General features: G+C 44.3%; 4 protein-coding genes across 4 annotated transcripts; all 4 read right to left on the bottom strand.

The window, feature by feature from the left end:
• Positions 1–25,990: 25,990 nt before the first annotated feature.
• On the bottom strand, positions 25,991–42,797 carry LOC136652535 (vomeronasal type-2 receptor 26-like). Its single transcript, XM_066629476.1, has 6 exons — positions 42,700–42,797; positions 31,996–32,287; positions 30,481–31,356; positions 29,273–29,500; positions 28,363–28,489; positions 25,991–26,889 (listed from the first exon to the last, which is right to left on the bottom strand). Exons 1-6 carry the CDS (start codon positions 42,795–42,797, stop codon positions 25,991–25,993), a joined length of 2,520 nt encoding a protein of 839 aa, XP_066485573.1.
• A 5,454-nt stretch (positions 42,798–48,251) lies between these two features.
• On the bottom strand, positions 48,252–56,873 carry LOC136652534 (vomeronasal type-2 receptor 26-like). Its single transcript, XM_066629474.1, has 6 exons — positions 56,854–56,873; positions 55,928–56,170; positions 53,627–53,852; positions 52,685–52,897; positions 49,514–49,640; positions 48,252–49,156 (listed from the first exon to the last, which is right to left on the bottom strand). Exons 1-6 carry the CDS (start codon positions 56,871–56,873, stop codon positions 48,252–48,254), a joined length of 1,734 nt encoding a protein of 577 aa, XP_066485571.1.
• Positions 56,874–69,891: 13,018 nt separating this feature from the next.
• LOC136652533 (vomeronasal type-2 receptor 26-like) lies at positions 69,892–119,806 on the bottom strand. Its single transcript, XM_066629473.1, has 10 exons — positions 119,516–119,806; positions 116,902–117,732; positions 116,018–116,230; positions 113,383–113,509; positions 112,406–112,491; positions 90,321–90,397; positions 87,441–87,615; positions 86,470–86,682; positions 73,040–73,166; positions 69,892–70,796 (listed from the first exon to the last, which is right to left on the bottom strand). Exons 1-10 carry the CDS (start codon positions 119,804–119,806, stop codon positions 69,892–69,894), a joined length of 3,045 nt encoding a protein of 1,014 aa, XP_066485570.1.
• A 12,815-nt stretch (positions 119,807–132,621) lies between these two features.
• LOC136652532 (vomeronasal type-2 receptor 26-like) lies at positions 132,622–137,372 on the bottom strand. The gene is made up of 4 exons (XM_066629472.1): positions 137,238–137,372; positions 135,981–136,169; positions 133,892–133,964; positions 132,622–133,526 (listed from the first exon to the last, which is right to left on the bottom strand). Exons 1-4 carry the CDS (start codon positions 137,370–137,372, stop codon positions 132,622–132,624), a joined length of 1,302 nt encoding a protein of 433 aa, XP_066485569.1.
• Between the last annotated feature and the right edge of the window lie 6,807 nt (positions 137,373–144,179).

Genomic DNA, 144,179 nt, shown 5'->3' with positions numbered 1-144,179 from the left:
TCCTTGTAAGGAAGGTGCCCCAGCCCCGAAATCATCTTAGTCACTCTCTTTTGCACCTTTTCCATGTCTTTTTTGCGATGCAGCGACCAGAACTGGACACAATACTCCAGGTGTGGCCTTACTATCGATTTGTACAACAGCATTATAATATTAGCTGTTTTGTTCTCAATACCTTTCCTAATGATCCCTAGCAAAGAATTGGCCTTCTTTACTGCCGCCGCACATTGGGTCGACATTTTCATCAACCTGTCCACCACCACCCCAAGATCTCTCTCCTGATCTGTTACAGACAGCTCAGAACCCATCAGCCTATATCTAAAGTTTTGATTTTTTGCCCCAATGTGCATGACTTTACACTTATTGACATTGAAGTGCATCTGCCATTTTGTTGTCCATTCTGCCAGTTTGGAGAGATCCTTCTGGAGCTCCTCACAATAACTTCTGGTCTTCACCATTCGGAAAAGATTGGTGTCGTCTGCAAACTTTGCAACCTCACTACTCAACCCTGTCTCCAGGTCATTTATGAAGAGGTTGAAAAGCACCGGTCCCAGGACAGATCCTTGGGGCACACCGCTTTTCACTTCTTTCCATTGTGAAAATTGCCTATTGACACCCACTCTCTGTTTCCTGGTCTTCAACCAGTTCTCAATCCATGAGAGGACCTGTTCTCTAATTCCCTGACTGTGGTGTTTTTTCAGTAGCCTTTGGTGAGGGACCGTGTTGAACGCCTTCTGAAAGTCCAGATATATAATGTCCACAGGTTCTCCCACATCCACATGCCTGTTGACCTTTTCAAAGAATTCTATAAGGTTTGTGAGGCAAGACTTACCCTTACAGAAGCCATGCTGATTCTCCCTCAGCAAGGCCTGTTCATCTGTGTGTTTTGAGATTCTATCTTTGATGAGGCATTCCACCATCTTATCCGGTATAGATGTTAGGCTGACCGGCCTATAGTTTCCCGGGTCACCCCTCTTTCCCTTTTTAAAGATAGTCGTGACATTTGCTATCCTCCAATCTTCTGGCTAACTTGGCTCGTTAGCCATGCGGGCACCCTCCTGGATTTAGTGGAACCCTTCTTTCTTGGTGGTATACACCTCTGCTGGGCCTCTATTACTGTTGTTTTAAGCAGCCTCCAAGCACTCTGGAGAGATTGGACTCTTTTTAGCCTCCCTTTCAACCTCCTTCTAACCAGCCTCCTCATTTGAGGGAAGTCTGCCTGTCGGAAGTCAAGGGTTTTTGTTAGAGATTTGCCTGGTATTCTTTCCCCAACGTGCATGTCAAAATGGATTGCAGCATGATCACTGTTCCCCAATGGCTCCGTAACATTGACATATCTAACCAGGTCCTGTGTACCGCACAATATTAAATCCAGAGTCATCTGTCCTCTGGTGGGCTCCATGACTCGCTGCTCTAAGGCACAGTCATTTAGCATGTCAAGGAATCCGGTCTCCTTTTTGTGACCAGAACACAAATTGACCCAGTCAATATGAGGATAATTGAAGTCCCCCATGATTACAACCCTGTCCCTCCTTATCACCTCCCTGATCTGTTTCCTCATTTCAAAGTCCCCATCTGATTTCTGGTCTGGAGGATGATAGCACGCCCCCAGTATTACATCGCTGCACAAGCCTGGTAATTTAACCCACAGAGATTCTACGGTGGAGTTGGACCCACCTTCAATCTCTACTTTGCTGGATTCTATCCCTTCCTTAACATAAACGGCCACCCCACCTCCAACACGCCCCTGCCTGTCCCTCCTGTAGAGTTTATAGCCCGGGATTGCGGTATCCCACTGATTCTCCGCATTCCACCAGGTTTCCGTTATGCTCACTATGTCAGTGTTTTCCCTTGTCACCATACATTCCGGTTCTCCCTTATTTGCTCGGAGACTTCGGGCATTCGCATAAAAGCATTTGTACACGGAATGCCCCAGGATGGGCTGCTTATTCGCTCCTTTGTCCCCCCATCCTCTCACTGTGCCAAACTGTCTATCACATTCCATCACACTACCTTTCCCAATTTCTTCTCCTACTCTGCCTTTGTCTTGTTGTTCTCTAACCTCCCCATCCTCCTCTCATAGGGATGAGGAGTCCCAAACCGTATGCCCCTCAGCTCCTGTCGGCCTTCCCCCAGGGATCAGTTTAAAAGCTGCTCTGCCACCTTTTTAATGTTATGCGCCAGCAGTCTGGTTCCATTCTGGTTCAAGTGGAGCCCGTCCCTCTTGTACAGGCCCTGCTTGTCCCAAAACGTTCCCAGTGCCTAACGAATCTAAACCCCTCCTCCCTACACCACCGTCTCATCCGCGCATTGAGACCACTGATCTCCGCCTGCCTAGCTGGCCCTGCGCATGGAACTGGTAGCACTTCTGACAATGCTACCTTTAAGGTCCTGGCTTTCAACTTCCTGCCTAAAAGCCTAAATTTGGCCTCCAGGACCTCCCGGTTACACTTGCCCACGTCGTTGGTGCCGACATGCACCACAGCCACTACCTCTCCCCCAGCACTGTGTACCAGCCTGTCTAGATGAGAAGTGATGTCCGCAAGCTTCGCAACAGACAGGCAAGTCACCATGCGGTCCTCACAGCCATCGCAAACCCCTCTCTCTATGTTTCTAATAATCGAATCCCCCACTACAAGATGCCCCTGACCCCCCTCTCGCCGAGGAGTATCCTGAGTGCGTTCGGATATGGGCCCGTCCCCTGGAGAAGGGGTCCCCCCTAGGGGATTGTTTCCCTCCTCTCCAGGATGACGTCCTCCAGCCCCGAGACTTCCTACCTAGAAAGCTGAGGAGCTGCACGCCTGAGGTTGCGACGAAGCCTGATTGTCCCCGGAAGTCTCCCCACAGTACTTCTCTGCCTGCTTCTGCTTCTCCAGGTCCCGCACCAAGGCTTCAAGGGAGCGGACGCATTCCCTGAGACCCTGGAGCTCCTTGCACCGAGGACACACCCATGACTTATGCCCCAAAGGCATATAAACATACATGTGGCACTCAATGCAGAACACTGGATAGCCCCCACCCTGCTGCTGGCTATCTGAATACATAGTTTTTTTGTTCTTGTTGTTGTTTTATTTAGGGGTACTATAAAAAACCTTACACTGGTTAGCAGCCCTCTTCTCAAGGGAAGAGAAGGGTGGTGTCTGGGTCCCTGGCCTCCTCGCCCTGCTGCTGAACTCGCACAAATGCTTCATAATGCTCAGAAGAAGCTGGTTTATTGGAGCATGACCACAAATATATCCGAATGGAAAAAAAAAAAAATAGAAAATATAGCATGGAAATTTCCAATACAGTACAAAAACCTTTATTGGCATATTAAAATAAAATAAAATAGAATACATCAATATGCAATGTACAATCCAGAAACAAATCAGGCAATTAATCGGGAGGAGTTACACTCCCCAATACTACAAGTAAAACTATAGCATCTCATTAAAAGCTTTAAGAAGACCCTCATGACCTCTGTTATAGTGGGTTCCATAGATGATAACAAATTTCTCAGTTGGATGACATCAGGGTATATGGCCCCTTTGTTCCAAAAGAAGGAGAGATATTGGTTACGCAAAGTCTGATATAACGGACAATGTAGGACCATATGCATAAGAGACTCAACTGCACCTAACCCACAATTACAGAGACGTTCACTATAGGGGATGCTGTTGTATCTTCCATACAGCACAGCTGATGGAAATGAATTGCATCTAAACAATGTGAACGCTCTATGCTCATAAGGACACAGTAACAAAGTTAAATATGATGGCATAACACCTGCTTTCGTTAAAATCTTAAAATTCTGAGGGGAACAAAATTGACTCACTGCGCTGTAAAGAAGTTGGATGTGGATGTCCAAAAATCTCCTTTTAATTAAGTGATTTGCCAACTTAAAGGGCATTGCATCCGGCACCTCTACATCAATGCCAATTGTCCTGATCTTATGATGAACCCCCGTAGATCCCACCGGGGAAAGCAAATCCTGTAAGAGCTCAAATAAAAGGCTATTCTGACTAGACTTGTAATAAACACTTAGCCAAAATTTAAAAGTCCTCAACCAAGCCCGATTATTGTCCCGTCTCTAAACAAAGGTAACACATTTGGGTAGATCCAAGACTTTCCTCAGAAAAGCAGATTGAATTTGTTCTAAGGAATAATTCATCTCCTCAATCCAGATTGGAGCACCATACAGGATCTGGGGGATAATTTTGGCATTGAGTACCTTCAGAGATGCAGAGACATAAGCACCCCCTCTAGAAAAGTGGAAACGTAAAACATTCCGCACCAGCAAGATTCACCCTGATTTTACAGTGTCTGGTCCAAGTAAGATTGTACGAAAAGTGAATGCCAAGATACTTATAGCATTTTACCTGCTCAATCTGCCTTCCTTTAAAGGCCAGGAATATTTCCTCCAAGTATCACTAAAGATCATAATTTTAGTTTTCTCAAAACTAAGGGAAAGTTTGTTTGATGTAAGGTAACCTACACATTTAAGAACCAAAAGTTTTAAACCAAGAAGTGATTGAGACAGCAGGACCGCATCCTCAGCATAAAACAGTAAAGGGAATCGATGCGAGCCCAGCAGAGGCAGATGTCCCTCAGCTTCACCCACACAAGAGGCCAAGTCATTGGAAAGGAGATGGAAAAGAAGAGTTAAGTAGGCTACAAAGATTCCCTTCCTCTTCTTCAAAAAAGTGTTCTACCTGTGAAGGAAGGACTTCTTGGAAGACAATCCTTCCATCCTTGGAAGAGGATGGAAACCTTTGGGTTCTTTTGGTGACCCTGTGCTGCACCAGCATCATGCTTCTAATATGAAATTTGTATTTCCTTGTTTCAACATTTTGACTTCTGTGTTGCGTCTTCATCCTGCAATATCAACATTATCCTTGGATAGCCACCAAGGAGATGCAACTATTGCTTCTGAAATGATTTCTCACCCCACCAAATGGATTCTAAAGAATTGGGTCAGTTAAAAATGAGATACGCTGTGATCCAGTATTCATACTGTATGGAAACATGTAGAGAGAAAAACATGCAAAACAACAATCATCTTAGAATCCGATTTAATTACTTCTTTTCTCTGTTAGCAGCTGCTTGGAGTTGAGAGCTGGTTTTAGAACAATTACATAGCATTTAGGGAGAAAAATGCAAGTCAGGAGGCCAGTGTTGGAGGCCAAGATGGCAAAGACCTCCACGGCCACCACGTCTTTCCCCTTGGTGCTCAGGTAAGCAGGAATGAAGGAGATCCACACACTGCAGAAGACCAGCATGCTGAAGGTGATGAATTTGGCTTCATTGAAAGTATCTGGCAGTTTTCGGGCAAGGAAAGCGACTGTGAAGCTGGTGAGGGCCAGAAAACCAACGTAGCCCAGGACAGAATAGAGCATGATGATTGACCCTTCATTACACTCCAGTATGATGTGCTCAGTCTGGGAGTGCATGTCAACATCTGGAAATGGAGGAGAGGTGGACAGCCATACAGTGCAAATCCCCACTTGAATGAGGGAACAGGAAAGGACAATGGAGTGGGCCACTTTTTTCCCCAGCCATTTCCTCATCCTGTTCCCTGGCTGGGTGGCCATAAAGGCCAGGACCGCAGTGGCGGTTTTTGCCAAAACACAAGAAACAGCCACAGAGAAAATGATGCCAAAAGCCGATTGTTGGAGAAGGCAGGAGACCTTTCCAGGTTCACCAATGAAGAGCAGGGAGGAAAGATAGCAAAGCAGGATGGAGCTGAGAAGAATGCAGGTGAGGTTTTGATTGTTGGCTTTGACAATGGGAGTGTTCCAGTTCTTTAAAAAGATCAGGATCACCAAAACTGTCATTGTTGTAAAGGACAAAGCGATGGAAACCAAAGTGATTCCTAAGGGCTCATTGTAGTTTAGGAAGGCTGTCTGTTTGGGGATACATTGATCTTGGTTCTTGTTTGGATACTCATCTTGTGGACATTTGATGCAATGAACTGCATCTGAAAAGGACAAACAGTGTCAGTAACTCCATTAAGTCATAAGAATGATGGGAGGTTGGAAGTAAATGTCGGACAAGAATTCTCCATTTTCTTTGTTAGCACTTCAGTGCTTACGGTAGGGGGAGGGAAAGACCAAATGCAGCAAGGGATAAGCACCAGTGGGATTAAGTGCCCTTAACTGTGTAATGGACTGCCTCTGATGTCTTTCAAGGTGACTCCCTTGTTGCAACCAGTGTGCATTTTAAGAATTAGTGCCTCATGATTTATGTCTTTGGAGAACAGCAGACCAATACAAAGGCATATGTTAGTGTAGACTAATGTTTGCAAATATTTCCTGGAAAATCTGTGCACTGCCGCTTACCAGTTTGGTTAGACATCATGTCGTCTGGACACGGAGTACAGTCATAGCAACAGATTGCTTCCCCCTCTCGAACCGTCTTGCTGTGTCCAACACGGCAGCTCTCAACACAAGTTGAACGAGGCACATTCTAGGAATAAAGAATGGGAAGAAGTGCTGAAGCAAACATTTGATGCTCAACACCACAATCATCCTTCTCTTTCAGTGCACTTCAGCTTATCACGAGCAGGAGCTCACCTCAATCCTGACCAGCAACAGAGAACTCCCCTGCTGCCAGCGACCTGGTGAAGACTCCTGCTGTATTTCATTTCAGGGAGAGTTGCACACTCACATTTCTGTAAGGTTTATTCTTCCTACTGGGATTCAAAACAGTTCAGAGCAGAGCCCAAATGGAACAGGAAATGCATCAGTATTTGGCTTTATTCCCAAAGTGCCCTTCTGCTAGCAGAAAACTTAGCATGCTTTTATTTCATCAGGGAATTGGCCCAACAGCACTGGCATTCCTAGCCCCTGTGCTGCCCGGGGTCAGGATTTCAAAATGCTCCTCCCACCTGTTGCGACCCCGAACCATCCTGTCCAGGCTGCGCGTGACCTCCTCTGGCCCACTGGAGGCCTTATAAGCGCTTTTAAACATCATTTCGAGTTTTCGTCATTCATTTAAAATGCCTCAAAGGCCTCCAGTGGACCAGCGGAGACCATGTGCAGCTTCAATGACCCCCTCAAGGCCACTGAAGGGCAGCTGAAAGCGGCGGTTGGGTGTTTGTGGGTGGTGGTAGGAGTATGGTTGGTGGTGGGGGGTCTTGGAGGGGTGGCACCTCAGGGCATTTGTCCCCCTTTATCCTCCCAGGTATGCCAGTGCCCAATAGCAATTAGATTCTGAATGGGGTAGCATCTAAGAGTAAAAAACTGGGACATCGTTGGAAGCTGTCTTTTAATGCCCAACACCACAGCCATCCTTTTTTCAGTGTGCTTCAACTTGTTAAAAGGTGGGGCCCACCTCAAACCCCAGCTATCTATCTGTTATTTATCTCAACATAGATATATTTATTTAGCATCTTTATCTCAATAGAGGTATTTGATTAATCAACATGACAGACTATGTGCCTTGTAAATATGTTTAAAATAGTTTTATTCTGCGTCCAAAGAGGACAGGAATGACCCAGTGTGGGTTTAGGTTAAAGTTTATTTGGATATAAACTTTAGGTATATGTACTAATGGTATGTTTGCAGCATTCCTACAAGACTTTTATAGTGGCAACTGTAACTGTAAGGCTGCAATCCTATGAACACTTTCCTGGGAGCAAGCACAACTCAACCCAGTGAAACTTATTTCCGAGTAGACAGGCATAGGATTGCGCTGCAGGAGTAAAATACTATGGTCACCCTGCACTGCCAGGACTCACATTCCAACATTGCAGAATGGTTTCTGGCAGCACAAACGCCAAGCCATTGTTGCATGCTGTCTGGCCACTGCCACAAATGGAGACTCTACCAAATCAAGTAAGTTTTCAGCAGGGGTAGGCCATGGGCAGAAAGGAAGAGTAAGAGGGCACAATAGGGGAGAAGCCGAGGTGTGTTAGGGAGGGAAGGGGTTGATCTGGTGGGAGTCGTGCATGTCGAATCCTATCCCCTAGTTTACAAGCTTCCCCACCCTCAGGCTCTCCTCGGGCTTATACCAGTTATAGAGCTGGCATAGGTACAAGGAGACCCCTAGGCTGTCAGGGGGCCTATACAGGGGTCAGGGGAAAGTATGCTCCTTTACATCTCAAAGGCCTCTCAATCCTGCCCCCACCATAGCATGCAGTGCGTGCCTCCAGGAATGCTCTAATATTCAGGAAGATTCCCAAGTAAATGAAGAGGTGACCTTGCTGAAGGATTTTAGCCCTACCTGCTGAAATCTGCTATTCCACACAATGGCCTCATCATGGATGGTAAACCCTTGACTTGGAGAAATCTTTCCAGCTCGGATCTTAAGGAAGGATTGATTGGGGAAAGTGACCCAGTTGATGACATCAAGTCCAGAAGATGGTTCCTCTTTGGCAAACCAGACTTCATGGTCAGCACCATTGTTAAAGTGGACATTCTTCAAAAAAGAGTGCATCTAGATTGGACAAAAACAGGAAACAGCTGATGGCTTCAATGTATATTGCGCACTGTATTACCAAACCCCTGGTCAGAAAAGACACCTGTAAACCTTAGATGTACAGGTTAAAAGAACTTTTTTCATTTATTAAAAACTATTAGATTATGCTTGGCAGTTCTTCCTCATCTTCCTCTCCTCTCAGCTCACCATCATATCCAACCTTTCCACATCTATGGGCCCAATCCAAACATTGCAGCACTGATGCCACTTTGCCAATGAGGCCTGCTCTGCATCTTGCAGTGTAGTCACAGAGGCCTTGTCAAGGTCAGGGAACAACTGTTCCTTTACTTGGGGCTACAGTGCAGCTCATTGGTGTTGGAAATTGGATAGGATTGGGCCCTATTGAAGTGTTCAATTTGTTCCTCTACTCAAAGGTTTCCAGGGAGCTTTGTGGATGCTTTCACAATGAAAATTAATATTTCAGGGATGCACAGTTCGGGGCAGCAGGTGTGGCAGAACTGCCCAGTCGTTGTCCTTGGAAAAGCACCGCAGGTGCCCTGCCTGCTTACATCAGAGAAGGCTCTCCTCGCCCCTGCTTTCTTGGTTGTAAAGAGAGCTTCCTCAGGTGTAAGCATGCGGGACAGCTGTGGCACTTTTCCATGGGCTACAAAGGGGCAGTTTTGTCTCACCCATTGCCTGTATCACACGTTCCTGTTATATTCCGCTTTTCTTACTTTTTGGAACTTAAGGCTTCAACCCTATGCGGTTTCCTAGGAGTCAACCCCATTGAACACAATGGGCATACATCTGAGTAGACATGCATAGGCTTGGGCTATAAAGCAATGTGCATGGGATTTCCAAGAGGTCTGTCATCAAAGTCCTGCAAGGTTCAGATCTGCTTAGCTTTAGCAATATGCCCCCCCCCCATGTACCTGGGAACATGATTTCACCCACACCACCCACTCAATCCACAGCAAGTTTACATAGAAGTGATTTCCACTGTGTTCCAATTATCTTCCTAGTAAGTGTGCTTGGGATTGCAATATACATAACCTTTTCAATACAGTGAGGAATATACCTGCCAGGGTTCAATGTTCAAAGGTTTGCCTGTGTTCAGCATTGTTTTTGGCCTGGACGTATATATGGCATTTAAAGCATGTGCTACAGCATAGAGACCATTGTAAATACGGTAGCTCACATCACTCATCTCCATCTCAAATACAGTCTGAGGCAGGCTCTCCAGTTTCTCCTCTCCGGTACAGTGTTTACAAGTTTTAATTTTCCCATCACCGCAACACTCGAATGCAGATTTGTAGAAAAAGCAGAGAAAATGTGCAAGTGACTTTTTAGGCTTTAGAGTCTGAAGGAAGTCCTGGAATCCTGGCACGGCCTTCATGGAGGTTGTGAAAGACAAAGTCCCATGGAATGTTTTTGCACAGAAGCCCTCAGTGTAAACAGTGCTGATGAAATCCCACTGAGGTGACGTGATCCAAACCTTCCCTATAAGACGTTTATGTATAAATTCAGCTACATATAAAATGAATGCCAATGGTTTCAGAGTCTGAGCGTCCCCATCAACAATAACAACGTTGACTGTAGTGGATAAAAGTGTGAAGCATATCCTGAATACATTTTGCAAGAATGTATTTTGAGTGGGATCGAAATTAAGATCCTTGAGAATGCCGGTCCTTTCTAAGAATCCAACACAAATGCTGTTCCGGGCCAGCAATGGGGTCAGCCTCTGCAGGAAGCCTTCTCCACTATCATCGTCTGAAACAATAAGACCAATCCATGTCCATTGGAAATGCAGCAGTAGCTGGACTATGCCAGTGTGCAGAGTACCTTCCCTTATTGCCATCCAGTATAGAGAAGGGAAATTATTTTTTGTGACTGGTTTCTCATACGTACCATAAGTAATCTAATGGGGGAAAACATGGCTCATAAAAGCTTAGAAAATTAACCACCGTTTTCCAAACCACAGTATTTATTACAATCCAGACTTCTGTTTATCAATGATATGCTAATTCTACTGAACAATGTATCTTTGTATACATTCCCATCAATAAATTATAGTAAGTCTGCAATTGTATGCACACTTTCCTGGGAGGAAGCCCCATAGACAGTGGCTTAGCTAAGGGGGTGCAGGGGGTAGCCGTTGTACCGGGCATCAAACTTTAGCGAGACAACAAGTTGAGCTTGACACTAGTGCCCAAAATTGTGAAAATAGTGGTATGTATGAATAATACCATCATGTTATATATCATTGGAAAGGTAATGTAACGCAGAATGCAATGAAACAAAATGGCCTTGGAATATCTGTATTCTATGAAAAGTTGTGGTCAATTAACCAGAAAATAAAAACAACTGCTTTATGGAACAAAACGTGGATTTTCTTAACTCAAAACCGACCTATGAGACTAGTTGTTCTGAGAGCCAATGACATGTTATTATATTATTGACGTGTTATTGACATATTGTCATGATACAGCATGAAACCAAGAAGGTGTTAATATGAGTCAGCTCTCGTTTCCATGTATCATAATACAGTTACCCCTGCTAGCTGGGTAGAAAGGCACTTTTCCAAGTGGTGCCCCTCTTATATTTTGCAAGGGGATAAAAAACATCCCTCTTCACCCCATCACAGTATCTTGAACTAATCAGGGGCACAATTTTCATTTATCTTATCGGGGGGGGGGGCTACAAATCTTCTTTGACCCCAGGTAGAAAATAGATGCCTTAGCTATGCCACTGAGGCAGCAGAGCAAGAGGGTGGTGAGCTGCTGGGAGGAGGAGGTGTGTTCTTCCCAGTTTTCACTTTTTTAAAAGCCCAGGTGTGACGTCACTTCCGGTTGTGACATCACTTCCGGGGCAACATTTTGAGCTTAGCACTGGACTACTCAATCATTAGCTATGCCACTGCCCATAGAACACAACGAGACTTACTTCTGAGTAGTCATGCATAGGCTTGTGCTCTCAATGAGTTACATTTCCTTTCACCTTGTCCACAAGCCATCACTTAATGTCCTGAAATATGTAACATATTTGATTCAGACCATGCTATTGTTTTGACGAGCTTCAAGTTTCCAATTTTTGAAAGATTAAAATCACCTCTATGGTTTGTATCCCCAGAATATGAGACATGACTAAGCAGTATTGAAATCAGTGTGATAGGATTGGCTTGCTTAAGCTTAAGAACTATGTATATAACTGGCTGCATTTATGACACATTTTCTTGGGATACAAACCTCGGTGCTATACACTGATAAGCATATTAAGGGCAGGAGGTCTAGCTCAGTGGTAGAGCTGCTGCCTTGTATGCCTGAAGATCTGGGGACACCAGTTCGGAACAACCAGAAGTATCTGGGAGCTCTCGACATGCTGATAAAGAGTTGACCATCAGTGGCAGAGAGGAGTTGCTGTCAAGTCGCATGGGAGGCGAAGCAGCCAGAGGGAGGCCAGACTGGGAAGGAAATCAGCTGTAATGAGGCTTTCTATGAAAGATCAGAACTATTCTATTATAAAGGTTCCTGCAGGGTTTGGAAAACCTTGCTATGCAAACCACCTTGAATTAAAGTCTGAGGAGAAGTCTGATGACCAAGAAAGGCGGTATATAAATACCAACATTAGTAATGTCATGCTTCGTGTGGGGGCGACCCCGACAATATTATTATTATTATTATTATTATTATTATTATTATTATTATTATTATTATTATTATTATTATTTAGAGCTGGAGGTCTCTCTGCCCACATCTGGATTACGGATCAGTCATGTTATGTCCTCCTATACAACTGAGATCTCAAGAACCTCCTCAAATGGTTATTTCTTCTGAATAAACGATTTACTTATTGCACTGCATTGCCTGCATTCACTGATAAAATCTCAAATAATATAATAAGTGAAGAGCAGTTTTATGCCACCCATTCATGCAGCTGAATGTACATACCTGTGGAAACTTGTAGTGACTAAGAATGTTGGCTATTTGGATGACATACTCTATCGTGAATCCTCCAATGACAGACAAGACATCATCTTTCTTACCACACTTGTAATTGGGTACATTCCTTTGTTGTTTGAAGAGTAGATCCAGGATGGACTTATATGTGGCCATTCCTTCAAAAAAGTTGTCGTAGATTTTAAAGCCCAGGGTCATATTGGGCAAGAGGTTGGGATTCCTGTTAATCTCCTGAATGGCAAAAAGGAAGGCCAGGACATGTTGATAATGTTTGTACTCTCTTCTGAAATTAGATTAACATTGAGGCAGACATAAGGTCTAGAACATTGTCACATGCACCACAAATACATATACAGCAGTACCACCCACAGTGGCATTTCCATGAGCACTGTTTTGCTACAGCATTGTTCATCCTGGGCATGACTGACAGCTATTGTGAATGCAAGCGGCCAATCAGTGTCAGGTTCTTGCCCCATCAAGAACACTTCTTCCTTTGCCATGAAGCAAATTTTAGCTGCCCCAATCACAGATCTGCAATGGATCTCCTCAGACCTGCAACAATGATTTTGCTGGTGCAAGTCCGAGTGGATATGTATGAGTAGTTGGTTGCCAGGAAGGGAGACAGAATATCAATGAAGCTGGTTCCAATAATAGCCATTCCCTTTCTGGCCATGGCACACCCCTATCCCCACCCTGTTCTTCCCAACAAGCTGCACCTGTTCAAATTCCACCCCAGTGCAGTCAATTGTTCCCTAGACTTCATGTTTCAAATAGAGTGATGGCTACCAAACACAAAATAACTTACATGAAATTACTTTTCTTCATTGCTGGTAGGCTCTGAAAATTGATTGCATTGTGTATAGGACGTGTAAGAGAGAGGACCCCGCCAATTACAGCATCTCCTAGCCTAGTATCCCCATAGCTCCCTTCCAATTCACATTCACTGGGCACATCCTCCCAACAGACAATAGAAGGGAGAAGCAGCAGCAAGAAGAGCAGAAACAACCACAGGGCTGCAAATGCATGTCCAACACAGCTGCATCTGAACTTCTGCATCCTGAACTACAGTTCCAGCCACAATGATATCTCTATGGCAGGCACTTTGAAAGAGCCTCACTCTGGAGCCACATGGAAGCAGCATGAGTGGTCACAGAGTTTCCTCCTGAAATGTTTGGCCGGTGAGGCGGGCTGAAGAAGAGATGCCTGATCAACCTCTCTCTTTTCCACCATTGAGCACCGACACAGTTCAGAATAAATCCATCTCCTTTTGAAATATGGATGTATTTCTTACCGACTACCCAAGGAAGGAAATTACAGTACTGGATAATTACAGAGTACCTAAACACCTCCCTGATCGTCCTTGTGAAATGAATAACATACATGTTTATGAAGATCAAACAGTGTGTAATTTTGGGAAGGGCAGTCTGAACTGGGATCATGGTGAGATGTGAGATGTGTGTTGCCTTTGCTGCGATTCCAGTTCAGATTTCACCCCTTATTACAGATTAGCTACGCTATGGTAAATAAAACTGATAAGGGAATGCTACGCAGGTGGACTAAATCATATTATACTACATATAAAACATGGCCTGTTGGTATTTTTTTCTTATAGCATTGGGTACAACATTTAATAAACAGTACAATGGTGAAAGGGGGGGGCTTTAGCACTTTAGGGCATAAAGTTACCCTTCCAATCATGCCACTGTTTGAAAATTTAAACAAAAAGCAAGTAACCGATATCTGTCAATGCAAACATTGTTCTTTTTAAAATCGTGCAGCAGTTCCTAAACTGTGAGTCTGAAACCCACCAGTGGGGCATGACCCAATTTTTGATTGGTTGCAAAACTGACAGGGCAGATTGTGCATCAAGGGTTAAAAAAGCTGTTAATTGGAGGGTGGGGGCACTGCTGCCCAACCACCATTATAGCCACACACCTTAGTGTTTATGAATCAGACAGCAGCCTCTAGGACCTGTAAAAAGTTTGCAAACCACTGGAATATTGTGTAGTGGTGAGATCAGCAGCAGAACCACAACCAAGTCCTAAAGAACTGTGGCCGCATCCTCAAAGGTCTGCTCCATTTGTCAGGTCCAACTTCTCTTTCATTTATAACAGTGGTTCCCAACCTTTAAGAGACCACAGACCACTGAGGCAAAAGTTGGAATTGTCAGGGACCACATGCAAGCCTTCCACTCCAGCACACTAAAAATACATTTAAATTTGTAATACAGGCAGCCCTTATTATCCACAGGGGTTCTGTTCATGGAACCCCCATGGATAATGAAATGGTGGTCCCGCCCCCCCCAAACTCCTAGAGGCTCTTCTGAAGCCTGCAGAGGATGTGTATATCTGCCTTCAGCCTCTGCAGGCTTCCATATGAAACCTGAACTCATTTAAAGGGGTCTTCTTGTTTTCATTGAAAACCAGAAATCACTTTAAATGATTCTGGGCTTCATTCTGAAGCTCACGGAGGCCATGGGCAGATGCATATATCCTCTATGGGCTTCGGAAGAGCCTCCAGAGGCAAGAGGAACACAGCTTCCTCCACTTCCGGGGGCTCCAGGTTCACCGGCACCACAGGTTCGGAATTAGAAAAGATTTGTAATTAGAAAGGATTTATTAGAGATTTATTATTTATAAATAATAATTCCGGTAGCATATGTATTAGCACACCACCGGCGTTTACCCTGCCCCCGCACGAGGCCCAGGAAGGGCCAGTCTCGCAGCCGATTGGCTGGGTGCTAATTGGTCTGGGGCCATGTGCAGGCTGCTCAGAGAAGCCTGCGCAGTCGGGACCAGGCAGCGGTCAGGGAAGGTCAGGGAAGGTCAGGGAAGCGGTCCTGCATGCTGCTCCCTGACTCAGGCCACTTTGCTGGGGCCCCAAGCCCAGCAGACTTGGCTGCGGGCGCCCGCCTGCCCACCTGCCCTCTTGGCTTACCTTTGGGCAGCGAGCGGCTGTTGGGGGTGGTGCCTGTTTGGGCTTCTTGGCTGGGTTGTGGGGGGCTGCCTTGCAGGGGCAGCGGTCCGGCTGCGCCCCTCTTTGGCCGTGTGTGAGCGGCTGGTGTGCCCACACCTCTGGTGGGCTCGGTGTGCTTTGGGGCTGGGTGCTTGGCCACTCCTCGTCTTCCTGCTCGAGGCTGCTTGGTTGGGTGCTTGGCTACTCTTCGTCTTCCTGCTCCAGGCTGCTGAGCTCCCGGCTGAGCTTTGTTTTTGGGCATGCTTGCCGCCCTGCCGGTTGTTGGGGTGCCTGTGTGGAGCGGGTTCGCCTGCTTGGTTTGCAAGTGCTCCGTGGGGGTGCGTTTGGGCACGTGCCTGGCTGCGGCTGGTCCCTGCTGCCCTTGGAGTTGCCCTGCCTGGGCTCCTGCCGGCTGCTTGTTGAGCCTGCTGGCAGAAGCACTAGGAGGTTTCTTCCCTGCGCGCCCTCCTGCTTGTGTTTGGGGCTTTTGGGTCCGCGCTGGGCATTCCTCCTCCCAGCGCATGGTGGGGACGCGCGTTTTTTCTTTAGTTTGCTTCCTTCACTTGCCTGGGAGGCCTGATGGCTGAGTGGTGTTTGCACTCAACATTGGTTGAAGCTAAGCACAGTCAGCTTAGGTCTTGAATTGGATGGGAGACCTCAAAGTTGGTAGCGGTTTTGCTGTGTCCTTTGCATAATAAATTTTTAAAAAAAGGAAGGGTGAGAAAGAAAACAAGAAGTTAATTGGATAAATAAATAAAAAGGTGAGTTTAAAAAAATCATATTTAAGGAAGTTGTAATTTAAATATAAATTAATTTTTTTTTTGAAATTAAAAAATTAAATAAAAATAAGATCAAGGGAGTGGGAACATTATAGTAGTTTAGTGGTAAGTATTGTAGGGGTGGTAGGTTAGTTGACACTGCTTTCCCCCCACAGTTGTTCAATTGCTGCTATGCCTAAGAGAAACAAGAAATCCGGGGGGAAGGCCCCGAAGCGTCGCCCCCCCTAATCCCGCACCAGCTTCTCCTCGGATGAGGAGAATGATACAGCTGAGCTGCGGGCCCTGATTGCACGGGGGGAGGCGCTTGAGAAGGAGAAAGCAATGCGTGATGCTGGTTTGGAAGATGGTGGTAGCACATCAGGTGCTTCCCCCCCCCAGTCGGAGGTCTACCAGAAAAGGGCGTGGTGCGAAGCTCATGGAAATCCTCTCTTCCAGGTTAACCGCTTTGGAGAAACCCGTTGAGCGGCATGCTCCGCCTGGACCTCCAGTTGTTCAGGTGCAGGCATCAGACCCTGAGGAGCAGCAGCATTCACAAGGAGCATCTTGCCAGGCAGTACCCATTCCTTCAACGGGTGAGAGTGGGCAGAAGGATAGCTCAGCCTGGCTGGTGTATGGGATGAGTGTGAAGGTGTGAATTCCTCGGTGTTGGCACCTTCGGCTCCGTTCCTGCATTGGCCGGCTTGGGGTTATTCTCAGGTGCCGCAAGCCCCCCCTTTTCCATATTCACCAGGAATGTGGCAGCAACCTGGGATCTCCCCAGGGGTGCTGGCATCCCAGGTAGGACAGACTGTAGCTGTCGCTCTGCCGTTTATGGGGGTTTCCCCGGTCTCTGGTGTCCCTTATAGCTTCGTCCCTTATGCCAATGTCCCATATGGGGCTTTTTCTCAGGGAGCCATGGAAGGGTCAGGTGAGCATCCGCGAGTAGCTTATGGGGATGTGGCCCTGCCTTTGGGTGGTCACCTCACCTTGGCGGTTAAAGAGAAAATTTGGAGGGGTGAGTTTGTTGATGTGTTTAGTTTATTACATAAGGAACCTGAGACAGCCCTGAAGGTGGGTGATCCAGCACCTGATCCCCAAATGGTACGAAGGCGGAAAATTGATAAGAATTGGAATAACTGGTGAAATGGATACATTATTTATGCTGCAGTAGTTATTCAGATGCAGCCAGCACAGGCAACTGCGCTTTTTAAGTACCTGGATATTATCCACAGGGCTTTTTGCGAATATGCGGGCGCAGCCTGGCTTGCATATGATGAACATTTTCATTTACGTGCTTCGCACAACCCCGCCCTTGACTGGCGGGTTCCACAGTGGGAATTGTGGGTCCAAATTGTCCTGCCGTCCCGGTCCAATTTGGGTGACCGATCTGATAGCGGGCATTTGATTGCTTGGAGCACCATCAGGCCAGTGGCAGGGATGTCAGGAGTGCGTTGGGTTCAACCCCCCCCCACTCCTGCTACGAGTTTAACTCCTCAGGGCAGTGCGGTAAGGCAGGCTGCACTTTTGCACATGTCTGTGGGCAGTGCAACGGTCAGCACTCAGTGTCCGTGTGCCCCAAGCTGGCAGGTTTTAGGAGGGGTCCCAGGCCCCAGGCTGGGCAGGCCAAGAGAGGGGGCGGTCAGCCCCCTCAAGCTGGAAAGGGGGCCCACCCCAATTAGAGTAGAGACGTTGGCTTCATTTCTGAAGGGGTATCCAAAGTTTCAGGATGCTCAAATGTTATTGGAAGGTTTTGATAAAGGATTTTGGATTCCTGCGCCCCCTCCCTCCAGATCTACCTGGACCAGGAATCTCCCATCGGTCAAGGGTATGGAGGGGATAGTTCAAGCTAAGATAGATAAGGAATTGGGAGCTGGCCATTTGGTGGGCCCCTTTAAGTCTCCTCCGTTTCCCAAGGTTCAGGTGTCCCCTTTAGGTGTAGTTCCCAAGAAGGTCCCTGGGACCTTCTGTCTCATTCACCATCTGTCCTATCCTTATGGGGATTCAGTTAATGATAGGATCCCTGCACACCTTTGTTCATTATGATACACTTCTTTGGACCAAGCTATCGGGGTGGTACATGGCTGTGGCCGTGGCACCCTCATGGCCAAGGTGGATATTGAGTCTGCATTCAGACTCTTGCCCGTCCACCCTGATGATTTTTGTTTGCTTGGTTTTCAATTTAATGGTTCCCTATACCTGGATAAAGCGCTGCCAATGGGATGCGCAATCTCCTGTGCCCTGTTTGAGAAATTTAGCTCCTTTTTGGAGTGGGTAGTGGTGAGCAGAGCACGACTTGCCTCAGTGGTCCATTATCTTGATGATTTTCTTTTCGTGGGCGCAGGTGGATCTGATCAGTGCCTGCACCTGCTACATACCTTTGTGGCTGTGTGCAAGGAGTTGGGCGTTCCCCTTGCCCATGAAAAGACTGAGGGCCCCGCGACTACCCTTACGTTTTTGGGTGTTGAATTGGGCACGGTACAGCAGTAGGCTGCCTGGTGATAAGTTGGTTAGGATGCAGCAGTTAATTTGTGCTGGCCTCCAGGCTCGGAAATTGTCCTTGAGGCATTTGCAGGTTCTGGTGGGGCATTTGAATTTTGCCTGCAGGGTAGTTGCCCCTGGTCGAGCCTTTTTGAGGAGGCTGTGTGTTTGCATGGCGGGTATCAAGAAGCATCACCACCGCCTGCGGATCACCCAGGACATGAAGGCAGATTTGGCAACCTGGTTACAGTTTTTGGAATTTTATAATGGTGTATCCTTTTGGCGGCAGGAGTGTTTACTTGAGGCGAAGCTGCAGGTTCACTCTGATGCTGCGGGTGGTTTTGGGTTTGGAGTTTATTTTAGAGGGAGATGGTGTTCCGCCCCTTGGCTGGATGCATGGGTTTCAGAGGGGGTTACAGCGGACATGACATTGTTGGAGCTGTTCCCCCTTGTGGTAGCAGTTCATTTATGGGCAGAGGAATTTGCCAACGCCACCATGCGTTTCTGGTGCAACAACCAAGCTGTGATGTTTGTTGTTAACCAGCAGACGTCCCGATCCCCACGGGTAATGAGGCTGGTGAGGGTGTTCGTTTTGCACTGCCTTAAAAATAACATCTTGTTTTGGCTAAGCATGTCCCGGGTCTTGACAACGGCATAGCCGATGCCCTATTTCGTTTTCAGGTGGAGCGTTTCTGTCGGCTGGTACCGGGGGCGCTGCGGGAGCCCGACCCAATGCCCCTTTGGCTTTGGACCCTTGGCTGTGCAGAGCGCAACATGTAATTTGGTCTGCGCTCGCGCCTTCTACCCGTCACAGCTACCAAAGTAAGGCAAGGGAATTTGAGGCCTTTCGGGCAGCCCTGGCCTTACCCCAAGTCTGGCCTATTCCTCCGGAACACTTGATGCGGTTCCTGTTATACCTGCATAGCATTAATGTAGCTTGTAGGTCTTTATCGGTGTACTTGGCGGCCTTGGCATTTTGTGCCAAGGCCTCAGGTTTCACTGATGCTACTGCTGACTTTAGGGTACACAAGTTGGTCGAGGGTTTGAAGCGGATCTGTCCCCCTATGCCTGACCGGCGTAAGCCCATTACCCCTGGGATTTTAGTCAGGTTGATTGCTCCTTTTGAGGTGCTGTGCTCAACTTCTTATGTGTCCTTATTGTTTAGAACCATCAGCATCATTATGTTTTTTGGTGCCTTCCGCCCCAGTGAGGTTTTATATGCCTCAGCGGGTGACGAGTCTGGAAGGGCCTTACAGCTGCAGGATGTACATATTAAGGATGATGTGGTCATTATCACCCTCCGTCGTTCAAAAATCGACCAGCGGGGGGTGGGTTTTAAAGTGCGACTGGGCCTGGCACAGAACCTAGCCTTGTGCCCAGTAAGGACTCTTCGGTCTTATTTGGCTGCGCGTCCTGCTGTTCAGGGTGCCCTGTTCTGCCATGTTGATGCCTCACCTGTTACGTTTTTTCAGTTTAGGGTCCTTTTTCGCAGGGCAGTGGCGGACCTTGGGTTTCGGGCGGAAGATTACGGCCTGCACTCTTTCAGGATTGGGGCTGCATCTGCTGCAGCTGATATCGGCCTCCCAGCCCGGGACATTCAGAGGATTGGCCGTTGGCGCTCCTGCGCATTTAAATATTACGTCAGAGAGCCTGAGCAGGATTGGCTCCGCTATTTCCCCCTTGCCCTGGTGGTAGGGGCATGGGGTGATGCAGATACCACAACAAATTTCCGGGCGCAGCCCGTGACAGCAGTTGGGAGCTCTTTGTTCTGGCATTACCCGGTGTTTATAGTGGCACTGCCACATGTTCCTGTGTTGCAGGCTATATTTCCGGGTTTGTCCCGTGACAGCGGTTGGGCGCTCACTTGCACTGGCTTTGCCAGGTGCTATATAGTCAAGTGATGCATGTTTCTGGAATTGTGAGTCCTGTTTTTCCTGTCCAGGTTCCAGGGCGGGAGCAGTTTGGGTCGTTATCTGCAGCCACTCCATCGTTTTCCGGGCAAGGAAGAGGGCGGCCTCCAGTAGCTTTGGCACGCAGCTGCAGCTTGTTTCCTTGGCTACTGTGCACTGGGTTGCATGGCGGGGAATGCTGTGGGATCAGCTTCTTCCCACTTTTTATGAGTTTGTGCATGCCCATGCCCCGCCTCACATCATCGTTATTCATTTGGGGGAGAACGACCTGGGCCAGAGGACAACTCTGTCCTTGAGGCTAAAGGCCTGCATCAATATTCTCCACATTAGTCAGCATTTTCGCGGGATGGTCATCTTATGGTCTGACCTCTTGCCTCGCAGGGTTTGGCGTTATGCCTCTAATGTTAAGAAGATCGAACTGGCTAGGAAGAAGGTAAATTCTTATGTGAGGCGGGTGGTCCTCCGTCATGGAGACGGTGTCATTTCACACCCAGACGTCAAATATGATGTGCCCTAATTGTTCAGAAGCGATGGAGTACACCTCTCAGTTTTGGGCAATGATGTTTTTCTTCGTGATTTGCAACAGGGCCTGTGGAAATTTGTTTCCGTGTGGGGCGGTGGGGCCAAGCGCTAGGCTGACCCCCCGGGTGGCAGGTGTCGTGCGGGTTTTGTGTAGGTAAGGTCATATTGGTGTACACTGCAGGGTGGCAGGGGCCTGGTGGACTCCATGCTTGGTCATGCTGTTGGTGACGCAGGCTGGATGAACCTCGGCCTGGTGGTAAAGGCGCACCGCGGGTTCGCTCGGGTGGCCTGAGCTAGCCTGCCACCCTGCCCCTTCAGGGTGACAATGAAGGGGGCGGCAGGCTTGTACTGACGCTGCCCAGAGTCTGGTGTGGTCGCCCAAATCACTATAGGGGGAAGTAGACGGGCAGCTCCATTTCCCCCATGTAGAACCCGCATGACTTATTTGTTAGGCCCTGTTGTAATCTGAAGTATATTTAAATAGTTAATAAAGTGGCCCTTTGTACCATATGCCCTTGCCTATGTCTTTATTGGGGGGTGCTGGGTAAAATATATTTCTACCATAGTTAAAAAACTCGATAGAGGTAAATGTGTCATCCAAAGAAATCTAAAGGCATCCTGTGCTATGAACATGCTTGGAACTTCTGTAGAATTTTTGCCATGGATATAATTTGGACTGCTGGACATTATAGCTGGATAAACAGATCTCCTTTCTTAGGTTCATCCACCAACTTTGTTATGGGGTGTTCTCTGAAGGATGTTTGCTCAAAGAGGCAGTTAAACTGTGAAGCAATTGCACCAATGATGAGGTCTCCACTCTGATAATACTTGAATGGGAACTGGGGGGGATCAGCGATGGTGCACATTACGGTCCGTGCCTTACATTCCGTGGGAGTTAATTGCAGACCCAGAATGAGCAGCCGCACCAACAGAAAGATTCTTGCCATCTTGGTCAAATCTTGACTGAGAATGTCCAGTGTCTTTCTCTCACCCATTGGCAGCTGGGGTACAGCACCCTCCTTCAGATGTTGCAGAATCTTTGGGTGAATTAAGCTATTGAAGGCGAGACTAGTGCTGTCCTCGTTGTTCACAGATTCACAACCCCACTCTGAAGAGCACAGGGATGATGTCTAAAATGTGCTTGGTTATAGATCGTGCTTGTGGCTTTAGAAAATCCACATGGGGTTTGCCTGGATGGTAATTCAATGATAACTGAAGTCGATTATAGGTTTTCAAATAATTGTTCCAGACTATTGTACTACTCAGTGATCTTTTTTTTCCCCTGCCAGGCAAGGAAAAAACAAAACAAAACTATTATTGGCTCTCATAGTAATATTGAAAGTCAAGAGGTCTACTGTGAGATCAGTGGAACATGAAGCGAATTCATCCTGACTGTGGGGTAACCATTCAGACATACTCCAGCTCAGCCCATTATCCAGTCATAAAGAGTTTGTATTGACTCCTTATAATTGCCATCTGTTTGCTTTAGAGAAGAAGACTTGCAGTTTCAAATGGCTAAGCTGAGTGTAAATTATCAGCAAGCACAGTGCTTGGTTTTACAAGGACCCTCAAATCCCTTGCCTTCTGAAATACCAAGAAGTCTGGACTTTCCTGCTCTTGCTACCCAGGAGATATTGCAAAAAATCAAAGTTTGGTTCAGGGGGTCCAGCACCCCAGTTGGTACAATTCCTTTGCACCTCATATTTAGTCTGTTACTTAATTATTTATTATTTACTGTTATTTCTCCCGTCGCATTAATCTGGCTCTTTACAATTTGCAATATTCTGACAAGACTCTGGCTCTTTCTCTCTGGTCTGTTGGGAACAAACCTACAGTTTATGGCCTGGTAATCTCTTACCTTGACAGTAGAAATCTATTGCTGGTCTTCCATTGGCTCATCTTAGCCCCTCACCTCTTCCAACACTGCTCTGTTCAAGTCATTAACCCTGCTCATCACACACATCACATCCCATCACTCCTTAAGTCCCTTCATTGGCTTCCTATCTGCTCCCAGATCTGGTACAAACTCCTTGACCTTACATTTAAAGCACTTTATTGCTTCCCCCTGCCCTTACTCTCAGCCAGTGGCATTGTTAAGGGAGGCCGAGGGGGCAATTGCCCCATGCTCCATGCTGCCGGGGTGGGGGAGGCTCCACTCTGCTAGGGGATGACAGTGTCCTGCTGCTCAAAGGAGGGATTTTAAAATCAGCCATGTCTGATTTAAAGCCCTGTTTAAAGGGCTGACTATCAGCTGTTCGTGGCAGATTGCAAAAGACAATAAGATGCGAGAAGCAGCAATAACAAGATGTGACTGATTTAAAGTCCCTATTTAAAGGGTCTTATTAGCCTAATCAGTAAATGATAGTCACAGATTAAAAAAGTCAATAGGATGCGACAGCAGCAAGCAGTGAGGCTTGAGAGACCCGGTGATTGGGATCAGTTCTGAGGCCGTAATGGACCTCACGATTGATGTTACACAAGACACCAGCAAACCGCTTCCTCTCAAATTACAACACACAACCCCAGGGGTTTGCTGGGGTTACTGGGTATTGCGCAAGAATGACATCTTTGAGTTGTCTTTTTTCCCCTGCAAGTTTTTGCTGCTTTGAGGCTGCCCTGCAAAGGTGAGAATGAGGTACTTTAGATGATGCCCAAATGTGCTCGCATGGTCCTCTCACCGAAGAGCATTTGAATGTAAGTAGCAGCACAGCAGTGCTTTACTACTCCTGGTGCCATGGTCCACACTCCACAAAGGATCTGTTCATGGATCCTTCTGGTTGGAAAGGGACCTTAATGCTAAACACTCACTTTGGAACTAATATAATTTCAAAAGCAATGCTGGGTGACTAAGAGATAGATTTGTCTCATCTGATTTGATTTATATATTTACTTTAGAGTTTATTCATTTTTTAAATAAATTATATTTATTTAACTTTTTTAATTTTTATTTTCTGTACATTGTAAGCCAACTTGGACATTGCTCCAATAGAGGAAAGTCAGGATAAAAAATAATTTAAATGAATGAATGAATGAATGAATGAATGAATGAATGATGTGATCCTATGCCATTCTTTCTGTTAAAACAAACAAAAAATGGGGGGGGGGATGTGCGTGTGACATCATACCCAGAAGTGACATCACTTCCGGGCATAATGTCAGTGGGGCATTATTTTGAACTTTGCTCTGGGCTTCAAAGGCCTGGGAGGGGGGTGGGACTGGCCTTTGGCACTTAGGTTGGATCCTAACCCCACACCTGAGCAGCTCGGCATTACACCAGGAAGCTTGGATTTGTGCCAACACTTTTGCTGTTGCAGATCCAGGTAGACCCATTGAGGTGACTGGGGCATTACTTAGGATAAGGGCACATAAATCCAATTAATCTGTGGATCTGTGTCCTCCAGTCTGATCACAGGTGATTCAAATTTCATTCAGCCAGGCAAGCCCTTAAGCAAGAAGAAGCACCACCAGTTCTTTGCTCTATCTGCTACCTATGCGTGTGTGTGAAAACTTTTTCCTTTAAAGCAGGGGTGCCCAAACCCCGGCCCTGGGGCCACTTGCGGCCCTCGAGGCCTCTCAATGTGGCCCTCAGGGAGCCCCCAGTCTCCAATGAGTCTCTGGCCCTCCAGAGATTTGTTGGAGCCCACACTGGCCCAACTGCTCTCAGCGTGAGGGTGACTGTTTGACCACTCGCGTGAGCTGTGGGATGAGAGCTTCCTCCACTGCTTGCTGTTTCATGTCTGTGATGCAGTAGAGGCAGCAAAGGAAAGGCCAGCCTTGCTTTGTGCAAGGCCTTTTATAGGCCTTGAGCTAGTGCAAGACCTTCATTAATTCATATAAGTTCATCGTTAATATATTAATTTATGTAAACATATGTAAATTTATTCAAATTTTAAATGTAAATTATTTCTTTTTTTCCCCGGCCCCCAACACAGTGTCAGAGAGATGATGTGGCCCTCCTGCCAAAAACTTTGGACACCGCTGCTTTAAAGAATCTTGTCATAATCCGCCACTAATTTGGGGTGATTCAGAGACTTATTAGTCATGATAGCACAGCTCATCCAGTGCCCTACAAATTCAGAGAGGGAAACCTGAGCGGAAAAGAAAATCTAAACACATGGCATTTTTACTGTTTGCTTGCTGAACTCAAAGAAAAACACCGCACTGTGGAACAACAAATCTGCAATTTTATTGAAATTCACTTTGCCTGCTGGGGGTGTTTCTGCTGTCTGGCAAAGCAATGACATTTCCATGCTGAGGGAAGCTAGGATGCTGAGGTGCTATGATTATTCCATGCGTGGCTATGCCAAGCTTATGGTTAGGATGAAACGGACATGTAATTTAAGGCCCCTTTCAGCACAATCCTATCTTGCACTGGAACAGGCAGGCCAGGAGGCCTGCGTGGTATCCAGTGCAAGATTGGGGCCAGAATCAACTCAGCCAGAGGCAAGAGGAAACTCTTCCCCGTATTCCCCGGGTAAGCCACCACAGCCCCAATGGGTCTCCCCAGACCTGCACTACCTCAGGAGGTGGCACAGGTCTGAGGAGAATGGAGTGACTTTGAGCTGCTCTGTGCTGCTCAGGAAGCAGGTTGGGATCTAGCATAACTGCTGGGTCCCAGCCCCACCTCCTGCTCCTCGCGTGCCAACTCCCTGGAATCCCCTCTGCTGCCCTGGAACACCTCCGCATTGGCACAGAGGCTGGATGCAACCTTTGTGGGCTGACGTGCATCCCTGCGCCTGCCCAGCCGACACACGAGGCAGCGCAAACATGTGTCATGGCACATTTGCGACCCTGCTGGGCTGGTGCAAGGAACATCCACAGGCACACTTAGGATTACACCCTTTGTTAATTAATATTGAGATGTCCAAAAGGTGTGCAAATGCACCACTGGTGCCCACCCCTTATGGCAACACTCAAATTTTTCTGGGGGCATAGCTGTCACAGGTTCTGTCCCCTAATAAGACATTAGCAGATGACAGAAAACATTTCAAATGAGGTCTTCCCCTGGGGAGCAATGTTAATTTCTCCTTCTGAGCTGATCTTTGCTGTTCAGCTCAGGCCTCAGGAGAATTATGTAGCATTTGGGGAAAAAGATACAGCCTAGCAAGCCAGCACTGGAGGCCAAGATGGAGAAGATCTCCACAGCCACCATGTATTTCCCCTTGGTGCTCAGGTAAGGTGGGACAAAGGACAACCAAACACTGCAAAACACCAACATGCTGAAGGTGATGAACTTGGCTTCATTAAAAATATCTGGCAACTTCCTGGCTTGGAAAGCCACCAAGAAACTGACAGTAGCCAGAAATCCCAGGTAGCCCAGAACACAATAAAACATGGTGATGGAGACTTCATTGCACTCCACTACAATTTCTTCAGCCAGAGAGTCCATGTCCAAATGTGGGAATGGAGGAGCAGTGGAGAGCCACACAGCACAGATACTAGCTTGAATCAGGGAGCATCCAAGGACAATGGTGTTGGCCAGTCTCTTCCCCACCCATTTCCTCATCCTGGATCCTGGCTTGGTGGCCATGAAAGCCAGAACCACAGTGATGGTTTTCGCCAAGACACAAGAAACAGCCACTGAGAAGACAAGGCCAAAAGAAGTTTGTCGTAAATAACAGCTCACTATCTGAGGTTGCCCAATGAATAGCAAGGAGCAGAGGAAGCAGAGCAATAAGGAGACAAGCAGAGAGTAGGTGAGGTCTCGATTGTTGGCTTTGACAATGGGAGTGTCCTTGTTCTTGATGAACATTCTGAGCACCAAAACTGTGATCAGAGAAAAACACAAAGCAAGTATAGTTAATATAATTCCCAGCGGCTCTTCAAAAGAGAGGAAATGGAGGTTCTTGGGAAAGCACTGGTTTTGATTCTTGTTTGGAAACTGACCGTTGGGACATTTGAGGCAGTCATCCATGTCTGAAACAACAGAATAATTGCAAATTCAGTATTATCATTCATGCCATCATTGGCTTTATATTGTCCCCTATCATCAGAAGTGAATGTATTCATCTCCAATGTGCTGTGTTAGTCACTTAACTCGAGTCCTTTGAAATGTTGCTTTACTCAAACCATTCAAAACTGATGGAAACCTTTTGTGGCCTCTTTGTACAGCATGAACAAGTAATATGGTGCTATTGTATTATTTACAAGGTTGGGGAATTTGTTTGTCAGTTGAAAAGATTCCATGATGCCTGTTAAGTACTCTATGGATGATTGGATGATGAAAAAAGACACATTGTTCAAACAATATCAACCATGTGATGTTTAGTGTGGTGTTTTACTGGCTTATAAACCTAGTATACACTTAGAGCTGCAGAATAGCATTTCACATAGAGGAAGGTCCAAACCAGGTTGTTATGGGTGGAAGAACATCTTCTTGGCATGAGACCTGTAGTTAGTGGAAAAGAACATGACAGGACAGGTAAGGCCTGCCTGTCCATGGGACCAACTGAAGAGGTCACCCCAGACAGCAGATTGGCAAGGGAATTTATTCTCCCTCTTGCCTCCTCCTCCTCTCTGCATTAGAAGGGACAGAGTGGAAGAGGGACAGAGTGGAAGACTGGCGGAGAAAATAATCCTCTCCCCTCCACACTTCCTCTACTGGTCTGGACCATTTTTCCTTTTCCAATCCAGCAAGAAGAGTCCTCCACATCATCATTTATTGGGAAGCAGAATTGAACATGCCACCTTGTGATAGCTGCTGCAGAGTGGACTGAACTAGCAAGGAGACCTGGCCAAGACCTGGCAAAACAAGGAGTATCTCAGCATGTCTGTTCTTGTCAGGCCCTTCAGGACCTAAGTCAGGGTGGAAGACAGGGCAACATGGCAGGGAATAGATTTAAGCCAGGAGAAGGAAGAAGTCAAGGAGGGAAGGGGGAAGGAGGAAACAATGTGGTTGCTCTGCTGGTGGGCAGGTATTATGTGGCTCCATGTGCTGCTGTCAGGCCATTTGCTATGCCTTAAAGTGCATTCCACGCTTGGAATGCTAGTTGAACCCCCCATGGCCTCATCCCAAGGAGGCAATGTGGTATCAAAGGATTAGGATTTGAAATTTCTATGGCTTGGCAGGATTTGCCTGGGGGGAGGAGTGATGAATATGACCCGCTCTGGTGTTTCTATTCTGTCTTAAATCAGCTTTGTCAAATAAATGTGTCCAATTTAAAAGTCATTATGGGCCTCAGGTTCTCCTTAGGGTGTGTGTGTGCATAATTTGACAATAAAATAATCCAGACTCATTGAGTTCAAGCATTCAGTTAGTCACCTTTTTTGAACAATCAGTAGAGTCTGCTGATTACGTTCTCTGTTTGGAAGTGTGAAAGTGGAGAAAAGGGGAAACCAGCAGAAGATATTCAGTGTCTGATTCAGGACCCTGCACTTCATGTCTCTTACCCTTCTGGTATGAAACCTTCCCTTCAGGACATGGATGACAATCATAGCAACAAAATGGCTTCCCTTCCTTCTTTTTTCTCCTGTGACCTGGATGGCAGTGGTCATTACATACAGCAAGGGGCACTACCTATAGATAAAAAAGGACAATCATCCTCGTTTTGCTTCTTTATCTAATAAACAATGTTCTGACCTCATCAAAGATGAAACTCGCTTCTCTTCCATGGTGGATCATGAATGAATGGGAGCACTCACAAATGAATGAATGTTGAAGGCCCAGCACTGGACAGTTCCACTTCAGCTTGACTTTCAAAGGGCTGGTTTGAAGTGAGAAAGACCTAATCTCAGAATGCAGCCTTCTGATCTTTGTTAGAATGTCCAGGGCAACCGCAGAAGCAGCACAAGCAACTCTTTGGGGTTCCTCATTGGGGGGGCTCAGCAGAATCACCCCATCCTATGGGCGGTTTATGAAGTGGATCTATCAACCCACTGCCATAAATGACAATACGATGGTGCAAACAGGGTGACCAGATACAATGGAGGACAGGGTGCCTATACCTTTAACCATTGTATAGAAAAGGGAAATTGGGCAGCTACTTAAACCCTTCCATATTGAGCTGCACCTGCTAAAATTCCCTCTTGTATACAATGGTTAAAGGTATAGGTACTCTGACCATTTTAACTGGGCACCCTGAGTGCAAACATTGCACCACAGTTGAGTGTGATGGAGCCACTGGCAAAAGTAGTCAGAGGCTATGTGTATACACCAGATTTTTCCAGATGCTCTGCCATCCCAGGTAAGGTGATGGAGGAGGCAGTTCTAGGGAGGCTGGTGCAGGGAGAGGGGAGGGCATGGGGCAAAGAGCAGGCTGTAGGGGGTGGGCCTTGATAGTAGAAGTGTGTGGATTCTTACCTGATTGAACATGCTGTGCCATGTGATGGCCTCTTCATTAATGGTGAACTCTTTGCCAGGGAAAGCCAGTGGGTCCATCATTCCTACTTTCTCTCTTATAAAGGACTGGTTGGGGAAAGTCACCCAGTTGATCAGATCAAATCCACTTGCTAATTGACCTTCCTTGTCAAAAGACACTAGGTCTCCAGCACTGTTGTTGAAAGAGATGCTCTTCAGGAAAGGGTGAAGCTGCATTAAAAAAAAAAAAAAAAAGATATAGGAAGATATTACAAACCGAGACCTCTGTAAGGGTATAAAGTTGCTTTTTTTATTTCTTCATTTCTGTTTATCTGTTTCAGTGCCTTGGAGTATTTGGTTTTCTTATCAAAGAGAAAAAGCTCACTGGTTGTATCTAGACACTTCTGCCTGAATGCTTGCACAAGCCAGACACAGCCATGCCAGCAAAGGCTTAACCTTTTGTGAGTATCCAGTTGCTCACTTGCAACAAGCTTGTGGTAATCAGCACCAGCCACTGTTGCATCTGTATCCAGATGTGCTTATCTTTGGAGAAGGGGCAGAATGCAATGATAGTGAACACTTCCAAGACCCCGTGGCATCCTTTGCTGGTGGAGATGGGGTCTACTAATTCCCAAATCTGGGCAGCTCCATGTAAGGATACCAGCACTGGGAACAGGGTTAGGAAATGGCAGATCCTGCCCCCCCTCCCAGGCCTGCCCCACCCCTATTCTGCCCTCCCCCCACCTAGAAGCATCCTTTTCCCCATCTCTGTTCCACCTTTCCACCACATTCCCCCTTTCCCTGTGCTGCTCAATGGACTACTCACCTCTACCAGTAGGCTTTCCTGTTGATATAGCACCAGCAGGCCAGCACCAGCTTTCTCTTTATTTAACGTTCATCAGAAAGAGGGCTCTCAGAGGTCCTTTTTCTGAGCAGAAATTATGGGTATAGCATTTACCATTCTTGGACTAGAACTTCCAGTCCCCTGCCATCACCTTCCTCACCCCTAAATAGGAACACTTTGCTTTAAGTGATGAACTTGAGAAACAGCTGTCCAGTTGATTGCTCTCAAGAGTCACACACTTTGTGAACATTTGAATAAGTGTTTAAAAAAGTTAATGTCACTTTGTCCATCTCTGAATCCAGTGGAAGAGTTTTGGTTCTGTATGCTTTATATGTCACCATGGAGAAAGGAACTTGTGAAACCTTACCTGAGAACTTTGAAGATTTGGAGGAAACAATCTACATTTGTTTTCAATTGTGCCGTGGTTGGGCCTGAAGGGACACATCTTTTGCAATGCATGTGCTACAGCATGAATGGCATTGTAGATGCTGTAGCTTTGGCCTGTCATGCTCATTTCAAAAACAGTCCCTGGGAGGTCCTTCAACTTTTCTTGACCAGTGCAGGTATTACCGTTCTCTTTGTCCTCATCAGAATCGGAAAATAAGCAACCAAAACTCTGTTCCCAAAAGATCCTGATGAAGTCATCTCCTTTTTGTGAGTCAGGATGTAGAAATTGAAGGAATTCTGGAAACCCCATCACTTCCTTAGAATGAATTGCAAAAGACAAGGCACCATGGAAGAATCCTATGTCTAAAGCCCTTTGAATTGCCATTGTTGAAAAATCCCACTGGACGGTCATAATCCACACTTTCCCCGCAGAAGTCTCCGTATTACCCTCTAGCACCATATGAAGAAAGATCATCCATTTCAAACATGTTGTGGTCTTAACCTCTGCATGTAACACATAGACTCTGACTTCTGAATTGATTAGTGAAATGATCTCATTCATAAGTAAGCCTTCTCCTTCCTTAACCTTTCCTATTTGAGATGATATCATAATCGCTGTACTTATATACATGACTATTTTTTTACTGAAGGCTGTGCAGATACCATGTTTAGAAAGCATTTTCATCATGGTCTGCACAAACCTTTCACCATCGCCATCATCCGAAGCAATGATCCCTACCCAAGTCCATTGAAAATGCTGAAGTAGACAGAAAATCCCTCTGTATTGATGCCCTTCATTGGGGACCATTCGGTAAAAGGACGGGAATTTCATTTTGGTATTCATCACTGGAGCAATCTAAGGAAATAATGATAATTTTTCAGACGGGGAGGAGAACCGAGACTCAGCTGTGGTGAATCTGGTCAAACATCTGCTGAGATGAAGCCCAATTCTGAATTAAAAAACATACTTCTTTCACTGAGTGCATTTAATAGCACATGGTGTGAATAGTTTTATTATTATTTTTTAAGCCCCACCTTTCGAAACCTAATGGGAAAGCTTCCTGCTAACTTCCTTACTGTGTCCCTAGAGCATGTAGGGACATGCCCCTGCTTGTCATATACCTGTTCTAGCCTCCGTAAAAGCAAGAAACATGCATGCTTGCTAATGGAACAAAAGGTACATGGGGTGCTGAGAGCTGTGGAGAGTCACAGATAACTGAATCCGCAGATACAGGATCCAGGGAGACGTCTGTACCTACAAAAGAGTCAAATGGCTTTGCTAAGATTATTTCATTCATTTTATATGAATTTGAAATCATCATCATTTCTTAGGAATATTTGAGATGAATAAATTCTATCAACATTAGCTAAGGTGGCATTTCTACACAGGTTCTTCTGGGCATTTCTAATTGAACACAATTCAATGAATGTCGCTGTTAATAGGATAAGTACCCCCACAGCTGAAAAATCATCTTGACCTATATGCTCATTGTACCTGTGGAATCTTGTAGATGCCTAACTGGGTAGCCATGTGAAGAGAGATTTCAGAATCAAATCCTCCAATGACAGCTATCAGATGCTTTTCCTTCTCACACTTGAAGTTGGGGGCAATCCTTTGATCAGTGGAAATAAGTTTCATGGTGTTCTGATGAGTCATCCTTGCATTTAAGTAACTGTCATAGATGTGGAAGCCCAGGCTGACATTTGGTAGGATTTTTGGGTTCTCATTGATCTCCTTTACAGCAAACACTAAGGACAGGATATGCTGGTAGTTCTTTGGTGTTGGGCTAAAGGAAGGTTTAGAACAGAGTCTGTGTGAAACAGATATTGCTATGGCAGCAGCACACACACACACCCATGAATTACACAAGGCAAGATTGTTTATTGGGTTAAATGGGCCACATTTATTAATTAATAGCATATACGTAATAATCAACATGCCTCAGGCTCATCTAAAAGAGATGTTTATCCCCTTTAGTGTGGACACCTGCACTGTAAGAGACAAAAGCCCTGCTATTTCTCCCCTGGACATTTTTATTTAATTATTTTCTAGATTTTTATACCACCCTTTTTTCTAGGAGCTCCGGGTGATGTGCATAGTTCCTCTTTTCCTTTTGTCCTCACAGTAACCATGCAAGAGATAGTATAAGCTTCATGGCTGAGTCAGGATTTGAACACGGCTCTTCCAGGTCTAAGTCCAACTCCTGAACCTCTACAACAACATGGCTTGAACCTGAGGTAGTTTCAAGGCAACCCCAGCCTTTCCACGTCAGCCTCTGAAAGGGGACACCTGGCAGCCAATTGCTCTGCATATCCCAAATCTGACAGCATTTGAGGTGGACTCCAAGCCCAACTGGGCCACCAGCTTGCATTCCTGAGGCAGACAGCCTCTTGAAATGATTAAAATTTAATTTCGTAAAGCTTCAATCCCATATGAGATGAGAGAGGGGGCAAAGGGCTACTGAAGCCTGAGGCAACAGATTGGCAAGGGGGTGCCCACCTCTGGGACACTCCCCTCAGAGTCCCCATCTCTGTACTCCTACTTACCTCCACTGTTCCTCCTCCTTCTACTCCCTGAATTGGGCGGAAAAGAAGAGGAAGTGTGGAGGGGAGGATATGAACTGCAATGTTAGGGAGAGGTAAAAGAATTTCCTTACTTCACTTCATCTGTTAGCTTTGTTTTGGGGTGTTCGTTGAAAGAAAGTCCATCAAATAGGCAGCCAAACTGCGAAACAATTGCTCCGATGATGAGATCTCCACTCTGATGATACTTGTATGGGAACTGGGAGGGATCTGTGATGGTACACATGACAGGCTGCGCCTTGCATTCCACTGGAGGAAATTGCAGGCCCACAATGAGCATCTGCCCAAACAGAAAGGTCCCTTTCATCTTGGTCAAGTCTGATTCAGAACGTTCAGTGTCTGAACAGTGCAGGATATTGTGGATATTTTATGTCCACTTTCCGACTTGTGTGATTTGATGTAGCATGACTCATAGTAATTGAAGTTAATTACAGCTTTCAAAATCACTGCTCCTGACTATAGTGCCTGGTGTGATAGTTTTTTTTTTCCCATTATACGAGCAGAAGAAAATATTTGTTGGATCTCATTGTGACTTGGTGAGGTATGGGGTCAATGGGACCCAGAGAGACAGAGAGAAATGGCAGCCAAACAGAATGCCTATGGGATGGAAACAGAGGGGTCTGTTGATGTATCTGAGAGAGAAGCTCCTTTACATTGACTTGCACTGCACTGCTTGCTGATCTGCCCCCACCCATCCCCTTGTACACATTCACAATGAGGAAAAAAATTAGATTGTTGTAAACTGTCCTCTGTGGGGCTGGTCTTGGTCAATGCTCAGAAGATGCAGCTAATACAGAATAATGCTGCCTCCATCTTTATTTGATTCAAGTGCCTTAATTGACATTACTGGCTGTGCATACCCAATGATTAGACTACCCAAATCTATCCTTGCCCCTCACTCCAGTGGTGCAGCCACACCAAAAATGGTGCACTGTACCCAGCTAGGGGAGGCGGTTTGGGAGGCTTCAGCAGGGAAAGGGGATTTAAATCCCCCTACCCCTGCATAAGCTTCCCGCTCCACAGTGGGTCCCCTTTCATTAGTGCAGGTCCAAGAGAGAATGGGGGAATCAAGGCTACAAGAAACAGGGATACGATCCGGCATGAGCCATCACCACCTAATCCACCTCCTCCCGCAGCCCCTGCTCTCTCCCCGCTCCCCTCCCAACCCAGTCTTCCCCCTGCCTGGGTTCCACCCCTTCCCACCTCTCCTGCTGGTTTACCTGCTTTATGGCTCATGTTCCACTGGCGGCTCCAGCCCACAGGTTTGGGCTATCAAAGGAGGAGAAAGGAAGAGAGAGGAGGAGGATGGAGAATTTCCTTAGAAGGGGAAGGGGCAGAGCATAGTGGGTGAAAGTGTGCAGAAGAAGGGATATAGGGAGATCAGATAGCTTTCCAGAAGAACCTAGGAGAGGGAAGTACCTGCCTATCTGTACCCAGGTGTCATGAATAAGTCCATGTTAGGCCTAAGTTGGCAGGAGAAGCCTGAACCAAACTAAGAAAGTGTAACTGAGAAGCTGCTAGCGGTTCCCAGTTATAGGAATGTAGGTAAATAAACAAAGAGGAATCTCTCCTTTTATGGCCAGGAATTACAACCAAATGGAATGCTTGCACCTCAGCAGACAGAGTGCCGCCTTATCAAGGGTGATTGAGTGCAGCTGTGGATCTTCAGTTGGGAGTGGTAAGAACTATGAGGGTTTAACAACCAGGCCAACTTCGGGAAGGCTCTGTTCACCAAGGGTTCTGATTGGACAGTCTAATAATTAGCCCCGGAGCTAAGAGATCTGAAAAGAGTAACTAACCAGGTGAGAAATAGGTATTACTAGAGATAGCCAGCTAGCTTTATTGTTTTAGTGCTGAAATGTTTCCTAGATGTTTATGCCTCTAGCATTTGCTGCCTTATTGTAGAGTGTGTAACCTTAGGTACTTAATAAACTAAAATATCTTTTACTAAGTTGTTTCATTGTCTGTTGGGGACAAAGGCTCAGAATCCTGCCTAGTTGCTCAGTAAGCTACTAAGTACTCGTTGAGATCTAGTAACTTGAGGACTGAGGCTTTAAATGAGAAAGAGCTCAGTGCCTGCAAGGGATAGAATTAAGCCTAGAGAGTCTCAGTGTCCCTAGACTGAGGCACTGGCATGTACAGGGTGGTGGCAGTACTACCGGGCAAGGGGTCTTGAGGGTTTTAAGGTTCAGAAAAGCAAGAGCCCTAGGTCTTGCAAACCCCCTTTGTTACGACACCAGATGCCCCTTCAATTGAAATTAATATGTTGCATCCAAATTAGTCATAACTAAAAATCAGCAAAATTGACCTGACAAGTGACATTCCAATTCTAATTCCACCACCACCCCACCCCCCGGCCACTTCCAGAACTTCTCACACAGCAGACTTATGACTTACACCTAGGAGGAAAATGACAGAGACACATAAGAACATAAAATCATATGAAGAACCCCGCTGGATCAGATCAAAGGTCCATCTAGTCCAGCTTCCTGTATCACACAGTGGCCCACCAAATGCCTCAGGGAGCACACAAAACAACAAGAGACCTGCATCCTGGTGCCCTCCCTTGCATCTGGCATTCTGAGGTAGCCTACTTCTAAAATCAGGAGGTTGCACTGCACATACACATCATGGCTTGTAACTCCTGATGGACTTTTCCTCCATAAATTTGTCCAATACCCTTTTAAAGGCATCCAGGCCAGATGCCATCATCACATCCTGTGGCAAAGAGTCCCACAGACTAATTACATGCCGGGTAAAAAATATTTCCTTCTGTATGTCCTAACTCTCTCAACACTCAGTTTTAGTGGATGTCCCTTGGTTCTGGCGTTGTGTGCGAGGGAAAAGAACAGCCCTCTATCCACTCTATCCATCTCTTGCATAATTTTGTGTGTCTCAATATCCCCCCATGTGCACCACCAATTTGATTGCACACAAGACAAGGAATGAGATATGGGATTTTGTGGATTGATAGCAAGAATGTATGAAGGACCAAGATGTACCAGCCTGTCTCTCCTGTTTCATGTGCATAGTATTGGCCACCTATGAGTCTCCTTGGACCTACACCAGCTATGAAGCTGGCATAAGTCTGAGGAGAGGAAGCGGTTAGTGCAGATTGGGAAAAGGGGGATAGGATTCAGTGCACACTTTTGCCACTGAGATTCAACTTTCCAGCCCACTTTTCAATTCTTCCCCTCTTCTTCTTCAGAGTCCTTGACGGATTGGTTAACAGAAATTGTTCAATAGAGGCCTTTAGCCCAATGGTTCCTAAACTTTTTTGACTGATGGCTCAATTGGCCACTGGGTCACTGGCCACGGCCTCTGTGAGAGCTACAATGCTATACATTGTATAGGGCTATGGGTTTTTTGCAACTCCCCTGGCTGGTTTCCATGGCTTCCTGGGGAGCCATGGCTTACCGTTTTGGAACCACTGCCTTAGCCTGATCTCAGGCTTTCCTTAAACACTTAGGGCGCAATCCAAACTGCGCCCTATGCCGGCCCAAGTCCCTTGGGCCAGCCTAGGAGGGTTGCAAAAGTGTCATAAAGCATATTTGCACCTCCTCAAGGGGAAGCCAGGCCAGTGCTCCAAGAAGCACCAGCATGGGAGGCTGACATAAGCCTCTGCGCCAGCTTCCCGTCAGCCACTTGTGTCGGCCCGCCGGCGCCGACACAAGTGGAAAAGGTAGGCGTGGGGGGCAGGGAGGAGGATGGAGGGAGGCGTTCCTGGGCGGGGGAAGGGTGGGCGATGAGTGGCCCTGGGGGTGGGCGGTGAACAGGAGGTGGGGCTGGAATTCGGCAGTTATGCCAGATCCCAACCTCCGTTCCCAGGGAGAATGGAGCGGCTCCACCTCCAGAGGAGTCCGAGGAGACCCATTGTGGCCAGCAGCCCTTATCCAGGGGTAAGGGAAAAAGTTTCCCCTTACCTCTGGTTGAGTCACTTCTGGCCACAATCCTGCGCTGGATACAGCGCAAGCCTCCAGGCTTAAGAACATAAGAACAGCCCCACTGGATCAGGCCATAGGCCCATCTAGTCCAGCTTCCTGGCACTTAATGTCATTCCCAAAGGGTCTGTGATAGACAGGAAACTGAGATCTTTGGGAGGCATTGATCATGCTTCTTGTTCGGAAATTTACCTTCTGGACATTTATGACAATCATCCATGTCTGTTAAAAAATAGAACAAATGCAGCTGTAACGTATCAGTCATGCCATCATTTTTTTATACTGCCTTGTGACCCACAAAATGGTTAGTTTCATCTCTAACCCATCTTTGAACCCTTGCTTTACTGAAATGACTCATATCTTTGGTCAGCCTGTGCAGGTAATAGGGAGCTCTTGTCTGATCTATGCGACTGGATGTCTTGCTTCCCAGCGGGATAAATTTGAACAGAATTGTCAGGGGCTGTATAGCAAAGGGGAAGGAATTTAATGATAAATACACAAGCAATATTCATGTAATACCAATCCCATGTTACATGTGGTATTTTAGGGCACAATCCAGCCCTTGACTTGGGCCGGCGCAAGTCCCTGGTGCTGGCCCAGGAGGGTTGCAAACGTGCCATATGGCACATTTGCGCCTCCTTGGGAGGAAGCTGGGCTGGCGCTCAGAAAAGTGTCGGCCTGCGGAGGCCAAGCGCTAGGCTGACCCCCCGGGTGGCAGGTGTCGTGCGGGTTTTGTGTAGGTAAGGTCATATCGGTGTACACCGCAGGGTGGCAAGGGCCGGGTGGACTCCACGCTTGGTCATGCTGGCATTCCCGGCTGGGTGAGGCAGGCTGGATGAACCTCGGCCTGGTGGTAAAGGCGCACCGCGGGTTCGCTCGGGTGGCCTGAGCTAGCCTGCCACCCTGCCCCTTTGGGGTGACAATGAAGGGGGCGGCAGGCTTGTACTGACGCTGCCCAGTGTGGTGTGGTCACCCAAACCACTATAGGAGGAAGTAGACGGGCAGCTCTGTTTCCCCCATGTAGAACCCGCATGACTTATTTGTTAGGCCCTGTTGCAATCTGAAGTATATTTAAATAGTTAATAAAGTGGCCCTTTGTACCATATGCCCTTGCCTGTGTCTTTATTGGGGGGTGCTGGGTAAATAAGTGGCTCTGCAAGACACTGGAAGTGATCAAAATAATTTTTTTTTTCTTGTGACGTTGCGGACCACTTCTCAGGGTCTCACGGACCACCTGTGGTCCCCGGACCATAGGTTGGGATCCAGTGACATATAAAAATAAAAAAGAAGGCGAAACAGCCATCCCATGCTATGAATTAAGGCTGGAATCATAACCACACTTTCCTGAACGTCAGCCCCATTGAACAAAATAGGACTTACTTCTGAGTAGACCTGGTTAGGATTCTGCCCTTAGTGTGGTATATTATATACTCTTGCACTGTCTCGAGTACAGGTCACTGACTCAGAAATGAGTCCCCACACATGCAGACATGAGTCTGTCTCTGTCTGGGTGTGCTGGCTTACTTTTTCTGAGGCGTGAAAGACATTATATTGTATTTTTAATGTCTATTTGTATTTTTTAATCTTAATTGTTAGCCGCCTTGGGTGCCGTTCGGGGAGAAACGTGGAATACCAATCCAATAAATAAATAAATAAATAAATAAATTATGAGGCCATCCTTTAGACAGGCAAGCAGCAGGGAAATTCCAGCCAGGAGACAGGAAAGGGTTAATGTTTTGGTTTTCCACTGAGAAGGAGGGGGGCTGGGTGGGAGGTGGGAGCAGGCTCTCTTGTCCATCTCTGAAGGAACTGAGAATCATTGGATGGTTTTTTCCCTAACAAGTGTGGGAAGAAGGTGTTGGCCAAGGGTAGTGGTGGTTCTTAGTCATCCAGAAGAAATGGCATGGTTTCAGCAGGCTCAGTGAATGACTGGCCACAGTGGAACTACTTCTGAGTCAAGCTGCAGAGGAGTGGGTCATACTGGTAAACCTGCCAGCTGCTGCATGTGACCCTCCTGCCTCTCACCGCTTCTGTCCCCACTCTCACGCAGTTTGTTCCACCCCACCCCCTACCTTGTTTACAGATGGGATGGGGATACCAGGGGAGTATCAAATGAGAACTCCAACACACACACACACACACACACACACACACACACACACACACACACACACACACCCTGGCAGCAGCTCCGTTTTTGTCCACAGAGCCACAGCTGACGATTTTGCAGAAAAACTTGGGACTGGAGTCTTAGTGCCCAAAATGCTCTTGGCAACTCAGAAAGTCTGCTTGTTAGCAGCGGTGTAGCTAGCGAGCAGCATGGGGGTGGTCCACCCCAAGTACCACCCTTGGGGGGGGTGACACCACATATGACCTGTGAGGGGTGCCCCAAAAGGGGGATCTCTTGGAATCACACAGCAGGTCGTTAAGGGTCAGCTGGATGGTCTCTTGGGACCCCTGGGTGGGGTGTCCACCTCCCTGGGGTTCCTTGCAGGGGAAGCCTCAGACCAAACCAGGAGGAGGGGGTTCACGACACCCTTGTCCTCCTCCCTGGAGGCAGGACCTAAGGCCCTTGGTCTTCAGGCAGGGGCTCCCACCTTCCTGTTCCAGAACAGCCTGTCATCAAAGGCTTCCCTGCTTTTATCCTCCCCAGCCACACCCTTGGCTCCTCCCCTTCCTCCCTCTCTAGGCTTAAAGGGGCCCTGACCCTAGCCTGCTTCCCTCCTCTTTGGTGGTTAATGGTGACTCTGCCCTGCTACCTGCTCTGGTCAGGTGAGCTCTGGGGGCAGTCTCTCCCACCCAGCTGCCCTGAGTCTTGCCTGGTCAGCTGGAGAGGCAGTGGTGGCTCTGTGGCTAGGCAGTTCTGCCCCTGGCCTGCAGCCAGGTAAGGCAGGGGTCGGACAAGGGCTCGACCCCTGTCATGACCCAACATTGCTAACATCGCAGAGGTGAGGAATGACCGCATCATGCTACATGCCGTTGGATGCCAAATTTCTAGCTGAATGCACTGGAAAAAAACAGGGTAAGGTATCTCCTTTCCATCAAATGTTATGGCCAAAAAAACAGGAAACCCAAAAATGCATGGAGCCCTATGAAAAGTGAAATTGAGCCATATTGCATGTTTACTCATGAGTAGGTAAGCTTGTCTTAATTCTTTTGAAAGGACTGAGAAGAATCCAAAGACGCCAGAATGGTTCCTATGCAATGAAAACAACCCCCAAAAAACACATAAGAAGGAAGTCCCTCCCTCCAAGCAGACGAATGTATTGAGCCCTATGGAAAGCAAAAGTAAGCCACATGTCATGTTTACTCACAAGTAAGCAACCGTGCCTTGGCTGCTGATCAAGTCAGGCAAAGGGGAATGCAAGGCTAGCTACATGGTCCCAATCCGATGAAAGTGGAGCTGAACAAATGCTCCAGAAGGCAGCACCCCCAAAGAATAGAACAGAGGCATCAGCTAGTAAGATCAATTTTTATTTGTTTTTAGACTTGTAAAGCCAGGTGGGTCCTGATAGTGATACGCTTGAAATATAAAACACTGAACTGGGCAATGGGGAGGGCTGGAAATCTCACTATTTGGGTGGAGGGGGTGTTATGGCAGACAGGCTACAGAGAAAATTTACTTGGTGAAACAGGGCTGGCTTCCCCTTATTTAATTATTTGTTTTTCTTTAATTTATTTTTTTAATTATTTATTTTATTTTGCTAGATCATGTCCCTTCCAGTCATGACATCACTTCTGGTGGGTCCCGGACAGATTGTCATTCTAAAAAGTGGGTCCCAGTGTTAAAAGTTTGAGAACTACTGCCTTAACTCAAAACAGGTCAATGAGACGTCCTCGGGGAAGTGGCGGATGGGTGACACCCTAGTGACCAAAATTCTAGAAATTGTGACTTTTAGGAATAATACCATCATGTTATATACCATTTGATGCAGAATTTCATGTGCTGTTTGTGGGGAAATATTCACTGCATTTATTTTCTGGCCATTATTATTATTATTCATGTCATGTCATGACCATTACTATCTCTCAGTCTTGGATGTTTGGGGAAAATAGATCAGTTCAAATTCATTTGGATATTAACTTTAGGTATATGTACTAATGGTTTGTTTCAGCATTCCTACAAGACTTGTACAATACCAACTGTGACTGTAAGGCTGCAGTCCTATATACACTCTCCTGGCAGTAAGCCCAATTCAACATACTGAGACTTTGAGTAGTCAGTTATAGGATTGCGCTGCAGAGGTAAAATCCTTTGGTCGCCCTGCACTGCTAGGACTCATATTCCAGCATTGCAGGACACTTTCTGGCTGCCACAAATGGAGACTCAAGTAAGTTGTTGGCAGGGTTGGGTATTGGGCAGAGAGGAGGAGTAATAGGGCACTTCAGGGGAGGAACAGGGGTGGGTCAGGGAGGGAAGGGGTTGATCTGGTGAGAGTCATGCATGTCGAATCCTATCCCCTAGTTTTCAAGCCTCCCCACCCTCAGGCTCTCCTTGGGCTTATACCAGTTATAGAGCTGGCATAGGTACAAGGAGACCCCTAGGCTATCAGGGGGCCTATACAGAGGTCAGGGGAAAGTATGCTCATTTACATCTCAAAGGCCTCTCAATCCTGCCCCCACCATAGCAAGCAGTGCATGCCTCCAGGAATGCTCTCATGTTCAGGAATGTTCCCAAACAAATGAAGAGGTGACCTTGCTGAAGGATTTTAGCCCAACCTGCTTAAATCTGCTATTCCACACAATGGCCTCATCATGGATGGTAAACTCTTGACTTGGAGAAATCTTTCCAGCTTGGATCTTAAGGAAGGATTGATTGGGGAAAGTGACCCAGTTGATGACATCAAGTCCAGAAGACAGTTCCTCTTTGGCAAACCAGACTTCATGGCCAGCACCATTGTTAAAGTGGACATTCTTCAAAAAAGAGTGCATGTAAATTGGACAAAAATAAAAAACATCTGATAGCTTCAATATATACTGTGCACTGTATTACCAAACCTCTGGTCAGAATAGGCACCTGTAATACTGGGATGTTCAAGTTAAAAGAACTTTTTTCATTTATTGAAAAGTATTAGTATACGCTTGGCAGATCTTCCTCATCAGGGGTGCTCACACTTTTTTGACTTGAGAGCTACTTTGAAACCCAGCAAGCCTGGAGATCTACCAGGGGGGAAGGAATATTTTAATATTCATCACACACACACACACACACACACACACACACACACACACACACACACTCACTCACTCACTCACTCACACACACACACACACACACACAATGTATATGTAATATTCTATCTATATGCATCTATCAAATCTCTTATATATAGTATATATTAAATATATTAATGAATAATATATATATATATATATATATATATATATATATATATATATATATATATATATATATATATTTATAAACACACATTATATGTGTATATATGTAAAAATCATATATACTGCTGAGTCAGCAGTCAGTCCCATTACAGTCAATGGGGCTTACTCCCGGTTAAGTGTGGACAGAGCTGCAGCTGCGAGTCAGCGTGGCTCACTCCCAGGCAAGCATGGCTGGTATTGCAACCTTCGAGCCCCACCGCACGTCTGCTCAGCAGCCAGTTCCCCTGCGGCCAGGGGCCACTCCCGTGAGCATGGCGGGACCACAGCCTTACTTGTAGGTGAGGCCGTCCCCGCAGTTGAGCATCTGCTGGGCGGTGATGCCGTCGTCGGGCACATAGCCGGTGCAGCCGCTGATCAGGTAATTGGCCATGCTGGGCGCCCAGGTGGACCACGGCAGAGAGGGAGAGGGAGAGCGAGAGCAGAGCATGTGCCAACCTCCCTCCACCACGTGGGTGCTCCCTCCCCTGCGCACACACAGACGGGACTCCTACTGCCGGGCGGCGCATGCACGCACTGATGAGATCAGCCACGCACTCCAAAAGACACTCGAGCCTGGTGCGTGACGAACCCCGCCCACTTCTATGGCGCTCTCTCCAATCTGAAATAACCCGGAGTTGCACCCTGTGCATGTGCGGGTGTGACTCTAGCAATGAAGTCTATAGCGGCTATATAGACTTCATTGCTAGAGTCACACCCGCACATGCACAGGGTGCAACTCCGGGTTATTTTAGATTGGAGAGAAAGGGCTCCGCGATCGACTCATTTTGCCTGGCGAGCTACCAGTCGATTGCGAATGACGTACTGAGCACCCCTGTTCCTCATCTTCCTCTCCTCTCAGCTCACCATCACATCCAACACTTCCACATCTATGGGCCCAGTCCCAACTTTGCAGCACTGATGCCACTATGCCAAAGGGGCATGCTCTGCATCCTGCAGTGTGGGGGAAGTCACAGAGGCCTTGTCAAGGTCAGGGAAGAATTGTTCCTTTACTTGGGGCTACGCTGCAGCTCATTTGTGCTGGAGACTTGGATAGGATTGGGCCCTATTGAAGTATTCAATTTGTTCCTCTATTCAAAGGTTTCCAGGGAGCTTTGTGGATGCTTCCACAATGAAAATTAATATTTCAGGGACGTGCGATTCGGGGCAGCAGGTGTGGCGGAACTGCCTTGTCGTTGTCCTTGGAAAAGCACCGCAGTTGCACTGCCTGCTTACACCTGTTTTCTCAGGTATAAAGAGAGCCTCCTCAGGTGGAAGCAGGTGGGGCAGCTGTGGCACTTTTCCATGGGCTACAAAGGGGCAGTTCTGTCTCACCCGCGACCTGAATCACATGTTCCTGTTATATTCTGCTTTTCTTACATTTTGGAACTTAAGGCTTCAACCCTATGCAGTTTCCTAGGAGTCAACCCCATTGAACACAATGGACTTACATCTGAGTAGACATGCATAGGCTTGGGCTATAAAGCAATGTTCATGGGATATCCAAGATGTCTGTCATCAAAGTCCTGCAAGCTTCAGATCTGCTTAGCTTTAGCAATATGCCCCCCCCCCATGTGCCTGGGAAAATGATTTCACCCACACCACCTATTCAATCCACAGCAAGTTTACATAGAAGTGATTTCCACTGTGCTCCAATTATCTTCCTTGTAATTGTGCTTGGGATTGCACCATACATAACCATTGCAATACAGTGAGGAATATACCTGCCAGGGTTCAGTGTTCAAAGGTTTGCATGTGTTCAGCATTGTTTTTGGCCTGGATGTATATATGGCATTTAAAGCATGTGCTACAGCATAGAGACCATTGTAAATACGGTAGCTCACATCACTCATCTCCATCTCAAATACAGTCTGAGGCAGGCTCTCCAGTTTCTCCTCTCCTGTACAGTGTTTACAAGTTTTAATTTTTCCATCACTGCAACACTGGAATGCAGATTTGTAGAAAAGGCAGAGAAAACGTGCAAGTGACTTTTTAGGTTTTAGAGTCTGAAGGAAGTCCTGGAATCCTGGCACAGCCTTCACGGAGGTTGTGAAAGACAAAGTCCCATGGAATATTTTTGCACAGAAGCCCTCAGTGTCAACAGTGCTGACGAAATCCCACTGAGGTGACATGATCCATACCTTCCCTATAAGAAGTCTATATATAGATTCAGTTACGTGTATAATAGCTGCCAATGGTTCCAGAGTCTGAGAGTCCCCGTCAACAATAACAACGTTGACTGTAGTGGATAAAAGTGTGGAGCGTATCCTGTATACGTTTTGCCACTATGTATTTTGAGTGTTATCCAAATTAAGATCCTTGAGAATGCCTGTCCTTTCTAAGAAGGCAAGGAGGCTTCACTGGGCAGGAGGTCTGGTCTAGAGGGTAGAGCCTCCATTTGCCTGAAGATTAACATCCACAAGGTCGCCATTTCGAGGCCACCGGCACCGTGCGACCTTGAAGCAGCTGGCAAGCTGCAGCTGAGCTGTTCCATCTGCTCGGAGCGTGGGAGGATGGAGGCCAGAATGTTAAACCAGATCGGAGTGTAACACCTTGAATGTAGTGGTTCTTGAAAGAAAGAACCTTCTTTCAATTTGTAAAAATCCCTGTGTGGATTTAATAAGCCTGCTTATGTAAACCGCCTTGAATAAAGTCTTGAATAAAGACCAAGAAAGGCGGTATATAAATACTGTATATTATATATTATTATTATTAAGGCAACAGAAATGCTGTTCCGGGCCAGCAGTGGTGTCAGCCTCTGCAGAAAGCCTTCTCCACTATCATCGTCTGAAACGATGAGACCAATCCACGTCCATTGGAAATGCAACAGTAGCTGGACTATGCCGGTGTGCAGAGTATCTTCCCTTATTGCCATCCAGTATAGAAAAGGGAAATTATATTTTGTGACTGGTTTCACAGCCATCCCATGCTATGAATTTAGTGTTATATATTATTTACTCTGGCACTGACTTGGGACTGAGGCTACTGACTCAAAAATGAGTCCCCACGCAGGCAGAATCAAGTCTGTCTCTGTCTGGGTGTGTTTCACCCGGGGACTTACCCCTTGGCAGGAAGGGTCCGGGTGGACGTGGCAGGCAGCGAAGGTGCCCTGCACCCCTGGGCAGGTGGAGGTGCGGGGCGACCAGCGGGGCGACCCGTGGGCTGGGGGAGCAGAAGCAGGCAACCGCAGGCAGCCCCAGAGCAGCAGGCAGAGGCAGTGCGGCCACCCCGAGGAAGGGAAGCCGGCCATGGGAGCAACCAGCCTGCCACGTCGCTCCTGCACAATGCGGCAGGAGCAAGCATCCAGAGAGACAGATGGCCCAAGATCTCAGGCCCAGCTGAACCGCGGAAGGGGAGGAGCCTGGTGGGAGTGCAGCAGGGCTCATAAGGAGCCCGACCACCGAAGCGGGAGGCTCCAGGGCAAGTTACGGGGAAGAGGGGGGAGAACAGCCACTGACGCCCACCCCCTGGCAACCAGCAGGAAGTGCTCTCTGGCTGGGAGCATCCCAAGGAAGCCAACCAGCACAGGAGGCATGGGAGAAGCGTACTCCCACCCTCCCTTGGCAGAGTGAGAGCAGAGGGACAGGCAGGGCAGCCTATCCCCTCCCAGCCACCTGGGACTCCAAGAGGGCATCCCAACTGACCCCCTTGGGAAGGGGGAAAGACAAGGGGTCACCCAACCCTACCAGAGACGTAGGGATCGGGGCCCGGATGCCAACAGTGACAACAAGAGATACCCAAGGGAGCAGCAGCCTGACTATGCTGGACCAACAGCTGAGTACCCTCAACCTCAATGGGGTAAGGACCAGATCTCTATGGCACTGGCATAGTTCATGCTAATTCCCCCAAAGAGACTTGTGAAGGAAACAAGGACTCTGCTTTGCGTTCTAGGAAAAGACTTTATCATAAACATGTACAAGTGGGATTCTGTGCTGTAACAGATCCAAATGAATGTTAAGACATTGACCAGATTAAATCGTGCGTGCAGAACACTTTTCGCAGCTCCTCGTCTTCCTTGCCACCCCCATCAGGCTTCCTTAACTGGTGCTGCTACCTCAGAGGCTCCGACCCCTGGCCCAGCCCCGGGAATGGACTTCACAGTGTGCTTGCTTACTTTTTATGAGACGTGAAAGGCATTGTGGGGCCATCATTCAGACCAGGCAAGCAGCAGGGCCCTTCCAGCTGGGAGGCAGGGAAGACTTAATGTTTTGGTTTTGCATTGAGAAGGAGGTGGAGGGAAGGCAGGTGGGCTCTCTTGTCCATCTCTAAAGGAACCAGTGGTATTTGGAAGAAGGTTTTTTCCCTGGACGAGTGAGGGAAGAAGGCGGCGGGGGTGGTGGTGGTGGTAATTCACAGCCATCCAGGAGTCATGGCATGGTTTCAGCAGGCTCCTTGAATGACTGGTCACAAGGAAACTACTTATGAGTAGAGCTGCAAAGGAGTGGGTCATACTGGCAAGACTGCCCACTGCTGCATATGACCCTCCTCCTCGTGCCACTTCTGTCCGCGCACTCACACAGTTTGTTCCACTCCCTCCCACCTTGTTTTCAGATGGGATGGAGACATCAGGGAAGTATTAAATGAGAATTCCAACATTCACATAAACATACACCCTGGCACCAGCTCTGTTTTTGTCCACGTAGCCGCAGCTGACTTTTTTACCTAAAAACCTAGAACTTGAGACTTTTGGAGTCCCCACAATGCTCTAGGCAAGTCGGAAAGTCTGCTTGTTCGGGCTCCTTTTCAAGTCAAGTTAAAGGGGGTGGAGACTCATAACTTGACTCAAGTCAAGCTGCACTCGATTTGCACATCTTTGCCTATGAAAACCATATTGGTCACCTGCTGTGTCACAATAACACATCATTGGTTCTTGGAATAATCAATCTCATTTGAAAGTTTTGAGTTCAAGAAATCCATGTTTTGTTACATAAGGCAATTGTGTTTTCTTTTTTGGGGTTAAATGGCCCAATGTGCGATAGAAAACAGATAATTCAACATGGTTTGCTTCATTTATGTTCTGCATGCAATTACTATTCCCAGATATAGCATTCAAATCCCATATAACATGAAGCTATTATTCATAAAAACGAATAGTCTAAAAAGTTTCCAAAATGTCGGCCACTGGTGGTTCCATCCCCCTGAGGGTGTCAGCCAATGCAGTACACACATTCCACACCCCTTCATGATACCACACAAGGCGTATCGCAATTTTTCTCTTTCTGACCCAGTGACCCCACCAGTGCAGCAGAGTTGGGCACTTATTCTGGTCTAATGCATCAACCTAGAGCTCATTATGACTGTGTGGCTGAGAAGATAAACATTGAAGGAAAAGGGTCCATTATAAGTGTACTATAAGTGTACTGTGGTAAAAGTACAGAGAAGCAGCACTTCATAAAGCTGAGAAGAAATTGGGTTATTGGATTATGACCAGAAATATTCATGACTGGAAAAAAACTCAGAAATATAGAAAATTTCCAATAGTTTGGACAACAAAGATTCCCTTCCTCTACTTAGAAAGAGTGTTCTTCTTGTCAAAGAAGGACTTCTTGGAGGAAGATTCTTCTCTTAGAGGATGGAAAGCTTTGGGTGCTTTTGGTGACCCATGTGCTGCCTCAGTATCATGCCTTTATATGAAGTTTCAATTTCCTTCTTTCAACATTTTGACTTCTGTGTTGTGTCTTTATCCTGCATTATTAACATTAACCTTGGATAGCTACCAAGGAGATGCAACTGTTGCTTCTGAAATCTGGACTGAGATAAAAACGTGATATTCTGTGCATACATTCTTGCTGTATGGAAACAGAGAGAGAGAAAAACATGCAAAACAGCTATCATCTTGGAATCGGATTTAATTTCTTCTTTTCTCTGTTAGCAGCTGCTTGGAGTTGAGATCTGGTTTTAGCACAATAACATAACATTTAGGGAGAAAAATGCAAGTCAGGAGGCCAGTGTTGGAGGCCAAGATGGAAAAGACCTCCACGGCCACCACCTCTTTCCCCTTGGTGCTCAGGTAAGCAGGAATGAAGGAGATCCACACACTGCAGAAGACCAGCATGCTGAAGGTGATGAATTTGGCTTCATTGAAAGTATCTGGCAGTTTCCGGGCAAGGAAAGCGACTGTGAAGCTGGTGAGGGCCAGAAAACCAACATAGCCCAGGACAGAATAGAGCATGATGATCGACCCTTCATTACACTCCACTATGATGTGCTCAGTCTGGGAGTGCATGTCAACATCTGGAAAAGGAGGAGAGGTGGACAGCCATACAGTGCAAATCCCCACCTGAATGAGGGAACAGGAAAGAACAATGGAGTGGGCCACTTTTTTCCCCAGCCATTTCCTCGTCCTGTTCCCTGGCTGGGTGGCCATGAAGGCCAGGACCACAGTGATGGTTTTTGCCAAAACAGAAGAAATTGCCACAGAGAAAATGATGCCAAAAGCCAACTGTCGGAGAAGGCAGGACACCTTTCCAGGTTTGCCGATGAAGAGCAGGGAGGATAGATAGCAAAGCAGGATGGAGCTGAGAAGAATGCAGGTGAGGTTTTGATTGTTGGCTTTGACAATGGGAGTGTCCCAGTTCCTTAAAAAGATCAGTATCACCAAAACTGTCATTGTCATAAAGGAAAAAGTGATGGAAACAAAACCGATTCCTAAGGGCTCATTGTAGTTTAAGAAGGCCATGTGTTTGGGGATACATTGGTCTTGGTTCTTGTTTGGGTACTGATCTTCTGGGCATTTGACGCAATGAGCTGCATCTGAAAGGACAAAGAGAGTGTCAGTAACTCTATTAAGTCATAAGAATGATGGGAGGTTGGAAGCAAATGATGGACAAGAATTCCTCATTTTCCTTTTGAGCACTTCATTGCTTAGGGACGGGGGATGAACAAATGCAGCAAGGAATAAGCCTCCTTGGGATTAATGTGATGGAATGCCTCTGAAGTCTTTCAAAGTGCTTCACTTGTTGCAGTTGTAGTAAGTGTTCCCTTTAAGAATCAGTGCATCATAAATCAAGTGTTTGGAGAAGAGCAGGCGAATACAAAGTCATATGTTATGGTTTTTGTGTGCAATAATATTTGCAAATATTTCTGGAAAATCTGTGCACTGCCACTTACCTGTCTGGTTAGACATCATATCATCAGGACACGGAGTACAATCATAGCAACAGATTGCTTCCCCCTCTCGAACCGTCTTGCTGTGTCCAACATGGCAGCTCTCAACACAGGTTGAACGAGGCAGATTCTAAGAACAAAGAATGGGGAGAAACGAGGAAGCGAACATTGGATGCCCACCTTCATGACCATCCTTGCCTTTCAGTGCACTTCACCAAATCGAGAGCAGCTCACCTGACCAGCAACAGATTACTCCCCTGCTGCGAGTGACCTGTTCAAGACTCCTGTTCTATTTGATTTCAGGGAGAGTTCTATTCTCCCATTTTGGTAGAGAGATTTTTTTTTTCCTACTGAGGCTCAAAAGAGCTCAGGGCAGAGCCAAATGAAACAGGAAATACGTCAGTATTTGGTTTTATTCCCAAAGGGCCCTTTGCTAGCAGAAGACTTAGCATGCTTTTATTTCATCAGGGAACTGGCCCATCGCACTGGCATTCCTGGCCCCTGTGCTGCCCCAGGCCAGGACCACAGAATGCTGCCAGCCCCAGTGGTTGCCACCTCTTACCATCACATCCAGGAGGCACGTGGCCTCCTCTGGCCTTCTGGAGGCCTTCAAGTATTTTTAAACATCACTTCCAGTTTTTGTCAAAAAACCAGAAGTGACAGTTTGAAGGGTTTTGAAGAAGGCCTTGTGCCTCCAGCCCGGTTCCTGGAAGGACTTCAGAGGGCAGCTGAAAATGGCGATTAGGAGATGTGGATGGTGGTGAGGGTGCGAATGGCAGCTAAGTTTGGTTCAGGGTTGATTAGGTCGGTCAGGTGTGTCCCCATTCACTTCACTTCATTTTAAGCATATTAAACCTGATGCTACCATGGTATGCATGTTGGGAAATGTGGCAGATCTGACATGTGCAACCTCCACAGCCCCCAGAATGCCTCCAGAGGGTATCCAAAAACAGTGGTGAGGGGGCATGGCTGGCAGCAGGGGTGTGGATGGTGGCATGGGGGCTGGCCAGCTCTGAGGGGTGGCGCCCATGGCATTTTACCTCCTCTCAAGGTATGCCAGTGCCCAATAGCAATTAGATTCTGATGAGGTGATGTCTAAGTATAAAAAATAGGGACAAAAGTAGAAGCTCTTTTAATGTCCCCCACTATGACCATCCTTCTTTTTCCAGTAGGCTTCAAGTTGTTTTTGTTGTTGTAACCTTTGTTGGCATATACATATACATCAAAACAATCTACAAATAAAATTCAAAATTTATATAAGATCAGAAGATGGCTACACAATCCATAAATGCATGTTACACACAGGAAATATCCAATAGTCAATATGCCCCCATTAGCTGACCTCATACAGGGCTAGGCTGCCAGTCTCATTTCCCTCGTACTTGTGACTGTGGCGACAAAACAAGATATGTCAATAAGAGTTTCTCCCTTCTCTACTGACAAAAGTGCAAATATGTTTAAAATAGTTTTATTCTGTGTTTTATTTATTTTAGCACCGAGACCCACTTTTTAGAGTGACAATCTATTGGGACCCACAAGAAGTGATGTCATTAACCTGGAAGTGATCTTATGGCTTCTAGTGACACCATCAAGCAGGAACATTTTTAACTCCCCCATGCAACAAAATTAGAGTAAATAAGTACATTAAAAGATTACAGATTGGCTTAAAATAAAGAACCACCATCCCAAGCAGTTGCCAATCAGTTTTTAAAAAATGCCCCAAACACCACACAAACTGCAATCCTATTCAACAACAACAACAACAGTATTTATATACCACTTTTCAACAAAAAGTTCATAAAGCGGTTTACAGAGAAAATCAAATATCTAATGGCTCCCTGTCCCAAAAGGGCTCACAATCTAAGAAGATGCAACACCAGCAGACAGCCACTAGAAAAGACACTGCTGGGGTGAGGTGGGCCAGTTACTCTCTCCCTGCTAAATAAAAGAGGAGCACCCACTTGAAAAAGTGCCTCTTAACCAGTTAGCAGGAGTTAACTATTCACACTTACCTGGGTGTTATCCCCATTGACTATCATTGTTAAAAGCATGTACATAATAGCCTGTTAAAAGTGCAGATCGGTAACATTTACGCAAATGCAGTCACATGCATCTAAAATATTAAAAATAAAATACACCTTGAAATGAATGGAGGCCCACCTGAAATTGCCTTGTGACCCACCTAGAGGGTCCTGACCCACAGTTTGAGGATTCAATTCAGCACAGTGAGACTTACTTCTGAGTAGGCAGGCATAGGATTGCTCTGTAAGGGTACGAACTCACATTGAAGCATTACACTTTCTGGCAGCAGAAAAGCCAAGCCACTGTTTCGTGCTGTCAGGCCAATGCCACAAATGGTGAACAGTGCAGACTGCACAGCTGTGGCTTCAGGAGTCTCTACCAACCCAAGCAAGTTGTCGTCAGGGGTGGGCCAGGGGCAGAGAGGAAGAGTAATGGGACACTTCAGGGGAGGAACCGGGGTGTGTCAGGGAAGGAAAGGGTTGATCTGATGGTAGTCGTGCATTTCGGATCCGATTCCCTATTTTTCAAGCTGCTCCACCCTCTGGATCTCCTTAGGCTTATACCAAGTATGTAGCTGGCATAGGTTTGAGTAATAATAATAATAATAATAATAATATACAGTATTTATATACCGCCTTTCTTGGTCTTTATTCAAGACTTTATTCAAGGCGGTTTACATAGGCAGGCTTATTAAATCCACGCAGGGATTTTTACAAATTGAAAGAAGGTTCTCTCTTTCAAGAACCACCACATTCGAGCTGTTACACTCCGATCTGGTTTAACGTTCTGGCCTCCATCCTCCCACTCTCTGAGCAGATGGAACAGAACAGCTGCAGCTTGCCAGCTGCTTCAAGGTCGCACGGTGCCGGTGGCCTCGAACTGGCGACCTTGTGGATGTTAATCTTCAGGCAAATGGAGGCTCTACCCTCTAGACCAGACCTCCTGCCCATTAAACTGTCAGGGGGCCTATGCAGAGGTAAGGGGAAAATATGTTCCTTTACATCTCAAAGGCCAATCAATCATGCCTCCACCACAGCATGTAGTGCATGTCTCCAGGAATGTTCAGATGCTCAGGAATGCTTGGATGGTGTGGGTAAAATCATGTACCTAGGCAAATGAGGAGGTCACCTTGCTAAAGTATTTTAGCCCAACCTGCTTAAATCTGCTATTCCATACAATGGCATCATCGTGGATGGAAAACTCTAGACTTGGAGACATCTTTCCAACTTGAATCTTAAGGAAGGATTTATTGGGGAAAGTGACCCAATTAATAACAGCAAGTTCAGATGACAATTCCTCATTGGCAAACCAGACTTCATGGCCAGCACCATTGTTAAAGTGGACATTTTTCAGAAAAGAGTGCATCTAGATTCGACAAAAATGGAAAATAGAAAATAGTTGATACCGTAATATTGTACACTGTATTATCAAACACCCGGTCAAAAAAAATGTACCTGTAAACCTGAGATGTACAAGTTGCAAGTTACTAGAACATTTTATTCATTCATTAAAAACAGAATAGGCTTGCCAGATCTTCCTCATCTTTCTCTCCTCTCAGCTCACCATCATATCCAACATTTCCCTATCTTTGGGCCCAATCCTATTCAACTTTCTCGCACTGATGCAGCTAGGGCATGCACTACATCCTGCAGTGTGGGGGTAGTTACTGAGGCCGAGGGGCTACACTGCAGCTGCATTGGTGATAGAAAGCTGGATAGGTGGAGCCTTATTGAAGTATATCATTTGTTCCTCTACTCGGTGGTTTTCAGGAAGCATTGTGTTAACAATGCAAGTTGCTGGTTTTCACAATTAAATATTTATATTCCACCTTTCTTTCATTTTGCAACTTTAAGCATTGCATCTGGGATACCCAGTTTGTCTGTCTTCAAAGTCCTGCAAGATCCAGATCTGCTTAGCTTCCGCAATGCGTCCACCCCATGTGCCCAGGGACATGATGTCACCCACACCACCCATTCCATCCACAGCAATTTCATTTAGAAGAAATTTTCATTTTGCTCAGTAGCAAGTTTCTTCCTACTAAGTGTGGTTGGAATGACATCATACATAATCATTTCAATACAGTGAGGAATATACCTGCCACGGTTCAATGTTCAACAGTTTGGATGTGTCTCTGTTCATCATTGTTTTTGGTCTGGACATATATATGGCATTTAAAGCATGCGCTGCAGCATAGAGAGCATTGTAAATACGGTAGCTCACATCACTCATCTCCATCTCAAACAGAGACTGAGACAGGCTCTCCAGTTTCTCCGCTCCTGTACAGTGTTTACAGGTTTTAATTTTCCCATCATGGCAACACCTGAATGCATATTTGTAGAAAATGCAGAGAAAACGTGTGAGTGACTTATCAGGCTTTAGAGTCTGAAGGAAGTCCTGGAATCCTGGCACGGGCCTTGTGGAGGTTGTGAAAGACAAAGTCCCATGGAATGTTTTTGCACAGAAACCGTCCATGTCATTAGTGCTGGTGATATCCCATTGAGGTGGTGTGATCCAAACCTTACCTATAACAGCTCTATATTTAAATTCAGCAATATATATGGTAACAGAGTCTGAGAGTCCCCGTCAACAACAACAACATTGGCTGTCATTGATAAAAGTGTGGAGTGTATACTTATTATATTTTTTAAGTATGTACTTTGAGTGGGATCCAAATTAAGATTCTTGGCAACATCAGTCCTTTCTAAGAAGGCAACACAAATGCTATTCTGGGCAAGCAAAGGTGTCAACATTTGCAGGAAGCCTTCTCCACTATCATCTTCTGAAACAATGAGGCCAATCCAGGTCCATTGAAAATACAGTAGTAGCTGGACTATTCCGGTGTGCAGAGTACCTTCCCTTATTGCCATCCAGTATATAAAAGGAAAATTATTTCTTGTGACTGGTATCTCGTATGTTCCATAGGAAATCTAATGGGAGAAAACATGGCTCATGACAGCTCTGAAAATTAACCACCGTTTTCCAAACCAAAGTATTTATTACACTCCAGACTTTTGCTTTTTGATGATAATCTAACAGGGGGAAACATTGCTCATAGCAGGTTTGAAAATTAACCACTGTTTTCCATACCCAAGTGTTTACTACAATCCAGACTTCTGCTTATCGATGATACTCTGAGTATACTGAACAATGTATCTTTGTAGACATTCTCATCAATAAATTATAGTACGTTTGCAATCCTATACACACTTACCTGGGAGTAAGCCCCATTGAACACCATGAGATTTACTTCTGAATAGACATGCAAACCAAAGTGCTTCTCTCCAATATTATATTCCAGATTTTTGCTTATTGATGATACTTTAAGCATACTGAACTATGTGTCTTTAGACATTCCCGCCTAGAATTTATAGTAAGTCTGCAACACTATACACGCTTTCCTGGGAGTAAGCCCCATTGAACACAGTGAGACTTGTAGTCATGCATAGGGTTGTGCTCTAAATGAGTTACAACACATTTCCTTTCACCATGTCCACAAGCCATCACTTAATGTCCTGAAATGGGTAATGTATTTGATTCAGACCAAGCTATTGTTTTGACAGAGCTTCTCCATTTTTTTAAAAGAATAAAATCACCTCTATGGTTTGTATCCCCAGAATATGAGACATAAATAAGCAGTATTGAAATCAGTGCGACCAGATTGCGGTGCTTAAACTTAAGAACAGTGTATATAATGGGCTGTATTTATGACACATTTTCTTGGGATACAAAACTGGGTGCTATACACTGAAAAGCATATTTAGGGCAGGGGGTCTGGCTCAGTGGTAGAGCTGCTGCCTTGTATGCCTGAAGATCTGGGGACACAAGTTCAAAACAACCAGAAGTATCTGAGAGCTATTGACACGCTGATAATGAGTTGACCATTGGTGACAGAGAAGAGTTGCTGTCAAGTTGGATGGGAGGTGAAGACTGGGAGATTCTATTGTAAAAATCTCTATGGGGGTTTAAAAAACCTTGCTATGCAAACCACCTTGAATTAAAGTCTGAGGAGAAATCTGATGACGAAGAAAGGCAGCATATAAATACCTGTATTATTATTATTATTATTATTATTATTATTATTATTATTATTATTATTATTATTTAGAGCTGAAGGTCTCTCTGCCCACCTCTGGGTTGCTGGTCAGTCATTTTATGTCCTCCTATACAACTGAGATCTCAAGGACCTCCTCAAATGGTTACTTCTTTTGATTAAACAATTTACTTCTTGCATTGCATTGCCCCTTTGCAATTCTTTCAAGCAAAAAAAAGGCATTCACTGATAAAGTCCCAAATAATATAAGAAGAGCAGTTTTATGCCACCCATTCATGCATCTGAATGTACATACCTGTGGAAACTTGTAGTGGCTAAGAATGTTGGCCATCTGGATGACATACTCTACCGTGAATCCCCCAATGACAGACAAGACATCACCTTTCTTATCACACTTGTAATTGGGTACATTCCTTTGCTGTTTGAAGAGAAGATGCAAGATGGACTTATATGTGGCCATTCCTTCAAAAAAGTTGTCGTAGATTTTAAAACCCAGGGTCATGTTGGGCAAGAGGTTGGGATTCCTGTTGATCTCATGAATGGCAAAAATGAAGACCAGGGCATGTTGATAATGTTTGTACTCTATTCTGCAATTAGATTGAAATTGAGGCAGAGATAACATCTATCACATTGTCACATGCACCACAAATACATATACAGCAGTACCACCCACAGTGGCATTTCCATGAGCACTGTTTTGCTACAGCATTGTTCATCCTGGGCATGACTAACAGCTATTGTGAATGCAAGCGGCCAATCAGTGTCAGGGTCTTGCCCCATCAAGAACAAAATTGGTGTGTTTTTTTTAGTGCTGATTCACATGGCACTCACATGGCACTCAATCACATGAGGGACAATGACCCCTGCACTATTGTACACCGAAAAGCTCATTAGTAGTACAATGAGAAAAGGAAGCAGAATTAAAGAGGGTTAAGGAAGAAGGGAGCTGGAATGAAGTTGTTCATCTAACCAGGACAAAAATGATTAGGTAGGGGAACACTACATCCTTTGCCATGAAGCAAGTCTTAGCTGCCCCTATCACAGATCCGCAATGGATCTACTCAGACCTGCACCAATGATTTTGCTGGTGCAAGTCCTAGTGGATATGTGTGAGTAGTTGGTGGCCTGGAATATCAATGACACACCCCTATCCCCACCCTGTTCTTCCCAACAAGCTGCACCTGTTGAAATTCCACCCCAGTGCCGTCATTTGTTCCTTAGTCTTCATGTTTCAAATAGAGTGATGGCTGCCAAAGACAAAAAAACTTACGTGAAATTGACTTTCTTCATTGCTGGTAGTCTCTGAAAATTGATTGCAGTGTGTACAGGACATATAAGAGAGAGGACCCCACCAATGGCAGCATCTCCTAGCCTAGTATCCCCATAGCTTCCTTCAATTTCACATTTACTGGGCACATCCTCCCAACAGACAAGAGAAGGGAGAAGCAGCAGCATCAAGAGCAAAAGCAGCCACAGGGCTGCAAAAGCAGGTCTAACCCAATTGCATCTGAACTTCTGCATCCTGAACTACAGTTCCAGCTACAATGAAATCTCTATGGCAGGTGCCTCGATAGAGCCTCACTCTGGAGCCACATGGAAGCAGCATGTGTGGTCACAGAGGTTCCTCCTGAAATGTTTGGCCGGTGTGGTGAGCTAAAGAAGAGATGCCTGATCAATCTCTGTTCCACCATTGAGCACTGACACAGTTCAGAATAAATCCAGAAGGAAATTACAGTACTGAATAATTACAGAGTACCTAAACACCTCCCTGATCTCCTTGTGAAATGAATAACATACATGTTTATGAAGATCAAACAGTATGTAATTTTGGGAAGGGCAGTCTGAACTGGGATCATGGTGAGATGTGAGATGTGTGTTGCCTTTGCTGCGATTCCAGTTCAGATTTCACCCCTCATTACAGATCAGCTACGCTATGGTAAATATAACTGATAAGGGAATGCTGCGCAGCTGGGCCCAATCATATTATACTACAAATAAAACATGGCCTGTTGGTATTTGTTTTAATAGCAGTGGGGACAACATTTAATAAACAGAACAATGGTGGATGAAGGGGGGCTTTAGGACTTTAGGACTTATAGTTACCCTTCCAGTCACGCCCCTGTGTGAAAATTTAAACAGAAAGCAATATCTGTCAATGCAAACATTGTTCTGCTTAATATAGTGCAGTAGTTCCCACACTGTGAGTCTGAAACCCACCAGTGGGGCATGACCCAATTTTTGATTGGTTGCAAAACTGACAGGGCAGATTGTGCCTCAAGGGTTAAATAAGCTGCTAATTGGGGGGTGGGGGCATTGCTGCCCAACCACCATTATCACCACACAGCTTAGTGTTTATGAATCAGACAGCAGCCTCTAGGGCCTGTTAAAAGTTTGCAAACCACTGGAATATTATGTAGTGGTGAGATCAGCCGTAGAACCACAACAAAGTCCTAAAGAACTGTGGCCACATCCTCAACGATCTGCTCCATTTGCCAGGCCCTCCAACTTCTCTTTCATATATAACAGTGGTTCCCAGCATTTGAGAGACTGCAGTCCACTGAGGCAAGAGTTGGAATTGTCAGGGTCCACATGCAACCCCTCCACCCCAGTACACTAAAGATACATTTAAATTTGTAATACTGGCAGCCCTTATTATCCACAGGGGTTCTGTTCTTGGAACCCCCATGGGTAATGAAATGGCAGTTCCCCCCCCCCAAACTCCCAGAGGCTCTTCTGAAGCCTGCGGAGGACGTGTACATCTGCCCTCAGCCTCTGCAGGCTTCCATATGAAACCTGAACTCGTTTAAAGGTGACTTCTGGTTTTCACCAAAAACCAGAAATCACTTTAAATGATTCTGGGCTTCATTCTGAAGCTAGCAGAGGCCATGGGCAGTTGCATATCTCCTCTATGGGCTTCGGAAGAGCCTCCAGAGGCAAGAGGAACACAGCTTCCTTCACTTCTGGGGGCTCCAGGTTCACCAGCACCAGAGGTTCAGAATTAGAAAAGATTTGTAATTAGAAATGCCCTTGGTGCCAATTTGGTGCCAGCGGACGATTATCCCCCTGCCTGCCTCGTGCTTCCAGGCTGATGATTCCACAGGCTCGGAATTAGAAAACATTCTAATTAGAAAGGATTTATTAGAGATTTATTATTTATAAATAATAAATAAGTGGCTAAGCGAGACACTGGAAGTGATCCAAATAATTTTTTTTTTTTCTTGTGATGTTATGGACCACTTCTCAGGGCCTCATGGACCACCTGTGGTCCCCAGACCATAGGTTGGGAACCAGTGACTTATATAAAATTAAAAAAGAAGGCAAAACAGCCATCCCATGCTATGAATTAAGGCTGCAATCCTAACTACACTTACCTGAAAGTCAACCCCATTGAACAAAATAGGACTTACTTCTGAGTAGACCTGATTAGGATTCTGAGCTTAGTGTCTTAAATTATATTGATGGAAAGATTTTCAAATTCTTTTCACTGATGCAATGCCAAATAGTCACAGACTTCATGAAAAGGGTTTCAAGGCTTTATTTACAGCTATTTACACACAAGCCAATTGATTTCAGTTTGGATACAGATGTTTACCCTTCACTTCCCATCTTGTCTCTCAAAGAACCACACCCAGAAAATCATATTAAAAACATGAAACAAACAAGTTACCCATGTGACACTGTATGTCACTTCCACCTCCTTATTGGGCATATTATGACACTATTTGGTGCATGGTTCCAGCTCTAACTAGGAGGTCATTTTGCCCTGCATCTCAAATGTTCCTGGCCCACAAACCTGGCCACACAAGTGGAACTCTCTCCCCTGGGAAAGTCATGATCCACATGTTCTCTTTGTTCAGGTCACTCTGACATCATGGCTATCCTGTTTTTAAATGAAACACCAGTCATTCTCTTGGTTCCAATTTCAGTTATTTTTCTCAAACAAGAGAAGACAAATTAACCCTCTCAAATCTCTATCAATATACACTAGCACTGTCTCGAGTACAGGTCACTGTCTTGGAATTAAGTCCCCACACATGCAGACATGAGTCTGTCTCTGTCTGGGTGAGCTGGCTTACTTTTTCGGAGGTGTGAAAGACATTATGGGGCCATCCTTCAGACAGGGCAAGCAGCAGGGAAATTCCAGCCAGGAGACAGGGAAGGGTTAATGCTTGGGTTTTGCACTGAGAAGGGGGGGTGGTGGGAGATGGGAGCAGGCTCTCTTGTCCATCTCTGAAGGAACTGAGAATCACTGGATGGTTTTTTCCCTAACAAGTGTGCGAAGAAGAAGGTGTTGGCCAAGGGTAGTGGTGGTTCATAGTCATCCAGAAAAAATGGCATGGTTTCAGCAGGCTCAGTGAATGACTGGCCACAGTGGAAGTACTTCTGAGTCGAGCTACAAAGGAGAGGGTCATACTGGTAAACCTGCCAGCTGCTGCATGTGACCCTCCTGCCTCTTACGGCTTCTGTCCCCACTCTCACGCAGTTTGTTCCACCCCCTCCCCCCCTTGTTTACAGATGGGATACGGATGACAGGGGACTATCAAATGAGAACTCCAACACACACACACACACACACACACACACACACACACACACACACACACACCCTGGCAGCAGCTCTGTTTTTGACCACAGAGCCACAGCTGACTTTTTTTGCCATAAAACTTGGGACTGGAGTCTTTTAAAGTCCCCAAAATGCTCTCGGCAACTCAGAAAGTCTGCTAGTTAGCAGTGGTGTAGCTAGCGAGCAGCGGGGGGTGGTCTAACCCAAGTACTAGTCTTGGGGGGGTGACACCACAAATGACCCAGCATCGCTAACATCACGGAGGTTAGGAATAATCCCATCATGCTACATACTGTTGGATGTCGAATTTCTAGCTGAATGCAATGGAAAAAAACAGGGTAAGATATCTCCTTCCCATCAAAAGTTATGGCCAAAAAACAGGAAACCCAAAAATGCATGTAGCCCTATAGAAAGTGAAATTGAGCCATATTGCATGTTTACTCATGAGTAGGCAAATTTGCCTTAGTTCTTTCAAAAGGGCAGACTGAGAGGAATCCAAAGACACCAGAATTGTTCCTATCCAATGAAAGCAGCCCCCCAAAAACACCTAAGAAGGAAGTCCCTCCCTCCCAGCAGACAAATGTATTGAGCCCTATGGAAAGCAAAAGTAAGCCACACACGGTCATGTTTACTCACAGGTAAGCAATCGTGCCTTGGCTGCTGGTCAAGTCAGGCAAAAGGGAATGCAAGGCTAGCTACATGGTCCCAATTCAATGAAAGTGGAGCTCAACAAATGCTCCAGAAGGCCCCCCCCCCCCAGAATAGAACAGAGGCATCATTTGGTAAGGTCAATTTTTCTTTGTTTTCAGACTTGTAAAGCCGGGTGGGTCCTGATAGTGATATGCTTGAAATATAAAAACTTACACTGAACTGGGCACTGCGGAGGGCTGGAAATCTCACTATTTGGGAGGGGGTGTTATAGCAGACAGGCTACAGAGAATATTCACTTGATGATACAGGGCTGGCTTCCCCTTATTTTAATTATTTGTTTTTCCTTAATTTAATTTTTTTATTATTTATTTTATTTTGATCGATGATGTCCCTTCCAGTCATGACATCACTTCTGGTGGGTCCCGGACAGATTGTCATTCTAAAAAGTGGGTTCCAGTGTTAAAAGTTTGAGAACCACTGCCTTTTTTTCCCTTTTTCTTTTTTTTGTACAAATGGTTTTAAATTATTTTCTTGGTTTTTTAGTTTTTTTAGTTTTTTTATTGATGTTTAGTTTTTTAAAGTATATATTACATAATCATAAATCAACAATCTTTCCCCCCCTTTTTTCCTTCCCCCCATGAACAGCGACCATTAACATTAAGTATTTATATCTGCAGCCATAAGCACACCTTTTGGATTTTATCCATTATAACAGTATTGCCCCCCCTTCCCTTACCCATCTTATATATCTGAACCATTTCTTTTTTATCTCGGTTTTCTTGTCTTCCCATGTGTTATCCTGTTTCAGTATTGATACTATGTCTGATTGTATCCATTCATATAAATACCAATTCCATTTTTCCACAGTCCATTTTGATGCATCTTTCCACCCATATGCTACGTATAACTGCATGGGTAGCTAGAATCATAGCTTTGAATAAATCCTGATAATGTTTTATTACTTTATTATTTCCCAAAACTCCCATAAATAACATTTTCCCAGAGAGCTCCAGCTTAGGGTTACATAATTCCTCCACCTTTTCAAATATCAATTGCCAAAAATCAATTACCTTAGAACATTCCCACCAAAGATGGGCATAATAACCCTTTACCCTCCTACAGTGCCAACAATTTGAATTCCTTCCTTTAATCATATAAGCCAGTTGGGCAGGTGTCCTATACCATTTCAATATTAATTTCATCTCCAATTCTCTAAATTTTTCCATTCTAATCTCCAATATTCCTTTCATTATTTTGTCTATCTCCTGTACTGACATGCCCACCTCTCTTTCCCATTTAATTTGTATTGACTTAATCATATAGTCTCTATCTTTATTCATTAAATTGTATAACTGTTTTGCCATACCCTTTTTTATTATCCTCTTTAAGACTATATATTTTTTTCAAATTGAGTATCCTCTTCATTCAAAACTCGGGAGTATCTTTGTTTTAAAATATTATATAAAGCCAAGATCCTTAACCAGTATTTTCCTCCCACTTTCTCCAATAATTCTTGTATAGGAGTCAATATCCCCTGAGGATTGTATAAATCCTTCACTCTAAAACAGGGGTGTCCAAAGTTTTTGGCAAGAGGGCCACATCATCTCTCTGACACTGTGTTGGGGGGCCAGGGAAAAAAAGAATTAATTTACATTTGAAATTTGAATACATTTACATAAGTATACATAAATGAATATATTAAAGATGAACTTATATGAATGAAAGAAGGTCTTGCAATAGCTCAAGGCCTATAAAAGGCCTTGCACAAAGCAAGGATGGCCTTTCCTTTGCTGCTGCTACTGCATCACAGATGTGAAACAGCAAGCATTGGAGGAAGCCCTCATCCCACAGCTCACACGAGAAGTCAAACAGTCGCCCTCATGCTGAGAGTGGCTGCATCGAGCCAGTGTGGGCTCCAACAAATCTCTGAAGGGCCAGAGGCTCATTGGAGACTGGGGCTCCATGAGGGCCACATTGAGAGGCCTCGAGGGCCGCATGTGGCCCCAGGGCCGGGTTTTGGGTACCCCTGCTTTAAAACAACCCTTTAACTTCTCCCAAAAAGTTTTTTCAACGTTTTTAAATTCCTCACTTTAAAATTCAAGTGGGGTCCATTTAGAAAATTTTGGCATCCAATTGGGTTGCATTTCTCCCCAAACTTTTAATGCTAACTGTCTTGGTCCTATTGTAATTTTAATTTCCTTTTTCACTTTCTGTGTAAATATTCCAAAATTACCTCCTCCTCTATTTATTGTATCTTCCCATCTCACCCATTTATCCAAATTTTTTGCATCTATTTCCATCAACATCTTAATTTGAAAAGCTTCATAATAACTTTCCAAATGTGGCAATCCCCATCCTAAATCTTCCTGTGGTGAATACACAACTTTCCTTAAAATTCTAGCTTTCTTCTTCCCAAACACCCAATTTTTTATTTCTTGATCCCATATAACTAGTTGGTTCCTGGGAATCCACTCTGGAAGCACCTGAAATAGATATAGCATCTTGGATAAAATGAACATTTTAATTACCCTTATCTTCCCCAAAATGCTTAAATATCTATTTTTCCATTGATTTAATTTTTTTTTGTACCTTCCTCCATATTGTTTTATAATTTGCATCCACCAAGCTTTTGGGGTTCTTTGTTATTATTATTCCTAAATATTTAATTCTCTTAACTCCTAACTTCATACCTGTTAACTTTGCTATTTCTTCTTGTTCCTTTAACTCTATCCTCCTAAACATTATTTCTCATTTCTCAATATTTACCCCTAAACCAGAGTGTGATTTAAAATCCTCTAAAATTATCATTAATTCTCTCAATGCTTCCAGAGGATTCCCAAGAACCAAAAGTATATCATCTGCATATAAATTTAATTTAATTTCCTCCTTCCCTACCCTATATCCTTGTATTCTAATACTATTCCTGATTCTATCAGCTAAGGGCTCCATCGCTAAAACAAACAACATTGGGGATAAAGGGCATCCCTGTCTTACTCCTCTCTGAATTTGTATTTCCTTAGTATGACCATCATTAACTTTAATCATGGCTTTGCCTTCCTTGTAGATTTCTTTTAAAGCATTCAAAAAAAAAAACACCTTCAAAACCAACTTTACTTAATACTGGAAATAAATACCCATGATCTAACGTATCAAATGCCTTATATACATCTAATTTCAAGAAGGCAAACCTTCCATCTATACTTCCATGATATAAAGTATTAATAACATTCCTTATAGGGTGTCCAATGTATCTTCCCTTTACAAAACCATATTGATCCTCTCCTATTAACCTTGGGAGCAGTCTCTCCAGTCTATTTGCTAAGATTTTTGCAAAAATTTTATAGTCCTGATTTGCCAGGCTAATAGGTCTATAAGAATTAGGATCCACTGGGTCCCTCATTTGTTTCAAAATTATCCTAATTTCAGTATTCCTGCAAGAATCTGGCGCTTTCCCTCCCCTCAATATCTTATTAAACAAACTCTGTAGTTCCGGAACTATTAAATTTCCAACCATTTTGTAAAATTCTGCTGTCAATCCATCTAAACCTGGTGACTTCCTATTTTTTAACTTCTGTATAACACTCAAAATTTCTTGTTGTGTAATATCATCATTTAATACTAACAAATCCTCTTCCTTAATTTTATTGACTATAACTTCATCAAATTGTTTCCTTTCCTCTGCTTTAAATAAATTGCTATAAAATTTTTCAAAAATCTCTCTTATCTGACTATCCTTATAAACCTTCTTTCCCATTTCATTTCTCATGCACACTATCTTTTGTCTTTCCTTTCTTTTCTTCAAATAATTTGCCAAAGTCTTCATCGAGCTTATATTTATTCTCTGATACTCATTCTTCACTAATAGATCCTTTTTACAAAGGGCAAATTTGTCTAATTCTTGAAATTCATCTTTCAACTTACTCAGCTTATCTTGAGTTTGCCTTCCCATCTTCCTTTGTAATCTGTTCTGTAATTCTGTTATCTCCTTTAATTTTTGTTCTCTTTTAATATTCATTTTCTTCCTAAAATATATTTCTTTAGTAATACATATTCCCCTAACTACTGTTTTTGCAGCATCCCATACAATATCTTCCTCTGCAAACCCTTTATTTTCCTTAAAATAATGCTGTACCCCTGTTATTAAATCCTCCCTGTCCTTCTGTTGCAAAAATATTTTAGGGTTAAACCTCCAGCGTCTAGCGTTTCGCTCTTCCTCCAAACCAAACTCTATAATAATTGGTGCATGATCAGAAATCCATATAGGCCCTGTTTCCACTCTATTAACTTCCATATCATTAGTTTCCCGGACAGATTGTCATTCTAAAAAGTGGGTTCCAGTGTTAAAAGTTTGAGAACCACTTCCTTAACTCAAAACAGGTCAATGAGACATCCTCGGGGCAGTGGGTGTGGGTGACACCCTCTTGACCAAAATTCTAGAAATCATGACTTTTAGGAATAATACCAACATGTTATATACCATTTGATGCAGAATTTAATGCGTTGCTTGTGGGGAAATGTTCACTGCATTTATTTTCTGGCCATTATTATTATTCATTTCATGTCATGACCATTACTATCTCTCAGTCTCACCTACTTCACAGGGTTGTGAGGACAAAATAAGGAAAGGAACCATGTACACCACCCTCAGCTGCTTAGAGGAAAACTGGTAAAGAAATGTGAAGGAAGGAAGGAAGGAAGGAAGGAAGGAAGGAAGGAAGGAAGGAAGGAAGGAAGGAAGGAATGATGTTGTATGGGGTGACAACAATTGTTGGGCCCTGGGTGTCAAATGACAGCTTCCCCTTATTTAATTATTTGTTTTTCCTTAATTTAATTTTTTAATTATTTATTTTATTTTGATTGATGATGTCCCTTCCAGACATGACATCACTTGCTGTGCTTGACTTGCCCATCTCTGCATATTATGCCCTTATCTCTTGCCATTATTGTTTGCCTGCTAATTCACAATAACACCTCATAGGCTCTTGGAACAATTCGTCTCATTGATCAGTTTTGAGTTTGGGTCCCTTTGGGGAGAAGGGTGGGATAAAAATAAAGTTTTATTATTTTTATTATTATTATTATTATTGAGTTTAGTAAATCCAGTTTTTGTTACATAAGGCAGTTATGTTCTCCTTTTCAGATTAATTGGCCATAATGTATGACAGAATACAGATAATTCAACATGGTTTGTTTCATTATGTTCTTCATGAAATTATTATTCCAATGATATGTAACATTATGCATGTATTCATAAATACACATTTTCCCAAAGCTCTCCAAAATGTTGGCCACTAGTGGTGCCATGCCCCTGAGGGTGTCATCTGGTCTGGTACACACCTTCCACACACACACCCCTGTGATGCCACTGAAGTTATATCAAGATCTTTCTCTTTCTGACCCAGCGACCCCACCAGTGCAGCAGAGTTGGGTGCATATTCTGATCTGACGCACCAGCCTAGAGCTCATTATGACTAAGTGGCCGAGAACTAGATGATGAAAGTTGAAAGAAAAGGACCAGTTCTAAGTAACGTGACTGAGAAGCAGCGCATCATAATGCTCAGAAGAAGCTGGGTTATTGCATCATGAGCAGAAATATCCATGACTGGAAAAAAAAAGTAGATACTGCATGCAAATTTCCAATAGTCAAGTAGGCTATAAAGGTCCCTACTTGGAAAAAGCATTCCTCTTTTGAAGGAAGGACTTCCTGGAGGACGATTCTTCTCTTAGAGCAGGGGTGTCCAAACATTTTGACAGGGAGGGCACATAATCTCTCTGACATATGCGCTGGGGGCCAAGAAAGAAAGAATTCCTTTACATTTAAAATTTGAATAAGTTCACATAAATGAATATATTGGGGATATATATGAAGATGGAGATGGAACTTATATGAATAAATGAAGGTTTCATGATAGCTCAAGGCCTATAAAAGACATTGCACAAAGCCAGGCTGGCCTTTGCTGCTGCTTCACAGATGTAAAATAGCAAGTAGCAGAGGAAGCCCTTGGCCTGCAACTCACGCAAGAGGTCAAACAGTAGGCCCTTCCACTGAGAGTAGACACGTCGGGCCAGCACAGGCTCCAACAAGTTTCTGGAGGGCCAGAGGCTCATTGGAGACTGAGGACTCTCTGTGGGACGGATTGGGGGTCCCCAAGGGATAGAAATGGCCTCCAGGACTATAAAATTTTTGTTTTACAGGATAGAAACCATTGGGTTCTTTTGGTCACCTGTGCTGCCTTAGCATCATGCCTTTAATATGAACTTGGTATTTCCTTGCTTCAACATTTTGACTTCTGGGTTGTATCTTGCATTATTAACATTATCTGTGGATAGCTACCCAGGAGGTGCAATTATTGCTTCTGAAATGATTTCTCACCCTACCTTGTGGATTCTAAAGAATCAGGATGATTAAAAATGTGATATGCTGTGATCCAGTATTCATACTGTATGGAAACATATAGAGAGAGAGAAATGCAAAACAACCATCATCTTTGAAACCAATTTAATAACTTCTTTTCTCTGTTAGCAGCTGCTTGGAGTTGAGAGCTGGTTTTAGCACAATAACATAGCATTTAGGGAGAAAAATGCAAATCAGGAGGCCAGTGTTGGAGGCCAAGATAGCAAAGACCTCCACGGCCACCACGTCTTTCCCCTTGCTGCTCAGGTAAGCAGGAATGAAGGAGATCCACACAATGCAGAAGACCAGAAGACCAACTATAAAAGAAGCTGTTTAAGAAAAAGGAGGCATTGAGAGAAAGCTAGACTGGCTTGATCCAAGCAGCTAAACTTAAGAACTCGGCTTTGCTTTGGAAATTGGTAAAGATCTCTCCCAGCTGTGGGCCTACATCATTAGACTGCCATATTCATTCTGGAACTTGGGAGCAACATTTTTATGATCTTCAAAAAGACTCTAATGTAGTTTACAATGATCTGAACTTTGCAGGGATTCCACCCTGGCCTTCAGTCACTGTAACAGAAATCCATGAACTAGCTGCTCAGATGAAATCAGGCAAAGCACCAGGAGGAGACTTGATCCCACCTGAAGTAGTGAAGAATAATCTTGGTTTTTGGGGCCCAGTTTTAGCTTCATTATTTTCATACATTGACAAAACGGGCCAAATTCCTGAAGACTGGGGTGCTGCTATTATTGTCCCTATCTTCAAGAAAGGCAACAGAGAAGACCCTGCAAATTATAGACCTATCAGTCTTTTAAGTATTATTAGTAAACTATACACGCGTCATCTTCATAGAAGGCTTAAAGACTGGTTAGAACAGGAGGGAATGCTCGCAGAAGAACAGGCGGGGTTCAGAGAGGGCCATACTACTATCGATCAATGTTTGGTGCTACAACATCTCATTGAGAAATATAGTTCTAATAAAGTGATCTCCCTTTATGCAGCCTTTATTGATTTGAAGGCAGCTTTTGATTCAATTTCGAGAGTCAAGTTATGGGAAAAGCTGGAGGCCTCTAACATCGATAGACGCTTGCTTCTTCTTATTCAAGCTCTACATAGGAACACTACTCTCAAGGTGAGATGTAGTACTCAGGGCCACCTCACAAATGCTGTTCCAACTCAAAAGGGGGTTAAACAAGGCTGCATCCTGGCCCCACTTTTATTTATTTTTTACATCAACTCTCTGGTGGGCCATTTAAACAGCATGGATTTACATCCTCCTAGAATTGCAGGGAGACATATAGCTGTATTGCTATATGCTGATGATGCAGCCATTTTGTCAAGGACCCCTATTGGACTTCGGAGAGCATTGCAAAAGCTATCAACTTACTGTGAGGAGAATCAGTTAATGATTAATTATAAAAAAAAACTAAGATTATGACCTTCGGTAGGAGGCCTAAGCTGCGGTCATGGATTATTAATCATCATAGGATAGAGCAGGTGTCCTACTTTAAATACCTGGGAGTAATAATACACTCAAGTGGCTCTAGAAGAGCGCATGGAGAGTATGTGGCCTTAAATGCCCAAAAGAGCTCCTCTGCTATCATACAATATATGAAAACGAACGGAGGGCGTTATCTCCCTGCTGCCCTCTGGTTATTCCGAGCAAAGACACTGGCTCAGCTACTGTATGGCTCCCAACTTGGGCCGCCCCCAAATATTAAGGCATTGGAGAGGGTGCAATCTAAGTTTCTGAGGGTGGTACTGGAGGTCCCAAGAGACATATCTAATGTCAAGATACGTCTGGAGACAGGCCAGATTAAAATAGAGGCTAAGATCTGGATAGCCATTCTTTCATACTGGCTCAAACTTTGGTGTTTGCCAGCAGGTCTTGCACCTCTACTTTTGCATGATACCTATAAGTCCAGCTGGATGTACTTAATAGAACAGAAAATAGCTGCCCTAGGATTTTCTGTAATAATTTTATCAGATATGGGATATGAACGGGCAAAGGCAACCATTAAACAATGTATCCTTGATATGGAAAGGCAGAAAGATGTTTCTAATATTTCTGAATTCCATGTCAGGGAAGATCTTAAATATATTGTTGATGTCCCACACTACCTTGTCCAGCTGGAGAATTATAAGCACAGAAGAGCTTTTACACTGGCCTGCCTCCGAGGACTCCCCTCAGCAATGTCAGAGGGACGTTACAAAAAGATACCTTGGACCCAACGTCTATGTCCCTGCGGATCAGAACATATCAAAACAACTGAACATGTGCTTTTCCACTGTTCTTTTTACAGGAACATTCATGCCACCCTTATCACTCCATTGCTGATCCATTTTTTGAGACATACATAACAACAATATATGAACTTGTTGCTTTCTGACACAAGTCCAGCTATTACTTTTAATGTTGCGAGATTCTTTGCTTCAGCAATATGCATCAGTACACTGATACTGAAAGTGGACTAAATTCAGTAGAGTTGCTGCCTTCGTTGGGAAGTTTGCCGCTGAGAATGGGTGCTGGGTTTGGGTCTTCTGAAGACAGTGATTGTTTAGTTCAATATTTTTAATTGTATAATTGTTAAATTTTATTCCTTTTGTACTGATATTTTCAAGTGCACAGTTTTATGTTTTATATTTTATGTACTGGTCAGTGACCGCAATAAAAGATTTGATTCGATTAGAAACTGATTTAATTACTTCTCTTCTCTGTTAGCAGCTGCTTGGAGTTGAGAGCTGGTTTTAGTACAATAACATAGCATTTAGGGAGAAAAATGCAAATCAGGAGGCCAGTGTTGGAGGCCAAGATGGCAAAGACCTCCACGGCCACCACGTCTTTCCCCTTGCTGCTCAGGTAAGCAGGAATGAAGGAGATCCACACACTGCAGAAGACCAGCATGCTGAAGGTGATGAATTTGGCTTCATTGAAAGTATCTGGCAGTTTTCGGGCAAAGAAAGCGACTGTGAAGCTGGTGAGGGCCAGAAAACCAACATAGCCCAGGACAGAATAGAGCATGATGATCGACCCTTCATTACACTCCACTATGATGTGCTCAGTCTGGGAGTGCATGTCAACATCTGGAAACGGAGGAGAGGTGGACAGCCATACAGTGCTAATCCCCACTTGAATGAGGGAACAGGAAAGGACAATGGAGTGAGCCACTTTTTTCCCCAGCCATTTCCTCATCCTGTTCCCTGGCTGGGTGGCCATGAATGCCAGGACCACAGTGATGGTTTTTGCCAAAACAGAAGAAATTGCCACAGAGAAAATTATGCCAAAAGCTGATTGTCGGAGAAGGCAGGAGACCTTTCCAGGTTCACCAATGAAGAGCAGGGAGGAAAGATAGCAAAGCAGGATGGAGCTGAGAAGAATGCCGGTGAGGTTTTGATTGTTGGCTTTGACAATGGGAGTGTTCCAGTTCTTTAAAAAGATCAGTATCACCATAACTGCTGTTGCTGTAAAGGAAAAAGCAATAGAAACCAAACCAATTCCTAAGGGTTCCTTGTAGTTTAGGAAGGCTGTCTGTTTGGGGATACATTGATCTTGGTTCTTGTTTGGGTACTGATCTTCTGGGCATTTGACGCAATGAGCTGCATCTGAAAAGGACAAAGAGAGTGTCAGTAGTTCTATGAATCCAGAAGAATGATGCGAGTTTGAAAGCAAATGTTGGACAAGATTTCTTCATTTCCCTGGTGAACAATGCTTAGTATCAGGGGAATGACAAAATGCAGAAAGTGACAGCCAGCAGTGGAGTTTAGTGCACTGAACTGTATAATGGACTGCCTCTGAAATCTTTCAATTTTCTTCCTTTGGTTATTTATTTATTTATTTATTTATAATTAACACCACAGACATACAAACATATACATTTAAGAGTGCTAAATACCATATACCATTAATCATTAATCATACTATATCTCCTAATCTATTACTCATCTACTTCTGCTTCTCATTAGTTTATCCATTAATTTATATAATATATAATACATTTTCCCTAATGCCCTGTACTATATTTTCTAAATTTTCACTTTCTATCAAACATAAACTTACTTCAATTACTCATTAATATTAAAACAAAATAATCTAATTACCAAAGTATAACAACATATAAAAAAATTCTTCCATCTACTTCTAACTCTTCTACTCATTTATATATTTCTTATATCAAATATATTGAATTTTTCCTAATTTCCTATAATATCTTTTCTAAATATTCACTTTTTATCATCTCAACTAGTTCAATTACTCATTAAAATCAAATAATAATAATCTAATTTCCAAATTATAATAAAAGCAACAATCTCTTCTAATATGTTCTTAACCATTCTCCAATCTAATTCTCCAATCAGAATACATTTTTTTTCTTTAACATAATAACCACCTATAAAACAATTCATCCACACGCTACCATTTCCAGCTATTTTTTTCTGATTCATTCTAATTCATATATATCAATTTCGTATATATTTATTTTTTAAGTAAATTTAAACCAGTTTTTATCTAAATAAAATCCTCCAATTTTCTTTAACTCTCAGGTTAACCCTCAGGTTTCTTTTTCTTTGTTTCTTTCCATTTTTTTTCTTGTAATATCTTTAATAATTTATCTCCATTGCAGAATCCAATAAACCCACATTTTCTTGCATAATGTATGTTCATTCTTCCAGTTAACTGGGATATGTTTTCTTCTTCTCGTTCCAACAAATTTGTATTTTGTGCACCCATGTTACTCTGTCCATCTTCTCTATTTCAATCTCCATCAGCGTCCCCTCTAGATCCTGTTGATTTTCCACTCTTCTAATTTCTATATCCACTCTTCTGATGATGATTTCACTCCTCACCATCATCTTTTCTGCTTTTTCCTTCTGTTTTCTTCACATCTTGCAATTGCTCCTTGCACACATCTATCTGTTGAGAGAGAGTCTTTAAACTGGCTTGAATCTGCAAGGACCAACTCAACTGCTGTCTTCTGATTGTGAGCAATTTATCCAAATTTTTGAGGATCATTGGAGTCCAAATATCTGGATTAGGCTCCATCTTGCAATTTCTCTCTAATCCACAAGATGCCCACAGCATATTATTCTCCTTACTTCCACCACATGTATTTTCAGTCAGGCATTTTTCAAATTTTTCTTACAGATAACAGTGTGATTAAAGGAGAAAAACAAAACTAAAGAAACAGTCTCAAGGAGACAAAACTCTTTCAAGTCTAATAAAACTTATGTCCACAAGTAATTCTGGACTTTAGTCCACACACCAAATTATATTTCTAATTATAATCCACAACCGAATTATTCCACACAAAGATAAAGAGCACTTTCAACATCCTTAAAAAGTTTCTCATTAACGCCTTCAGTGTATCCAGGGCTTTTAGCCAAATCAGTCAATGAAAGTCAGGGACAATATTAATACATACTTATCTTAATTTTAAAACTTAAACTTTACGCTTCATGCTTTTTCTTCCATATGGTATCTTAGCACGCAGCCAGCAGCTAGATTGCAGACTCTGCACCTCCTTCAATACTGTCCCAGACAATTAGGTTTCCGAGCAGAAAGCCACACCCCCCCCCCCCGGTCGGGCTTTCAAAATCTCTGGTACCTGCACCATGGAAAGATCTTATCTCTCCTGATAAAGGAGGAGGAGGAGCCAACAGTGGATGAACAGACGTGTCTCCAGGGGCCCCTGAAAGAAGTCTGTTTTCCTCCAAATTCCCTTTAAGAATCCATGCATCATGATTTAAGTGTTTGGAGAAGAACAGACCATACCTGGGCATATGTTATGGTGTTAGGGTGGACAAATAATTGCAAATATTTCCTGTAAATTCAGGGCACTGTCAATCACCTGTCTGGTTAGATATCATGTCATCTGGACACGAAGTACAATCATAGCAACAGACTGCTTTCCCTTCTCGAACAGTCTTTCTGTGTCCAACACGGCAGCTCTCAACACAGGTTGAACCAGGCGGATTCTAAGAAGAAAGAATGGGAAGAAACACTGAAGCAAACATTGGATGCCCACCACCATGACCATTCTTCTCTTTCAGTGCACTTCAGCTGATCAAGAACAGGAGAACAACTTGATCCTGACCAGCAACATAGAACTCCCCTGTTGCCAGCGACCTGCTGTAGACTCCTTTGGTATTTGACTCCAGGGAGAGTCAGTAGAGAGATTTGTTTTTCCTGCTGGGATTCAAAACAGTTCAGAGCACAGTCCAAAAGAAATAGGAAATACACAGTTTTTGGTTTTAACCCCAAGGTGCCTTTCTGCTAGCAGAAAACTCAGCGTGCTTTTATTTCAGCAGGGAATTGACAATTGCACTGGCATTCCTGGCCCCTGTGCCGACCGGGGCCCGGATCACAGAATATTGCTCCCCCCCCCCACCGGTTGCCACCCCTTACCATTGCATCCAGGCCACACGTGGTTTCCTCTGGCCCTCTGGAGGTCTTATAAGGGCTTTTAAACATAAGGGCTTTTAAAAGCCTTCCAGAGGTTTCAGAAGGCCTCCGGAGGGCAGGAGGAGGCCATATGCAACTTCCCTGGCCCGCAGAAGGTCTCTGAAGGGCAGCTGAAAGTGGTGAAAGTGGTGGTTGGGAGGCATGGATGCAGGCATGGATGCTGGCAGGGGGGCAGAGGGGTGGAACCCTGGGACGTCTGTCCCCCTTTACCATCCATGGTACACGAGTGCCAAGTAGCAATTAAATTCTGAACGGGGTAGCAACTAAGAATAAAAAGAATGGGACATAAGAGGAAGCTGTCTTTTAATACTCAACACTATGGACAGCCTCCTTTTTTCTGTGTGTTTCAACTTGTTAAAAGGTGGGGCCCACCTTTGAGTGGGGCCCAACTCAAAATCCAGTTATCTATTTGATATTTTTCTCAATATACTGTATTTTTCGCTCCATAAGATGCACTTTTCCCCCCCAAAAAAGTGGGGGGGAAAGTGTGTGTGTCTTATGGAGCGAATACTGCAAAAAAGAGTGCACGTTGGGGACCTTAATGAAGGGGGGATCTTCATGCCAGTGTATGATCCCATTCGCCCTAATAAAGGGAGGGATCTTCATGCCAGTTTATGATCCCGTTCACCCTAATAAAGGGAGGGATCTTCATGCCAGTTTATGATCCCATTCACCCTAGTAAAGGGGGGATCTTCATGCAAGTTTATGATCCCATTCACCCTAATAAAGGGAGGGATCTTCATGCCAGTTTATGATCCCATTCACCCTAATAAAGGGAGGGATCTTCATGCCAGTTTATGATCCCATTCACCCTAATAAAGGGAGGGATCTTCATGCCAGTTTATGATCCCATTCACCCTAATAAAGGGAGGGATCTTCATGCCAGTTTATGATCCCATTTACCCTAATAAAAGGGGGATCTTCATGCCAGTTTATGTTCCTATTCACCCTAATAAAGGGGGGGATCTTCATGCCAGTTTATGCTTACATTCAAAAAATGTCATTCAAAAAATGTGGCATTAGCAATGCCTTAGATGGAAGTGAAGACAGTATCTTATATGAAGACAGCGAAGAAAGTGATGTCAGTGATTGTGAGCAACTGAGCTTCATAAATTCTGACTCTAGCAATGATGAGTTCTTGGGGTTTCCAGAAAACTAGAGTACTCAAACCTTTAAGTTTCTCCATTTGTTAATGACAGTGATAATGGTTCTTAATGCCACTGTTGACTGCTGTTCACTTTACATGGTTCAAATGTCACTCTGTTATAGTTTATTAAATATTTTATTACACTATTTGGTTCAGAATATTTTTGTTCCTGTTTTCCTCCTCTAAAAAATAGGTGCGTCTTATGGTCAGGTGCGTCTTATGGAGCAAAAAATACGGTAGGTATATTTATTTACCATCTTTTCCTCAATATAGATATTTGAATAATCAGCATGATAGGCTACGTGCCTTCCAAATATGTTTAAAATGATTTTATTCTGTGTCTGTAGGGGATAGGAATGACCCAGTAAAAGTTTAGGTTAAAGTGGATGGGGATATTTACTTTGGGAAGGGGAACTAATGGTGTAGTCGTAGCAATCCTACAAAACCTGGATAGTACCGATCTGTGACTGTAAGGCTGCAGTCGTATTCAGTGTTTCTCAAACTGTTGTTCAGGACCCATTAGGTGAGTCACAAACCAATTTTGGATGGGTCCCCATTCATTTCAATGTGCATTTTAATTTTAATATATTAGACTTTAAGCTACCATGGTATGTATGTTGAGGAAATGTTTCAGATCTGTACTTTTAACAAGATACTATGTATATGCTTTTAACAGTGATAGTCAATGGGTCTCACTCAAAGTAAGTGTGGATAGATTTACAGCTTCCTGGATGTTTGGGGAAAACAGAACAGAGTAATATTCATAATAATAATAATATTATGAATAATATTCATTTGGATATTTTTAGATATATGTACTAATGGTTTGTTTCAGCATTCCTACAAGACTTGTACAATACCAGCTGTGACTGTAAGGTTGCAATCATATATACACTCTCCTGGCAGTAAGACCAATTCAACCTAGTGAGACTTATTTCTGAGTAGTCAGGTATACGATTGCACTGCAGGGGTAAAATCCTTTGGTCACCCTGCACTGCTAGGACTCACATTCCAGCATTGCAGGACACTTTCTGGCTGCCACAAAAGGAGACTCAAGTAAGTTGTTGTCAGGGTTGGGTATTGGGCAGAGAGGAGGAGTAATAGGGCACTTCAGGGGAGGAACAGGGGTCGGTCAGGGAGGGGAGGGGTTGATCTGGTGGGAGTCATGCATGTCCCTATCCCCCATTTTTCAAGCTTTCCCACCCTCTGGCTCTCCTCGGGCTGATACCAGTTATAGAGCTGGCATAGGTACAAGGAGAGGTACACAAAGAGTCTGGTCCAACAAGAAGCTGACGGAACATACCAAGATCCAGGTCTACAGAGCTTGCGTCCTGAGTACACTTCTGTACTGCAGCGAGTCATGGACTCTTCGCTCACAACAGGAGAGGAAACTGAACGCTTTCCACATGCGCTGCCTCCGACCCATTCTCGGAATCACTTGGCAGGACAAAGTTCCAAACAACACAGTCCTGGAACGTGCTGGAATCCCTAGCATGTATGCACTGCTGAAACAGAAACGCCTGCGTTGGCTCGGTCATGTCGTGTGAATGGATGATGGCCGGATCCCAAAGGCTCTCCTCTATGGAGAACTCGTGCAAGGAAAGCGCCCTACAGGTAGACAACAGCTGCGATACAAGGACATCTGCAAGAGGGATCTGAAGGCCTTAGGAGTGAACCTCAACAAGTGGGAAACCCTGGCCTCTGAGCGGCCCGCTTGGAGGCAGGCTGTGCAGCATGGCCTTTCCCAGTTTGAAGAGACACTTGGCCAACAGACTGAGGCAAAGAGGCAAAGAAGGAAGGCCCATAGCCAGGGAGACAGACGAGGGACAGACTGCACTTGCTCCCAGTGTGGAAGGGATTGTCACCCGAATCGGCCTTTTCAGCCACACTAGAGGCTGTTCCAGAACCACATTCAGAGTGCGATACCATAGTCTTTCGAGACTGAAGGTTGCCAACAACAACAAGGTACAAGGAGACCCCTAGGCTGTCAGGGGGCCTATACAGAGGTTAGGGGAAAGTATGCTCCTTTACATCTCAAAGGCCTCTCAATCCTGCCCCCACCATAGCATGCAGTGCATGCCTCCAGGAATGTTCTCATGTTCAGGAATGTTCCCAAGCAAATGAAGAGGTCACCGTGCTGAAGGATTTTAGCCCTACCTGCTGAAATCTGCTATTCCACACAATGGCCTCATCATGGATGGTAAACCCTTGACTTGGAGAAATCTTTCCAGCTCGGATCTTAAGGAAGGATTGATTGGGGAAAGTGACCCAGTTGATGACATCAAGTCCAGAAGACAGTTCCTGATTGGCAAACCAGACTTCATGGCCAGCACCATTGTTAAAGTGGACATTCTTCAAAAAAGAGTGCATCTAGATTGGACAAAAACCGAAAACAGCTGATAGCTTCAACGTATATTGTACACTGTATTACCAATCCCCTGGTCAGAAAAGGCACCTGTAAACCTGGGATGTACAAGTTAAAAGAACTTTTTTTCTTTTATTAAAAACTATTAGAATACGCTTGGCAGATCTTCCTCATCTTCCTCTCCTCTCAGCTCACCATCTTATCCAACATTTCCACATCTATGGGCCCAGTCCAAACTTTGCAGCACTGATGCAACTATGCCAATGGGGCCTGCTCTGCATCCTGCAGTGTGGGGTAGTCACAGAGGCCTTGTCAAGGTCAGGGAACAATTGTTCCTTTACGTGGGGCTACAGTGCAGCTCATTGGTGCTGGAAACTTGGATAGGATTGGGTCCTATTGACGTATTCAATTTGTTCCTCTACTCAAAGGTATCCAGGGAGCTTTGTGGATGTTTTCACAATGAAAGTTAATATTTCAGGGATGTGCGGTTCGGGGCAGCAGGTGTGGCAGAACTGCCCTGTCATTGTCCTTGGAAATGCACTGCAGTTACCCTGCCTGCTTACACCCAAGGAGGCTATCCTTGCCCCTGCTTTCTCAGGTGTAAAGAGACAGCTGGATAGCTGTGGCACTTTTCCATGGGCTACAAAGGGGCAGTTCTGTCTTACCCACGACCTGAATCACACGTTCCTGTTATAGTCTGCTTTTCTTACATTTTGGAACTTAAGACTTCAACCCTATGCCGTTTCCTAGGAGTCAACCCCATTCAACACAATGGACTTAAATCAGAGTAGACATGGATAGGCTTGGGCTATAAAGCAATGTGCATGGGATATCCAAGAGGTCTGTCATCAAAGTCCTGCAAGGTTCAGATCTGCTTAGCTTTAGCAATATGCCCCCCCCCATGTGCCTGGGAACATGATTTCACCCACACCCCCCATTCAATTCACAGCAAGTTTACATAGAAGTGATTTCCACTGTGCTCCAATTATCTTCCTTGTAATTGTGCTTGGGATTGCACCATACATAACCGTTGCAATACAGTGAGGAATATACCTGCCAGGGTTCAATGTTCAAAGGTTTGCCTGTGTCTCTGTTCAGCATTGTTTTTGGCTTGGACGTATATATGGCATTTAAAGCATGTGCTACAGCATAGAGACCATTGTAAATACGGTAGCTCACATCACTCATCTCCATCTCAAATGCAGTCTGAGGCAGGCTCTCCAGTTTCTCCTCTCTGGTACAGTGTTTACAAGTATTAATTTTCACATCACCGCAACACCGGAATGCAAATTTGTAGAAAATGCAGAGAAAACGTGCAAGTGACTTTTTAGGTTTTAGAGTCTGAAGGAAGTCCTGGAATCCTGGCACGGCCTTCATGGAGGTTGTGAAAGACAAAGTCCCATGAAATGTTTTTGCACAGAAGCCCTCAGTGGCAGCAGTGCTGACAAAATCCCACTGAGGTGATGTGATCCAAACCTTCCCTATAGGACGTCTACGTCTAAATTCAGTTGCATATAAAACGAGTGCCAATGGTTCCAGAGTCTGAGAGTCCCTGTCAACAATAACAACGTTGACTGTAGTGGATGAAAGTGTGGAGCGTATGCTCAATATATTTTGCATGAATATATTTTGAGTGTTAAGCAAATTAAGATCCTTGCAAATGCCAGTCCTTTCTAAGAATGCAACACAAATGCTGTTCCGGGCCAGCAATGGGGTCAGCCTCTGCAGGAAGCCTTCTCCACTATCATCGTCTGAAACAATGAGACCAATCCATGTCCATTGGAAATGCAGCAGTAGCTGGACTATTCCGGTGTGCAGAATACCTTCCCTTATTGTCATCCAATATAGAGAAGGGAAATTATTTTTTGTGACTGGTTTCTCAAATGTACCATAAGTAATCTAATGGGGGAAAACATTGCTCAGAACCGCTTTGAAAATTAACCACCCTTTTCCAAACCAACATATTTATTACAGTCCAGACTTTTGCTTATCAATGAGATGCTAAGTATACTGAACAATGTATCTTTGTATACATTCCCATCAATTATAATAAGTTTGCAATTGTATGCACACTTTCCTGGGAGGAAGCCCCATAGACAGTGGCTTAGATAAGGGGGTGCAGGGAGTAGCACTTGCACCGGGCATCAAGCTTTAGCGGGACAACAAGCTGAGCTTGACACTAGTGACCAAAATTGTGAAAATATTGGTATCTATGAATAATACCATCATGTTATATATCATTGGAAAGGTAATTTAATGCAGAATGCAATGAATCAAAATGGCTTTGGAATATCTGTATTCTATCAAGAGTTATGCCAATTAACTAGAAAATACACAATCAGCTACGCCACTGCTCATAGAACACAATGAGACTTACTTCTGAGTAGTCATGCATAGGGTTGTGCTCTCACTGAGTTACAACACATTTCCTTTCACCATGTCCACAAACCATCACTTAATGTCCTGAAAAGGGTAACGTATTTGATTCAGACCAAGCTATTGTTTTGACAAGCTTCAAGTTTCCATTTTTTGAAAGATTAAAATTACCTCTTTGGTTTGTATCCCCAGAATATGGGATATGACTAAGCAGTATTGAAATCAGTGCGACAAGATTGGTGTACTTAAGCTTAAGAACAGTGTATATAACTGACTGCATTTATGACACATTTTCTGGGGATACAAACCTGGGTGCTATACACTGATAAGCATATTTAGGGCAGGAGGTCTGGCTCAGTGGTAGAGCTGCTGCCTTGTATGCCTGAAGATCTGGGGACACCAGTTTGAAACAACTAGAAGTATCTGGGACATGCTGATAACGAGTTGACCATCAGTGGCAGGGAGGAGTTGCTGTCAAGTTGCATTGGAGGCGAAGCAGCCAGAGGGAGGCCAGACTGGGAAGGAATTCAGCTGGAATGAGGCTTTCTATGAAAGATCAGAACTATTCTATTATAAAGGTTCCTACGGGGTTTGGAAAACCTTGCTATGCAAACCACCTTGAATTAAAGTCTGAGGAGAAATTTGATGACCAAGAAAGGCGGTATATAAATACCAACATTAGTATTGTCAGGCTTCATGTGGGGGCGAGGCGGTTGTCATCCGTGGAGCTTGGTTCCCTGCCTCCCAGGCCTTCCCAGCAAGGGAGAGGAGGCCTAACGAAGGGTGGAGGGGAGTGTCTTAGGAGCCTCAGCTGGGTGACCAAAGGGAGGGGGTCACAGCACCCTTCTCCTCCTCGCTGTCTCTTGAGGGTGGTCTTCACCAGTGGGCAGCAGAAACTGCTCCACACCTTGGCCTCCTCACCCTCATCACAGGCCTCCCTTATGAAGCCCTCTCTGCTCCCCCCTTCCTCCCTCACCCTCCTCCCACTTCCTTACAGGGGCCTGGGGCTCTGGTCCCTGCCTCCCTTCTTTCCCTCATGTTTGGTGAAACAGGAGCTGGGCGGGCGCTCCCAGGGTTCAGGCAGCCTCTCCTCCTCCTCCTCCTGATGCTTTTGCTGCCAGTGGGGGGTCCCTCCCCTGGCCTCTCCAGGTCAGTCGGGGTGGGAGGGAGGCAGCCGACCCCGACAATAATTATTATTTTTATCATTATTATTTAGAACTGAAGGTCTCTCTGCCCACATCTGGGTTGCTGATCAGTCATGTTATTTCCTCCTATACAACTGAGATCTCAAGAACCTCCTCAAATGGTTATTTCTTCTAAATAAATGATTTACTTATTGCATTGCATTGCCCCTTTGCAATTCTTTTCAAGCTAAAAAAAGGGCATTCACTGATAAAGTTGCAAATAATATAATAAGTGAAGAGCGGTTTTATGCCACCCGTTCATGCATCTGAATGTACATACCTGTGGAAACTTGTAGTGGCTAAGAATGTTGGCCATTTGGATGACATACTCTACCGTGAATCCCCCAATGACAGACAAGACATCACCTTTCTTACCACACTTGTAATTGGGTACATTCCTTTGTTGTTTGAAGAGTAGATCCAGGATGGACTTATACGTGTCCATTCCTTCAAAAAAGTTGTCATAGATTTTAAAGCCCAAGGTCACATTGGGCAAGAGGTTGGGATTCCTGTTGATCTCCTGAATGGCAAAAAGGAAGGCCAGGACATGCTGATAATGTTTGTGCTTTATTCTGAAATTAGATTGACATTGAGGCAGAGATAAGGTCTAGCAAATTGTCATGTGCGCCACATATACATTTATAGTAGTACCACCCACAATGGCATTTCCTTGTGCCCTGTTTTGCTACAGTGTTGTTCATCCTGGGCATGACTGAAAGCTATTGTCAATCAGAGCAGTGTATTCTGGCCAGTCAGTGTCAGGTTCTTGTCCCGTCAAGAACAATGTCTTTTTTAGTGCTGATTTGCACAGCACTCAATTTTAGGGGACAATGACACCCACACTATTGGATATTTGCTTGTACAGTGAAAAACATCATTCCAAGTACAATGAGAAAAGGAAACAAAACTAAAGCGATGTAAGGAAGAGGGATGCAGGAATGGAGTTGTTCATATGACCAGAACAAAAACGATTGCGTAAGGGAACATTTCTTCCTTTGTCCTGAAGTAAGTCTTAGCTGCTGCAATGGATCTACTGTGCCTGTCATTTTGCAGGTGGAAGTCCAAGTGGATATGTGTAGGTATTTTGTGGCCAGGAAGGGAGATAGGATATAAACAGAGGTGCTTTCAAAGATATCCACTCTCTTCCTGACCATGGCATTGCCCCAACCCGCCCCTGTTCTTCCCAACAAGCTGCACCTGTTGAAATTCCACCCCAGTGCAGTTGTTTGATCTCTAGTCTTCATATTTCAAATAGCATGATGGGTACCAAACAAGAAATAACTTACAAGAATTTGTTTGTCTTCATTGCTGGTAGTCTCTGAAAATTGATTGCAGAGTGTACAGGACGTATAAGAGAGAGGACCCCACCAATGACAGCATCTCCTAGCCTAGTATCCCCATAGCTTCCTTCCAATTCACATTTACTGGGCACATCCTCCCAACAGACAAGAGAAGGGAGAAGCAGCAGCAAGAAGAGCAAAAACAACCACTGGGCTGCAAATACATGTCTAACCCAGTTGCAGCTGAACTTCTGCATCCTGAACTACAGTTCCAGCTACAATGATATCTCTGTGGCTGGCATCCTGATGGAACCTCACAGGAACCTCACTCAGCAGCATGTGTGGTCACAGAGATGTCTCCCCAAAATGTTTTGAAGAAGAAATGTTTGGTGATCTCTGTTCCTCCGTGGGGCACTGATACAGTTCAGAATAGATCCACCTCCTTTTGAAATATGGATGCATTTCTTACCAACTGCGCAAGGAAGGAAATAACAGTAGTTTGGATAATTACAGAGTATCTGAACATCTCCCTGATCATCTTTGTGAAATGAAAAACATAAATGTTTACAAAGATCAAACGGTATGCAATTTTGTGGAAGGGAATCTGAACTGGGATCACGGTGAGATGTGGGTTGCCTTCGTTGTGATCCCCATTCAGATTTCACCCCTTCCCATACATGAGTTGCTATATGTTACATAAATCTGATAAAGGAGTGCTAGGCAGATGGGCCAAATTTTATTATAGTACATATGAAAAATGGTCTGTTGGAATTTTTTTTAAAAAACAGTGGGGATAGTATTTAATGTAACAAAACAATGGTGGATGGTAGGGGGGTTTAGGACTTTAGGACATATGGTTACACTTCCAATCATGCTCCTGTGTGAAAATTTAAACAAAAAGAAGCACCAAATGGTTTGTCAATGCAAACATGGTTCTGTTTAAAATCGTGCAGCAGTTCCCAAACTGGGAGTCTGAAACGCACCAGTGGGACTTGACCCCATTTTTGTTTGGTTGTGAAACTGACAGAGCAGACTGTGCAGGTGTGGATGATGGTGGGGGTATGGATGGCAGCTAACTGTGGGTCAGGATCCATTAGGTGGGTCATGAGCCAATTTCAGGTGAGTCCCCATTCACTTCATTTTAAATATATTAGACTTGATACTACCACAGTATGCATGTTGAGAAATGTTACAGATTTGACATGTGCACCCTTCACAGTCCCCAGAATGCCTCAAGAGGGCAGCCAAAAGCAGTGGTGAGGGGGCAAGGATGGCAACAGGGGATGATGGCAGGGGGGCAGCTGGCTCTGAGGTGTGGCACCCCAGGGCATTTTACCTTCCCCCCCCCCCGGTATGCCAGTCTCCAATAGCAATAAGATTCTGTTGGGGTAACTTCTAAGAATAAAAAATAGGGACATAAGTAGAAGCTATCTTTTAATGCCTCTCCACTATAGCCATTCTTTTTCCAGTAGGCTTCAGCTTGTTAAAAGATGGGGCCCACCTCAAAACCCAACTATCTATTTGATATTTATCTCACTGTTTAACTCAATATAGGTATTTGGTTAATCAACATGACATGCTATGTGCCTTGCAAATTACGTTTAAAATAGTTTTATTCTATGTCTGTAGAGGACAGGAATGATCCAGTATGGGTTTAGATTAAAGTGGACCAGGATATTTAACTTTAGGCATGTGTACTAATGGTGTACTTGTAGCATTCCTACAAGACCTGGGCAATGTCATCTGTGACTCTGCAATCCTATCCAGTGGTTCTCAAAACTTTTTAAACTTCTCAGACCCACTGTATCCCCAGAGCTGCCCCTTTCCCCTCCCCGCGGGGTGGCAAGGGCAGCCGCAAGAATGGGCGATGGGCCGAGGACTTACCAGGTCTTGAGAAGAACCACTGGGAGCGTTGATGGTACTGGCAAAGGGGATTTATTTTTGTCAAGTATTTCACATTCATTAGGTTCCCGTTACACCACTGGGCCATGAGCCCCTCAAGTAGGCTTTGTTCACAGTTCAAAAGTCCAGACTCATTCGGCCCTGCTGGCCAAATCAAGTCTCAGTCCGCAGGCTGGAAAGGCTTGCGTCAGCAGGAGCTGCGCTGCCAGTGCCCCAGGAGTAGAGGGTGTGGGTCGGGCACTTGGTCCATGTGAACATCGGTAGAAGTCAGGTAGGCTGGTCCGGGCTCCTTACACCCTTTCCCTGTAACGCCACTACTAAGCTCTTCAGGAGGGGTTCTGCACCCCTGACCTACTCCCAGGATCTATCAGGGCACTCTGCTTCTGGTCCAAGGTAGGCTGTTCTTCACCCCAGGGGCCACTGGTTGTGAGTGCCCCTGTAGGCCTGCCCCCTGATCCCCTGCAAGGGTGGAGGCCCCCTCCCTAAACTGATAGGCAACTCAGCCCCTCCAAGGCAAGGCTCAGTTAAGGGCCAGGTCAGGGGTTTGCCAAGGCTCCATCCAGCCATTTCCCAGGAGCCCAAGCCCCCTGGAGAACCTCTCCTGCTGGCTTCTGGGCTCCTTATGAACCCAGCCAACCCAGGGCTACACCCCTTCTGGGTTTCATCAGCCCCATGTGTGGGGAGTTCTCATTCCCTACTTCTTGTCTGGGGGCTGAATCCTGGCAGTACCTATTCCTTACTCCCAAGGAGCCACTTGCTCCTGAGGAAATTAAAGTTAAAGAAAATGTATATAAAATGTTTTAAAGATGGTACATGACACAAAAAATTGGTAAAAATGAAGCAGAATATATCAAATAGTTGTTGAAAATGTAAATGTGCGGAAGGAACGTTTTATCATATGTGCTGGACATGTAAAAAAAATGTAAATTTATTGGAGGATGGCAAGAAATCCAATTCAAGAGATTGTTGGATTTACTATACTGTTGAAACTATTTTGGGTCTGTCTCCCTGGTCTGTGAATTATTTTGCTTAATATTATTTTAGATGTTATAGATAAAAAAAATGTGTACCTAGTTATTATGATTTTAACTGTAGCGAGGATTATATATGTTAGATATTGCAAGGACCTAAAATACCACGAAAGATGAATTAATAGAGAAAATAATGACTGTGACGGAAATGGACAGACAGAAATTTTGGATCAACAACGAAAACCGACATAAATTGAACAATGAGCAATTGAAACTCTTTTATGCTTGCATGAAAATGAAGTTTTAGAAATAAATGATAGGGTATTTAGATGATTGTACTGCATATATATATTATATTTGATATGATATGATAGATGAATGATGAGTGAAAAATGATATTAAGAGGTAAATGTAGAAGAGGAAATTGATTAGGAGATATGTAATGATTTATTAGTTTTAGCAATGTATGATGATATATGGTTTCCTTGTTCCAAACAACACAGTTCTGGAACGTGCTGGAATCCCTAGCATGTATGCACTGCTGAAACAGAGATGCCTTCATTGGCTCGGTCATGTCGTGAGAATGGATGATGGCCGGATCCCAAAGGATCTCCTCTATGGAGAACTCGTGCAAGGAAAGCGCCCTACAGGTAGACCACAGCTGCGATACAAGGACATCTGCAAGAGGGATCTGAAGGCCTTAGGAGTGAACCTCAACAAGTGGGAAACCCTGGCCTCTGAGTGGCCCGCTTGGAGGCAGGTTGTGCAGCACGGCCTTTCCCAGTTTGAAGAGACACTTGGCCAACAGACTGAGGCAAAGAGGCAAAGAAGGAAGGCCCATAGCCAGGGAGACAGACCAGGGACAGATTGCAATTGCTCCCAGTGTGGAAGGGATTGTCACTCCTGAATTGGCCTTTTCAGCCACACTAGACGCTGTTCCAGAACCACCATTCAGAGCGCGATACCATAGTCTTTCGAGACTGAAGCTTGCCAACACACACATATGGTTTCCTGCACCCGTTGTTTTTTGTGTAGTGGTTTTATATTTTTTTGTGTTATTTGTTATGTGTTATTTATGTTTGTTTATATTTGTTTTTGGAAAATAACTAAAAAAAAAAAAGCCCTGGTGAGCAGCGCAGACTGTACAGCTGTGGCTTCAGGAATCTCTACCAACTCAAGTAAGTTGTCGGCGGGGGTTGGCCATGGACAGAGAGGAAGAGTAAAGGGGCACTTCAGAGGAGGAACAGGAGTGTGTCAGGGAAGGAAAGGGTTGATCTGATGGCAGTCATGCATTTCGTATTCAATCCCCTATTTTTCAAGCTGCTCCACCCTTTGGATCTCCTTGGGCTTAAATCAATTATGTAGCTGGCATAGGTATAAGGAGACCCATAAGCTGTCAGGGGGCCTATGCAGAGGTAAGGGGAAAATACATTCACTTACATCTCAAAGGCCTCTCAATCATGCTTCCATCACAGCATGCAGTGCATGCCTCCAGGAATGCTCAGAGGCTCAGGAATGCTTGGGTGGAGTGGGTAAAATCATTTTCCCAGGCAAATGAGGAGGTCACCTTGCTGAAGGATTTTAGCCCTACCTGCTTAAATATACTATTCCACACAATGTCATCATCATGGATGGTAAACTCTTGACTTGGAGACATCCTTCCAACTTGAATCTTAAGGAATGATTTATTGCGGAAAGTGACCCAGTTGATGACATCAAGTCCAAATGACAATTCCTCATTGGCAAAACAGACTTCATGGCCAGCACCATTGTTAAAGTGGACATTTTTCAGAAAAGAGTGTATCTAGATTGGAAAAAAATGGAAAATAAAAAACAGATGATACCTTCATATTGTACACTGTATTACCAAATCCCAGGTTTAAAAAAGGTACTTGTAAACCTGAGAATTACACGTTGCAAGAATATTTTATTCTTTCATTAAAAACAGTTAGAATAGGCTTGGCAGATCTTCATCTTCCTCTCCTCTCAGCTCACCATCATATCCAACATTTCCATATCTATGGGCCCAATCCTATCCAACTTTCTAGCACTGATGCAGCTATGCCAACGGGGCATGCACTAAATCCTGCAGTTTGGGGGTAGTCACAGAGGCCTTGTCAAGGTAAGGGAACATTTGTCCCCTTACCTAGGGGCTACACTGCAGCTGCATTGGTGCTGGAAAACTGGAAAGGTTGAGCCCTATTGAAGTATTTCATGCGGTCCTCTACTCAAAGTCCCAGGGAGCTTCGTGTCAACAATGCTAGTGGCAGGTTTTCAAAATTAAATATTTATAATCCACTTTTCTTTCATTTTGCAACTTGAAGCAATGTACCTGGGATACCCAGGAGGTCAGTTGTCAAAGTCCTGCTAGATCCAGATCTGCTTAGCTTCAGCAGTTTGTCCCCCATGTGCCCAGGGACATGATTTCACCCACACCACCCATTCCATCCACAGCATTTTACTTAGAAGAATTTTCCATTGTGCTCAGTACCAATTTTCTTCCTTGTAAGTGTGCTTGGGACTGCATCATACATAACTGTTTCATTACAGTGAGGAATATACCTGCCAGGGTTCAATGTTCACCAGTTTGAATGTGTCTCTGTTCAGCATTGTTTTTGACCTGGACGTATATATGGCATTTAAAGCATGTGCTACAGCATAGAGAGCATTGTAAATGCGGTAGCTCTGATCACTCATCTCCATCTCAAACAGAGACTGAGGCAGGCTCTCCAGTTTCCTGTACAGTGTTTACAGGTTTTAATTTTCCTACCACGGCAACTCTCAAATGCAAATTTGTAGAAAAGATAGAGGAAATGTGCAAGAGACTTTTTAGGCTTTAGATTCTGAAGGAAGTTCTGGAATCCTGGCACAGCCTTCATGGAGGTTGCGAAAGACAAAGTCCCATGGAATGTTTTTGCACAGAAGCCCTCAATGTCAATAGCGCTGGTGAAATCCCATTGAGGTGGTGTGATCCAAACCTTCCCTATATAGGGTTTATATGTAAATTCAGCAATATATAAAAGGAATGCCAGTAGTCTCAGAGACTGAGAGTCCCCACTGACAATAACAACATTGGCTGTCGTCAATAAAAGTGTGGAGCGTATACTAAATATATATTTTTAAGTATGTATTTTGAGTGCGATCCAAATTTAGATTCTTGGCAATGCCAGTCCTTTCTAAGAAGGCAACACAAATGCTATTCCAGGCAAGCAATGGTGTCAAAATTTGCAGGAAGCCTTCTCCACTATCATTCTCTGAAACAATGAGACCAATCCACGTCCATTGGAAATGCAGTAGTAGCTGGCCTATTCCAGTGTGCAGAGTACCTTCCCTTGTTGCCATCCAGTATATAAAAGGAAAATTATTTCTTGTGACTGGTATCTCGTATGTTCCATAGGTAATCTAATGGGAGAAAACATGGCTCATAACAGCTTTGAAAATTAACCACCGTTTTCCAAACCAAAGTATTTATTACACTCCAGACTTTTGCTTTTTGATGATAATCTAAGTGTACTGAACAATGTATCTTTGTAGACATTCCCAACAATAAAATATAGTAAGTCTGCAATCCTATACACACTTTCCTGGGAGGAAGCCCCATAGAACACAATGAGACTTACTTCTGAGTAGACATGCATAGGGTTGTGCTCTAAATGAGTTACAACACATTTCCTTTCACCATGTCCACAAGCAATCACTTAATGTCCTGAAATGGGTAATATATTTGATTCAGACCAAGCTATTGTTTTGACCTAGCTTCACATTTCCATTTTTCTAAAGAATAAAATCACCTCTATGGTTTGTATCCCCAGAATATGAAACATGACTAAGCAGTATTGAAATCAGTGCGAAAAAATTGGTTTGCTTAAACTTAAGAACAGTTAATATAATGGGCTGTATTTTTGACACATTTTCTTGGGAAATAGACCTGAGTTTTATATACTAAAAGACATGTTTTGTGCAGGAGGTCTAGCTCAGTGGTAGAGCTGCTGCCATGTATGCTTGAAGATCTGGGGATACCAGTTTGAAACAACCAGAAGTATCCGAGAGCTGCCTACATGGTGATAACAAGTTGACCATCCCTGGCAGAGAGGAGTTGCTGTCAAGTTGCATGGTTTCCTTGTTCCAAACAACACAGTCCTGGAATGTGCTGGAATCCCTAGCATGTATGCATTGCTAAAACAGAGATGCCTGTGTTGGCTCGGTCATGTCGTGTGAATGGATGATGGCCGGATCCCAAAGGCTCTCCTCTATGGAGAACTCGTGCAAGGAAAGCGCCCTACAGGTAGACCACAGCTGCGATACAAGGACATCTGCAAGAGGGATCTGAAGGCCTTAGGAGTGGACCTCAACAAGTGGGAAACCCTGGCCTCTGAGCGGCCCGCTTGGAGGCAGGCTGTGCAGCATGGCCTTTCCCAGTTTGAAGAGACACTTGGCCAACAGACTGAGGCAAAGAGGCAAAGAAGGAAGACCCATAACCAGGGAGACAGACGAGGGACAGACTGCACTTGCTGACCCAGGGAAGCTGTGCCTAGTGGTTATCATGCTCACTCCAGACCTGTTCTCTTCTTTCCCTTTTTGGACTCACAGCTAAATGGGGAAAAGCCTTGGTAGAATATGTCTGATGCCACAGCCCAGACTATCAGACAAGGAAGAGGGGGACTTTCTGGCCAATACCCCCCTCCTAGAGAATACTAGAGAATGTTAATTGCTAACAGGGAGATTACTGCAAGTTATTCAGGATGATGAAACTGTTAGAACTGACTCCATTGATCAGTTCCACACAAAGCTAAGTTGAGTTGGTGAGGACTTTAATACAAGAAAGTTTCAGACTTTGTTATACAGCATGCACTACAGTATAGGAAACTAAAATCTAACAAGGAGGTTAATTAGATAGAAGAAGAGAAGCAACCAAGAAGTTATAACCAAATAACAAGAGAGGTTACAGGCAACAAACTATCTTGTTATTTGGTTATAACTTCTTGGTTGCTTCTCTTCTTCTATCTGTAGTTACAGTTCTATTCTTCTAACTGTAGTTAGTTGTAAACAGGGAATTCAGAGAGGTTATAAAATAAATAACAGACAAGAAAGAAAATGATCTTCTGGCATTTGCTGCTACAGAAAATGGTGATGGGTACCAGTTTAATGGCTTTAAAAGGGGACAATTTCATGGAGAAGGCCTAGCAATGGCTACTAATCATGATCGCCAAGTGGAACCTCTCAGTTCCGAGGCCACTGAATACACTTGCTGTTGCCTTGTTATCTTGTTTCCGGGATTCCCAGATGCCTTTGACTGGTCACTGTGCAAAATGGAGTGCTGGATCAGTGGTTCCCGGCAGGACTTTGGGAACTCTGTAAGTATTTGCTGGAGAGGAGAGGGGGAGAGGCAGGAGGCAGCAGCACAATCAGGATGAGGGAAGGATTTCAGGATTTCCAACTTACCTGGGGGTTGCTATGGCTCTCTGGAGGGTCTGGAGAGCCAGCGACCCCCTCTGCAACCTCCCCGGGGCTTCAAAGACCTGTAAAAAGGAGGAAAAACAACAACTTCCTGTTTTGATTACAAAACCAGGTGCATTTTTTTCTGTTTTTTCAGGAGTCTGAAGCCTTAGGGGGGGCTGCAGAAAGGGTCACAGGTTCCCCAGACCCTCCAGAGAGCCATAGCAATCCCCAAGTAACTTGAAAAAACCCTCCACTCCCCGATTGTGCTGCTGCTGATTTCTGAGCCATTCCTTTTCTAGTTTCCCTGATGGGTCTTAACCCACCAGTTTGGGAACCAATGTTGTAGACTAATGATTATGCACACTGATTATGCAGGGGTTTCCTGGCAGTGTGATGTCACAAGAGGGTCATCACACTGTGACTTCATAGTCTCTTGTTTCAACTGTCAGAACATTGCCCTCACCAGACCAGAAAAAACCAGACCAGACCAGACCAGACTAGTAAGTGCTTCTTAGTTACCTGAATTTTTGCATTTTTCATCTTTACTATTCTAAAGAGAGTTAGTGAGAGGAAGAGGGAGGGATGACGAATTAGTGATCTTATTGGTTATTGTGTAAAGGTATTAGTAATTATGTTGGTTCTCAGGATCAGGAGAGGGTGCATTTTTATTATTCTCTTCCTCCTATCTATACTGATTGAAAGGTGATAACATACTGAAAGATCTAAGAAGGATTTATTAATGGTTTCTGTGTCCTGAGCATCTCTGCTACTTCAGGCAATCTTAGGAAGTTGTCTCTGGCCAGCCAGGGGAGAGTTACCTGAGGAGTTACCTGATACTCAGGACCAGATTGAAAGCTTCAAGGCAGCCAATCTTTTCCTTTGTGGGCATCTTCAGAATCCCACCAGATGAGGCACAGCAGCAGCAAAAGAGACTTCTTTGCTATGATGGGCTCCCCATTTTCTTGAGTAGTGAGAAGATTTGATGGCAAATCTGCTCTCACTCAGTTTATTTTGGAGGAGAGATCACAGGAGATTTTGTGGCACAAAAGCCACAAATCCTGTAAGTATCTGCAAGGAAGATGAGGTTTTTCCCCCCAGTAGTTTATCATTAAAATTAGGGGGGGGGGCTGTCTCAAATTTGCAAGTGCTTCCAGTTCTATCATCTCCAGGAAGAGAGGCCCCAATGATAGGTTGGTAGCTGCTGGGCCTGCCACTGCCAGGACCACAAGGAATCGTACACTAACCATGAGGTCAAGATTGGACAAAGCCTCACCAAGTGCCTTTCACACTCCTTTTTTGATCTCACGCTCCAGAAGGGAAGATAAAGTAGAAAAGAAAACAGAGGCAGAAATGGGAAATGGAGGCTATGTAAAGCAAGGAAGCCAGAGATAGGAGGTGAATATATGGTAGGAAACTAAGACCTTGATCCTATGAAACATGAACAAAAATACTTCTGCTTTGCTTAGTCTGAAAGGCACCCTGCTGGCCCCCATGAGGCTGCAAGGCTGTGGTAAAAAGATTTCAACTAAATAAATACATAACAAGTAGGAATAAAAGGGAGGCAGGTGGTAGGAGATTGAAGCAGGATTGATACAGAGACAATCTGTGGCCAACTTGAACATGTGAGAAAGAATAAAAGAGAGGTTGGAAGTAGGAAGTTGAAACAGAACTGAAGAAGGAAAGGGGGGGGAAAGAAAAGAATAGTAAAGAGCTAAGCAGTGGGAAGCAGAAGCAAAGTTGAAGAAAAGGGCCAAAAGGAGAAATAAGAGAGACGTAAGCAGTGGCCAAATTGAGCCTGAGAATGTAAAAAAGAAAAGATGGGACAAAGGTGAGCTAACAGGTGGGAAAGAAAAAAGAATAAGACACAAGTAAGCAGTGGTCAATTAGAGCCTAATAATGTAAGAAGGAATGAAAGAGAGATAAGCATAGACATACTAAGTATATAATGCAAGAAAGAATAAAGTGCAGCTCAGTGTAGCCAACAAAGTCTGAAAACAGAGAGGGAAAAGGGAGTTCTCAGTGGTAAGGAAAAAAAAGAGTAACATATAGTTGTGGTCAATCAGAACCTGATTGTGTAAGAAAGACAAGAACAGACACCTAAGTGCAGCCACATTGAGTGAGTCTGCTAATGATGAGAAAAAAAGGTGGAATAAGGGAGAGATCAGTGGGAAGGAAAAACAGGAATAAGGCACAGGTAAGTAGTGGCAACATAAAGCCTGATATTGAAAGAAAAGCAGAAATAAAAGAGCTTTGTGTGGAGTACTTCAGCCTGATGAAGTGGGGGAATAAGTGAGAACTCCATGGGAAAGAAAAAAAGTAATGAGGCAAAGGTGTAAGTAGTTACCAAGTGGAGCCTGATAAGATATGATAGAAAAGAATGAATAAAATAGAGCCATATGTGGTCAAAATGAGACTGATAATGTGAGAAAGAAAATAAGGTAAAAAAGAGAGCCAAGTATAGCAAATTGACAGTGCAATCCTAGGCACATCTGCTCATAAGTAAGCCTTACTGAGTTTGAGGAGACTTACTCTCAGGTAAGCATGCATAGGATTGCAGCCTGAGCCTGATAATTTGGGAGGGTGGAAGCAGCAATACAGAGAGTTCAATGAGGGCACAAGCCTAACAAGGTCTACTTAGAAGTAAGTCTTATTTTGTTCAATGGGGCTTACTCTGAGGAAAATGTGGTTAGGATTGCAGCCTGAGGAAGAATAAGAAGAAATCAGACACAGGTAAGTTTTGCTCAACAGAGCAAAAAAAGGTAAGACAGAAAGGAAGGAATAAAAGAGACCCACATGTGACCTAATTGAGCCTAATAGTGTAGGATAAAAAAGAAGAAATAATAGAGAACTTGGTGTGCTGAGAGCTCAAGGGTGAAAAACAAGGAATATGGCTGAGATCTTGAGGAAGAAAAAAGGAATAAGGCACAGATAGTAAGTGAATAAGTAAGAGATCAAAGTGTAGCTGGAAGAAAAAGGAGGAATAAAGGAGAGCTCAGAGGTGGGAAAGGAAAAAAAATGGAGTAAGATACAGGTAAGCAGTGGGCAAACTGGGTGGGTTTGGTGTGTTTGGAACAGGGCTGCTGTCCCAGGGACCTGGATTGTGTCTGGGCTCTGGTGCAGCAATTTCACTTCCTGTGTGCCAGGCCTTCCCCCTGCCCACATCTGAGTCTGTTCACTCCCAATTTACAGTCCCTGGTTACAGCTCCTGCTCCAGTAAAATCAGGGAGTTTCGCCACTCATCCTCCACGACAGCTGCCAAGCCCAGTTCAGCCATTCTCCTCTTCACTCTGGTGCACAGCCCATTTTGAAAACTCCAAGGCTTATACTTTAGCTTTGCCCCTCTGGCCACCTCTCCCTCATGGCTCCCACAAAAGCAATGGGCAGAGAATTAAGGTGTTGCAGTTCCCATGTAGGGTCCCTGTACCCTCCTGGGGAAGACCTGGTTGCCTGGAGTCGGGGCTGCTGTCCCAGGGACCTGGAGTTGAGTCTGGGCTCTGGCGCAGCCCCTTCCCCTCCCATGCAATGGGCCTTCCCTTCGAAGGGACTCAGGGTGGTTACTCTCCTATTCCAGACCCTAGTTACTTGTTCTGCGGTAGCAAAGTAAGGGACTTTCGCTGCACATCCTAAAAGTCAGGCAGGCAGCTGCCCAAACTACCCAGTCCAAATCAGAAAGGCCATTTTCCTATTTGTTCTGGCACGCTACCCATTTTGGCATTCAGAGCCATTAGATTAAGCCCTGCCACTCCCATAACCTTTCTGCTCTGACTCCATAAAAAGCTCAGGGGGTTGAATAAAAGGGTTTGAGCTTCCTCCTGTTCCTTATTGAGGCCCTTTCCCCACCTAGGCAAGACCTGGTTGCCTGGTGTCGGGGCTGCTCTCCCAGGGACCTGGAGTTGAGTCTGGGCTCTGGTGCAGCCCCTTCCCCTCCCGTGCATCGGGCCTTCTCTTCGAAGGGACTCAGGGTGGTTACTCTCCTATTCCAGACCCTTGTTACTTGTTCTGCAGTAGCAAAGTAAGGGACTTTCGCTGCACATCCTAAAGGTCAGGCAGGCAGCTGCCCAAACTTCCCAGTGTGGCCCAGACCAGCCATCCTCCTTTTTTTTCCTGCCACACACCCTATTTTGACACTCCGAGTCAAATGATTTAGTCCTGCCGCTCTGAACACTTCTCTCCTCTGGCTCCATCCAAAGCTGTGGGGAGAGAATTAAAGTGTTGGATCTTCCTCCTGTTTCTTGTACAGGCCCTTTCCCCTCCTCTGGAAAGCCTGATTGCCTGGGGTTGGGGCTGCTGTCCCAGGGACTTGGAAGAGTCTGGGCTCTGCTGCAGCCCCTTTCCCTCCTATCTGCCCAGCCTTATTTACCACCACCCCCCTGGGTCTGAGGATGATCACTCTCTGTTCTCAGTCCTATTTGCAGTGGCTGCACTATTTACATGAGGTTGTTTTGCCACTCGTCTTTTAGTGAGCGAGCCAATCAGCCCAGCCACCTCCCTCTCCATTTTGCTGAACTGTGCTGATGTCCCAGAGACCTGGACATGCCTCTGGGCTCAGATCCAGCCCCTTCCCCTCTTGTGCAGTGGGCTGTTCCCCCCCCCATAGTTATAGTGTTCCCTTCCCATTTGCTGGCCCTGCTTGCAGTTCCTCATCTCTCTCTCTTGGCTCCTGTAAAAGCAATGGGGAGAGAATTACTGTGTTGTAGCTCTCCCCCCCCCCCCTCAGATCTTTTTAGGGCACAATCCTAACCCCTTATGTCCGTGCTTTCCAGCCCTGGCATAGTGGTGCCAATGGGGCGTGTGCTGCATCATGCAGTTGGGTGTCACTCATGGAGGCTTCCTCAAAGTAAGTGATTGTTTGTTCCCTTACCTCAGAGCTGCATTGCCCTTGTCAGTGCTGGAAAGCACTGACATAAGGGGTTAGGATTGTGCCCTTAGAGTCTCTTTCACCTCCTGGGGAAAACCTGGTTTCCTGGTTGCCTTTCCACCCCCTCCAGGCTGAGGCTGGTCACTCACCTTTCTCACAGTCCCTGCTCTCGTCTGGGTGCTTTGCCACACATCCTGCTCTCCAGCCATCTGCCCAGCTCATTTAACCCTCAGAGCCTCATGCCAAAGTCCCAACCTCTCACTTCTTGCTCCATGAAAAGCAATGCAGAGAGAATTAAAGTGTTGGTGCTCCCTCCTGTTCCTGATATTGGTCTATCCCCTCCTGGGGAAGACCTGGTTACCTCGGATTGGGACTACTGTCTCAGGGACCTGGGTCTTGCCTCTTAGTTCTGGTGCATCCTTCTCCCCTCTTGTGCATCAGGCCTTTATATACAAGTAGGAATAAAAGAGAGAGGGAACTGTTATCAAACAATGCATGAAATCTCAGGTGTGTGGAAGGTGGTATGTGGTAGACATGACAGGGTAAGAAAGAAATAGAACAAGACACAGGTAAGTAGTGACCACAAACCACGAAAAGAAGGAATACAAAAGAACTAAGTGTGACCATATGGAGCTCAACCATAGAAGCAACAACATATGGAATGCAACACTGAAAGTGTGTCTAAACTGAGTAGGTGAAAAAAGCAGAGGAATTGAGGACAGCATAGTGGGACATTGAAAAGCAGAATATGACACTGGTCTGTAGTGGCCAAACTGAGCCTGATAATGTAAGAAGGAAAGAAAGGAATAAATGGGAGCCAAGTGGGGCCAAATTGAGCCTGATGTGGTGGGAGGGAAGGTGGAATAAGGGAGAGCTTACTGGAAAGGAGATAAAGGAACAGGACACATGCAAGTAGTGACCAAAGAGAGCCTGAAAATGTAAGAGAGAAGACAATTGAGTAGCACTGTGGCCAGACTGAGCCTGATAACATGAATCAAATAGAAGGAATAGTGGGGAGCTTGGTGGTAAAGAAAGGAAATGTTAAAGTTGTAAGAGATGGAACCTTGGCTTTCCCCAGGTGTGAGCAGGGTGCACAAACACAGCAGAGTCCTTTCGATGCAGCAGTTGTATTATAGAGCAAGGGTTTTTACAAGTAGAGTAGTCAGCAAACAGTCCAAGTCATATACGATGAGCAGTCAGTTCAGTATCAACAAATCCAAATCAGCTTTCCACAATACACAGTCAAAGTTCAGTCCATAGTCAGTAACATCATATACATACAGTAGCCAGCCTCTTCAGTCACTGGCAGCAGTCTAACAGTAATCACCATCAACTCTCCTACTGCTGCACTTGAGGCTCCTTCTGACTATCCTCGTATAGTCAGCTCAGCCAATCAGTACTGGCCTTGGTCACACCCAGGGTGTGCCTGTCCCAGGTGCTTGCTGATTCCAGCTGAATCATCAGTCCACACCTGCTCCCTGAACCAACATGTAAGCCTTGGTTCTGCATTTACTCAGAACACAAGCTGACAGAATAAGACACTGGTAAGAAGAGTAAAAAAAAAAGGGAAGTCTGGCGAAATTCAGGCTGGAAATAAAAGAAAGGAAAGAAGGAATAAAAAAGACATAGGAGATGGCCAATTTTAACCATATACAGGTCCAACCTTGTTATACATGGATTTTTTATACAAGGATTTGACTCAACACAAATGGCCCCTGCAAATGATAAGGAATGTGCTGATCCCTGGAGAAGGGGAAAAATGCACCCCTTTAAAATGCTTTTCTTACTTTTGTAGAGATTTTTATCTCAATATGATGGGAAGAGCCCTTTAAATTAAAGGAAAACAGTCCTTTACAATAGTTAGAGAGAGGGCAGCCAGCTGAGAAACCATCAATCATTCTCTCTCCAAGTGACCCCCTCCCTTCCCCCTGAACACCTGAAAGAAAGACAATCCTTTCTAAGGGCCTGGAGAGAGACTGATTGTTGAATTGTTGTCTAAATGACTCTAACTTAACATCACAAAGGTCAGTAAGGCTGTTTTTAAATCAGGGGAGCAAAGGAACTTTTTAAATTGATTTGCTATAGTGCAATTTTTGGTATTCACTTGAGTTCTCTGAAAGGAGCCCTCTGGAATAATGAGAATCCTCTGGAAGAAAAGGAAAAAGGGATAACTAATTTAATTAAATTCACCACAATGTGAAAAGGAATAAAACAGAATGATGGTAGTTAATTCAGGGGGGCTGTTGGAAAGGAGTGGAGAAAGGGAATGAAAGGGTCAAGCGGTTGAAGGGTGTGATCACAGAAGAGAAAAGGAATTAGAAAGAGGTGGTGGGAAACGGAATGGAGGAAATAAAACGGAGGTAGAAAGTTAGAAACTGCAATGAAGGAAGAGGTGTTGGGGACAAACTGAGGCATAGGTCAGAAAGATGATAAAACATATCAGACCTGTTTGCAATCTGAGGCAGAGATAGGAGAGTGAAACTGAGGAAAAGGCAGTGAGGACATTTTTATATGCAGAGAAACTTTCACAGATCTTCAAATCAACATTTTCAACTCTTTCCAAACAAAAAGTGGAAGGTGGAAAAGAGAAGTAATAAACAAGTGCAGTATAAGAACAGAGCACTGTGGAAACTACTATATTGTGTTGCATTTTCAAAATTTGCTGGGATGCTGTTGTTTTGATGGAGTCCTTGTGGCAATTGTGGGAAGGAGTTTGTGTCTGTTTAGACTCTGGCACTTTTCTTGGACAGAGGAAAACACAGCCAGGCTTGCAAGTTCTTCTTATTCTTGCCTTATGTGCCCCAACTCTCCCTTGCCTGCAGTACAACTTTCTTATGGGGTGGCCTATAAGCTCCAGCTGGAAGACATCAAGGATGGCAGTCTGAGTAGTCTCTGACTGCTTCCACCCTCACCTCTTTCCTGGAAAGGTCCACGTAAAAGAGACAAGCAAGAGAAAATGTAGAGCACATCTATGTGACCAAAGTCCGTATGGTTTCATTGGACCATCCAGTCCAATTCAAGAAAGGCATGGAGGGATTATAGAAGTCCAGCTCTTCCCATTTGATTTGGAATCAATTCAACACAGACTTGTACAGATACAATATCTCAGGCACATGATGCATTGTCATAAGACTTGACTTACCCCAGTTGCAGGGAGGAGAGCTGTTTGGACTTGCGTTGCTTGGAAGAAATTATTGATTCTTCCAACCTCTTCTCTGGGGCTATTCATCCCAATAAATCTTTGGTGATAGAGATACGGAGTAAGATCCAAACAATAGTAAACTCATTTCTGTCCTGAAAGCTGATTATTGAAAGAAATCATTCTTAAGGCATGGTGATGAATATTTATACAGTTCTTCAGAACTACAGTTCATGCATTCATTGGGGAAAGGGAATGTCTATTAAACCAATTTCATTTTGCGTGTAGATATATCCAGAGAAAAAGAGCAACAAGTGACAAATTTGAACATAAGAACATAAGAACATAAGAACAGCCCCACTGGATCAGGCCATAGGCCCATCTAGTCCAGCTTCCTGTATCTCACAGCGGCCCACCAAATGCCCCAGGGAGCACACCAGATAACAAGAGACCTCATCCTGGTGCTCTCCCCTACATCTGGCATTCTGACTTAACCCATTCCTAAAATCAGGAGGTTGCGCATACACATCATGGCTTGTACCCCATAATGGATTTTTCCTCCAGAAACTCGTCCAATCCCCTTTTAAAGGCGTCTAGGCTAGACGCCAGCACCACATCCTGTGGCAAGGAGTTCCACAGACCGACCACGCGCTGAGTAAAGAAATATTTTCTTTTGTCTGTCCTAACCCGCCCAACACTCAATTTTAGTGGATGTCCCCTGGTTCTGGTATTATGTGAGAGTGTAAAGAGCATCTCCCTATCCACTCTGTCCATCCCCTGCATAATTTTGTATGTCTCAATCATGTCCCCCCTCAAGCGTCTCTTTTCTAGGCTGAAGAGGCCCAAACGCCGTAGCCTTTCCTCATAAGGAAGGTGCCCCAGCCCCGTAATCATCTTAGTCGCTCTCTTTTGCACCTTTTCCATTTCCACTATGTCTTTTTTGAGATGCGGCGACCAGAACTGGACACAATACTCCAGGTGTGGCCTTACCATAGATTTGTACAACGGCATTATAATACTAACCGTTTTGTTCTCAATACCCTTCCTAATGATCCCAAGCATAGAATTGGCCTTCTTCACTGCTGCCGCACATTGGGTCGACACTTTCATCGACCTGTCCACCACCACCCCAAGATCTCTCTCCTGATCTGTCACAGACAGCTCAGAACCCATCAGCCTATATGTGAAGTTTTGATTTTTTGCCCCAATGTGCATGACTTTACACTTACTGACATTGAAGCGCATCTGCCATTTTGCTGCCCATTCTGCCAGTCTGGAGAGATCCTTCTGGAGCTCCTCACAATCACTTCTGGTCTTTACCACTCGGAAAAGTTTGGTGTCATCTGCAAACTTAGCCACTTCACTGCTCAACCCTGTCTCCAGGTCATTTATGAAGAGGTTGAAAAGCACCGGTCCCAGGACAGATCCTTGGGGCACACCGCTTTTCACCTCTCTCCATTGTGAAAATTGCCCATTGACACCCACTCTCTGCTTCCTGGCCTCCAACCAGTTCTCAATCCAGGAGAGGACCTGTCCTCTAATTCCCTGACTGTGGAGTTTTTTCAGTAACCTTTGGTGAGGGACCATGTCAAACGCCTTCTGAAAGTCCAGATATATAATGTCCACGGGTTCTCCCGCATCCACATGCCTGTTGACCTTTTCAAAGAATTCTATAAGGTTTGTGAGGCAAGACTTACCCTTACAGAAGCCATGCTGACTCTCCCTCAGCAAGGCCTGTTCGTCTATGTGTTTTGAGATCCTATCTTTGATGAGGCATTCCACCATCTTACCCGGTATAGATGTTAGGCTGACCGGCCTATAGTTTCCCGGGTCCCCCCTCTTTCCCTTTTTAAAAATAGGCGTGACATTTGCTATCCTCCAATCTTCTGGCACTGTGGCCATTTTGAGGGACAAGTTGCATACCTTAGTCAAGAGATCTGCAACTTCATTCTTCAATTCCTTAATAACCCTTGGGTGTATGCCATCAGGGCCCGGTGACTTATTGATCTTTAATTTATCAATGAGGTCTGAAACATCTTCTCTTTTAACCTCTATCTGACTTAACTCCTCGGTTAGAAGGGGCCGTTCGGGCAGCGGTATCTGCCCGAGGTCTTCTGCCGTGAAGACAGATGCAAAGAACTCATTTAATTTCTCTGCCATCTCTAAGTCTCCTTTTATCTCCCCTTTCCCTCCCTCACCATCCAGAGGGCCAACCGCTTCTCTGGCGGGTTTCCTGCTTCTAACATATTTGAAGAAGCTTTTATTATTCCCCTTAATGTTGCTGGCCATGCGTTCCTCATAGTCTCGCTTGGCCTCCCCTATCACCTTCTTACATTTCTTTTGCCACAGTTTATGTTCCTTTTTATTCTCTTCATTAGGGCAAGACTTCCATTTACGGAAGGAAGCTTCCTTGCCCTTCACAGCCTCTCTAACTTGGCTGGTTAGCCATGCGGGCACTCTCCTGGATTTAGTGGATTTAGTGGAACTTATGTTCTTAACAAGTGACAAATTTGGTAGAAGAAAAAAAAGAAAACAATTGGTAATACCGCAGGAGTGCCTGAGGATGGCACTATGACCTCATCTCCCACTGTTGGGCACTGACATTAGATAACCCAGCAAAGGAAGGAACAGCAGCATTGCTTCAGAGAAACCACCAGTGGAGACTGCCTTTGGCTCACATGAAGACGAGTCCAGGTGATTCCTCCAGTTCTTTTTTGCATGTGACTTGGAATATTGTAGTGATGGTGACTAGTGGGGATCTGAGTGCACCTGAGAGGACAAGGTATGATGGCCAGAGGTTCAAGGTTAAAGTTTCCATGTGAGTCAGAGATAGCAGGACTCAATCCTTGAATGTGTGAGTAATAAGGGAAAGAGTGTGTCTCGGCTTGTGCCAAGGAAAATGGCTGTTTTGGTATGTTGCCCCTCTCTCTCCTAAGCACCAAGAAAAGCAATGGAATGTTAACTAACAATGTTAGTGAAAAGCAACAATGGGGACTAGGAACTTGACTAGAACAGTGGAGGGTGGAAGTGTGCCTTAACTCATTTCCCCTGACTCATTTTTCCTATCAAAATTGCCTCTGCTCCACTGCTTTTCTCCCTTTAGGGCAAAATGTACAATAAATTATCCAACAGCATTTTAATTTTCCTAATTTATTCACAACTATTTATTTATACACTTATATCCCACCTTACTGAGCAAGGTGGCTTATTTCCTAGTGAATGACAACAAATAAGCTTCATGATTCTATCATATATGGCCCTTACTAGTAACTACCAGTTGCCACAAAACTGAAAAGCTGGCAAAGAATGAAGAAATCAGAGTGCTCTGGGATTTTAGAATACATTTGCCACACAAAACACCAGATGTGACCATCACTGATAAGAAGAATAAGAAAGTCAGAACAGTAGACAATGCAATACCTGGTAACAGTTGAGTAGAAAATAAAGAACTGGAGAAAATTGCCAAATATTAAAGACTTGCAAATGGAAATTGAAAGACTGTGGTAAAAGAAAGCAATGGAGATCCTCCATTTCTCTGTGTGTTTCCACTTGTTAAAAGGTGGGGCCCAACTCAAACCCCAGCTATCTATTTGATATTTTTCTCAATATAGGTATTTACCATCTTTTTCTCAATACAGATATTTGATTAATCAACATGAGAGGCTACGTGCCTTGTAAATATGTTTAAAATGATTTTATTCTGTGTCTGTAGAGGACAGGAATGACCCAGTACAAGTTTAGGTTAAAGTGGATGAGGATATTTACTTTAGGCATGTATACTAGTGGTGTAGTCGTAGCAATCCTACAAAACCTGGATAATACCGATCTGTGACTCTAAGGCTGCAGTCTTATTCAGTGTTTCTGAAACTGTTGGTCAAGACCCATTCGGTGAGTCGCGAACCAATTTTGGATGGGTCTCCATTCATTTCAATGTGCATTTTATTTTTAATATATGAGACTTTATGCTACCATGGTATGTATGTTGGGGAAATGTTTCAGATCTGTACTTTTAACAGGCTACTATGTATATGCTTTTAACAGTGATAGTCAATGGGTCTTACTGGAGGTAAGTGTGGATAGATTTACAGCTTCTTGGATGTTTGGGGAAAATATATCAGTTAAAATTCATTTGGATATTAACTTTAGGTATATGTACTAATGGTTTGTTTCAGCATTCCTACAAGACTTGTACAATACCAACTGTGACTGTAAGGCTGCAATCCTATATACACTTTCCTGGCATTAAGCCCAATTCAACATAGTGAGACTTATTTCTGAGTAGTCAGGTATAGGATTGCACTTCAGGGGTAAAATCCTTTGGTCACCCTGCACTGCTAGGACTCACATTGCAGCATTGCAGGACACTTTCTGGCTGCCACAAATGGAAACTCAAGTAAGTTGTTGGCAGGGTTGGGTATTGAGCAGAGAGGAGGAGTAATAGGGCACTTCAGGGGAGGAACAGGGGTTGGTCAGGGAGGGGAGGGGTTGATCTGGTGGGAGTCATGCATGTCGAATCCTATCCCCTAGTTTTCAAGCCTCCCCACCCTCAGGCTCTACTTGGGCTTATACCAATTATAGAGCTGGCATAGGTACAAGGAGACCCCTAGGCTGTAAAGGGGCCTATACTGAGGTAAGAGGAAAGTATGCTCCTTTACTTCTCAAAGGCCTCTCAATCATGCCCCCTGTATAGCATGCAGTGCATGCCTCCAGGAATGCTCTCATGTTCAGGAATGTTCCCAAGCAAATGAAGAGGTCACCATGCTGAAGGATTTTAGCCCTACCTGCTGAAATCTGCTATTCCACACAATGGCCTCATCATGGATGGTAAACTTTTGACTTGGAAAAATCTTTCCAGCTGGGATCTTAAGGAAGGATTGATTGGGGAAAGTGACCCAGTTGATGACATCAAGTCCAGAAGACAGTTCCTGATTGGCAAACCAGACTTCATGGCCAGCACCATTGTTAAAGTGGACATTCTTCAAAAAAGAGTGCATCTAGATTGGACAAAAATAGAAAACAGCTGATAGCTTCAATGTATATTGTGCACTGTATTACCAAACCCCTGGTCAGAAAAGGCACCTGTAAACCTGAGATGTTCAAGTTAAAGGAACTTTTTTCATTTATTGAAAAGTATTAGAATAGGCTTGGCAGATCTTCCACATCTTCCTCTCCTCTCAGCTCACCATCATATCCAACGTGTCTACATCTATGGGCCCAATCCGAACTTTGCAGCATTGATGCAACTATGCCAAAGGGGCATGCTCTGCATCCTGCAGAGTGAGGGTAGTAACAGAGGCCTTGTCAAGGTCAGGGAACAATTGTTCCTTTACTTGGGGCTACGGTGCAGCTCATTGGTGCTGGAATCTTGCCTGCTTACACTTGAGAAGCCTCTCCTTGCTTCTGCTTTCTCTGATGTAAAGAGAGCCTCCTCAGGTCTAAGCAGGCGGGACAGCTGTGGCACTTTTCCATGGGCTACAAAGGGGCAGTTCTGACTCACCCGCGACCTGAATCACATGTTCCTGTTATATTCCGCTTTTCTTACATTTTGGAACTTAAGGCTTCAACCCTATTCGGTTTCCTAGGAGTCAACCCCTTTGAACCCAATGGACTTACATCTGAGTAGACGTGCATAGGCTTGGGCTATAAAGCAATGTGCATGGGATATCCAAGAGGTCTGTCATCAGAATCCTGCAAGGTTCAGATCTGCTTAGCTTTAGCAATATGCCCCCCCCCCATGTGCCTGGGAACATGATTTCACCCCCAACACCTGTTCAATCCACAGCAAGTTTACATAGAAGTGATTTCTACTGTGCTCCAATTATTTTCCTAGTAATTGTGCTTGGGATTGCACCATACATAACCGTTTCAATACAGTGAGGAATATACCTGCCAGGGTTCAATGTTCAAAGGTTTGTCTGTGTCTCTGTTCAGCATTGATTTTGGCCTGGAAGTATATATGGCATTTAAAGCATGTGCTACAGCATAGAGACCATTGTAAATACGGTAGCTCACATCACTCATCTCCATCTCAAATAGAGTCTGAGGCAGGCTCTCCAGTTTCTCCTCTCCTGTACAGTGTTTACAAGTTTTAATTTTCCCATCACCGCAACACCCAAATGCAGATTTGCAAAAAAAGCAGAGAAAACATGAAAGTGACTTTTTAGGCTTTAGAGTCTGAAGGAAGTTCTGGAATCCTGGCACGGCCTTCATGGAGGTTGTGAAAGACAAAGTCCCATGGAATGTTTTTGCACAGAAGCCCTCAGTGTAAACAGTGCTGACGAAATCCCACTGAGGTAACGTGATCCAAACCCTCCCTATAAGACGTTTATGTATAAATTCAGCTACATATAAAATGACTGCCAATGGTTTCAGAGTCTGAGAGCCCTTCAACAATAACAACATTGGCTGTCGTCGATAAAAGTGTGGAGTTTATCCTGAATATGTTTTGCAAGAATGTATTCTGAGTGGGATCAAAATTAAGATCCTTGGCAACAACAGTCCTTTCTAAGAAGGCAACACAAATGCTGTTCCGGGTTAGCAATGGTGTCAGCCTCTGCAGAAAGCCTTCTCCACTCTCATCGTCTGAAACAATGAGACCAATCCATGTCCATTGGAAATGCAGCAGTAGCTGGACTATGCCGGTGTGCAGAGTACCTTCCCTTATTGCCATCCAGTATAGAGAAGGGAAATTATTTTTTGTGGCTGGTTTCTCATATGTACCATAAGTAATCTATTTGGGGAAAACATGGCTCATAACAGCTTAGAAAATTAACCACTGTTTTCCAAACCAAAGTATTTATTTCAATCCAGAGTTCTGCTTATAAATGATATGCTAAGTATACTGAACAACATATCCTTGTATACATTTCCATCAATAAATTATAGTAAGTCTGCAATCGTATGCACACTATCCTGGGAGGAAGGCCAGTAGACAGTGGCTTAGCTAAGGGGGTGCAGGGAGTAGCACTTGCACCGGGCATCAAGCTTTAGCGGGACAACAAGCTGAGCTTGACACTAGTGACCAATATTGTGAAAATAGTGGTATGTATGAATAATACCATCATGTTATATATCATTGGAAAGGTAATTTAATGCAGAATGCAATGAAACAAAATGGCATTGGAATATCTGTATTCTATCAAAAGTTGTGGCCAATTAACCAGAAAATAAAAACAACTGCCTTTTGGAACAAAAAGTGGATTTTCTTAACTCAAAATGGACCTATGACACTAATTGTTCTGAGAGCCAATGACATGTTGTTATGTTATTGACCTGTTGCAATGACATATTGTCATGATACAGCATGAAACCAAGAAGGTGTTAATATCAGTCTGCTCTCATTTCCATGTATCATAATACTGTTTACCCCTGCTCTCTGGGTCAAAAGGCTCTTTTTCAAGTGGTGCCCCTCTTACATTTAGCAAGGGGAGAAAAAACATCCCTCTTCACCCCATTACAGTATCTTGAACCCATCAGGGGCACACTTTTCATTTATTTTATCTGGGGGGGGGGGCTACAAATCTTCTTTGACCTGTGGGAGAAAGTAGATGCCTTAGCTATGCCACTGAGAAAGCAGAGCAAGTGGGTGGTGAGCTACTGGGAGGAGGAGGTGTGTTCTTCCCAGTTTCCACTTTTTTAAAAGCCCGGGTATGACGTCACTTCTGGTTGTGACATCACTTCCGGGGCAACATTTTGAGCTTAGCACTGGACTACTCAATAATTAGCTATGCCACTGCCCATAGAACACAACGAGACTTACTTCTGAGTAGTCATGCATAGGGTTGCGCTCCAAATGAGTTACAACACATTTCCTTTCACCATGTCCACAAGCCATCACTTAATGTCCTGAAATGGATAACGTATTTGATTCAGACCAAGCTATTGTTTTGCCGAGCTTCAAGTCTCTATTTTTTGAAAGATTTAAATCACCTCTTTGGTTTGTATCCCCAGAATATGAGACATGACTAAGCAGTATTGAAATCAGTGCGACAGGATTGGTGTGCTAAAAAAGGGCATTCACTGATAAAGTCCCAAATAATAAAATAAGTGAAGAGCGGTTTTATGCCACCCATTCATGCATCTGAATGGACATACCTGTGGAAACTTGTAGTGGCTAAGAATGTTGCCCATTTGGATGACATACTCTACCGTGAATCCCCCAATGACAGACAAGACATCACCTTTCATACCACACTTGTAATTGGGTACATTCCTTTGTTGTTTGAAGAGTAGATCCAGGATGGACTTATATGTGGTCATTCCTTCAAAAAAGTTGTCATAAATTTTAAAGCCGAAGGTCATGTTGGGCAAGAGGTTGGGATTCCTATTGATCTCATGAATGGCAAAAAGCAAGGCCAGGACATGCTGATAATGTTTGTACTCTATTCTGAAATTAGATTGACATTGTGGCAGAGATAAGGTCTAGCACATTGTCATGTGCACCACATATACATTTATAGTAGTACCACCCACAAAGGCATTTCCTTGAGCACTGTTTTGCTACAGTGTTGTTCATCCTGGGCATGACTGACAGCTATTGTCAATCAGAGCAGTGTATTCTGGCCAATCAGTGTCAGGTTCTTGTCCCATCAAGAATAGTGTGCTTTTTTAGTGCTGATTTGCACAGCACTCAATTTTAGGGGACAATGACACCCACACTACTGGATATATGCTTGTACAGTGAAAAACTCATCCCAAGTACAATGAGAAAAGGAAACAAAACTAAAGAGGTGTAAGGAAGAGGGGTGCAGGAATGGAGTTGTTCATCTGACCAGAACAAAAATGATTACGTAAGGGAACATTTCTTCCTTTGTCCTGAAGTAAGTCTTAGCTGCTGCAATGGATCTACTGTGCCTGTGATTTTGCTGCTGCAAGTCCAAGTGGATATGTGTAGGTAGTTTGTTGCCAGGAAGGGAGATAGGATATAAATAGAGGTGCTTTCAATGATATCCGCTCCCTTCCTGACCATGGCATTGCCCCAACCCCACCCTGTTCTTCCCAACAAGCTGCACCTGTTGAAATTCCACCCCAGTGCAGTTGTTTGATCTCTAGTCTTCATATTTCAAATAGCATGATGGGTACCAAACAAGAAATAATTTATGAGAAATTGTCTTTCTTCATTGCTGTTAGTCTTTGAAAATTAATTGCATTGTGTACAGGATGTAAAAGAGACAGGACCCCACCAATGACAGCATCTCCTAGCCTAGTATCCCCATAGCTTCCTTCCAATTCACATTTACTGGGCACATGCTCCCAACAGACAAGAGAAGGGAGAAGCAGCAGCAAGAAGAGCAAAAACAACCACAGGGCTGCAAATGCATGTCTAACCCAGCTGCACCTGAACTTCTGCATCCTGAGCTACAGTTCCAGCTACAATGATATCTCTGTGGCTGGCATCCTGATGGAACCTCACTCAGCAGCATGTGCGGTCACAGAGATTTCTCCCCAAAATGTTTTGCAGAAGAAATGTTTGGTGATCCCTGTTCCTCCGTGGGGTACTGATACAGTTCAGAATATGTCGACCTCCTTTTGAAATATGGATGTATTTCTTACCAACTGCACAAGGAAGGAAATAATAGTACTTTGGATAATTACAGAGTATCTAAACATCTCCCTGATTGTCTTTGTAAAATGAAAAACATAAATGTTTACTAAGATCAAACGGTATGCAATATTGTAGAAGGGAGTCTGAATTGGGATCATGGTGAGATGTGGGTTGCCTTTGTTGTGGTCCCCATTCAGATTTCACCCCTTTCCATAGATTAGTTGCTATATGTTAGATAAATCTGATAAAGGAGTGCTAGGCAGATGGGCCAATTTTTATTATACTACATATGAAAAATGGTCTGTTGGAATTTTTTTTAAAAAACAGTGGGGATGGTATTTAATGTAACAAAACAATGGTGGATTGTAGTGGTGTTTAGGACTTTTGGACATATGGTTACATTTCCAATCGTGCTCCTGTGTGAAAATTTAAACAGAAAGAAGCACCAAATGGTTTGTCAAGGCAAACATCGTTCTGTTTAAAATTGTGCAGCAGTTCCCAAATGGGAAGTCTGAAACCCACCAGTGGGACTTGACCCCATTTTTGTTTGGTTGTGAAACTGACAGGGCAGACTGTGCATCAAGGGAGCAACAAGCTGCTAATCGGAAGGGGGGAGAGCACTCTTGCCCAATCACCATTATAGTCACATTCCTTGGCATTTATCAATCAGGCTGCAGCTTCTAGGGCCTCTAAAACGTTTGCAAACCACTGGACTATTGTATAGTGGTGAGATCAGGAGTAGAACCAAAGCAAAGTCCTAAAGAACTGCGGCCACATCCTCAAACTTTTGCTCCATTTGCCAGGTCCTCCAGCTGCTATTTGATTTCTAAAAAAATAAAAAAGAAGGCAAAGTAGCCATCCCATGCTATGAATTTAGTGTTGTATATCATTTACTCTGGCACTGACTCAGGTCTGAGGCCACTGACTCGGAAACGAGTCCCCACGCATGCAGAATCAAGTCTGTCTCTGTCTGGCTGTGCTCGCTTACTTTTTTTAAGGTGAACACAGAAAGAAAAGGGCCGGTGATAAGTGTTCTATAAGTGTACTGTGGTAAATGTACTGAGAAGCAGCACTTTATAATGCTCAGAAGAAATTGGGTTATTAGATCATGACCAGAAATATCCATGACTAGAAAAAATCTCAGAAATATAGAAAATTTCCAATAGTTTGGACTACAAAGAATCCCTTCCCCTACCAAAAAAAAGAGGGGAACAAACTGGGTTAAGATCTGCGGAAAGAGAAGAAAATTCAGCTTCCCAAAACCTAGACTGGATTAGCTTATAGGCCCTGTTAACATCAAGGCCCACTAAAGATTCCAGTGAAAGATCTAAGGAATTCAATTTGGAATCAATGTTTAAAAACCAACCAGACAAAAAAGGGTCTCTTAACAGGTCATTGAGAAGGGAATTGGGGGGGAGGGAAAAATGAAGCCGGAGCCAAAATTTAAATGTTATAGCCCATGCTGTGGTTGAAGGGAGATGGACTTTGAACTCGAGAGTCAGCGTTGCTAACCAGATGGAATTTGGAACTCCGAGAATCCGCCTAAAAAAAATGGCCGCAACTCGGTCCAGGGTTTTGTTGACTTCCTTAATCCATATAGGGACACCGTATAATCGTTGGGCCACAATCTTAGCTCTGAAGATCTGGAGAGCGACAGGTACGAATTGATTACCAGTGCTATAGTGGAAGCGAGTAATCGCCTTAAGGTGATGATTCGAAGTGGCGATAGTTAACTTCCTATGGGCTGCCCAAGTAAGTCGATAATGGAAAAGCAAGCCAAGATATTTAAAGGTGGGCACTTGCTCGTTGGTGGAATGGCTTACCCTCCAGGTCAACGGGGACCAAGATTTTGAGAATACCAGGATTTTAGTTTTGTTAGCATTGATAGTCAAATCATTGGATGTGCAGTAATCCTGAAAAATAATGAGGGCTTGATGAAGACCAGATTTTGTTAGTGAAAGCAGAACTGCATCATCCGCATACAATAAAAGGGGTACAGGAACACCATTAAGGGAAGGGAGAGAGACCCTTTGGTTAGAAAATAGGAGGGGAGATCAGATAGAAAGAGGTTGAAAAGTGAAGGGGCTAGAATGCATCCCTGACGAACACCCTTATCGATAGAGATAACAACTGTCATCTTAGAATAATAATAATAATAATAATAATAATAATAATAATAATAATAATAATAATAATAATAATAATAATAAATAAGTGCTTTTTTGTAATAAAAAAGGTGCAGGAACTCACAACTTGTTAATCTTTTATTTATTTATTTATTTTTGAACTATTTTTTTATTGGAGAAATAAAATATTTTTATGTGCTTCCCCCCTAAAGATGAACTTACTTCTAAGTAGATGAGCATAGGATTGAGCTGTCATTCTCCACATCCCCTTCCCCCTAGCTACTTTTTCTACACATGGGGAAATATACTGTACAGGTGCACTTGTAGCGTGTAGTATGTAGTGCAGCACTACTTCGAGGAGAGGAAGCAGTGAATGGATTCCGAAAAATGGCTTACATGAGTTCCATGTAGGAAAATTACTCTAAGCAACTGTGGGAGTAAGAACAAAAAAGGAATTCTTACACGAGAGGGGTCCTTGGGTGCACATAGAAACAGCTACGTTTGCAAACAAGCGATTAAATATGGTTTAATTCAGGTATCAAAATACTCTGTGTCTTTGGGAAGGCGCTTAGCATGCAATTGTATGTTCTTTGCTGCCCTGAGCAGCTGCTGTGCATTGCTGGAGAGGAGCTGCAAACACTGGCATGTTTGTGGGGGATGAGGAGGATCTCTGGCAAGGCTGGACAGCACATTGTACACACGTAGAATCCCTTTTCACCTGCCCTTAGCATGTGAAAATGGGTGCAGATATATATCTCTGCCAGGATTAAGAGCCCAATCCTAGGTATGTCTACTCTGAAGTAAGTCTTGATCTAGTTACTAGAGCTTACTCCCAGGAAAGTGCCTAGGATTGCAGCTTAAGAGCCCAATCCTATGCATGTCTACTCAGAAGTCCACTTTAGTGAATGGGGCTTACTGTGGATAGGATGGTAGCCCTAGAATCCAATCCTGTGCCTGTCTACTCAGAAGTAAGTTCTATTATAGTGAATGGGGCTTACTGTGGATAGGATGGCAGCCTCAGGGCCCAATCCTGTGCCTGTCTCCTCAGAAGTCAGTCCCACTAGAGGCAGTGGGGCTTCCTCCCAGGAAGGTTTGGAGAGGACTGCAGCATCAGAGCCCTTCCTCTGCCTGTCTACTCAGGCTGCAAGGCTGTGACACTTTCCTGGGAGTAAGCCCCATTGAACACAATGGAACTTACTTCTGAGTAGACATGCATAGGCTTGGGCTCTCAGGCTGCAAGGCTATGCACCCTTTCCCAGGAGCAAGCCCCATTGAGCACAATGAGACTTACTTCTGAGTAGACATGCTTAGGCTCCTGCTGCAGATTGGCACGTGGCTGCAGCAGCCAGCTTCCTTCCCCTCCTCCTCTGCCAAGCCAGTACCTGGGCGTTCCGTGGGTGCCGCAGTCTGTCTCCCTGGCTGGCTGGCTGGCTGGCTGTCCGTCCTCCTCCTTGGTGTTGGCGCGTGTCCCCCACGCCCTCCACTGACTTGGAAGCTGTGCGGGGAAGCAGAGTGCGGGGGGAGGGGAGGCAGGCTGGGCTCAGGCAAGAGCTTGGAGATGGGGCAGGAGGGGGTCATTGTGCGGTCAGGCAGGGGCCAGGCGCCCGCCCTCTCTGCACCCCCCAGCACCCACCCAGCGAATGCCTCTGTTTTGCTCCCCCCCTCCTGGAATGACTCCAAAGGGGAGGGGCCCCTGCAAAAAGGTGCTGGAACCCCCACGTTCCATTAGAAAAAATGCCCTAATAATGATAATGATAATGATAATGATAATGATAATAATAATACAGTTATTTATATACCACCTTTCTTGGTTGTCAGATTTCTCCTCAGACTTTATTCAAGGCGGTTTACATAGGCAGGCTATTTAAATCCCCGTAGGGATTTTTACAATTGAAAGAAGGTTCTACCTTTCAAGAATCATAACATTTCAGATGTTTTTTTCTGATCTGGTTTCACATTCTGGCCTCCATCCTCCCACACTCAGAGCAGATGGAATAACTTGGCTCAGCTTGTCAGCCGCTTCAAGGTCGCATGGTGCCGGTGGCCTCGAACCGGCGACCTGTGGATGTTATCTTCAGGCAAACGGAGGCTCTACCCCCTAGACCGGACCTCCTGCCTGATTTAATTACTTCTTTTCTCTGTTAGCAGCTGCTTGGAGTTGAGAGCTGGTTTTAGAACAATAACATAGCATTTAGGGAGAAAAATGCAAATCAGGAGGCCAGTGTTGGAGGCCAAGATGGCAAAGACCTCCACGGCCACCACGTCTTTCCCCTTGCTGCTCAGGTAAGCAGGAATGAAGGAGATCCACACACTGCAGAAGACCAGCATGCTGAAGGTGATGAATTTGGCTTCATTGAAAGTATCTGGCAGTTTTCGGGCAAGGAAAGCGACTGTGAAGCTGGTGAGGGCCAGAAAACCAACGTAGCCCAGGACAGAATAGAGCATGATGATCGACACTTCACTACACTCCACTATGATGTGCTCAGTCTGGGAGTGCATGTCAACATCTGGAAAAGGAGGAGAGGTGGACAGCCAAACAGTGCAAATCCCCACTTGAATGAGGGAACAGGAAAGAACAATGGAGTGAGCCACTTTTTTCCCCAGCCATTTCCTCATCCTGTTCCCTGGCTGGGTGGCCATGAAGGCCAGGACCACAGTGATGGTTTTTGCCAAAAAAGAAGAAATTGCCACAGAGAAAATGATGCCAAAAGCTAATTGGCGGAGAAGGCAGGAGACTTTTCCAGGTTTGCTGATGAAAAGCAGGGATGAAAGATAACATAGGAGGATGGAGGTGAGAAGAATGCAGGTGAGGTTTTGATCGTTGGTTTTGACAATGGGAGTGTTCCAGTTTCTTAAAAAGATCCATATCACCAAAACTGTCATTATTGAGAAGGAAAAAGTGAAGGAAACCAAACTGATTCCTAAGGGCTCATAGTAGGTTAAGAAGGCCATGCGTTTGGGGATACACTGATCTTGGTTCTTGTTTGGGTACTGATCTGCTGGGCATATGAAGCAATGAACTGCGTCTGAAAAGGACAAAGAGTGTCAGTAGAACTATTAAGTCATAAGAATGATGGGAGGTTGAAAGCAAATGTTGGACAAGAATTCCTCCTTTCCCTTGTTAGCCCTCCAGTGTTTAGTATGAGGGGATTGACCAAATGCAGCAAGGGATAGGCACCAGCGGGATTAAGTGCACTTAACTGTATGATGGACTGCCTCTGAAGTCTTTCAAGGTGCCTCCCTTGTTGCAGTTCTAATCAGTGTTAGCTTTAAGAATCAGTGCATCATAAACTTAAGTGTTTGGAGAAGAGCAGGCCAATACAAAGCCATATGTTATGGTTTTAGGGTGGACTAGTATTTGCAAATATCTCCTGGAAAATCTGTGCACTTCCATTCACCTGTCTGGTTAGACATCATGTCATCAGGACATGGAGTACAATCATAGCAACAGATTGCTTCCCCCTCTTGAACCGTCTTGCTGTGTCCAACATGGCAGCTCTCAACACAGGTTGAACGAGGCAGATTCTAAGAACAAAGAATGGGGAGAAACACTGAAGCGAATATTTAATGCCCACCACCATGACCATCCTTCCCTTTCAGTGCACTTCAGCTTATCGAGAGCAGGAGCTCACCTGACCAGCAACAGATTACTCCCCTGCTGTGAGAGACCTGTTGAAAACTCTGTTCTGTTGATTTCAGGGAGAGTTCTATACTCCCATTTTGGTAGAGAGATTTCTTTTTCCTACTGAGGCTCAAAAGAGCTCAGGGCAGAGCCAAATGAAACAGGAAATGCATCATTATTAGATTTTATTCCCAATGTGCCCTTCTGCTAGCAGAAAACCTAGCATGCATTTATTTCATCAGGGAATTGGCTCAGTAGCACTGACATTCCTGGCCCCTATGCCGCCCGAGGCCAGGATCACAGAATGCTGCCTGCCCAGTGTTTGCTACCCCTTACCATCGTGTAGCCTCCTCTGGCGTTCCAGCGGCCTTCAAGTGCTTTTATATATTACTTCCAGTTTTTGTCAGAAAACCAGTAGTGACAGTTTGAAGGGCTTTTAAGAAGGCCTCGGGAGGGCTGACCTTGTGCCGCCTTCCCGGATCCCAGAAGGACTCCAGAGGGCAGTCGAAAATGGCAGTTGGGAGGTGTGGATGGTGGTGCGGGTGTGGGTGGCAGCTAACTGTGGTTCAGGATCAATTAGGTTGTTCACGAACCAATTTCAGGCGTGTCTCCATTCACTTCTCTTCATTTTAAATATATTAGACTTGATGCTACCATGGTATGCATGTTGGAAAATGTTAAAGATCTGACATGTGTAGCATCTGCAGCCCCTGTTATGCCTTCAGAGGGCAGCCAAAAGCAGTGGTGAGGGGGCAAGGATGGCAGCAGGGGTGAGGATGGTGGCAGGGGAACCATCTGGCTCAGAGGGGTGGCGCCCCAGGACATTTTACCCTCACCCCATATATGCCACATCCAGTTATGGAAAAAGCTTCAGGAGTCAACCTCGAGGTAAAATCAGGAGCCAGAGTCCCTGAGGCAGTTCATGGCTGAACACAGTCATGTTCTGGCAACTCCTGCGACGCCGCTGGAACCAACCGTATTGGCCTCTGCCTTTCCATTGGACCATTTCAGCGACGTGGAGAGGGGGGATTTGCTGCATGGGTAACAGCCTATCCTCCATACCTACTTTACCCAGGCTTCGCGCACTGGAGAGGACACTCTGTTCCAGAACCACCATTCAGAGCGTGACACCATAGTCTTCCGAGACTGAAGGATGCCAACAACAAATAGCAATTAGATTCTGTTGGGGTAATGTCTAAGAATAAAAAATAGGGACATAAGTAGAAGCTCTTTTAATGCCCCCCACTATAGCCATTCTTTTTCCACTGGGCTTCAACTTGTTAAAAGATGGGGCCCACCTCAAAACCCAACTATCTATTTGATATTTATCTCCATGTTTATCTCAATGTAAGTATTTGGTTAATCAACATGACATGCTATGTGCCTTGCAAATATGTTTAAAATAGTTTTATTCTGTGTCCATAGAGGAATGATCCAGTATGGGTTTAGATCAGGGGTGTCCAAAGTTTTTGGCAGGAGGGCCACATCATCTCTCTGACACTGTGTCGGGGCATGTGTCGGGGGATGAAAAGAATTAATTTACATTTAAAATTTGAATAAATTTACATAAGTTTACATAAATGAATATATTAAAGATGAACTTATATGAATGAATCAAGGTCTTGCAATAGCTCAAGGCCTATAAAAGGTCTTGCACAAAGCAAGGCTGGCCTTTCCTTTGCTGCCACTACTGCATCACAGATGTGAAACAGCAAGCAGTGGAGGGAACCCTCATCCCACAGCTCATGCGAGAGGTCAAACAGTCGCCCTCACGCTGAGAGCAGTTGCGTCGGGCCAGTGCGGGCTCCAACAAATCTCCGGAGGGCCAGAGGCTCATTGGAGACTGGGGGTTCCCTGAGGGCCGCACTGAGAGGCCTCGAGGGCCACATGTGGCCCCAGGGCCGGGGTTTGGGCACCCCTGGTTTCGATTAAAGTGGATTAAGATATTTAACATTATGCATGTGTACTAATGGTGTATTTGTAGCATTCCTACAAGACCTGAACAATATCGGCGGGGGTGGGCCATGGGCAGTGAAGAAGATAATGGGACACTTCAGGGAAGGAGCCGGGGTGTGTCAGGGAAGGAAGGGGTTGATCTGATGGCAGTCATGCATTTCGGATCGTATTCCCTATTTTTCAACCTGCTCCACTGCCTGGGTCTCTTTGGGCTTATACCAATTATATAGCTGGCATAGGCATGAGGAGACCCATAAGCTGTCAGGGGCCTATGCAGAGGCAAGCGAAAAATATGTTCCCTTACATCTCAAAGGTCTCTCAGTCATGCCTCCACCACTGTATGCAGTGCATGACTCCAGGTGTGTTCAGTTGTTCAGGAATGCTTGGGTGGTGTGGGTAAAATCATGTTCCCAGGCAAACGAGGGGGTCACCTTGCTGAAGGATTTTAGCCCAACCTGCTTAAATCTGCTATTCCACACAATGACATCATCGTGGATGGTAAACTCTAGACTTGGAGACATCTTTCCAACTTGAATCTTAAGGAAGGATTTATTGGGGAAAGTGACCCAGTTGATGACATCAAGTCCAGATGACATATCGTCCTGGGCAAACCAGACTTCATGGCCAGCACCATTGTTAAAGTGGACATTTTTCAGAAAAGCGTGCATCTAGATTAGACAAAAATGGAAAATAGAAAACAGTTGATAGCTTCATATTGTACACTGAATTACCAAACCCCTCGTCAAAAAAAAGGTACCTGTAAACCTGAGATGTACAAGTTACAAGAACATTTTATTCATTCATTAAAAACAGAATAGGCTTGGCAGATCTTCCTCATCTTCCTCCCAGCTCACCATCATATCCAAGGTTTCCATATCTATGGGCCCAATCCTATCCAACTTTCTAGCACTGATGCAGCTATGCCAATGGGGCATGCACTAAATCCTGCAGTTTGGGGGTAGTCACAGAGGCCTAGGGGCTACACTGCAGCTGCATTGGTGATAGAAAGCTGAATTGGTTGAGCCTTATTGAAGTATATAATTTGTTCCCCTACTCAAAGGTTTCCAGGGAGCTTTGTGTTAACAATGCTAGTGGCTGGTTTTCACAATAAAATAAATATTTATATTCCACCTTTCTTTCATTTTGCAACTTAAAGTATTGCATCTGGGATACCCAGTTTGCCTGTCTTCAAGGTCCTGCAAGATCCAGATCAGCTTAGCTTCTGCAGTATGTCCACCCCAAGTGCCCAGGGACATGATTTCACCCGCACCACCCATTCCATCCACACTTCCTAGTAGCATTATCATACATAACCATATCAATACAGTGAGGAATATACCTGCCACGGTTCAATGTTCACCAGTTTGGATGTGTTTCTGTTCAGCATTGTTTTTGGTCTGGACATATATACGGCATTCAAAGCATGCACTACAGCATAGAGAGCATTGTAAATGCGGTAGCTCTGATCACTCATCTCCATCTCAAACCGAGACTGAGGCAGGCTCTCCAGTTTCTCCTCTCCGGTACAGTGTTTACAAGTTTTAAATTCCCCATCATGGCAACATCCAAATGCAAATTTGTAGAAAATGCAGAGAAAACGTGTGAGTGACTTATCAGGCTTTAGAGTCTGAAGGAAGTCCTGAAATCCTGGCACGGGCCTTGTGGAGGTTGTGAAAGACAAAGTCCCATGGAATGTTTTTGCACAGCAGTCCTCAATATTGCTGGTGAAATCCCACTGAGGTGGTGTGATCCAAACTTTCCCTATAACAATTCTATGTTTAAATTCAGCAGTGTGTAAAATGACTACCAATAGCAACAGAGTCTGAGTGTCCCCGTTAACAACAACAACATTGGCTGTCATGGACAAAAGTTTGGAGTGTATACTTAATATATTGTGCGTGACTGTATTTTTATTGGTGTCGAAATTAAGATCCTTGGCAACGACAGTCCTTTCTAAGAAGGCAACACAAATGCTCTTCCGGGCCAGCAGCGGTGTCAGCCTCTGCAGGAAGCCTTCTCCACTATCAGCCTCTGAAACAATGAGACCAATCCACGTCCATTGGAAATGCAGTAGTAGCTGGACTATTCCGGTGTACAGAGTACCTTCCCTTATTGCCATAAAAGGAAAATTATTTCTTGTGACTGGTATCTCATATGTTCCATAGGTAATCTAGCAGGGGGAAACATGGCTCATAACAGGTTTGAAAATTAACCACTGTTTTCCATACCAAAGTGTTTATTACAGTCCAGACTTTTGCTTATCGATGATACTTTAAGCATACTGAACAATGTGTCTTTGGACATTCCCGCCTAGAATTTTCAGTTCAGTAAGACCTTTATTGGCATAAAATACAGAGAAAGAACAGAACAAGACAGGAATGTACAAAGACAACACAACATAAGCAAAAACATCAGTCACTGCCCAGAGTCCCAGGGCTCTGCCTGGCTATTACCCCAGATAAAAAGGAAGCAACATTATCCAGAGTCTCAGGATCAGGAGTGGAAAGGAGAGACTGAAGCATGGTTGAATCCTCCCAGCCCTGCATCCTAGCTAGCAATGGACCTAGAAATTTCTTGCGTGACACAACATGTAGCGGGCAATAAAAAAAGGTATGCATTAAAGTCTCAACGCAATCCCTACCACACTTGCACTTCCTCTCTAAGTAGGGGATACCGCTGAACCTGCCCGTTAACAAGGCTGATGGAAGAGCGTTACACCTTGCCAGTGTGAAAGCTCTCCGGGCCTGTGGGCACACCAGGTGGTAAAAGAAGGAGGCCGGTTTCCCAAAACTGACTGGAATATGAAGATGGAGTGGAGAACATGTAGTTCTGGCGGCACTAAACAGCTCTTATTGCGCCTAGAATTTATAGCAAGTCTGCAACACTAAACATGCTTTCCTGGGAGTAAGCCCCATTGAACATAGGGAGACTTGTAGACATGCAATAGGGTTGTGCTCTGAATTTGTTACATTTGCTTTCACCATGTCCACAAGCCATCACTTAATGTCCTGAAATGGGTAATGTATTTGATTCAGACCAAGCTATTGTTTTGACTGAGCTTCAAGTTTCCATTTTTTTAAAAGAATAAAATCACCTTTTATATCTGGTTTGTATCCCCAGAATATGAGACATGACTAAGCAGTGTTGAAATCAGTGCAACAAGATTGGTGTGCTTAAGCTGAAGAACAGTTTATATAATGGGCTGTATTTATGACACATTTTCTTGGGAAACAAACCTGAGTTTTATATACTGAAAGACATATTTTGTGCAGGAGGTCTGGCTCAGTGGTAGAGCTGCTGCCATGTGTGCCTGAAGATCTGAGGACACCAGTTTGAAACAACCAGATGTATCTGAGAGCTGTCGACATGCTGATAACTAGTTGACCATCTGTGACAGAGAGGAGTTGCTATCAAGTTGCATGGGAGGCGAAGCAGCCAGAGGGAGGCCAGACTGGGAAGGAATTCAACTGTAATTAGGTTTTCTTTTAATGAGGCTTTCTTAGTAATGAGGCTATCCTTTTATAAAAATTCTGATGGGGGTTTAGAAAACCTTACTATGCAAACTGCCTTGAATTAAAGTCTGAGGAGAAATCTGATGACCAAGAAAGGTGGCATATAAATACTATTATTATTATTATTATTATTATTATTATTATTATTATTATTATTATTATTATTATTATTATTATTATTATTTTGAGCTGAAGGTCTCTCTGCCCACATCTGGGTTGCTGGTCAGTCATTTTATGTCCTCCTATACAACTGAGATCTCAAGGACCTCCTCAAATGGTTACTTCTTTTGAAAAAAACAATTTACTTACTTATTGCATTGCATTGCCCCTTTGCAATTTTTTTCAAGCTAAAAAAAGGGGGATTCACTGATAAAGTCCCAAATAATATAAGAAGCGAAGAGCAGTTTTATGCCACCCATTCATGCATCTGAATGTACATACCTGTGGAAACTTGTAGTGGCTAAGAATGTTGGCCATTCGGATGACATACTCTACCATGAATCCCCCAATGACAAATAAGACATCTCCTTTCTTATCACACTTGTAATTGGGCTCATTCCTTTGTTGTTTGAAAAATAGATCCAGGATGGACTTATATGTTGCCATTCCTTCAAAAAAGTTGTCATAGATTTTAAAACCCAAGGTCATGTTTGGCAAGAGGTTGGGATTCCTGTTGATCTCATGAATGGCAAAAATGAAGGCCAGGACATGCTGATAATGTTTGTACTGCATTCTGAAATTAGATTGACATTGAGGCAGAAATAAGGTCTATCATAAGAACATAAGAGCATACGAAGAGCCCTGCTGGATCAGGCCATAGACCCATCAAGTCCAGCTTCCTGTATCTCCCAGTGGCCTACCAGATGCCTCAGGGAGCACACAAGACACACCCGCCTTGGGTGCCCTTTCGGGACAATGGCGGATTACATGTCCAATAAATAATAAATAATAATAATAATAAATAAGACAACAGGAGACCTGCATCTTGGTGCCCTCCCTTGTATCTCATGTGCATCACATGTACGTGTACAGTAATTCCATCTGCAATAGCATTTCCTTGAGGGCGGTTTTACTACAGTGTAGTTCATCCTGGGCATGACTGATGGCTGTTGTCATTGTGAGCAGTGCATTCTGGCCAATCAGTGTCAAGAACAATGTCGTTTTTAGTGCTGAACCACACAGCACTCGATTTTAGGGGACAATGACTCTCGTGTTATTGGATATATGCTTCTACAGTGAAAAGCTCATTCCAAGTACGATTAGAAAAGGAAGCAAAACTAAAGAGGTGTAAGGAAGAGGGGTGCAGGAATGACGTTCATCTGAGCAGAACAAAAATGTTTAGGTAAGGGAACATTTCTTCCTTTGTCCTGAAGCAAGTCTTAGCTGCTACAATGCACCTACTGTGCCTATGATTTTGCTGGTGCAAGTCCAAGTGGACATATGTAGGTAGTCTGTGGCCAGGAAAGGGGTAGGATATAAACAGAGCTGCTTTCAATGCTCTCCGCTCCCTTCCTGGCCATGGCACAGCCCCATCCCCAAACTGTTCTTCCCAACAAGCTGCACCTGTTGAAATATCACCCCAATGCTGTTGTTTGATCCCTAGTCTTCATATTTCAAATAGCATGATGGGTACCAAACAAGAAATAACTTACGTGAAATTGACTCCCTCCATTGCTGGTAGTCTCTGAAAATTGATTGCAGTGTGTACAGGACATATAAGAGATAAGACCCCACCAATGACAGCATCACCTAGCCTAGTATCACCATAGCTTCCTTCCAATTCACATTTACTGGGCACATCCTCCCAACAGACAAGAGAAGGGAGAAGCAGCAGCAAGAAGAGCAAAAACAACCACAGGGCTACAAATGCATGTCTAACCCAGTTACATCTGAACGTATGCATCCTGAACTACAGTTCCAGCTACAATGATATCTCTATGGCAGGCACCTCGCTAGAGCCTCACTCTGGAGCCACATGGAAGCAGCATATGTGCCCACAGAGATTCCTCCTAAAAGTATTTATCCATAGAAGAAATGCTTGGTGATCTCTGTTCCACCCTGGGGCACTGATACAGTTCAGGATATATCCAACTCCTTTTGAAATATGGATGTATTTCTTACCAACTGCACAAGGAAGGAAATGACAGTATTCTGGATAACTACAGAGTACCTAAACATCTCCCTGATTGTCTTTGTGAAATGAAAAACATACATGTTTATGAAGATCAAATGGTATGCAATTTTACGGAGCGCAGTCTGTACTTAGATCATGGTGAGATGTGAGATGTGTGTTGCCTTTGCTGTGATTCCAGTTCAGATTTCACCCCGCATTACAGATCAGCTACTCTATGGTAAATAAAACTGTTAAGGGAATGTTACACAGGTGGGCCAAATCATATTATACATGGTGTACACATAAAACATGGTGTTTTTTTCAATAGCAGTGGGGCAACATTTAACAAAGCAGAATAATGGTGGAGGGTGGGGTGGGGTCTTTAGGACTTTAGGACATATGGTTACACTTCCCATCATGCCCCTATGTGAAAATTTAAACAGAAAGAAGCACCAAATGGTTTGTCAAGGCAAACATCGTTCTGTTTCAAATCGTGCAGCAGTTCCCAAACTGTGAGTCTGAAACCCACCAGTGGGACATGACCCCATTTTTGTTCGGTTGCAAAACTAACAGGGCAGATTGTTCATCAAGGGTTAAACAAACTGCAAATTGGGGGGGGGTACTGCTGCCCAACCACCATTATAGCCACACACCTCAGTGTTGTTTATAAATCAGACAGCAGCCTCTAGGGCCTGTAAAAAGTTTGCAACCACTGGAATATTGTATAGTAGTGAGATCAGGAGTAAGCCAGAGCAAAGTCCTAAAGAACTGTGGCCACATCCTCAAAGTTCTGCTCCAATTGCCAGGTCCTCCAACTGCTCTTTTACTTATTAAAAAAATGAAAAAAGAAGGCAAAGCAGCCACCCCATGCTATGACTTTAGTGGTATATTTACTCTGCCTTATTACTATTACTATATTAATAGTAATATTACTATTAATACTATAAAAGTATATTACTATATTTAGTGGTATATATTATTTACTCTGGCACTGACTCGCGTCTGAGGCCACTGACTCGGAAACGAGTCCCCACGCGGGCAGAATCAAGTGTCTCTGTCTGGGTGTGCTTGCTTATTTTTTTTGAGGCATGAAAGGCATTGTGGGGCCATCATTCAGACCGGGCAAGCAGCAGGGCCCTTCCAGCCAGAGGCAAGGAAGACTGAATGTCTTGGTTTTGCATTGAGAAAGAACTGGGGGGAGGCAGGTGAGCTCTCTTGTCCATCTCTAAAGGAACCAGTGATAATTGGAAGAAGGTTTTTCCCCTGGAAAAGGGGGAAGAAAGCAACATGGGTGGTGGTGGTGGTAATTCATAGCCATCCAGGAGTCATGGCATGGTTTCAGCAGGCTCATTGAATGTCTGGTCATAATGAAAATACTTATGAGTAGAGCTGCAAAGGAGTGGGTCATACTGGTAAGCCTGCCCGCTGCTGCATGTGACCCTCCTCCCTTGTGCCACTTCTGTCTGCGCACTCACAGTTTGCTCCACTCCTCCCACCTTGTTTACAGATATGATGAGGACATCAGGGCAGTATTAAATGAGAATTCCAACATATACACACACCCTGGCAGCAGCTTCATTTTTGTCCACAGATCTGGAGTTTAGCCTTCTGTGAGCATTCTGTGGATTTTTTTTTTTAATACTGATTATGGAAGACAGAAAAATGCTAGATGGAAGTTTGCAGAAGTACATTCAAAGACTAATGAGTGAATCCATGCAACTGGACTTTGGTGCCTTCTCAGGTTTTGTATTGGTGGATTCAGCTAAGACGTTGAGCTCCACAATCCTACAGTGTTTTAGGTAGTTGACTTTTCCAAATCTATAAACTAAGACTCTGTAAAACCCAGGCATGCATGACATTTACAGTACCACATTGTCGAATTTCTTAGGCTGCCATGACAGCAGTCAAAGCACTGATAGAAGCCTCTAGCAAAGTCCATGCTTGGTTATGACAAAGTTCACTCACTTCACTTCAAACTTGAACTCTTGGACAAATGTTTTTGGGTGTTGCCCTCTGCTTTATGTCTGGGGCAGAGAGGAAGGGTCAATTACAAGGACGTTCTAGATGTGGGTTGCTGTGATTGCATAGTTTATTATTATTATTATTATTATAGTGATTGCATAATTATTATTGAATCTGTGGTCTATCTGTGTGTTTTAGTACATGTTAATCCTTTCTAACTCGAGGGGTAAGGCAGAATAAGGATAGGTCACTGTTATAATCATTTCTTTACATTGCAATTGTAACTGATGTGCATGAAATTTTCCAATTGCAACTGAGCCCATTTTTTTCCACATTGTTTTGCATGATTTTCAAGACCTACTTTCAACTCGTAGCAGTAGCAGATCTGCCTAAAAGGGGCAAATGCCCCAGGTACAGCGACCATGTATTTCCCTTTGGTGCTTAAGTAGGTGGGAATGAATGAGATCCACACACTGCAGAAAGTCAGCATACTAAAAGTGACCAGCTTGGCATCATTGAAAACATCAGGTATGATTTACTCTGGCAAGGTACTTGAGTCCAGGCCACTGACTTGAAAATGAGTCCCCACGCATGCAGAATTGAGTCTGCCTTGAGTCTGCAGGGAAATTCCAGCCAGGAGACAGGGAAGGGTTAATGTTTTGGTTTTGCACTGAGAAGCGGGGGAGGTGGGAGCAGGCTTTCTTGTCCATCTCTGAAGGAACTGGTAATCATTGGATGGTTTTTCCCCTAACAAGTATGGGAAGGGTAGTTGGCCCAAGTTGGCCAAGGGTAGTGGTGGTTGATAGTCATCCAGAAGAAATGGCATGGTTTCAGCAGACTCATTGAATGACTGGCCACAGTGGAACTACTTCTGAGTCAAGCTGCAAAGGAGTGGGTCGTACTGGTAAACCTGCCAGCTGCTGCATGTGACCCTCCTGCCTCTCACCGCTTCTGTCCCCACTCTCACGCAGTTTGTTCCACCCCCTCCCACCTTGTTTACAGATGGGATGGGGATACCAGGGGAGTAGCAAATGAGAACTCCAACATACACACACAGACCCTGGCAGCAGCTCCATTTTTGTCCACAGAGCTGCAGTTGCCTTTTTTACCTAAAAAGTCAGGACTTGAGTCTTTTAGAGTCCCCAGAATGCTCTAGGCAACTCGGAAAGTCCACTTGTTTGGGCTCCTTTTCGAGTCAAGTTAAAGGGGGTGGAGACTCATAACTTGACTGAAGTCAAGTTGCACTGGTTTTGTCCATCTCTGCATTTGTGCACCTTTTTGGTTGCCTGCTGTGTCACAATAACACATCATTGGTTCTTGGAACTATCAGTGTTATTGGTGAGTTTTGAGTTCAGCAAATTCACTTTTTGTTGCATAAGGCAGTTGTGTTTTCTTTTGGGGGGTTAAATGGCCCAATGTGTGATAGAATGCAGATAATTCAACATGGTTTGTTCCATTTATGTTCTGCATGCAATTACTATTCCCATATAGAACATTTAAATCCCATATAACTTGATGCTATTATTCATAAATACGGAGAGTCTAAAAGGTTTCCAAAACGTCGGCCACTAGTGGTTCCATCCCCCTGAGGGTGTCAGCCGATGCAGTATGCACCTTCCACACCTCTTCATGATACCACAGAAGGCATATCGCAATTTCTCTCTTTCCGACCCAGTGACCCCACCAGTGCAGCAGTGTTGGGTGCTTATTCTGGTCTAATGCATCAACCTAGAGATCATTATGATTGAGATCTAGATGATGAACATTGAAAGAAAAGGGCCCGATTTAAGTATACTATAAGTGTACTGTAGTAAAAGTACTGAGAAGCAGCACTTTATAATGCTCAGAAGAAATTCGGTTATTGGATCATGACCAGAAATATCGAAGATTGGAAAAAAAAAACCTCAGAACTATAGAAAATTTCCAATAGTTTGGACTACAAAAATTCCCTTCCTCTACTCAGAAAAATTGTTGTTCATGTGAAAGAAGGACTTCTTGGAGGAAGATTCTGCTCTTAGAGGATGGAAACCTTTGGGTTCTTTTGGTGATCCTGTGCTGCCTTAGTATCATGTCTTTATATGAACTTTGTATTTCCTTGTTTCAACATTGACTTCTGGGTTGTGTCTTTGTCCTGCGTTATTATCATTATCCTTGGATAGCTACCAAGGAGATGCAACTATTGCTTCTGAAATGATTTCTCATCCCACCGTATACATTCCATCCCAAAGAATCTGGACTGAGTTAAAAATGTGATATGCTGTGCTCTAGTATTCTTGCTGTGTGGAAACAGAGAGAGAGAAAAACATGCAAAACAACTATCATCTTGGAATCGGATTTAATTACTTCTTTTCTCTGTTAGCAGCTGCTTGGAGTTGAGATCTGGTTTTAGAACAGTAACATAGCATTTAGGGAGAAAAATGCAAGTCAGGTGGCCAGTGTTGGAGGCCAAGATGGCAAAGACCTCCACGGCCACCACGTCTTTCCCTTTGGTGCTCAGGTAAGCAGGAATGAAGGAGATCCACACACTGCAGAAGACCAGCATGCTGAAGGTGATGAATTTGGCTTCATTGAAAGTATCTGGCAGTTTTCGGGCTAGAAAAGCGACTGTGAAGCTGGTGAGGGCCAGAAAACCAACGTAGCCCAGGACAGAAAGAGCATGATGATCGACCCTTCATTACACTCCACTATGATGTGCTCAGTCTGGGAGTGCAGGTCGACATCTGGAAAAGGGATGGGACTTGACAAAAGATTACTAGAACTAATTCGTGTCCTACACCTAAACACTTCCTCTCAAGTGAAATTATCCCCACAAGGTGACCTTTCAGCTCCAATCCCGATCAACAAGGGTGTCAAGCAGGGTTGTGTGCTGGCACCCACTCTGTTCATCCTTTTCATCAATGATTTGGCCCCCATCTTATCAAAGCTTGACTCGCATTGCCCCGAACTAGGATCGGTGGACGTCCCTTTACTTTTATAAGCTGACGACATGGCTCTGATCTCATGTACAAAAATGGGCTTATGGAGACTGGTCAAAGCCTGCATTGAATATCTTACAACAAACTCTTTGCAGCTAAACTATGAAAAGTCTAAAATTGTGGTATTGTGGTATTGTGCATGTCATATAGTGACTTGCTGAACAATAAAGGAGAGATTTTAAGTAAGTCTGAGTTAGAAGGGAAAGGAATAAAGTTGGACTGGTGGAATGAAATGCAAATAAGAACAAGATTACGAGAAGACCAAAAAATAGGTCTATGTGAAGAAGATATAAGTTTTGATAAAATATTTTTGATTGATGAGGGGAAGTATATAAGAAAAATGTACAGTTTTCTCCTGGAGATGAGAATGGAAGATGAGATAGTTAAAGATGCAATGGTGCGTTGGGCAAAAAAATTTGGATATAATATATTAATGGAGGATTGGAATCAAATTTGGAATACAAATATTAAGATAACTAAAGCAGTGACTTTTAAAGAGAACTTATATAAAATGTTTTATAGATGGTATTTAACACCAGAGAAGTTAGCAAAAATGTACTCTGGGTTATCAAATAAGTGTTGGAAATGTAATGAGTTAGAAGGAACTTTTTATCATATGTGGTGGACATGCGAAAAAGCAAAGAAATATTGGAAAATGATACATAAAGTGTTGCAAGAGATATTGCATTGTGTATTACCATTCAAACCAGAAATATTCCCCCTAAATGTGTCATCAGAAATTAAAGACCAACCTAAGAAACACCTTATTGTAAATATTGTTACAGCAGCAAGAATATTGTTTGCGCAAAAATGGAAATCTATAGATGTACCAACTAAAGAAGATTTAATAGATAACATTTATGAAGTAGCAGAAATGGATGTTTTAACAGAAAGAATGAAAGAGAGAGATCTAGATAGAGTAAGAAAATATTGGAAGTTTTTTTATGATTGGGCAGATAAATCTAGTTAGATAAAATTGAGTGTTTCGTAAAAATTAATTTTTTATATTGATAAATATGCGAACCTTTGTATTGATGATTATTGTGTGTTTTTTTGTGTTAATTGAATGATGTATGTTGGAATCTGGGGCCAAACCTTATGCGTAACCTGTGTTGTACCCTACCCAAAGTTAAGCCTATTTCCTTTCCTGTATCTGTAATAAATGAATAAAATATATTAAAAAAAAGAAAAAAAGAAACCTTCATTTATTCATATAAGTTCCATCTCCAATATATTCATTTATGTAAAACCATTATTCAAATTTTAAATGTAAAGGAATTCTTTTTTTCCTGGCCCCCAACACATATGTCAGAGAGATTATGTAGCCCTCCTGACAAAAATTTTGGACACCCCTGCTCTAAGAGAAGAATCGTCCTCCAAGAAGTCCTTCCTTCACAAGTGGAGCACTTTTTCCAAGTAGGGACCTCTATAGCCCACTTGACTTTTGGAAATTTGTATGCAGTATCTACTTTTTCCCAGTCCTGGATATTTCTGGTCATGATGCAATAACCCAGCTTCTTCTGAGCATTATGAAGCACTGCTTCTCAGTCATGTTACTTAGAACTGGGCTGCCGTCTAGCAGAATTTCAGCTGCTGGAGCTCTTATCTTTTTGCCTTAGTGGCAACACGGGAGGTTTTTTCTTCTCCCAAGTTATTTTAACTAGCTGAAGACCCTGCTGACAACATTGATACTGGTTATTTTGCCGCTTTGGAGTGCCTACTTCTGTGGATTGATTTGGATTGAGCATGGGCAGGAGAAAGAAAAGGCAGCGAGCTGGCAGCGGGTCCCCTCCAAAGGTCTCTAAACAGCTCAGACTGGACCAAATAACATCTTGGAACGAGACCGTAAGTGTTACTCCTAACCCTGCTTCATCTAATAACTCGAGCTGTCTAGAGGCTGAAATTGATTTGGAGGGGGAAGAACATAACAGCATACCATGTTTGGGAAACACTAAGAATGGGTCCTGCCCTGAAGCGATCTCAGTAAATGTTTATGCTCATGAGAGTGCACTGGGAGATAAGGACCTAACTCACAGAGACCAAGAGAAACAGGTGGACCTTGAACCAGGCAATACTTCCATCTTAACTCTTTTGGGAGATCACTCCCTTGTTGCGGCTAGAACAGTTTTGGCAATCTTTCGGGAACTTAAGTTTATATCCTCCCAAATTGATAAACTACAAAAGAAGCTGCAGGAGCAATCAGCCCCAAGACCCAAGGGCAGTTCTCCAGCAACAACACAAGCTTATAGCCACACGCAGATAATGTCCAAGGACGCCTCTGTCTTTGCGAAAGAATCTAGGATCAAACCTGTCTCTTTGCTTAAAGCTGCTGGCTCTCACTCACGCTGTTTCCAAGCAAACCAAATTCTCTTGGAGGTTGGCAGAGTGCCAGTAAATTATGGAAAATGGAGGGACAGGTTCTGTGTAAAAATATCCTTAAGTAAACTTTTATGTATGGATCTTAATCAAATTGACATGATAAGTGCCCAATGGCTAAGTAGTCCTGCATCTAGAGTCAGACTCCTTCTGTCCTTTGACACCTCTACAATTCCCCTGACTCTGCTTCGAATGAGAAGGTTTCTCAGTACATTCAAAATAACAGCAAAGAGAGTCTTCTCTGATTTCTCTGACTCTAATCAAGAGCTGCTGCCCTCCTCCACACATAGCTCCAAGCCTCTGACCACTGTATCATCCTCCATCCCTGCACAAAGTGATTCTTGCCTGCTCAGACAGCTGATAAGACTGCAGCAACATCCCCCTCTAATGAGCAAACAAACTCTCCGAGTCCAAATATAATAAAGAACACTACTGAAAGGGACTCTGCTACCTAGCAAAGCCTATCCCTCTGCCTAGAAACTGCCTTAACTGAACTGAATCGCAATTCCAACCTGCGATATCCAGGAACTGACAAAGACATATGTGGAAAGCTTTCCCAACCCGCTCTGTCAGAGTCCCATCTGATGTATACGTTTGCCACACGGCAGGAACAAATGAGGGAGACTGAACCTAAGTCAGTAAGCTGTTCTTTGGATGTTGATGAAACAGCTGATGTCATTGTGGGCACAATGCCTGGAAATCCTAGGAAAGACCTTTTATCACAGCTCGATGCTACTGAGCTTGATAGTATGGAAATTGCTGAAGAATCCAATAACTCAAGGAATTTGGCAGATGGGTCTGTTCCTCCAGACTCTCTTTCATCCATAGAGCTGACTGCTAAAAGAGTTTCAACCACCTCTGCAGGTCTGAACCAACGACCCCCCGTGACACTAAATGACCAACTGGTCAGGATGGACCATGTGGGTTCACCTTCAATAAGGTGCCCTAAGAGGGTCATTAACTCAACTACAGAACCACAGGATGAGATGCCCGACATAGATATGGAATGCGCCAGGAAACATCCTTCAAAGAACTCTGTGCTCAGCTCTGAGGAGATTGCAAGTACTGGTGATGTTCCCCAGCGTCCACCTAACGACCCTCCACAAACTGATATCTCCTCAGAAAACTGGCTCTCTCAGCAGCATCACAAGCTCCTAGTCAATAGATCTATCACTGTACCTGAACATTGATGAGGACACATTGACCAGGGAGGCCCTGGAGGCTTTTAGATTTCTTCCCCGACGGGAACAACTAAGAATGGTCAAGAAATTGGAGATGGTATGGCAAGAACTAACGGACATTCTATTGATCCCTTGTGGCTCTGCATCATCTAAGAGCTTACCTCCTTCACGAGACCATACAACTTCTGTTCCAGATGCAGCCCCACCTCAGACGTGATCCATCCAGGCAGAGATTCATCAGGAGCCTCCAACTGGAGGTAGTTTGTCCTCCTCTCTAGGTCTATCATCTGTCAACATGGCTCAGATCTCTGAGACTATGGAACTGCCTTTGAATAATCTGGACTCACCATATACAGAGACCATTGTCAGTGGCCTTTGCCAATCAATGGTAGTGTTGGAGAAAGCAGCGGCAGAGACATGTAATTTTCTTCCACCAACTAAACAACAGACAGTATTTGCTAATCTAGAGGAAGCTACAGCACAACTACCACAGCTCTCATCAGAGGATATTCAATCTAGCCAATTGGTGCAGATACCTTCTACACCTGATTACACTCATCCTCTTCCAGAAACCAAAACAACCTCAGAAGGGGCAAAGCTGCTGAACAACCTAGATGCCAAGTCAAGACTGTCTGAGGACACTACCCCTGAAAAAGGGACACGACATTCTCTTATAAGAAATCAGAGGGATTCAGATACTCAAATTCTCTCAGCGTCAACTTCATTAGATTGACTTCCACCTACCCGCTCCCAGAGCATTCCACAGGGCCAGCTGAAAATCCTTTCTTGGAATATCGCTGGTTGGTTTGCAAAGACTCGTGGAAAAGAGCTAGATACTGTTTTAAGAGACCGAGACATTATTTTACTGCAGGAAACTTGGGCAATTAGACCTATTGAGTTTGATGGGTTTCTTTCTATATGTTTACCCGCACGGAAGAATGCAGTAAAAGGCCGCCCAGTTGGAGGCCTTGCCATATTAGTGAAACCTGCTTTCAAACATGAATTGCTATTTATGGCTGACAGTTTTTGCAAAATACAAGCGATCAAGGTGAAGCTAATGCCCCAAAGCATAATGATAATTAATATATATATATGCCTCCTTTAAAAGATAAATCTGCTACTGAAAAGCAATGTGCATATCTTAGTGGTATAATTAATGACCTGACTGGTAATAATAATAATAATAATAATAATAATAATAATAATAATAATAATAATAACAACTTTATTTTTATCCCGCCTTTCTCCCCAAAGGGACTCAAGGCGGCTTACAACATATAAAAACAGAATTTAAAAACAAATAAAAACATATTAACACATCATAAAAAACAGCAGTCAGAGTAAAAAATAGGTGAAAAGAGCATAGAGCAGCAGCAAGTCATAAAAGAAACAGGCCTGTAAAAATATTAAAAGATGTTAAAAAGATGTTAAAAGGCCGAGAACTCAGAAGGCCTGTTTAAACAGAAGGGTCTTCAGGCCTTGCCGAAAGGTCTCAAGAGAGGGAGCCATTCTTAAGTCAGGGGGAAGGGAGTTCCATAGCGTTTGTGCCACTACTGAGAAGGCCCTATTTCTTGCAGCCGCCCCACGTACCTCCCTAGGCGGCGGCACTTGTAAAAAGGCCTTCTCTGATGACCTAAGAGGACAAGCCGGATTGTACGGGAGCAGGCGATCTCTAAGATACCCTGGTCCAGAGCAGTATAGGGCTTTAAAGGTCAATACCAGCACCTTGAATTGGGCCCAGAAACGAATGGGCAGCCAATGCAGCCGATGGAGAAGCGGACTGACAGAGTCGAACCGCCTACCTCCAGTAACCACACGGGCCGCCGCATTCTGCACTAGTTGCAGTTTCCGAACCGTCTTCAAGGGCAGCCCCACATAGAGCTCGTTACAGTAATCTAATCTCGATGTCACCGAGGCATGGATCACCGTGGCCAGGTCTGCACGATCCAAGTACGGCCGCAGCTGGCGCACCAGCCGAAGCTGAGCGAAGGCCCCCCTAGCCACAGCCGCCACCTGGGAATCCAGGAGCAGCTGCGAGTCCAGGTGGACCCCCAAGCTGCGGACCTGCTCCTTCAGAGAGAGTGCAACCCCATTCAGCGCAAGCCGATAGTCCAGCACCTGCATCAAGGATTTCCGAACCAGGAGAGCCTCTGTCTTATCCGGATTTAATTTCGGTAAATCCGGTAAATTTCCCTCTTATAAGATTCTAATTTCAGGAGATTTCAATTCCAGGGTGGGGCACAATTCTGACATCTTTCATCAACTTTGGGACTTACCTACTGACACGATATTGCCAGAGACCTGTCTATTCGAAAGGCAATCGAAAGATAGAACAATTAATGCTGCGGGGCTGCTTATGTGTAATGTATTGAACAAAGCAAGGCTGGCCTTTGCTGCAGCTTCACAGATGTAAAACAGCAAGCAGCGGAGGAAGCTCTTGGCCTGCAACTCACGCAAGAGGTCAAACAGTGGACCCTTTCACTGAGAGTAGTCACGTCCGGCCAGCACAGGCTCCAACAAGTCTCTGGAGGGCCAGAGGCTCACTGGAGACTGAGGATGCTCTGTGGGCTGGTTTGGGGGTCCCCAAGGGCCACAAATGGCCTCCGGGCTGGGGTTTGGGCAAGGCTGTTTTAGAGGATGGAAACCCTTGGGTTCTTCTGGTAACCTGTGTTGCCTTAGCATCATGCCTTTAATATGAACTTGATATTTCCTTGTTTCAACATTTTGACTTCTGGGTTGTATCTTGCATTATTAACATTATTTGTGGGTAGCTACCCAGGAGGTGCAATTATTGCTTCTGAAATGATTTCTCACCCCACATTGTGGATTCTAAAGAATCAGGACGATTAAAAATGTGAAATGCTGTGATCCTGTATTCATACTGTATGGAAACATATAGAGAGAAAAACATGCAAAACAACTATCATCTTAGAATCCAATTTAATTACTTCTCTTCTCTGTTAGCAGCTGCTTGGAGTTGAGATCTGGTTTTAGCACAATAACATAGCATTTAGGGAGAAAAATGCAAGTCAGGAGGCCAGTGTTGGAGGCCAAGATGGCAAAGACCTCCACGGCCACCACGTCTTTCCCTTTGGTGCTCAGGTAAGCAGGAATGAAGGAGACCCACACACTGCAGAAGATCAGCATGCTGAAGGTGATGAATTTGGCTTCATTGAAAGTATCTGGCAGTTTTCGGGCAAAGAAAGCGACTGTGAAGCTGGTGAGGGCCAGAAAACCAACATAGCCCAGGACAGAATAGAGCATGATGATCGACCCTTCATTACACTCCACTATGATGTGCTCAGTGTGGGAGTGCATGTCAACATCTGGAAATGGAGGAGAGGTGGACAGCCATACAGTGCAAATCCCCACTTGAATGAGGGAACAGGAAAGGACAATCGAGTGGGCCACCTTTTTCCCCAGCCATTTCCTCATCCTGTTCCCTGGCTGGGTGGCCATGAAGACCAGGACCACAGTGATGGTTTTTGCCAAAACAGAAGAAACAGCCACAGAGAAAATGATGCCAAAAGCCGATTGTCGGAGAAGGCAGGACACCTTGCTAGGTTTGCCGAGAAAGAGCAGGGAGGAAAGGTAGCAAAGCAGGATGGAGCTGAGAAGAATGCAGGTGAGGTTTTGATTGTTGGCTTTGACAATGGGAGTGTTCCAGTTCTTTAAAAAGATCAGTATCACCATAACTGTTATTGCTGTAAAGGAAAAAGCAATAGAAACCAAACTGATTCCTAAGGGTTCCTCGTAGTTTAGGAAGGCTATCTGTTTGGGGATACATTGGTCTTGGTTCTTGTTTGGGTACTGATCTTCTGGGCATTTGACGCAATGAGCTGCATCTGAAAAGGACAAAGAGAATTTCAGTAGCTGTATGAATCCAGAGGAATGATGGAAGGTTGAAAGCAAACGTTGGACAAGAATTCCTCACTTTCCTTGTGAACAATGCTTAGTATCAGGGGAACGACAAAACGCAGCAAGTGACAGGCACCAGTGGAGTTAAGTGCACTGAACTGTTTAATGGACTGCCTCTGAAGTCTTTCTTGGATCCTCCCTTGTTAAAGTTGCAACCAGTTTCCTTTTAAGAATCTGTGCATCATAATTTAAGTGTTTGGAGAAGGACAGACCATACCTAGGCATATGTTATGATGTTAGGGTGGACAAATATTTGCAAATATTTCCTGGAAAATCAGCAACTGTCAGTCACCTGTCTGGTTAGATATCATGTCATCTGGACACGAAGTACAATCATAGCAACAGATTGCTTCTCCCTCTCGAACCGTCTTGCTGTGTCCGACACGGCAGCTCTCAACACAGGTTGAACCAGGCGGATTCTAAGAAGAAAGAAGGGGAAGAAACGCTGAAGCAAACATTTGATGCCCACCACCACGACCATCCTTCTCTTCCAGTGCACTTCAGCTTATCAAGAACAGGAGATCAACTTGATCCTGACCAGCAACAGAGAACTCCCCTGTTGCCAGCGACCTGCTGTGGACTCCTGTGGTATTTGACTTCAGGGAGAGTCGGCAGAGAGATCTGTTTTTCCTACTGGGATTCAAAACAGTTCAGAGCACAGTCCAAAAGAAGTAGGAAATACACCAAGATTTGGTTTTAATTCCAAAGTGTCTTTCTGCTAGTAGAAAACTCAGCGTGATTTTATTCATCAGGAAATTGGCAATTTCACTGGCATTCCTGGCCCTTGTGCCATCCAGGGCAAGGATCACAGAATACTGCCCCCCCTCACCGCTTGCCACCCCTTACCATCGCGTCCAGGCTGCACGTGGTCTCCTCTGGTCCTCTGGAGGTCTTATAAGGCTTTAAACAAAAGGGCTTTTAGAAGCCTTCCAGAGAATTCAGAAGCCCTTCGGAGGCAGGAGGAGGCCATATGCAACTTCCCTGGCCCCAGAAGGTCTCTGAAGGGCAGCTGAAAGTGGTGAAAGTGGTGCTTGAGAGGATGGAGGCATGGATGCTGGCAGGGGGGCAGAGGGGTGGAATCCTGGGACGTGTGTCCCCCTTTACCCTCTGTGGTACGCAAGTGCACAATAGCAATTAGATTCTGAATGGGGTAGCATCTAAGAATAAAAAGAATGGGACATAAGAGAAAGCTGTCTTTTAATACTCAACACTAGGGACATCCTCCTTTTTTCTGTGTGTTTCAACTTGTTAAAAGGTGGGGCCCACCTTGGAGTGGGGCCCAACTCAAACCCCAGCTATCTATTTGATATTTTTCTCAATATAGGTATATTTATTTACCATCTTTTCCTCAATATAGATATTTGACTAATCGTGTACTAATGGTGTAGTCGTAGCAATCCTACAAAACCTGGATAATACCGATCTGTGACTCTTGCAGTCGTATTCAGTGTTTCTCAAACTGTTGGTCAGGACCCATTAGGTGAGTCGCGAACCAATTTTGGATGGTCCCCATTCATTTCAATGTGCATTATATTTTTAATGTATTTGACTTTATGCTACCATGGTATGTATGTTGGGGAAATGTTTCAGATCTGTACTTTTAACAGGCTACTATGTATATGCTTTTAACAGTGATAGTCAATGGGTCTTACTCGAGGTAAGCGTGGTTAGATTTACAGCTTCTGGGATGTTTGGGGAAAATAGATCAGTTAAAATTCATTTACATGTACTAATGGTTTGTTTCAGCATTCCTACAAGACTTGTACAATACCAGCTGTGACTGTAAGGCTGCAATCCTATATACACTTTCCTGGCAGTAAGCCCAATTCAACATAGTGAGACTTATTTCTGAGTAGTCAGGCAAACGATTGCACCACAGGAGTAAAATCCTTTGGTCACCCTGCACTGCTATTACTCACATTCCAGCATTGCAGGACACTTTCTGGCTGCCACAATTGGAGACTCAAGTAAGTTGTTGGCAGGGTTGGGTTTTGGGCAGAGAGGAGGAGTAATAGTGCACTTCAGGGGAGGAACCGGGGTCGGTCAGGGAGGGGAGGGGTTTGATCTGGTGGGAGTCATGCATGTCGAATCCTATCCCCTAGTTTACAAGCTTCCCCACCCTCAGGCTCTCCTCAGGCTTATATCAGTTATAGAGCTGGCATAGGTACAAGGAGACCCCTAGGCTGTCAGGGGGCCTATACGGAGGTCAGGGGAAAGTATGCTCCTTTACATTCTCAAAGGCCTCTCAATCCTGCCCCCACCATAGCTTGCAGTGCATGCCTCCAGGAATGCTCTCATGTTCAGGAATGTTCCCAAGCAAATGAAGAGGTGACCTTGCTGAAGGATTTTAGCCCTACCTGCTGAAATCTGCTATTCCACACAATGGCCTCGTCATGGATGGTAAACTCTTGACTTGGAGAAATCTTTCCAGCTCGGATCTTAAGGAAGGTTTGATTGGGGAAAGTGACCCAGTTGATGACATCAAGTCCAGAAGACAGTCCCTGATTGGCAAACCAGGCTTCATGGCCAGCACCATTGTTAAAGTGGACATTGTTCAAAAAAGAGTGCATCTAGATTGGACACAAACAGAAAACAGCTGATAGCTTAAATGTATATTGCGCACTGTATTACCAATCCCCTGGTCAGAAAAGACACCTGTAAACCTTAGATGTACAGGTTAAAAGAACATTTTTCATTTATTAAAAACTATAAGAATACACCTGGCAGATCTTCCTCATCTTCAGCTCCTCTCAGCTCACCATCATATCCAACATTTCAACATCTATGGGCCAAATCCAAACTTTGCCGCACTGATGCAACTGTGTCAATGGGGCCTGCTCTGCATTCTGCTATACCCTGTGGGGGTAGTCACAGAGGCCTTGTCGAGGTCAGGGAATAATTTTTCCTTTACTTGGGGCTACGGTGCAGCTCATTGGTGCTGGAAATTGGGTAGGATTGGGCCCTATTGAAGTATTCAATTTGCTCCTCTACTCAAAGGTTTCCAGGGAGCTTTGTGGATGCTTTCACAATGAAAATTAATATTTCAGGGTCGTGCGGTTCAGAGCAATAGGTGTGGCAGAACTGCCCTGTCTTTGTCCTTGGAAAAGCACCTCAGTTGCCCTGCCTGCTTACACCCGAGGAGGCTCTCCTCGCCCCTACTTTCTCGAACGTAAAGAGAGCCTCCTCAGGTGTAAGCAGGCGGGAAAGCTGTGGCACTTTTCCATGGGCTACAAAGGGAAAGTTCTGTCTTGCCCGCAGCCTGAATCACACATTCCTGTTATATTCTGCTTTTCTTACATTTTGGAACTTAAGGCTTCAGCCCTATGCGGTTTCCTAGGAGTAAACCCCATTGAACACAATGGACTTATATCTGAGTAGACAAGCATAGGCTTGGGCTATAAAGCAATGTGCCTGGGATATACAAGAGGTCTGTCATCAAAGTCCTGCAAGGTTCAGATGTGCTTAGCTTTAGCAATATGCCCCCCCATGTGCCTGGGAACATGATTTCACCCACACCACCCACTCAATCCACAGCAAGTTTACATAGAAGTGATTTCCACTGTGCTCCAATTATCTTCCTAGTAAGTGTGCTTGGGATTGCACCATACATAACAGTTTCAATACAGTGAGGAATATACCTGCCAGGGTTCAATGTTCAAAGGTTTGCCTGTGTCTCCGTTCAGCATTCTTTTCGGCCTGGACGTATATATGGCATTTAAAGCATGTGCTACAGCATAGAGACCATTGTAAATACGGTAGCTCACATCACTCATCTCCATCTCAAATAGAGTCTGAGGCAGGCTCTCCAGTTTCTCCTCTCCGGTACAGTGTTTACAAGTTTTAATTTTCCCATCATGGCAACACCTGAATGCAGATTTGTAGAAAAGGCAGAGAAAACGTGCAAGCGACTTTTTAGGTTTTAGAGTCTGAAGGAAGTCCTGGAATCCTGGCACGGCCTTCACGGAGGTTGTGAAAGACAAAGTCCCATGGAATGTTTTTGCAAAGAAGCCCTCAGTGTAAACAGTGCTGACGAAATCCCACTGAGGTGACGTGATCCAAACCTTCCCTATATGACGTCTATCTAAAAATTCAGCTACGTATAAAATGGCTTCCAATGGTTCCAGAGTCTGAGCGTCTCCGTCAACAATAACAACGTTGACTGTAGTGGATAAAAGTGTGGAGCGTATCTTGAATATGTTTTGCCTTAATGCATTTTGAGTGTTATCCAAATTAAGATCCTTGACAACGATAGTCCTTTCTAAGAATGCAACACAAATGCTGTTCTGGGTTAGCAGTGGTGTCAGCCTCTGCAGGAAGCCTTCTCCACTATCAGCCTCTGAAACAATGAGACCAATCCATGTCCACTGGAAATGCAGCAGTAGCTGGACTATGCTGGTGTGCAGAGTACCTTCCCTTATTGTCATCCAGTATAGAGAAGGGAAATTATTTTTTGTGGCTGGTTTCTCATAGGTACCATAAGTAATCTAATGGGGAAAACATGGCTCATAACCGCTTTGAAAATTAACAACCATTTTCCAAACCGAAATATTTATTACAATCCAGACTTTTGCTTATCAATGATATGCTAAGTATACTGAACAATGCATCTTTGTAAACATTTCCATCAATAAATTATAATAAGTCTGCAATCGTCTGCACACTTTCCTGGGAGGAAGCCCCGTAGACAGTGGCTTAGCTAAGGGGGTACAGGGGGTAGCAGTTGCACCGGGCATCAAGCTTTAGTGGGAGAACTAGCTGAGCTTGACACTAGTGACCAATATTGTGAAAATATTGGTATGAAAATATTGGTATTTATGAATAATACCATCATGTTATATATCATTGGACAGGTAATGTAATGCAGAATGCAATGAAACAAAATGGCATTGGAATATCTGTATTCTATCAAAGGTTATGGCCAATTAACCAGAAAATAAAAACAACCACCTTATGGAACAAAAGGTGGATTATCTTAACTCAAAACCGACCTATGAGACTCATTGTTCTGAGAGTCAATGACATGTAATTATGTTATTGACTTGTTGCAATGACATATTATCATGATACAGCATGAAACCAAGAAGGTGTAAATATGAGTCAGCTCTCATTTCCATGCATCATAATACAGTTACCCGTGCTAGCCGGGTAAAAAGGCACTTTTTCAAGTGATGCCCCTCTTATATTTAGCAAGGGGAGAAAAACCATCCCTCTTCACCCCATCACAGTATCTTGAACCAATCAGGGGCACACTTTTCATTTATTTTATCTGGGGGGGGGGGTACAAATCTTCTTTGAACCCAGGTAGCAGATAGATGCCTTAGCTATGCCACTGAGGCAGCAGAGCAAGTGGGTGGTGAGCTGCTGGGAGGAGGAGGTGTGTTCTTCCCTGTATTTAAAAGCCCGGGTGTGACGTCACTTCCAGTTGTGACATCACTTCCCGAGCAACATTTTGAGCTTAGCACTGGGCTACACAATCATTCGGTATGCCACTGCCCATAGAACATAATGAGACTGACTTCTGAGTAGTCATGCATAGGGTTGTGCTCCAAATGAGTTACAAAACATTTCCTTTCACCTTGTCCACAAGCCATCACTTAATGTCCTGAAACGGGTAATATATTTGATTCAGACCAAGCTATTGTTTTGCCGAGCTTCAAGTTTCCATTTTTTAAAAGATTAAAATCACTTCTATGGTTTGTATCCCCAGAATATGAGACATGACTAAGCAGTATTGAAATCAGTGCGATAGGATTGGCTTGCTTAAGCTGAACAACACTGTATATAACTGTCTGCAATTATGACACATTTTCTTGGGATACAAACCTGGGTGCTATGCACTGAAAAGCATATTTAGGGCAGGAGGTCTGGCTCAGTGGTAGAGCTGCTGCCTTGTATGCCTGAAGATCTGGGGACACCAGTTCGGAACAACCAGAAGTATCTGGGAGCTGTCGACATGCTGATAACGAGTGCATGATCAGTGGCAGGGAGGAGTTGCTGTCAAGGCGCATGGGAGGAGAATCGGCCAGACTGGGAAGGAATTCAGCTGTAATGAGGCTTTCTATGAAAGATCAGAACTATTCTATTATAAAGGTTCCTGCGGGGTTTGGAAAGCCTTGCTATGCAAACCACCTTGAATTAAAGTCTGAGGAGAAATCTGATGCCCAAGAAAGGCGGTATATAAATACCAACATTAGTATTGTCAGGCTTCGTGTGGGGGCGAGGCAGATGTCGTCCGTGGAGCTTGGTTCACTGTCTCCCAGGCCTTCCCAGCAAGGGAGAGGAGGCCTAACGAAGGGTGGAGGGGAGTGCCTCTGGAGCCTCAGCTGGGTGACCAAAGGGAGGGGGTCACAACACCCTTCTCCTCCTCACTGTCTCTTGAGGGTGGTGTTCACCAGTGGGGCAGCAGGAACCGCTCCACACCTTGCCCCCCTCACCCTCATCACAGGCCTCCGTTATGAAGCCCTCTCTGCTCCCCCCTTCCTCCCTCACCCTCCTCCCACTTCCTTACAGGGGCCTGGGGCTCTGGTCCCTGCCTCCCTTCTTTCCCTCGTGTTTGGTGGAACAGGCAGCTGGGCGGGTGGTCCCAGGGTCCAGGCAGCCTCTCCTCCTCCTCCCGAGGCTTTTGCTGCCAGTGGGGTCTCCCTCCCCCTGCCTCTCCAGGTCAGTCGGGGTGGGAGGGAGGCAGCGACCCCGACAAACATTATTATTATTATTATTATTATTATTATTATTATTATTATTATTATTATTATTATTATTATTATTTAGAACTGGAGGTCTCTCTGCCCACATCTGGGTTTCTGATCAGTCATGTTATGTCCTCCTATACAACTTGAGATCTCAGGAACCTTCTCAAATGGTTATTTCTTCTGAATAAACAGTTTACTTGTTGCATTGCATTACCCCTTTGCAATACTTTTCAAGCTAAAAAAAGGCATTCACTGATAAAGTCCCAAATAATATAATAAGTGAAGAGTGGTTTTATGCCACCCATTCATGCATCTGAATGTACATACCTGTGGGAACTTGTAGTGGCTAAGAATGTTGGCCATTTGGATGACATACTCTACCATGAATCCCCCAATGACGGACAAGGCATCACCTTTCTTATCACACTTGTAATTGGGCACATACCTTTGTTGTTTGAAGAGTAGATCCAGGATGGACTTATATGTGTACTTATTAGCTACACCACTGCCCATAGAACACAATGAGACTTGCTTTTGAGTAGTCATGCATAGGGTTGGGCTCTCAATGAGTTACAACACATTTCCTTTCACCATGTCCACAAACCATCACTTAATGTCCTGTAATGTGTAATGTATTTGATACAAACCAAGTTATATTTTGCCGAGCTTAAATCTTCCATTTTTTGAAAGATTAAAATCACCTCTATGGTTTGTATCCCTAGAATATGAGACATGACTTAGCAGTATTATAATCAGTGCGACAAGATTGGTGTGCTAAAAAAGGCATTCACTTATAAAGTCTCAAATAATATAACAAGTGAAGAGCAGTTTTATGCCACCCATTCATGCTTCTGAATGTACATACCTGTGGAAACTTGTAGCGGCTAAGAATGTTGGCCATTTGGATGACATACTCTACCGTGAATCCCCCAATGACAGACAAGACATCACCTTTCTTACCACACTTGTAATTGGGTACATTCCTTTGCTGTTTGAAGAATAGATCCAGGATGGACTTATATGTGGTCATTCCTTCAAAAAAGTTGTCATAGATTTTAAAGCCCAAGGTCACATTGGGTAAGAGATTGGGATTCCTGTTGATCTCATGAATGGCAAAAAGGAAGGCCAGGACATGCTGATAATGTTTGTACCCTATTCTGAAATTAGATTGACATTGTGGCAGAGATAAGGTCTAGCGCATTGTCATGTGCACCACATATACATTTATAGTAGTACGACCCACAATGGCATTTCCTTGAGCACTGTTTTGCTACAGTGTTGTTCATCCTTGGCATGACTGACAGCTATTGTCAATCAGAGCAGTGTATTCTGGCCAATCAGTGTCAGGTTCTTGTCCCATCAAGAACAGTGCTCTTTTAGTGCTGATTTGCACAGCACTCAATTTTAGAGGACAGTGACACCCACACTACTGGATATATGCTTGTACAGTGAAAAACTCATCCCAAGTACAATGAGAAAAGGAAACAAAACTAAAGAGGTGTAAGGAAGAGGGGTGCAGGAATGGAGTTGTTCATCTGACCAGAACAAAAATGATTACATAAGGGAACATTTCTTCCTTTGTCCTGAAGTAAGTCTTAGCTGCTGCAATGGATCTACTGTGCCTGTGATTTTGCTGCTGCAAGTCCAAGTGGATATGTGTAGGTAGTTTGTGGCCAGGAAGGGAGATAGGATATAAACAAAGGTGCGTTCAAAGATATCCGCTCCCTTCCTGACCATGGCACAGCCCCAACCCCACCCTGTTCTTCCCAACAAGCTGCACCTGTTGAAATTCCACCCCAGTGCAGTTGTTTGATCTCTAGTCTTCATATTTCAAATAGCATGATGGGTACCAAACAAGAAATAACTTACAAGAATTTGTTTGTCTTCATTGCTGGTAGTCTCTGAAAATTGATTGCAGAGTGTACAGGACGTATAAGAGAGAGGACCCCACCAACTACAGCATCTCCTAGCCTAGTATCCCCATAGCTTTCTTCAAATTCACATTCACTGGGCACATCCTCCCAACAGGCAAGAGAAGGGAGAAGCAGCAGCAGGAAGAGCAGAAACAGCCACAGGGCTGCAAATGCATGTCTAACCAAGCTGCATCTGAACTTCTGCATCCTGAACTACAGTTCCAGCTACAATGATATCTCTGTGGCTGGCATCCTGATGGAACCTCACAGGAACCTCACTCAGCAGCATGTGTGGTCACAGAGATGTCTCCCCAAAATGTTTTGAAGAAGAAATGTTTGGTGATCTCTGTTCCTCCATGGGGCACTGAAACAGTTCAGAATAGATCCACCTCCTTTTGAAATATGGATGCATTTCTTACCAACTGCGCAAGGAAGGAAATAACCATACTTTGGATAATTACAGAGTATCTAAACATCTCCCTGATCGTCTTTGTGAAATGAAAAACATACATGTTTACAAAGATCAAACGGTATGCAATTTTGTGGAAGGGAGTCTGAACTGGGATCATGGTGAGATGTGGGTTGCCTTCCTTGTGATCCCCATTCAGATTTCACCCCTTTCCATAGATGAGTTGCTATATGTTAGATAAATCTGATAAAGGAGTGCTAGGCAGATGGGCCAAATTTTATTATACTACATATGAAAAATGGTCTGTTGGAATTTTTTTTAAAAACTGTGGGGATAGTATTTAATTTAACAAAACAATGGTGGATGGTAGGGGGGTTTAGGACTTTTGGACATATGGTTACATTTCCAGTCATGCTCCTGTGTGAAAATTTAAACAGAAAGAAGCACCAAATGGTTTGTCAAGGCAAACATTGTTATGTTTCAAATCGTGTAGCAGTTTCCAAACTGTGAGTCTGAAACCCACTAGTGGGACTTGACCCCATATTTGTTTGGGTGTGAAACTGACAGGGCAGACTGTGCATCAAGGGTGCAACAAGCTGCTAATCGGGAGGGGGGAGAGCACTCCTGCCCAATCACCATTATAGCCACATTCCTTGGCATTTAGAAATCAGGCTGCAGCCTCTCGGGCCTCTACAAAGTTTGCAAACTGCTGGAATATTGTATAGTGGTGAGATCAGGAGTGGAACCAAAGCAAAGTCCAAAAGAACTGCGGCCACATCCTGAAACTTTTGCTCCATATGGCAGGTCCTCCAACTGCTATTTGACTTATAAAAAAATAAAAAAGAAGGCAAAGCAGCCATCCCATGCTATGAATTTAGTGCTATATATTATTTACTCTGGCACTGACTCGGGTCTGAGGTCACTCGGAAAGGAGTTCCCACACATGCAGAATCAAGTCTGTCTCTGTCTGGGTGTGCTTGCTTACTTTTTTGGAGGTGTGAAAGACATTGTGGGGCCATCATTCAGACCGGGCAAGCAGCAGGGCATTTCTAGCTGGGAGGCAGGGAAGACTTAATGTTTTGGTTTTGCATTGAGAAGGAGGTGGGGGGAGGCAGCTGGGCTCTCTTGTCCATCTCTAAAGGAACCAGTGATAATTGGAAGGTTTTATCCCTGGACGAGTGAGGGAAGAAGGCGGCGGGGGTGGTGGTGGTGGTAATTCACAGCAATCCTGGAGTCATGGCATGGTTTCAGCAGGCTCCTTGAATGACTGGTCACAATGAAACTACTTATGAGTAGAGCTGCAAAGGAGTGGGTCATACTGGTAAGCCTGCCCGCTGCTGCATGTGACCCTCCTCCCTCGTGCCACTTCTGTCTGCGCACTCACAGTTTGTTCCACCCCCTCCCACCTTGTTTACAGATATGATGGGGACATCAGAGGAGTATTAAATGAGAACTCCAACATTCACATAAACACACACCCTGGCAGCAGCTCCATTTTTGTCCACAGAGATGCAGTTGCCTTTTTTACCTAAAAACTCAGGACTTAAGTCTTTTAGAGTCCCCAGAATG

This window comes from Tiliqua scincoides, chromosome 5, assembly GCF_035046505.1.
Source record: "Tiliqua scincoides isolate rTilSci1 chromosome 5, rTilSci1.hap2, whole genome shotgun sequence".
NCBI lineage: Eukaryota > Metazoa > Chordata > Lepidosauria > Squamata > Scincidae > Tiliqua > Tiliqua scincoides.
This window is presented reverse-complemented; position numbering and strand designations above follow the sequence as displayed.

Excerpts from the sequence above, each read along its gene's own strand:
- LOC136652535 (XM_066629476.1), bottom strand. The coding sequence starts at position 42,797 with ATGGCCAATTACCTGATCAGCGGCTGCACCGGCTATGTGCCCGACGAC. Across the intron at positions 29,501-30,480 it reads CAAATCTTCAAAGTTCTCAG|CTTCACCCTTTCCTGAAGAG; the intron begins GTAAGGTTTCAC and ends TTTTTAATGCAG. Across the intron at positions 28,490-29,272 it reads GGCACAGCATGTTCAATCAG|GTAGTGCCCCTTGCTGTATG; the intron begins GTAAGAATCCAC and ends TTTTATCTATAG.
- LOC136652534 (XM_066629474.1), bottom strand. The coding sequence starts at position 56,873 with ATGAAGAAAGTCAATTTCAC. Across the intron at positions 56,171-56,853 it reads ATGAAGAAAGTCAATTTCAC|AATAGAGTACAAACATTATC; the intron begins GTAAGTTTTTTT and ends ATCTAATTGCAG. Across the intron at positions 49,641-52,684 it reads GGAATAGCAGATTTAAGCAG|AATCTGCCTCGTTCAACCTG; the intron begins GTTGGGCTAAAA and ends CTTTGTTCTTAG.
- LOC136652533 (XM_066629473.1), bottom strand. The coding sequence starts at position 119,806 with ATGCAGTACAAACATTATCAGCATGTCCTGGCCTTCATTTTTGCCATT. Across the intron at positions 113,510-116,017 it reads GGAATAGCAGATTTAAGCAG|AATCTGCCTCGTTCAACCTG; the intron begins GTTGGGCTAAAA and ends CTTTGTTCTTAG. Across the intron at positions 73,167-86,469 it reads GGAATAGTATATTTAAGCAG|AATCCGCCTGGTTCAACCTG; the intron begins GTAGGGCTAAAA and ends CTTTCTTCTTAG.
- LOC136652532 (XM_066629472.1), bottom strand. The coding sequence starts at position 137,372 with ATGAGTGATGTGAGCTACCGTATTTACAATGGTCTCTATGCTGTAGCA. Across the intron at positions 136,170-137,237 it reads TGAACATTGAACCCTGGCAG|ATGCACTCTTTTTTGAACAA; the intron begins GTATATTCCTCA and ends TGTCCAATCTAG. Across the intron at positions 133,527-133,891 it reads CATGATATCTAACCAGACAG|ATGCAGCTCATTGCGTCAAA; the intron begins GTGACTGACAGT and ends TGTCCTTTTCAG.